Source organism: Oncorhynchus nerka, linkage group LG27 (genome assembly GCF_034236695.1).
Source record: "Oncorhynchus nerka isolate Pitt River linkage group LG27, Oner_Uvic_2.0, whole genome shotgun sequence".
Taxonomy (NCBI): Eukaryota; Metazoa; Chordata; class Actinopteri; order Salmoniformes; family Salmonidae; genus Oncorhynchus; species Oncorhynchus nerka.
In genome coordinates, this window is record NC_088422.1 from 39,208,067 (window position 1) to 39,326,833 (window position 118,767).

The 118,767-nt window shown below is 43.3% G+C and overlaps 3 protein-coding genes, 1 long non-coding RNA gene, 1 other non-coding gene and 1 pseudogene across 6 annotated transcripts; 2 read left to right on the forward strand and 4 right to left on the reverse strand.

Annotated features, from left to right (window-relative positions):
- The first annotated feature begins 4,646 nt into the window (after positions 1–4,646).
- On the forward strand, positions 4,647–94,413 carry zdhhc8b (zinc finger DHHC-type palmitoyltransferase 8b). The gene is given in 12 exon segments (XM_029638139.2): positions 4,647–4,913; positions 73,514–73,635; positions 77,823–77,980; positions 78,644–78,816; positions 79,182–79,284; positions 79,524–79,615; positions 80,260–80,395; positions 80,697–80,766; positions 80,769–80,813; positions 83,050–83,156; positions 83,335–84,416; positions 85,508–94,413. Coding segments are annotated over 12 exon segments (2,349 nt in total). The 5' UTR covers positions 4,647–4,809; the 3' UTR covers positions 85,665–94,413.
- On the reverse strand, positions 38,005–41,489 carry LOC135565200 (uncharacterized). The gene is made up of 2 exons (XR_010461384.1): positions 40,640–41,489; positions 38,005–38,817 (listed from the first exon to the last, which is right to left on the reverse strand). It is a non-coding gene; the product is annotated as an uncharacterized LOC135565200 (long non-coding RNA).
- A 1,013-nt stretch (positions 94,414–95,426) lies between the features above and the next one.
- LOC115111758 (ran-specific GTPase-activating protein) lies at positions 95,427–101,390 on the reverse strand. The gene is made up of 6 exons (XM_029638141.2): positions 101,239–101,390; positions 98,633–98,769; positions 97,966–98,123; positions 97,605–97,733; positions 97,423–97,491; positions 95,427–96,833 (listed from the first exon to the last, which is right to left on the reverse strand). Exons 1-6 carry the CDS (start codon positions 101,251–101,253, stop codon positions 96,715–96,717), a joined length of 627 nt encoding a protein of 208 aa, XP_029494001.1. The 5' UTR covers positions 101,254–101,390; the 3' UTR covers positions 95,427–96,714.
- LOC115112599 (small nucleolar RNA SNORA77) lies at positions 97,249–97,378 on the reverse strand. Its single transcript, XR_003860972.1, has one exon. It is a non-coding gene; the product is annotated as a small nucleolar RNA SNORA77 (small nucleolar RNA).
- Positions 101,391–102,092: 702 nt separating the features above from the next.
- Positions 102,093–104,974, forward strand: LOC135565113 (tRNA (uracil-5-)-methyltransferase homolog A-like; annotated as a pseudogene).
- Positions 104,975–106,114: 1,140 nt separating this feature from the next.
- On the reverse strand, positions 106,115–116,867 carry LOC115111759 (microprocessor complex subunit DGCR8-like). Of its 2 annotated transcripts, none has more exons than XM_029638142.2 (14): positions 116,746–116,867; positions 115,260–116,279; positions 112,925–113,093; positions 112,556–112,698; positions 111,974–112,325; positions 111,564–111,761; positions 111,309–111,410; positions 111,042–111,140; positions 110,836–110,939; positions 110,603–110,703; positions 110,402–110,508; positions 109,967–110,094; positions 109,651–109,764; positions 106,115–108,231 (listed from the first exon to the last, which is right to left on the reverse strand). In XM_029638142.2, exons 2-14 carry the CDS (start codon positions 115,962–115,964, stop codon positions 108,148–108,150), a joined length of 2,406 nt encoding a protein of 801 aa, XP_029494002.2. In that variant the 5' UTR covers positions 115,965–116,279; positions 116,746–116,867; the 3' UTR covers positions 106,115–108,147. The 2 variants fall into 2 exon arrangements, with proteins under 2 accessions (XP_029494002.2, XP_029494003.2); XM_029638143.2 differs by having other exon boundaries at positions 110,857–110,939; positions 116,746–116,866.
- Between the last annotated feature and the right edge of the window lie 1,900 nt (positions 116,868–118,767).

Below are 118,767 nucleotides of genomic sequence, written 5' to 3' on the forward strand. Positions count from 1 at the left end.
ATGATTTTTTGATTTTGATGAGGACTCCTCAATTGTAGAGTAAATAGTACTTTCACAGTCTTAACATGATACCTCATGCCTTCTGAATCCAGAGAGATGGTCTCCTCCTCATCATCGTCTCCATCATGTGAACTGCTGCACTGGGGCCTTCACCCTTCACATTTAATCGGATTCAATTGAAGCTAGTAGACAAGACATGCCAGGCCTACAGTATGCCTTTGATGGAGTACTCACTGGAAAGCATCTCTGGTGCTTGTGCTGGTGGCTCTAACAGGAACACAGTGCTGCCAGGCAATGGTAAACCAAAGTCAGAAAAATTGATTCAATATGAATTTGTATCCCATGTAGAGATGGAAGGACATACCTTGAATGAAGCGGGTGGCATCTTGGGAGGAACCTATGCTCGTCTGAAAGGCCATGTCCTCTGCTTAAGGTCAGCCTTTGGTGACCCACCACCCGTGCCTTGTCTGTGGGTATTCTTTTTCACTGCTAAAACAGTACAGACAATGTGTGAGCAGGCACCTTCTGGGTACAATATATGCTTGTGCTTTGTTAAATATTAGTCAGGGACCATACCATTCTGCAGAATGTTCTTGTATTTGATTTTGACCTGCTGCCATGTCCGTTTTGGCCTGTTTAATTTACACACACACACACACACACACACACACACACACACACATTTAATGGAGTCACACTGCAAAAATTACTTGGTATTTTTGTCTTGTTTTCAGTAAAAATATCAAAAAATGTATCATAGCTTTATACAGTGTGATGGAGTTACTTTACACAATTTCCTCATATCTGCAGTGCATTTCAGATTTTTGGAGATGTGAATTAAATATTTGAATTGTAATTGTGATGTTTCAGCGGAGCGGTGAGTGTGTAATTGTGCACTACTTACGCATTCAGGCGGTCTGCAATACTTTGCCACGCTTTTCTCTTTGCTTTATCACTGTGGCGGTGTTGCCTTTCTTCTTAATTATATCTTTTACCTCCTCGTATGCCTCCATGAGGATTTGTGCTTCATTAGTTGCCATGGTAAATCAGTTAATCTCTTTCTACTTGAGTGAGCCGTGGCACCTATCCAATTGGTTTCACCTGGCTTAATGACTGTATTGGCTTGGTCTTTGTGCAACCAATTAAGCTCAACATGTTTTGGCTTCATTGAGCTCAGCTGAGTCATTTATCCCGGATGTCTTATATTAACACAGATTTTCTAGTTTTGGCATAACCTCAGACTGTATTCACTGACTTCAAAATACCAGATCATTTGTAGATGTAACTTCACCAGATCATTGTACCCGTCAATTATTCTGTCATTAAACCACTTGTTGTCACTGCTTAATATGTTATAGACTTTTGATCTCACACAAGAAACAAAAGTACAATAATATCTGGAGTGCTGGTCCAAATTGTTTGTGTACTGAGTAGGCTACTGTTACACATGTGATTTTCTTGAAAATAATGTCAAGTGCCCCTTTTATGTCTGGAAGTGGAAAGCAATCCTATTCTTTATCCTATTATTCAGAGAAAACATTTTAGAATTGATATCAGGAGGGATGTGAAGTTTTTTTAGAGACCCTCCTAAAACCCCACTTGTTTCGTTTTGGTTGTTGGTCAGTGATTCTGCTAATTCCTCCTTCTGTTTGAGTGGCATTGTTGGTTTTCTTCTACTACACGCTACTTCATAATGACAAAGGGAAAACATGTTTTTAGACATTTTTACAAATTGATTGAAAATGAAATACAGAAATATCTGATTTACATAAGTATTCACATCCTTGAGTTAACACGTTAGAATTACCTTCGGCAGCAATTACAGCTGTGAGTCTTTCTGGGTAAGACTCTAGGCACACCTGAATTGTACAATATTTGCACATTATTCTTTTGAAACTTCTTCAAGCTCTGTCAAATTGGTTGTTGATCATTGCTAGACAGCCATTGTCAAGTCTTGCCATAGATTTGAATGCCGATTCAAAACTATAACTATGCCACTCAGGAACATTCATTGTCATCTTGGTAAGCAACTCCGGTGTATATTTGGCCTTGTGTTTTAGGTTATTGTCCTGCTGAAAGGTGAATTTGTCTCCCCATGTCTGTTAGATTGAACCAGGTTTTCCTCTAGGATTTTGCCTGTGCTTAGCGCTAATCCATGTATTATTATCCCCCCAAAATTCTGTGGTCTTTTGCAATTACAAGCATACCCATAACATGATGCAGCCCTGACTCTTTTAAAGTCACCATTGGCCTCATGGTGAAATCCACGAGCGGTTTCCTTCCTCTCCGCAACTGAGTTAGGAAGGACGATATATATTTGTAGTGCCTGGGTGTCTTGATTCACCATCCAAAGTGTAATTAATAACTTAATCATGCTCAAAGGGATATTCAATGTTTTTACCCATCTACCAATAGGTGCCCTTTGCGAGGCATTGGAAAACCTTGTTTTTGAGGGACGTTACAGATAATTGTATGTGTGATGTACAGAGATAAGTTAGTCGTTCAAAATCATGTTAAACACTAGTATTGCTCACATAGTGAGTCCATACAACTTATTATATGACTTGTTAAGTACATTTACCACGCCGCTTGGTCCTTGGTTGGTGGGTGATTCTGTCAGGGTTTTCCTGTGGTGAAGTAGAGGACCAAAACGCAGCATGGTTATATTGACTCATGTTTAATAAAAACAGATAAACATGAACACTACAAAACAATAAACGTGGAAAACCAACCACAGCCCTATCTGGTGCAAAACACAGAGACAGGAACAATCACCCACCAACACAGTGGAACCCAGGCTACCTAAGTATGATTCTCAATCAGAGACAACTAATGACACCTGCCTCTGATTGAGAACCATACTAGGCCGAAACATAGAAATACCCCAAAACATAGAAAAACAAACATAGACTGCCCACCCAATTCACGCCCTGACCATACTAAATAATGACAAAACAAAGGAAATAAAGGTCAGAATGTGACACACGACTACATCAAGCTTGTGACTACAAATTTGTTGGATGCATTTGCTTTGTGTTTTGGTTGTGTTTCAGATTATTTTGTGCCCAATTGAAATGAATGGTAAATAATGTATTGTGTCATTTTGGAGTCACTTTTATTGTAAATAAGAATAGGATATGTTTCTAGACACTTCTACATTAATGTGTTAATGTGGATGCTACCATGATTAGAGATAATCCTGAATGAATCATGAATATGTGAGAAAGTTAGACATGCAAACGTCTTACCCCTCACCATTACAATAACAGGGGAGGTTAGCATTTTTCTGTTGTTAGGGGTGTATTATATTAATTATTCACGATTAATTCAGGATGATCCATAATCATGGTAGCATCCACAATAATGTAGAAGTGTCTAGAAACATTATAACCAAATACTTAACTTTTTACTTCAGAAATAAGTGAATTTGTCCCAATACTTTTGGTCCCCTAAAATGCGGGGACTATGCACAAGAACGGTTCACCTGATATGGATGAAAATACCCTCAAAATAAGTCTGCACTTTAAACCTCTTAGTCATTGTATCATTTCAATGTGCTGGAGGAGTACAGAGCCAAAACAGTAACAAATATGTCACTGTCCCAATACTTTTGGCATTCACTGTATATCACTTTCAAATTCATCAGCAAATGGTGTTCATCAAAGGATTTACAATCTGGATTTTCTGGGTCAGTTTTTTAGGTCTGATGTTTGTGTTGGTTTCTTGATTTTGTTAATAGAGCTGCTTACTAATGTGAAATTATGTCTGCTTCCAAGACCTATGCAAACATCAACAATGTCACAAATGTCAGCAAGATTTGTGGAATTCATGCCCATCCGGGACCTGTATTCCTTCTTACTGCACTCGTCTACAGAGTTGACCAGCTTGTTGCATTAAATTACTTTTACATGCTGGTATGACACGGAAATCTAGATCTTATGGAGTTGCCTCTCCTTTCACCAATTTCCAACTTTGTCTCAAATACTCGCCTACCCACTGAAGACAAGATAGAAGTGGGTCGATGAAATCCAGCGAATGATTTTTTTTTTTTTTTGCATACAGAGGTTAAAATGATTTGTGTATCTGTCAGCTAAAACACGATTCAACTCTTCAGGCAGGAAAATGCTCCCTGAATGCAGCAATGTAGCAGTGCAATGGACCTAATCACTATTCATTTGCACAGGTACTATGTTGCTGCCACACACATCCCTTTCTTTATTCTAGACTGCAGTTGGTAACTGCCCTATTCTTCTCTGGGTATGATCCTCACTAATCATACATGCAACTGGAACGGAACCATTGGACTATGTTACTACAATCTCATTGTATAATAGCCTTTTATTTTAAATTGATTTTAGACTTGGGTGGCATCCAGGGGTAATCCAAGTGTTTTGTCAAATCATGTCAGTCAATCAAATAATGTTTTTTTAAACAAATGTAAAAGTGTTTCTATAAATTTCTTCTTGCATTTGCTTATAAGCACAATACAAATCGACATTGATTAAAATATATTATCTTTTGATTGAGTTATCCACCTTGCAATATGTTGAAATGCGGACTTTTATTTTTGAAGGTTTCCTCATTACCATAGTAAAGTGACATCGGTAGTGCTGCTAGCAGAAAAGTAGTGGATTTCCAAGCTTTTGGAGCGCTGTATTTTCTGCCTGTCTATATTTGGATCTGTGTGCGTTTAACGGCAGTAAATACGGATTGGCTGAATCGTTAATTATAGATATTGCAGACTGGATCTTTACATATGTATACTATCTCCAATTGGAATAAATAATTGAGGAATGTGGAAATTACAGAATGCCCAACAGCGTTGGAAAGAGATTTAAACCCACCAAATACATCCCGGTATCCACTGCAGCCACTCTTCTTGTGGGATCCACCACCTTATTCTTCGTTTTTACGTAAGTTTGAATTGTTTAGTAAGTCTTATAGGCTATCCTTCTGTCAATGCATTACACACAATAAAGAGTTTCATATTCGGATCAGTAGCATAGGTCCGACGATATGATGGTAACCAATGACTATTGCTGTTAGAAGTTTTTGTTGCAGGATTTTAGACTGCTTTTCCGGGACGGACCTTTATGCTATTATGAATGGTTTTATAAATGTGGACTGTGCACTGCATAGCCTACAGTTATTATTGATCTTCGACTCGTTTTGGTAGTCTTGTTAGGCTGGGTGTGTCGAAGCATTATGGCAGAAACTTCTATATGTGTTTTCCAAATGCATTTTTTTCTAGAATAAACTTCATAGTTGGACAGCCAACTCAAGCTTGAAGTATTCTAGGAGGTAGGCACATAGCGGCAATAGGTTACTGTGTAGCCGTAGGCCGCCATACTTGCCAGTTAGTTGCCCGGTCTTTAGTTCTTCGGGCACAGCAAACAAGTAACACAGCGGTGAATTGTTATATTGTTGCAACTGGTAGGCTACTTTGAATATGGGTGTGTCCAATATTGATTAGAAATGCTGATTCGCCCTCGGTACCTACATCAAAGTGCTTCATGTATAACGGGCAAGTGCATATGTGCGCTCTGAAGATTTTAGTGGTTAGAGCTCTACCACTGCATCTTCATTATGGAAATGTGTGTGGTTTACAGCGAGTGACGTTTTTCTGAAGGTTATTTTTCCACCCAGATTTGTTTAGTTTTTTTTACATATCCATTTTCCCATGGTTATCTATTGCATTCCTGATTGACCCCGTGATCTACTTTCAAGTGCATCATTTATTGACACATAGACTAACACTCTGATTGTACACTTTTAAGTACAGCCTAGGCCTGCTGTACATTTGAATCTGCACTTAAGAGTCTATTTGCTTATGGAGACTAGTGGTTTGACTGAACTGGTATGATCTCATGGTTCAGCTGTCAGAGATGTGAGCACTAAATGCATTAGGGCATTGCATGAATGAAGAGACCTATAGGTTTAGGCCACTGTATGATATTCATATACAAACACATGTAAAGGAAGAGAAGCTTTAGGCGTAGCCCCAGAGAGAGATATGCCGGTGGCATGCTACGACCCCGACGTCTATTTCTTTACTCTTGTCAGATAGGCTACCGCATCTACTATAGAGATATACAGTGTAGGTATACAGGAGGCTAATTTGTCATTTTTTCGATCAGAATATTTTTGATAAAGATAAGCATCATATTGTTAGATCATAGGAGTCGGATACCTGGGGCGGCAGGTAACCTAGTGGTTAGAGTGTTGGGCTAGTAACCGAAAGGTTGCAAGATCGAATCCCCAAGCTGACAAGTTAGAAAATCTGTCGTTCTATCCCTGAACAAGGCAGTGTTCTCTTAGGCCTTTATTGAAAGTAAGAATTTGTTCTTAACTGACTTGCCTAGTTAAATAAAGTTTTTTTTTTTTTTTTTTCGGGTAGGCCTAAAACACAACTGTCAGAGTCAGTTAGAGCGCCGGTGCGCACTGCCTTCATACCATAGGGCAGCAGAATAATAGGCTAATAGGCTAATAGCCACACCAAAAGTTTCTAAACTTTATTAGGGTAATATCAAAAATAACTCAAGCCACTGTTTATATGGAAAATATGAGCAGGATATTATATCGTTGCAAACATAACATTACAGTTCATTTAGCCAAAGAAAATGTCTCAACAGAATGAAACAAAACCATTGCGAACTGGTTTAAACCTTCAAAAAGTTAACAGGCCATATTGCAGCAATTACCAATAAAGGCCTACCAAACCCAAGAAATGAAAGAAATAGGTTAGGCCTTTTCTCAAATAAATATCATTAACTGATCTTAAACTAAATATGGAGCACACAATTTAAAAAAAGATTGAACTTAATTTAACCAATGAAAATGTCTCAACAGAATTAAACAAAACACAGTTTGCATATTTAAAGAACTGGTTTAGATTAATAAATAGGCCTACAATAATAATGATATACATTAATAATGATAAAACAAATTATTATGAATAGAAATTGCATCCTACCTGAAAAGCAAGTTTCGCAGTAGCCTGCATTTGGCCACTTGTATTGGTATTAAAAAATATTCTGCTGATGTCTTCTAACATGTAAGTGATGTAGAATTGCATGAAATGCCTTTATAGAACGCCCATTTCTTCCCCCCCCAAAAAATCCCCAAAATGCCCCTCCCTAAGAAGCACCCCAGCTCAAAACATCTTGTGTGACTCGTGTAAATGATAAATGAATCAGAAGTTGCAACATTATCTCATGTTATGATTATAACAGCCTTTATTCCATAACACTGTGTTCTTCTCAACACGGTTGAAAAAGCAGCTATTTAAAAGTGAAACTTGTGCATGTAATTATTAGCAGACAACAAATCAAATATCATCTCTCTTAAAAACAACAGCAACACAAAGTGTAAATGTGTCACGTATACTCCCTCTCCGGCCTCTAGGTCACCAGGCTACTGATTATTATGCACACCTGTCACCATCGTCAAGCACACCAGCGCCTCATGACACTCACCTGGAATCCATCACCTCCTTGATTACCTTCCCTATATCTGTCACTCCCCTTGGTTCTTTCCTCTGGTGTTATTGACTCTGGTCCATGTCAGTGCGTTGTTCGTGTTCCTTGTTTTCTGTGCCCTTTATTTATTAAACACTCACTTCCTGTACTTGCTTCCTGACTCTCAGTGCACATTGTTACAAAATGTTTGCAAACTTTGCCCAGACTGAGCTATTCAGGACAGTATAGGCTAGAGAGAGTAGCATGGCTTTGTACTGGGGGTTAATGGTTTAGATCAAAGGAAACATATGAAGTTGCCTTGCCCTGTTGCCCAGCTATCTAGATTGTAGCATCAACAACCACCCCAGTTCTAAATGGGTTCCTCCCTGGCTGGAAGAGGTTTTGCATAGACACATGGTCAGACAAAGTGATAGTCTAATGCTGTAGTCCTGATGTGCTTGTGTGCTTTGGTACCGCAATAGCTGATACAGGGCAGCAGGAAGCTAGTCTCAGGTCCCTCTCCAATCTTCCAGACCTCTGTTGGTTTTACTGCCCAGCTTCTCTATTGCAGCAGGGGTTCCAGTCAAGCTGTGGTCAGGGCTAGATAGATGGGCCAACCATTGACCCCCAACCAATGGGTAGAGAGGGTAAGGATTAGGATTTTACCCTGTTCCTCTGTTCTTTGATTCCCCATGCAGCTAAATGTCCATAGGATTGGGTTGTGTATAATGGAACCCCCTGGGGTAGAATTACTGTGCACATCCACTTTGATGGGGGGCATTGATGGGGGGCACATATGCTACACAATACACCACAATGCTCCTCAATGCACCACAACATTCCACAATGCACCTCAACACCACAAAACACACCACAGTAGACCCAATAGATGAAGCCACACATGTGCTGTGTTTAGAGAGCTGTGAGACAGCAACCTCCTCCAAGACATAGAGTCAGTGAGTCATTGTGGACCAAGTGATTACCAGGTCTTCAAACTAGTGTCATATCAGGCATGGAGGAAGAGACACTGTGTGAATAGTAGGAGTGCCAGCTAAGTGCTGGCACAGTGTTACTGTTACTGCTGTGCCTGGCGTCTCTGTCAGTGGGTTTGCAGTATGTCTGTCCTTCACGACCACAATATCATTCACTCATTCACATAAGGCTCATAATGCCATGTGACCAAGGTACCCTGATTCCTCTACACAGGTCCAGCTTCTGGTGTTTCTACAGAAACAAGAGGTGGTATAACATTGGACTGTTTGCTGATGTAAACAAACAAAAACGTTGTAAAGGTTTTCCACATGCTCTACACATTTGCTACCTGCCACTGAGAAAAATGCAGAGGCTTACTGTTATCATTTCCTGTCAATACCGATATCCCACATTTAAGAAGGGGTGAGATGAATTTCTGGAAACTCTCAATTGACTATGCGGCAGTTGTTATGGCAATAAATTATGGAAGAGGTTGCTGTTTGTGTTTAGAGCCAAACTATCTCCCAGAGATTCATGTAAGTGCAGCTTGGCATGGGAGCCGGAGCAAAGTGGACAGAGAGAAATCTCATCTTTTACTTCCACATCTGTTTCCTCATTTACAACATATTCATTTAAATGAGACGCTCAGTGCAGAGGCTTTTCCACTTAAACCACCATTGTTCTGATAGTAGGTGCAATCAGAGGCTGCGTTCGTTCCAATGTCCATACTAGCATACCACGTATAATGCACAATTCATTGCTTCATTCTAACCAGTATGCCAGTTTGGACATTGCAGCAAAGAGTGGCTAATGTCTCACAGTTATTTTCATGTGTATAACAATGTATTAGGATATCATAGAGTGGGACTGGGGGTATCATTAATCTCATATTTACTCACCCCAACATGATGGTGTGGTAGTGATGAGGGATGGATTAATGCCTAACATCCAGGGCTAAGTGCTTGATGTGCCCTCTGACTGTGGTGTTTTAAAACATTGTGGTAATCTCTTCTCTACCACATTAATTGAACTTTTAGGAGAGTAATTAAATGTGCATCCCCCATTGATCTTAATCCACATCCGGACTCTGGCTCCTTCCCAAATGGCCCTCTTTTTTTCATACATAGTGCACTACATTCGACTAGAACTCTATAGGCCCTGGTCAAAAGTAGTGCACTGGGCAATAGGGTGCCATTTGGCACACACGATGGGTGTGATTATGCAGCTGCTGCTGTCCTCTCTTTAGTTGGTGGTTCTGAATCAGTGATGCTATCTTATTCATTGGTGCCTTTCAGTACTGTGTATTAGATACCATTAGAGCCTAGTCATCCTCCAATCCCCACTTCCCTTTGCTAATGTGTTTGATTGTAATGTGAGTATGTGTGTAATGTAAATGTAAATTGTAGGGCTATGTGAATTTGTTAGTTTAATAACTTGTTTAATAGCTACATTGATTGTTTTGATAGGTGATATGGTACTGATATAGTGATATTTGATAAGGTGATATCAGAGGTGTTTGTTTGACATGGTGCATATACATCTGATTAGGTTATGTCATTAAGGTTGTCTGTCTGGTTTGCTAAATCCCTATGAGCATGTTGTTTGTGTCGATTCCAATGTTTCATCCTCTATATTAGGATATCAGTAGTTCAGATTCTCTCTTTCTCCCCCTCCCTCCTTCCCTCCCCTACAGCGATTCTATACTGTCACCACCCTACTTAGTTTGTAAATGCTTCTGCCAGCATTGTGAAAAGAGGGGTATTATTGATGATTCAGATCTCTCCTTCTTCATGCAGATAAAGATACTGAGATGAAGATATGGGCCTCCCGGGTGGCGCAGTGGTTAAGGGCGCTGTACTGCAGCGCCAGCTGTGCCATCAGAGCCGTAACCGGCTGCGACCGGGAGGTCCGTGGGGCGACGCACAATTGGCCTAGCGTCGTCCGGGTTAGGGAGGGCTTGGTCGGTAGGGATGTCCTTGTCTCATCGCGCACCAGCAACTCCTGTGGCGGGCTGGGCGCAGTGCGCGCTAACCAAGGTTGCCAGGTGCACGGTGTACCCTCCGACACATTGGTGCGGCTGGCTTCCGGGTTGGATGCGCGCTGTGTTAAGAAGCAGTACGGCTGGTTGGATTGTGTATTGGAGGACGCATGACTTTCAACCTTCGTCTCTCCCGAGCCCGAACGGGAGTTGTAGCGATGAGACAAGATAGTAGCTACTACAACAATTGGATACCACGAAATTGGGGAGAAAAGGGGGTAAAATAAAATATATTTTTTTAAATGAGATGAAGATAACAGGTTTGGTATATTTCTGCCGATGACACCTGGACCCTTGTCTGACTGGTAGTGCTGAGCAATTAGTACTTTTTATTTAAAAAATAATCTGTTTTCGATGTTGGTTTTGATCATTTTTGTAACATTAAATGCACTATGCATTATGTGGGTTGAATGCTGTAACACAGAATAAAACAATTAATACAAGACCATGATGGTAGTGTACGCTCTCGTTGGTTGGCCCTTGCTTCATACTCGTCGCCAAACCCACTGGCTACAGGTTATCTACAAGTCTCTGCTAGGTAAAGCCCCGCCTTATCTCAGATCACTGGTCTCCATAGCAGCACCCACCCGTAGCACGCGCTCCAGCAGGTATATCTCACTGGTCACCCCCAAAGCCAATTCCTCCTTTGGTCATCTTTCCTTCCTGTTCTCTGCTGCCAATGACTGGAATGAACTGCAAAAATCTCTGAAGCTGGAGACTCATATATCCCTCACTAGCTTTAAGCACCAGCTGTCAGAGCAGCTCACAGATCACTGCACCTGTACATAGCCCATCTGTAAACAGCCCATCTATCTACCTACCTCATCCCCATATGGTATTTATTTATTTATCTTGCTCCTTTGCACCCCAGTATCTCTACTTGCACATTCATCTTCTGCACATCTACAATTCCAGTGTTTATTTTGCTATATTGTAATTACTTCACCACCATGGCCTATTTATTGCCTTAACTTACCTCATTTGCACTCACTGTATATAGACTTTTGTTCTACTGTATTATTGACTGTTTGTTTTGTTTATTCCATGTGTAACTCTGTTGTATGTGTCGAATTGCTATGCTTTATCTTGGCCAGGTCACAGTTGCAAATGAGAACTTGTTTTCAACTAACCTGGTTAAATAAAGGTTAAATAAATACAAATGACTGCTTATCACTTACTAACCATAATTTATTCACATTACTTTACTTTAATAACACATTTCAGTTGTGTATATTGCATTAGTTTTATTTGATGACTTTACTATTTCATTCCAGGTCATCATCGCATCTCTATTGAGCTGCTGCCTATGTTGTCTGACAAAATCACACTTTTGTAGTTCTTCAACTTAAATAAGGCATACTTTTATGACTGCTGAATACTAACTATCAATCACTTAGATCATGTATTTTCAGGTAGAGATACCTAGCGAAGCTCACGATTGCTCATTCTTGTCTCTTCAAGAGCAGGCATAAAATAAACACAGACCGGACAAGTAGATGCGCAGTGGATTATGGTCATTGTAGTTAATTACCATGTTTTATGCGCTAAACTATATAGAATATTGGCCTGTTGGAAACTACACATCCCTACTACATCGCACAGTTCAGGCTGGATCTGATTTATCTCCAGACAAACTGTGCGATGTGTGCATTGAGTTCACAGAAGAAGGAAAAACGAACGAAATGGAATTCAAATTATTGAACCAACGTCAAGGATAGGATAGGGAACGCTTTAGTTTTCTGTGTCATATAGAGAGGATAGATGCTGATTATCTCACTGAAAACAACAAGACCAAAATAAGCATTCACAGCCTAAAGTGATTCATAAAAATCGCTGCACAACTGTCTGTTCGCTGGTTTTCGGGGAGATAAATGGAGCTTTTGGTAATACTGTGGATAAGGCCTTTAGCAGGACTGGGAATACTATGTTTCATTTTTTTTTAATTGAGCAGCTACTTTAGGTCAAGGAGAGATCTTGTAGATTAATTAATTTGGTTGTGCTCACTCTCAAAGGGCTACTTGCAGTTATGTACTGTATTACATCAAAAACAAAGAAGGAATGACCCACAGGTTGATATGAAAGGAATGTTGGTTTTATTCTGCATGTATTTCTACTCCTTTTCAATAAAATTGAAAATAATTGTTTTAATTGTGTGTACTGCATTATTTATCATGAGTGTAGGCTCCCTTCTGGATCTTATGACTGCATGGTCATTTATTTGAGACTTCAAGCCCACTCTTTTGCACTACACTATTTATTTCTATTAACAGTAAGAAAAAATGTACCAGGAACTTGTAAACATGTCTGTAGGCTACAACATGTCTGTACTTTGAAAGGAAAAGTCTCTAGTTGCTTGATGGCTTAGGGACCAAACCCAAATCTTGAAATTGAATATTAATCATGGAACTAAAAGATATAATGTTGAACATAATGTAGCCTCTCGTAAGATAGGATGAACTGTAATTCCTCATTATCAAATGTCTTGGGGCTGAATACACTCATCCCATTTGGGAGCATACACAGAAACCATAGAGTAACATTCTTGGTAAAGGTTTACATAACCCCTGTAACACTGACCGTTCCCCACCGCAATCTATCTACTCTAGGTCTGTTCTGTTTCCATTTTCCCATGTTCTGTATGGGTAATGTATGGTTTAATATTATGTATGGTTACTGACATACACTTGCTATGTATAGTTAATATATGGTTTAATGCTATGCATGAGTAATGTATGGTTTAATTCTGTGTATGTGTAATGTGTGGTTTAATGCTATGTATGGGTAATATATGCTTTAATGCTATGTATGGGTTACACTGACATACATTTGCTATGTATAGTTAATATACGGTTTAATGCTATGTATGAGTAATGTATGGTTTAATGCTATGTATGAGTAATGTATGGTTTAATTCTGTGTATGTGTAATGTGTGGTTTAATGCTATGTATGGGTAATATATGCTTTAATGCTATGTATGGGTTACACTGACATACATTTGCTATGTATGGTTAATATATGGTTTAATGCTATGTATGAGTAATGTATGGTTTAATGCTATGTATGAGTAATGTATGGTTTAATTCTGTGTATGTGTAATGTGTGGTTTAATGCTATGTATGGGTAATATATGCTTTAATGCTATGTATGGGTTACACTGACATACATTTGCTATGTATGGGTTGTGTATGGACTCCACTGACCATAATTGAGGGATTCAATTAAACACAAAAGGATGACGGTGGTATCTTGAGTCTCAGATTCAACTGCTGACATTTTAAAAAAATCGTTGTAAACAAAGTTACAATGAGGTAGGCCTGTAACTTATAAAGTATTCATACCCCTTGACGCATTTGGAACAAAGTTACAATGAGGTAGGCCTGTAACTTAAAGTATTCATACCCCTTGACGCATTTGGAACAAAGTTACAATGAGGTAGGCCTGTAACTTAAAGTATTCATACCCCTTGACGCATTTGGAACAAAGTTACAATGAGGTAGGCCTGTAACTTAAAGTATTCATACCCCTTGACGCATTTGGAACAAAGTTACAATGAGGTAGGCCTGTAACTTAAAGTATTCATACCCCGTGACGCATTTGGAACAAAGTTACAATGAGGTAGGCCTGTAACTTAAAGTATTCATACCCCTTGACGCATTTGGAACAAAGTTACAATGAGGTAGGCCTGTAACTTAAAGTATTCATACCCCTTGACGCATTTGGAACAAAGTTACAATGAGGTAGGCCTGTAACTTAAAGTATTCATACCCCTTGACGCATTTGGAACAAAGTTACAATGAGGTAGGCCTGTAACTTAAAGTATTCATACCCCTTGACACATTTGGTTGTGTTACAGCCTGAATTTAGAATTGATTACATTTAGGTTTTTTGATCACTGGCCTACAGAGAACACCCCATAATGTCAAAGTGGAATCATGTTTTTCGGAATGTTTACAAATTAATAAAAAATGAAAAATGTCTTGAGTGAATAAATATTCAACCCCTTTGTTATGGCAAGCATAAATACATTCAGGAGTAAAAAATGTGCTTAACAATTCACATAAGTTGCATGAACTCAATCTGCGTGCAATAATAGTGTTTTTTGAATGACTCCAGGTACCCCACACATAAAATTATCTGTAAGGTCCCTCAGTCGAGCAGTGAATTTCAAACACACATTCAACCACAAAGACCAGGGAGGTTTTCCAATGCCTTGCAAAGAAAAGCACCTATTGGTAGAAAAACAGACATGGAATGTCTCTTTGAGCATAGTGAGGTTATTAATTACCATTTTAAAGGGTGCATCTATACACAGTCACTACAAAGTACAGGCGTCCTTCCTAACTCGGTTGCTGGGGTGGAAGGAAACCGCTCAGGGATTTCACCATGAGGCCAATGGTGACTTTAAAACAGTTACTGGCTGTGATGAAACAGTTTAATGGCTGTGATAGGAGAAATCAACTGAGGATGGATCAACAGCATCGTAGTTACTCCACAATACTAACCTAATTGACAGAGTGAAAAGGAAGCCTGTACAGAATCAAAAATATTCCAATCATGCATTCTGTTTGCAACAAGGCACTAAAGTAATACTGCCAAAATGGTCCTGAATACAAAGTGTTATGTTTGGGGCAAATACAACACATTACTGAGTACAATTCTCCTTATTTCCAAGCATAGTGGTGGCTGTGTCATGTTATGGGTATGCTTGTAATTGTTAAGGACTGGGGGAGTTTTTCAGGTTCAGTCTGCTTTCCACCAGAGATGAATTCTCCTTTCAGCAGGACAGTAACCTAAAATACAAGGCCAAATGTACATTGAAGTTGCTTACCAAGAAGATAGTGAATGTGACCGAGTTACAGTTTTGACTTAAATCTTGGCTCGACGACTCATTGCGAGCTCACAGAACAGGGCTCCGGGCAGCCGAGCGGAAATGGTGGAAAACTCGCCTCCCTGCGGACCTGGCATCCTTTCACTCCCTCCTCTCTACATTTTCCTCCTCTGTCTCTGCTGCTAAAGCCACTTTCTACCACTCTAAATTCCAAGCATCTGCCTCTAACCCTAGGAAGCTCTTTGCCACCTTCTCCTCCCTCCTGAATCCTCCTCCCCCTCCCCCCCCCTCCCTCTCTGCAGATGACTTCGTCAACCATTTTGAAAAGAAGGTCGACGACATCCGATCCTCGTTTGCTAAGTCAAACGACACCGCTGGTTCTGCTCACACTGCCCTACCCTGTGCTCTGACCTCTTTCTCCCCTCTCTCTCCAGATGACATCTCGCGTCTTGTGACGGCCGGCCGCCCAACAACCTGCCCGCTTGACCCTATCCCCTCCTCTCTTCTCCAGACCATTTCCGGAGACCTTCTCCCTTACCTCACCTCGCTCATCAACTCATCCCTGACCGCTGGCTACGTCCCTCCCGTCTTCAAGAGAGCGAGAGTTGCACCCCTTCTGAAAAAACCTACACTCGATCCCTCCTGTGTCAACAACTACAGACCAGTATCCCTTCTTTCTTTTCTCTCCAAAACTCTTGAACGTGCCGTCCTTGGCCAGCTCTCCCGCTATCTCTCTCAGAATGACCTTCTTGATCCAAATCAGTCAGGTTTCAAGACTAGTCATTCAACTGAGACTGCTCTTCTCTGTATCACGGAGGCACTCCGCACTGCTAAAGCTAACTCTCTCTCCTCTGCTCTCATCCTTCTAGACCTATCGGCTGCCTTCGATACTGTGAACCATCAGATCCTCCTCTCCACCCTCTCCGAGTTGGGCATCTCCGGCGCGGCCCATGCTTGGATTGCGTCCTACCTGACAGGTCGCTCCTACCAGGTGGCGTGGCGAGAATCTGTCTCCTCACCACGCGCTCTCACCACTGGTGTCCCCCAGGGCTCTGTTCTAGGCCCTCTCCTATTCTCGCTATACACCAAGTCACTTGGCTCTGTCATAACCTCACATGGTCTCTCCTATCATTGCTATGCAGACGACACACAATTAATCTTCTCCTTTCCCCCCTCTAATGACCAGGTGGCGAATCGCATCTCTGCATGTCTGGCAGACATATCAGTGTGGATGACGGATCACCACCTCAAGCTGAACCTCGGCAAGACGGAGCTGCTCTTCCTCCCGGGGAAGGACTGCCCGTTCCATGATCTCGCCATCACGGTTGACAACTCCATCGTGTCCTCCTCCCAGAGCGCTAAGAACCTTGGCGTGATCCTGGACAACACCCTGTCGTTCTCAACTAACATCAAGGCGGTGGCCCGTTCCTGTAGGTTCATGCTCTACAACATCCGCAGAGTACGACCCTGCCTCACACAGGAAGCAGCGCAGGTCCTAATCCAGGCACTTGTCATCTCCCGTCTGGATTACTGCAACTCGCTGTTGGCTGGGCTCCCTGCCTGTGCCATTAAACCCTACAACTCATCCAGAACGCCGCAGCCCGTCTGGTGTTCAACCTTCCCAAGTTCTCTCACGTCACCCCGCTCCTCCGCTCTCTCCACTGGCTTCCAGTTGAAGCTCGCATCCGCTACAAGACCATGGTGCTTGCCTACGGAGCTGTGAGGGGAACGGCACCTCAGTACCTCCAGGCTCTGATCAGGCCCTACACCCAAACAAGGGCACTGCGTTCATCCACCTCTGGCCTGCTCGCCTCCCTACCACTGAGGAAGTACAGTTCCCGCTCAGCCCAGTCAAAACTGTTCGCTGCTCTGGCCCCCCAATGGTGGAACAAACTCCCTCACGACGCCAGGACAGCGGAGTCAATCACCACCTTCCGGAGACACCTGAAACCCCACCTCTTTAAGGAATACCTAGGATAGGATAAAGTAATCCTTCTCACCCCCCTTAAAAGACTTAGATGCACTATTGTAAAGTGGCTGTTCCACTGGATGTCATAAGGTGAAAGCACCAATTTGTAAGTCACTCTGGATAAGAGCGTCTGCTAAATGACTTAAATGTAAATGTAAATGTAAATCTGCTTGAAAATACTTATCTAATCAGGATACTGTATATTCGTGTTTAATTTTTCATGATTTTCTTTACAAATGTTATAATTTTTCTTCCACTTTGACATGACACATTATTGTGTGTAGATCGCTGACCTAAAATTACAATTAAATACATTTGAATCCCACTTTGTAACACAAAAAATTGTGAAAAAAGTCCAGGGCTGTAAATACTTTCTGAAGGCACTGTATATTTTATTTGATACCATCTAGGGTAGATTGTGTACTGTTTTGTATTTGTCTGTAGTGAAACTGACAAACACGAAGAGAACTGAAAGCCTGTTGAAGGTAGAGAAATGGCACCAGTACAACAAAACGCCAAATACTTATTTCAAACAACAGACAGTGTGGTGACTCACTCTCTGTCTCTCCGATGGGGGTTGACACGTTCACACTCCACGACGGATACGTTTAAATCTGGCTTTCATTGCTCCTATATTTTTTTGCCGCAGGCTAAGTGACAGTAATGAGATCAAATGTATAATTCAGGCCCGAAGTTTTGATATAATAAAAAGGCACGCTCACCAAGGGAATCTCAAATGACTCTGTTAACATTTTTATTAACCCATAATGGAGTTATCCCCAAGCCTCCCCTGTCTTCCTGCATCACCTTCTCTTAAGGCATCAGCATGCATCAGTTCGGCCGGCAGCTAGCCAATGTCGGCTAGTCGAACCGAATGTGCTCGCATACGCCCTTATTTTACATTAGCTTGAAAAATGAGAAAAAACGGCAATAATACTGTTTGTCAATTTAGAGATATTGATCTGAATTAATCTAAGAACTCAAGAAACATGTTATTGATTTTGCCGTTTTTGCCGTGGAGATCTTAGTCAAGGAATTTTACATCTAAGATGTTTGGTGCAGTATTTCTAAATGAAAAAATGTGCATGAAAACGAGTCGTCTCTCAGTGAATGACAACAAAGACTTTACTGAAGAATCCCCTCTGTTGACCAATCACAGACGAAGGGGCGTAGACTTCGGCTACAGACTTCAGCTTGCCTCAAGAAAAAAGGTTGTGTGCCTGAACAACCGAAAAAAAGACTTACCAAAGTCCAAAACCAACAATAAAAAAAACATCACAAAATGCCCTCATGATATATGCATAAACTCTTCCAAGCTGTTTCGTCTGGGAAGCATGTGGACGCCTTTACACTCTCTTACAATGAGGATAATATTCCAGTCATTATCTGCCATGGCAGGGTACAGCTATAAATCAGATCCCTTTCCTCGCCTTCATAACCATGGCTTGTCCAGCTGTTGATTCCCCTCAGATAAATGTGTTGGACCAGCCACTTCTTCATACCGCATCACTGGACCCTACCAGCCACATGGACAAACATGCCTTCCGTATTCACCCTACGTTGGTATTGACAAGTGAATGAGGCGGGCAAATAAAAGCCTGGGTCATCTAATCTGATTCCATCCTAGCCTCCTGTCACTCCCTCACAACTAGGTTAAGATCATGCTTCCCTGGTCGTGTCTGGCATCCTGAGTGAACAAAGCAGCCTCTTCCTGCCTGGAAAACCACAGCCTCATAGCAACGCACAGCATGCCCTCCGCAACAATAACCACGGCCATGCACAGGTTGTTATTCAAATGAATGCAATTTTTGATTCATATTAGCTGTGGCAGGCAGGCCTTTGAAATGGACCGTGTATGTTTGTTGGCTGTGTGTAAGGGGGTGTAATGAGGGAAAAGGTTCTGTAATCCTGTGTCTGACAAAGTGCTTTGCTTTGACAGCACTGGGATGTATAATTGTTGTTGATTGGATAGCAGCAGAGCTTTGCGTGTATCATTTTAGATTTTCATTTTATCTGAATTGTTATTGTTTTGAACTGTTAAATAGGTTTTGATCTGAGCATTATTGGACTTTGAAATTATTTGATGGCTCACTGATTTGCTTCTGTTCCATTTCTAGGGGGGTTCTTTTATTTTGTCATAATCCTTTATGTGTCTCGAGTCTAGGGAGAGAGATTTTCTGCCTTCGAACTTTGAAACTCATTGTTACCTCAGAACTTTTCTTCAATGTCTTTCAATTTGCTGTCAATTTTTTTCTGAGCTTGGCTTGCCAAAAATAAATTGTACCCTGTGATGCCATGGCTTGGCTAAATGAAACCATCTGTACGTAGTCAGAGCAGCTCAATGTAGCAATGTTTGCAGAAAGGGAAGTGAGGTGCTTGGGACTGGGAGTACAGGGTGTCTGCTCCCCCCGTCCCCCGTCCCCCACCTTCCACCCCAGTGAGGCTGGTGGTGGAAACTACTCCTCCTGAGAACATGTGGGAATGATTTAGACGTTCAGCCGCTCTCTCCCTGGGCGTCTCCACCCTGTTCACCCCCCCTCTTCTCCATTTTGGCAGGGGGGAGGCCATCACCGACCGGGAATAAGTTGAAACAGAGCTCTGCCTCTGACACCTCGTGCTAGAGGGGCCGTTTGACAGAGACAGAAAGAAGACCTGGAGTCCAGCTGCGTCTGTCTTCGAGTGAGAAAAGGAGACGTGTGTAGTTAGAGGAGTGTAGCCTACATCTCTAGACTACTCCAGAGAGCCATAGACACACACACACAGGGAGAAAGAGATGGATAGGACGATCGAGTGTGGTGTTATGAGCGTGTTGCCTTTTCATATCTTTGGCCATTTTCATGGAAGTCCATCGTTAGAAGACCAGAGATGGTCACATCAAAAAGAGTTGCGGTGCTCACTCATCTGTAACGAGCAGAGTGACATAAATGTGAGTGGTCATGAGGCTTTGAAGCCAGAGATCCAAGGGCCAGCATCTCCACTCCAGGCTTTCTGTTTAGCTTTGGACTTGGCCTTTGTAGTAGTACTGAGGAGCTCTTATACTTTCCCATAGCTTTAGCCAGACAGACCTTAGACGGTTTACGAATGGAAAGATCAAATATCGAGTGTACATTCTGTATTAAAATGCACAAGAAATGACTTGCCTAATATTACCTACACTGAGATTGAGATGTTGTCTGTCCACTCCATACACACTCACAGAATAGATATATTACCGCTGTTGATGTTTGATTGTTTAAAGGACCTGTTATTATTTTGAAGCTTTTTTTTAGCAGAGTGAAAGATGCCCTTGCACTGTGCAAACCTGCTTGGAGGATTTTGTTTTAAAGTGCTCCTGTGGAAGGAATTCTCATTCTCTCCCTGTTTTGTCTCTCTGCCTAGTTGCCGAACAGGGGTCGAACATTATTATTACCAGGAGATTATGACGAACCTGTGGGTCATGCTAATGGGATAGAGCATCCATGTGATCAAATGTTTATGATATTGGATCTTTGTTTAATATATTCTTTAAAGACTTCTCATTGGCACGCTGGTTCTCTGTGCCCTTAATGTGGCTTCCGTGGTCTCCTCGTGAGATAAGTAAGACGTGTAGCTCTCTCTGTGTGACTCGTCAGTATTCATCATTCTCTGTGTGACTCGTCAGTATTCACCACCCTGTGTGACTCGTCAGTATTCACCACTCTCTGTGTGACTCATCAGTATTCACCACTCTCTGTGTGACTCGTCAGTATTTACCACTCTCCGTGTGACTCGTTAGTATTCAACACTCTCTGTGTGACTCGTCAGTATTCACCACTCTCTATGTGACTCGTCAGTATTTACCACTCTCTGTGTGACTCGTCAGTATATACCACTCTCCGTGTGACTCGTCAGTATTTACCACTCTCCGTGTGACTCGTCAGTATTCACCACTCTCCGTGTGACTCGTCAGTATTTACCACTCTCTGTGTGACTCGTCAGTATTCACCACTCTCTATGTGACTCGTCAGTATTTACCACTCTCTATGTGACTCGTCAGTATTCACCACTCTCCGTGTGACTCGTCAGTATTTACCACTCTCTGTGTGACTCGTCAGTATTTACCACTCTCCATGTGACTCGTCAGTATTCACCACTCTCTGTGTGACTCATCAGTATTTACCACTCTCTGTGTGACTCGTCAGTATTCACCACTCTCCATGTGACTCGTCAGTATTTACCACTCTCTGTGTGACTCGTCAGTATTTACCACTCTCTGTGTGACTCGTCAGTATTCACCACTCTCTGTGCCCGGCTTTAGAACTGAAGCACACACAGCTGACAGCAGAAGACACTGGAAAAGATTACACTACGACTGTGTCCCAAATTACATCCCATTCCCTATAGTGGGCCCTACGTGCCCTGGTCAAAAGTATTGCAGTACATAGGGAATAGTGTTTCATTTGGCCTCCTATAGTCTGCAGTGAATGCGTGCTGAAACAGCAGTCTGCATTCATCTATTTGTTTCCTACCTGACTTAGTTTGAATAGAATGGGTGCAATGAGAGAGCCCCATGCAAATGCATGATTTGACTGTGAAGACCTGAGTTGAAGGAGCACTCATTATTCTTACCTGAAAATACCTTGTGGTTTTTTACTGAGTTTATTTATTATCTAACCCTATGATAACAGGAATATTATTTTCAGTGAATACTGACGAGTAACAGTTTACTATAATCTGGACTCAATTTACAGTAGTTGATTCTTATGCAAAGTCTTTGGTGACCAGACAATGCCTATTATACTGCAGTACACTGTAATTGGTGACCAAATTGATTCTCCTCAGTTTAAAGTGAAAACGGCTAGTGGGCTGCATGTTGAGTGGTGCCGCCCGCCAAGCGGGACTATAATCTCTATCTAATTTGACAGCAGTTCTAATGGTTTTTAGAGCCTGAATGATACTGTATTAACCCCCAATTAAAGCACACAAAATGTTATTTTTATTTCAACTCCAGTGTCCGTCATGATTAATAGAAATACTAAAGTTGTGTTTTTAATAGAGGAAGTTTTGTGAGAGGTTGGTGGCCAGACGATTTGACAGAAACTTTAGTCTAAAACTTTTTTAAAATTCAACTCCCCTCGTGGTAAGATGTCCATACAATGATTAGCCACGGATTTCCTTCTGGGGGAAATGTTTTCCTTAGCTGGGTGAAGTTGTGCAGAATTCTCTAGAATCTGAATTGTATCCCAGCACAACCCGTGGCCGGGGAGCCGTTATTCCAAAACGGTGCCACTTCTCAACAGCAAGAACAGGAAATGATGTTCTGAGCTAGTATTTTTATTTTTTTACTGCATTTGTGTCAGTTCCTGTATGAAATGATAATACTCATACTCCATCGCATCTCATCTACCATTGACTCACTGACAACATGCCTACTTGGTTAGTAACAACTATTTACTTATTAATGTGTTAGGGCTCAGTTTATTAAAGCCATTAATTATTATCTAGTTTGATGCAGGGGCTTTCTGATAGTGTGTGTTTGGAAGTCTGCAGATATCTGCCCTGCTTTGTGTTTTCAGGATGGGCGGAATGGTCTAGAGAGGAGTCTATCAGTTCTGTTTTATCTCATCTAGACCAAGGATGTTTTCTGTTTGTCCTGCTACTTCTCTCTCTGTGTGACCTCACTAAAATAACACATCTGGTCAGGGCATGGGGATGGGCTGTGCTGTGCTGGAACTTGTCTGTCAGTTTTGCAAGTGGCAGAGACTGCCTCCACTTCCTATTTTGTCAGCCCTGTGGTGCAGGGGCTGTGAATGGTGTCTGTCAGTCTGTATCCTGACACACCAGCTGCACTACAAAGTCCAGACTGTAGGCTACCATACTGAGGGATGGGAGGTAAGTTAGCCACTGAATTAATAGAATGCTTGTATCGCTGTCTTGATCATCATGGTTGGTTTCGATGCTAATTCTGTGACTGTGATCATTGTAGGCGGACAGAAAAGGAGCCACGGGGCCACAGCCAGCAAGTGTTATTTGTCCCTGTCCATCTGTGGCTTGTTCACCATGTGCATTCTCAGCAGTAGGGTAATTTTCGAAAGTCCTGATTTAAATGCTGTGTCCATTAGTGAGTCTGCCAAAGCCAGCTGGTCTCATAGAACGGTTTTAAACAGAATGATTTTTAGTGTAGAATGGTTTTAGAATAGAATTACCATCCAAACGAACCATCATCCACACCCCCACTAGCCCCCTAACACAGCACTGGGTCTCAGGGTAAATAGCCCACAACGAGCGGGGAGGGTGTGGCAGGCCAGTGTATGCAGTATGAATCACAACTTTAATCACTGGGGCTGAGGGTGCTACGGATCTGACTCCTCTTCTCTCAATGCCCCTTGCAACCATACATCTCAGAGAGGTGTGCAGGATTTAAAAGGAAGGAGCCTTGGGAATGCCTGCGTTCATGTGTTTCATTGAGTGCAGCTGCAGTGCTGTGCTGTGTTAATCCACTGCCATGGCTGTGAGTTTGTACCGAAAGTAGCGCTTACCCATGGACTGTAGATGTCCAATATTTGTTCAGTGTCTGTCTCATAGCCTTTCATCCTCTATATTTCTATTTCAGGCTCGCTCTCCTGCTCTCTTTCACACACTCCTAAAACAAAATCTGCTTTACCCTGTCCCTTTACATTATACATAGTACACTTAAAGCATTTACACAGTATGTACAGCATACTTACAGTGTAGTTGCAGTGTCGTACTTCTGATACCTGTGGTTTGTGTAATTGCACAATTAATACATACATGTCATACCACTTAGTAGAAAGTGAGACCACACCACATGCGTGTGTCAAATAGGTTATTGTCGTAAACATTCTGCAAGTATGCAAGACTAGCCCTGTCTTCATCTCATACCGTGTCGGTGCTTTGTGTGTTGTTCAAATGTCGGTTAGTGTCAGCTCGCATTCCTCACAGTGAGCAGAGCCTCTCCTGGAATTGACTTGTAATCTCCATGAGATATCCAGCTAGCATGGTCTGAATGAATCAAAGGGACGCTACAGTCATGTTGAGTTTATCTTAGCTGGGACGAGAGGCTGCGGGTAGTGTAGGCCGCATCCCGAATGGCACCATATTCCCTATATAGTGCGCTACTTTTTTACCAGAGCTCTATGGAACCTGGTCAAAAGTAGTGTGTACAAAATAGGGAATAGGTTTCTATTTTGGACACATGCCTACTATCATTGTGCTGCCTGCTGGAGCACTTCAGATAGGATGAGTAGTAAGTACGACTCTCTCTCCTCTCAAATGGATTCTCCATCTAAATAGAAGCGTTGTACATTGTGTTTGAGAGGGAAGAAACCATTTGTTCCCTCTGGCTTTCCCTGACGCTTCGCTGTAAAAGAAAGAGGTCAGGTCTTAGCGGTGCCTTTTTTCAGGACGGGAATCATTGTGTGGTTTCTTCTTTAGTGCCTTTGTAACTTTATGTTAAAACACCTCCTGCATTTGAAGTACTGTATTCCATTTCATGACAGGGCAATTCTTCTCAGAGACTGGATTCATCTGGTAAGTGTTCAGCAGTGTTCAAAGCCTCTCAGATAGTTACCTCTGGGTTTATCCTCCCCTTGACAATCTCTCTCTTCCTCCTCGGTAATGAAATCATCTAGGCTTGTGCTGCTTATCTCCGACTAGGCTTTTCTGCTGTCCCCCATCCCTCAGCATATTTCAGCGCTGTTCGCTAATACCCACGTTATCACAGATTTGAGAATGCGCAGCTGAGAATGTGTGCAGAAGGTGTTAAACTGAGGCCTAGGTTACGCCTTCTTTAGCGTTTCATCGTACTTTTGTATTCAGGGCAGAGTTGCCTAGCTAGCTGTCGTGTTTGATGGTTTGGTGTTTTTACGGATGGCTTGGCAGTTTTTAAGGTTTCTGTGTGTCTCAGGTCAGGAGTTACTGCTACTGCATTGCGGCTGCCTCTGATGAAAATAAAACACTCCCTGAACCAGCCCTAACTCCTCCACGTGGGGACCTGATGGAAAGACACTTGCTGCGTCTGAAATAACACCGAATTCCCTATTTCCTAGCGTGCTTTTTTTGACCAGGTCCCATAGATCTCTGGTCAAATGTAGTGCACTATATAGGAAATAAGGTGCCATTCTGGACGTAGCCACTGGCTTTGCTGATTTATGTACTAGTTTAATGCTAGCTGCTAGACGAAGCAGCTGAGCAATTAGCTTAAGCTTAACTTGGGCTTAAGTGATTGACAGAGGTAATGATGTGGTGTGTTGGAGAGACTTCAGTCAGCACCGTAGTCCTCCAGAGACGTTAACCAATAAGGAACTAAATGATTCCTAGAACCCACCAGGTACTGTTATAAATCCTTAAATGTACGGTGCATTCGGAAAGTATTCAGACCCCTTGACTTTTTCCACATTTTGTTAAGTTACAGTGTTATTCTAAAATTGATGAAATACATTTTTCCCTCATCAATCTACACACAATATCCCATAATGACAAAGCAAAAATAGGTTTTTAGAAATTTTTGCAAATCTATAACAAATTTAAAAAACATACCTTATTTATAATAAGGGGTTGTGTTGATGTGTCTAGTGGGCAGGTGGTACTCCATCTAAGCAGATCTCCCTTTCCCGGTATGGGGGACCGGGAGATGTGGGTACAGGAGACCGCTGGCATGACAGGACCCCCAGCTGAGTTGTCTGCTGGCAGCTGGGGACAGTAGACGAGGCAAGGCCCCCTAACCTGGCTCTGTGGATTAGCACTCTCTCTCAACCTGCTAGTTTTATGTAAGTGGTCCTCCAAGAAGAAAGGACAATAGCTTGTCAGTCCTTGGAACAGGAGTGACATTTGCTTCCCAGGTATAAAGAAGGGGTAACATTTAATTCAAAGAGTACCTACATAAGGACTTTATAACGCATTCATAAATCATACATAACACATTCGTAAGCAGGACATGAGCATTTCATGAAAGGTTGAGTTACACTGGATTAGAGGCACTGTGATCCCTCAGAGTGGTGGAGTGATTCAGCTAACTGGAGTTTGCTTACTTGTCCAGGTAACTGACCTGCTCCACTGGGCCCTGTGTCCCCTCCGTCCTGACCTCGCATCCACCTCCTTGCTTGGCACGGCATTACAACACCTTGGCACCGTTCTCAAGGTGGTGTGCTGTGCGGTTGTGAGAGGAGGCAAAAAGACTCACACAATGACCTAGATAAATAACATTTCCATACCCATAGCTGTAACTACGTCTTTTTTCTTTTATAATGTTGAACATGTAGGCTAAGGAATCATACATGAGTGGCATTTTTTAAGTGACACAGGTATGATAAGTGTCTTAATTGTATTTGTATTTTTTAAATCTCTAATGAGATTTAAATGCCTTTAATGAAACGATTAAACAGATGCAGGAGTAATATCAGCCGTGGCTGTGGGGGAAAGTACAATACTTCCTCTGTGACCTTTTTCAGCACGATTAAACTGTGTTGTCATTAGTGCTATAATGGCTGTTGCTTTGCTCGCAGGGTGGGAACACAGTGTGAGTTAGCCTACGGGTTAGACAGAGCAGTCACACACCAGCAGTGTTATGAATCCACTCTGCCTCCCAGGAAGCTCGGTGTTAAAATGGAGGGCCTTTCTTCCCTGCTTTATGGTGTTTGCAGCCTTGAGGGGATAGCTAGCCTGCATGAGAGGAATGTCATGACGGGAATCTGCCTTTTGCTGCAGAAATTCTTCATGCCCCTGTCCGTCTGTCTGGGGAGGGTGCCTTGTGGTGCGCCTAAAGAAGCTCAGTCAGAATGAATGCAGATATTGATCGGCCGCCTCATAGATTATACACGAGGCGTGAGCTAATTGCGTTTTGATAGACAGTTGGGGTCATAACTGTGAAAACTGCATCGTCATCCGCTCCTGAATACTCACTGGATCAGCCTCTAACATCTCTTATAATAGTACCATCTGTTCTGTTCACATACAAGTAAGGCAGGAGGCTGAGAAATTGAATTGACTCAGTTGGGGAACTTCCTGTTATAGTGTCTGGTGTTCTGAATAAATTAATAACCTGTTGACTATCTCTTGTCCATTTTGTATGGACAAGATATTTCAGACTCGGTGTAATGCTCCCATCCAGATCGCCAGCTGCCTTTGAGTTGTCTGTTGGTGGTTTGGAAGGAGGGACGGAGTGAGGGAGGGAAGAACGAAAGAGAAATGTCAGCGGGCCCAGAGATGGGCAGGCCGCACTTGTCTGTGACATTCCCCTTGGCCCCGAGGAGCCACTTCACCCCTCCAAGCTAGAGCCTTAGCCATTTGTCTTCATGCTGATCAGGGACCCCACATGAGCTCATCTTATCGAGTTAAATGTGAGAGAGCGGTCTCTGGCTTCTCTCCTAATCCAACAACAGCTAACCTCCCTGCCTCAACACACATGTCCTCCCTTATGCCATGTCAGAATGTTTAGTTAGACTAGAGAGTAAAGCAGCAGTTAACAAGGCAGGTCTACGGATGTTGTTAGAGAACACAACCCAGCAGATCTGTAAACGGCCCCCAGACCAACACAGGTGTGTTAATGTGGAACATAGGAGCTGCTATGTTATGTCTTTTATCTGCCCTATATCCAGACCCCTGATCCAGCAGATAAGCATGTTTAGTACCTTCTCAATAGTCCCCAGTCTTCTGTGGAAACCAAGCCTGGGTTCAAATACTCGTTCAAATCTTTCAAAGGATTTAAGTGTTTGCTTTAGTCTGCTTGGAGTGCCATATGGGTGACATTTTGCAACTATTCTATTGGTTCTATTTCGCCAGACAAGCTCAATCAAGCCAAGCTATAGTTTTGAACCCAGGTCTTACGGAAACCCAGTCTGTGACGGCCATTAGGGCTCAGTGAGCCAGTGACAAGGGCTGCCATTCAAACACCTCCCTGGTTCATTCATAAGCTGCCCTCCAGATTGCCGGGCTAAGTGGTGACTGCGGGAAGCCTATTTTTGCTCCCCTCATAACTTGTGCATTGAAACTTTTAATAGAGCTAAAAGGCAGCCTGGCAGATGTCAATCGGCCACTCGGTCAGGTCCGACCAACCTCTTCAAGCCGTGCTCAACTTTCCATCCCTCTCTCTGTTTCTCTCACTCTCTGTCTCTGTTTCCCTCTCTCTCATTCTCTACATTTCTCTCTCACTCTCACTCACACCTCCATTTACACACCACAGTTATCGTTTTCCACTGACAATGCAGTTTCTACCCTCCCCTGAGTCCCCTCACTGCCCTAGAACATTCTTGTACCGGTCTTAAAACATGTGTAGCATTATGCAAATGCATGGCTTTTTCTAATACTGTCAGTCCCTATGCATGGGCTTTGCTACTGTAGCTTAAAGCCACAATCTGCAATATTTGCTAAGGTTTTAAGGTCATTTTCATGAATGGTGTGGCAGGGTCAGACTGTTGAAATGTCAGATTGTGGCTTTAACACACTGCAAGGTTACGAGAGGCAGGCTGGCTGGCTAGCAGAACCAGTAGCAGTAGTTGCTCACTAAGCTGGCTGGTAGCCAGAATTTATTTCCACACCACATCCAGAGGATATTTTTATCATCTCTCTGTTTACTAGTGACGTATGGTGAGGTTGGTGGCTGGGTAGGCACTGGCTATTATGAAAGCCAGATTTACTTACAAATATTCCTTGATAAAGCCCAAGTTCACCATACAACAGATGGCTCCAACAACTATTAACTGAAAATGGACACGTTGTTTTAAACCAAATGTAAATACCAATATAGCAAAGATACAGAAGCAATAGCCTCCAATGGCGGCATATTTCATATCATCTGACAAAATTATACACTGCTCAACTCAGCTTAGACATAGACCGATGTAGCATCCACAGTTGCAACCAATAGTTGGCACTAAAAGACCAATATATAGACACATTTCATCCATTTCTATTAGATTATCACAGGGTCAACATTGCCTATCTTGTCTATCCGGACTGCACGCCACTGCTGTGTACAAACTCAAGAGCTCGCCTCACTGAGCCTGGCCAGATCTGTGTAAACAGTTCTGATTCTCTCTCTCTCTCGCTCTCGCTCTCTGTGTGTGTTCAGATGACAAGTGAATGTTCACCTCGCCTATAAGAGGTCTGCAAACACGTGTAACTCTCAGCTGTTGTCTCAATGTTTTGTTACACTTTACTTCACCCCTTTGTCATGAGTTATAACAGAGTCGTGAGAATTACAACGGGAGCCATACATATTCATGACAGCTGACAGCCACCTTATTGCATAAACATTATCAGGACATAAACCATTGTTTAGGTCCGCTAACTGGCTAGCTACATTGTTAACCAACTAGCTTACCCAACCAGTTTAAGTAGTGAAGACAGTGTGTAAAGCCAGTTAACCCCAATGACCTTAACTGTCATGAATGTAAACAACTTATGTTATATAGACTTTATGGCAGATTGGGTTCAAGGAAAGTATCAATTGAGTATGAATGACAGTGGGTAGCCGACCCCTACAGTACCGTATCTACCACCAGGTGAGGTCAGGAACTGTTGCCATGCTCTCATTAAATACTCCCACTGTGTTGTCAGTGCATATGGTGTGAACACCTGGTGTTCCAAAACAGACTGACTCCTAGGCTGTATCCCAAATTGCTCCCTATGGGTCCTGGTCAAAAGTAGTGCACTACATAAGGAACAGGGTGCCATTTGGGGCTCCCCCCTAGCCTCAACCTGCTCCTACGGCCCTGCTCCCAGCTCCACTGGCTATGAATGAGACAGATGGAGCAGGGCTTAGAGTGGGAAAGGGACTCGTCGGTTGACACCTGTGCATGGCGGGTGTGCTGCTGCTATCTCTCACTGCAGACGGAGCACAACACAACACTCGTCTCTCTGACTCAGCTCTTGCTCTGACAGGCGTGCTGGGAAGGGGCTAGTGGTGCTCTGTCTGTCCCAGCCAGATGGATCACTTTGATATTAGGGGACTGAAGCAAAATGAATCCCTGAGTTTAGATGAAGTCATGTGCATCAGTGAATTCATATTTTGTTATGAGTTAATAAGTAACACGAGTACTTTGTAAATGCTACAAATGACAGTATGCTCAGGTCTACTACAGAATGCTTACACATTTGACTGGAAAATGCATGCTTGACACGGCATGCTTACAGGCTTGACTCAAATCTTACTGACATAGCTAAGCTGTGTCATATTGCAGCTACTTTACAATATGTTAGTGGCCATTGAAACTGATGTACTGCATGTGAAACTCTTAGGATTTAGGATTTTATTTGCTTCCCCCATTAGCTTTTGCAATAGTGTCAGCTACTCTTCCTGCGGTCTAGTTACCTTCAGCTGATGGGTCTCTGGATCTCTTGAGAAGCCGTGAGATCGCAGGGAGTTACAGTACCAGGCTGTATCACAATCCTGTTTCTTCGTTAGAGCTGTACGTCTTCTTTTTTCCTCTAATTATTTGAGTATGAGAGGGAGTGGAGAGTCTTAGTGCTGCTCTGCTGTTGTGATTGTGCCAGTCCCCACGTAAATGAAGCCTGTATACTGCAGCTGCTGGCAGGATGGATGGCAGGGCCTGGGTTGGTCCCTGTGTTACAATACAGAGAAGAGAAGAGGAGCCTCCTGAGCTCTGGCTGCTTTGGTAGGGCTCGTCATATGTTTCTGTGGTGCTGCCAGTTTAACACACACGTATGAGCACACACACACGCACACGCACACGCACACACACACACACACACACACACACACACACACACACACACACACACACACACACACACACACACACACACACACACACACAGCACTTTCTATGAATACATGCACAGTCCTGGCTATGAATACACACAGTCCTGGCTATGAATACATGCATAGTCCTGGCTATGAATAGACACAGTCCTGGATCGGCACATACACACAGCTCTGGTTATGCCTCTATTCATTCTGATCTCTCACTGGAATAACAGTGACAGCAGGAGGAACCGGAGACTGGTAAGGGCATACCTATGCTGAGAACTGAGAGGCAGTGGTTTGCTGAAACCTTACATTCTGTCTCACAGCCCACGAAATAAGTCAGCTAGATTTGACTCTGTTGCTTTCCGTTTCGGTTTCCTTTCCTCAATCAGGCTGAAGTGGTTTCTTCAAAAGCACAATCCGAGTTAAACCTATCACTTATAAAATGAAGCATCTTGTAGTGAAATGATTTGAACCATCTTTCGGTAAGGGTGGTTTACAGCCATTTAACATGTAATGGCTCCCTTAACGCCCTGAGCCTGGAACGAGGTGTTAAAGCAAGGGAGGTCACTAATCAACCAATCAAGGTCTTTAGTAAGGCTGATCCAAAGCCAGGGATGTCATTGTGTGTGCTGGCATGTCAAATTGGTCTCTGAGTGACTTTCTGTCCCTGCTCTGTTCCTCAGACAGCTGCCTGTCTGTCTGGGACCGAAATAGGTGATGTGTTGCAGTGTGTTGCGGCAAACTTCTCTGAAATAGATAACATTTTTATTTATCACATCATTCGTAAACAACAGGTGTAGACTAATAGTGACATGCTTACGTATGGACACTTCATAGAAAATAATAGAAAAATAATAACACAAGGAATAAATACACAATGAGTAATGATAACTTGGCTTTATACACGGGGTACCAGTACCGAGTCGATGTGCAGGGGTACGAGGTAGATACAGTGTGTAGATATAGGCAGGGATAAAGTGACTAGGCAATGGGGTCGATAATAAACAGTAACTGCAGCATATGTGATGAGTCAAAAGAGTTATTGTTAAAATGGTCAATGCAGATAGTTAAATAGTTAACCAATAGCTACCCGGACTAACTATTTACCAGTCTTATGGCTTGGCGGTAGAAGCTGTTCAGGGTGTCCTGTTAGTTCCAGACTTGGTGCATCGGTACCGCTTGCTGTGCGGTAGCAGAGAGAGCAGTCTATGACTTGGATGTCTGGAGTCTTTGACAATTTTTAGGGCCTTACTGGGCCGTACGCACTACCCTCTGTAGCGACTTGCGGTGGGATGCCAAGCAGTTGTATACCAAGCGGTGATGCAGCCAGTCAAGATGCTCTTAATGGTGCAGCTGTAGAACCTTTTGAGGAACTGAGGGCCCATGCCAAATATTTTCAGCTCTCTGAGGGGGAAAATGTGTTGCCGTGCCCTCTTCACGACTGTGTTGGTGTGTGGAGCATGTTAATTCCTTAATGTGGACACCAAGGAGCTCTCAACCTGCTCCACTACAGCCCTGTCGATGTGGATGGAGGCGTGCTGGGCACTCCATTTCTGTAGTCCACGATCAGCTCCTTTGTCTTGCTGACGTTCTGGGACCTGACACTGCCAGGTCTCTGACCTCCTCCCTGTAGGTTGTCTCATCGTCGTCGGGGATCAGGCCTACCACAGTCGTGTCGTCGGCAAACTTAATGATGGGGTTGGAGTCGTGCGCGACCACGCAGTCGTGGGTGAACAAGGAGTACAGGAGGGGACTAAGCACGCAGCCCTGAGGGGCCCCCATATTGCGGGTCAGCGTGGTCGGATGTGCTGTTGCCTACCCCCACCACCTGGTGGCGGCCGGTCAGGAAGTCCAGGATCCAGTTACAGAGGCAGGTGTTTATTCCTAGGGTCCTTAGCTTAGTGATGATCATGGAGGGCACAATGGTGTTGAACGCTGAGCTGTAGTCAATGAACAGCATTCTCACGTAGTTGTTCCTTTTGTCCAGATGGGAAAGGGGAGTGTGGAAAGGGTGGGGGTGTTGTGTGACGCAGACTTCGCTCAAATACGTGGTGTTGTGTTGCAGAAGACTTGGTGATACCACAACAGAAGACTCATTCACTCCCCACATGGGAGTTGTGTTGTTTTCAAAAAGTAACTGTCTGCCTGTGATTTGATTTTCAGCTTGAAATACTTGAACAACAAAAGAACAAAAACTAAAAGCCCTCCTCTTAAACTCCTAACTTTAAAAGTCAATATCATCCACAGAAGACATGATGGGTCTCTTCGGTTTGTGAAGGCAAAGTTGTGTACTTTTTAACAAGCTTGTAGAATTGTATGAACATACTGAAGAGTTGCTCTTCCGATCTTGCCTGGGGCTGTATTCTCCTGGAGTGTGTAATGTGTGCATGACAGCACCTAAGATACAGGTTGTATTTCCCATCAGGGACCATTGTAGAACACCACCACATCACGTCTGATAGTGTTGGATTTTAGCCACATGGCTTTTATCCATTATATTGCAAACATTTGTGAAGTAACGCTGGGAAAAAATGCACTACAAGCAATTATCTTACTTGTCACCGGTCTAGAAATAGAGTAATCCCTTGAATGGTGGTTCTGGTTGAAGGTCATGTCAGGTCTATTTTACTAGGTAGGCCCTGAGGGGCCGAGGTGAGCGTTGAGACAGAGCGAAAGCTTGTGTCAGCAGTGTGAAGACAAGACACACACCGCCATCGGTCCATTCAGCTGCAGTGTGCAAACGCAGAGTCCAAATGCAGCCGTTTCAACACAAAGGTTTAGGGTACCGTTCTTTCTCACTCTCTCTGTGAGACGCAAGAACAAACAGCCCAAACAGACAAATGCCCAGCAGGTTTACAAAACAAAACAAACTGAACTCCACAGTCCACACACACAATGATGGGTTAGGCCAGGACCAAGGTAAAGGTTTAATATTGTCGTCATTGTTGTTGGGTGAATGTGTGACTGAATGTGTGTATAGATGAGTATTACTGTGACCTCTCGGTGCTATAAATGGGAGTGAACAATGAAGTCATTGCAAGGTGACTGTGAACTAAAGGCCTAGTTTTCTCTGGGTAATCCCTGGGTGTTGGGGCTGTGCAGCTACACCTCAATTCAAACTGTAGAGTGAGAGCTCCACATACACTACATGACCATAAGTATGCGGACACCTGCTCGTCAAATGTCTCATTCCACAATCATGGGCATTAATATGGAGTTGGTTCCCCCTTTGCTGCTATAACAGCCTCTATATGTTGGAACATTGCTGCGGGGACTTGCTTCCGTTCAGCCTCAAGCATTAGTGAGGTCGGGCACTGAAGCTGGGCGATTAGGCCTGACTCGCAGTCGGCGTTCCAATTCATCCCAAAGGTGTTCAATGGGGTTGAGGTCAGGGCTCTGTGCAGGCCAGTCAAGTGCTTCCACACTGATCTCGACAAACCATTTTCTTTATGGATCTTGCTTTGTGGGGCACAATGTGGGGCATTGTAATGCTGAAACAGGAAATGGCCTACCCCAAACTGTTGCCACAAAGTAAAAAGCACAGAATCGTCTAGAATGTAATTTTGTGCTGTAGCGTTAAGATTTCCCTTCACTGGAACTAAGGGGCCCGAACCATGAAAAACAGCCCCAGACCATTAGTCCTCCTCCACCAAACTTTGCAGTTGGCAATATGCATTCGGGCAGGTAGCGTTCTTCTGGCATCCGCCAAACCCAGATTTGTCTGTCAGACGTCCAGATGGTGAGGCGTAATTCATCACTCCAGAGAACGCGTCCAATGGCGGTGAGCTTTACACCACTCCAACATACGCTTGGCATTGCGAATGGTGATCTTAGGCTTGTGTGGCGTTGCTTCCAGAGGCAGTTTATTAAGTGTTGCAAATGAGGATATACCATTTTTATGTTATATGCGCTTCAGCACTTGGCGGTCCCATTCTGTGAGCTTATGGAACCTATTTAAATGGAACCCATTCCAATTCACAATAATAGCACTTGCACTTGACCGGGGCAGCTCTAGCAGGGCAAAAATTTGACGAACTGACTTGTTGGAAAGGTGGCATCTTATGACGGTGCCACGTTGAAAGTCACTGACCTTTTCAGTAAGGCCATTCTACTGCCAATGTTTGTCTATGGGGATTGCATGGCTGTGTGCTCGATTTTTCTACACCTGTCAGCAACGGATGTGGCTGAAGTAGTAATTTGAATGGGTGTCCACATACTTTTGTATATATAGTGTATTATTGAGCCCAGCGATTGTGCTGCTCTCTCCCTCCATTTTGTGTTGTCTCTCCACTGATTGGCTGGCCAGGCAGCAGGTTCATAGGGTGACCCCCTTAACTGAAAATGGGATTATTATGGAGGAAGCAGAGTGGAAGCCTATGGGACTGTATATTAAAGGTCTACTAACTAAAACCATGGAAAACTCTGCAATGTTGTGTGTGTGTGTGTGTGTGTGTGTGTGTGCGTGCGTGCGTGTGTGTGTGTGTGTGTGCTCGTACATGTGCTTGAGTGTTTGTGTGTATCTCTTTTTATAACTGACCACAGGAACAGTCCATTCTTATCCGTGTGCTCTTTTGTTCCTCTCTTCTTCTGTCTTTCCTCATGATTAACGGACTCCATTTTGACATATTACAAGCTGAAGTCACCGGTTAATTGTAGCCCTCTGGCTGGCTTGGTGCCAAGGCCAGCATGATGCTCTAGTAGCACAGTTTATTATGCACTTCACTGTCTGAGAATGGCATTTACTACATCTATGCCTGCAGTTTGGCTTTGCCAACATAGATCATACATCACTCACTAGTTGGAAGCATTTAAGAAACATAGGAATTGTGTCAGTGATAAGGATCTTGCCTGGTTTTGTCAGTAATGCTGAGTTTCAGAAATGAAAAAAAAAGAACAGTACAGTGATTGATGATTCATACCCAGAATGGTACAACGCGCCGTGTCGAGACCATACGTGAGCCACCCAGGTTTCAATTATGGTCCCCGGTGTTCAATTGTATCAGAGTGAGATTATTATAAATGATCAGACAATAGGAATGAATTGATTAATTGTTTGCTGCGATTGGCTTAATTGATGTTTGAAGTTGAATGACAAGAGAAGTTTGTATGAAATTGAAGATGACATTTAAATGGGTTCCATAAATAGTTGTTGCCAGGCGACAGAGCAGCTTTTGAATTCCAGGAGAAACAGCTGACTAGGTGGCTGGGGACTGCAGCTGGTGTCTCTGCCCAAACTTTAGGCTATCCTCATTGGCCCTTCTATTTCCATCATTCCTTTTTATTGTTTATTTCACTTATCTACTTCACTTGCTTTGGCAATGTTAACATATGTGTCCCATGCCAATAAAGCCCCTTGAATTCAATTGGAGAGGGAGAGAGATAGAGAGAGAGAAATGGTTCCCTGGTGTCCTGGGAGGACATTACAGGGCCAAATGGACAGGAGAGAGATAGAGAGAGAGAAATGGTTCCCTGGTGTCCTGGGAGGACGTTACAGGGCCAAATGGACAGGAGAGAGATAGAGAGAGAGAAATGGTTCCCTGGTGTCCTGGGAGGACATTACAGGGCCAAATGGACAGGAGAGAGATAGAGAGAGAGAAATGGTTCCCTGGTGTCCTGGGAGGACATTACAGGGCCAAAGGGACAGGAGAGAGATAGAGAGAGAGAAATGGTTCCCTGGTGTCCTGGGAGGACATTAGAGGGCCAAAGGGACAGGAGAGACAGATGGAGGAAGAAACACACCACACTAAAGACAAGCCAAATGGGAGGGCATAGAGGGGCTTGGCTGAGATGTGAGTTGCATGTTGTTTAATGGCCCTGTCAGGGAGTCTAAAATAGAACATGCTCTTTCTCTGAGACCTGCTTTTCTGAGCTGCCCTGGAATCATCTGGCAGATTCTGTTAAAAGCATTTTGCCCCTTTCTCTACACTAACAGGAGGGACAGCACTAAATATTTAAAGAGCGACTAAGGTATCGATATCGAGTCAGAAACATTTATTCTTGTGTCAAAATGTATTGTAAATAGGATAATTTTGGTCAGAAAGTCAGACTCGTCCAAAACGGAATGCAGGGTACTTTAACAGTTTTCCTTGGGTTTATTTCAATCCTGCCCACAGCTGGCATTGTAATGCCCATGCTCAATTTGGTTTGACATTCGATATCTCTGTGGGGCTAGTTGGAGACCATCAGTAAATTACACAATGTATATGGGACAATATTTTAATTTTTTTATAATAATTGACATAAAAACCTCAAATCTAAACTAAAATGTTTATAAATTCATATACAAATATTAAAAGCATTGAAAGAGACAAAAGATGTGCAACATGAAAATATTGTTCCATTTACATTTTAGAATTTATTGACGATCCTTAACTAGCCCCAGAGATAGGCTATCCAATGTCAAACCAAATTTGCCACAGTCGCACACCAGCCATTATCTAGCACTATCTAGCCTAGGCGGCTTCTAGACTCAAGACTCGGTTAGACTGTTTCAAGTTATCTAGAAGTGTGAGAGACTAACTGTGCACTGTTTTGGCAGAGTGAATGTACAAACACTTGCCGCTGCAGTCATGGCCGCTGCATTTCTTAATGACCAAGCCAAAAACGAGGCCAAATCAGGAAGTACACTTAACTACACAGCTCATTTTGTCTTTCTTCTGCACAATTACAAAAATATACCATTTTGGAACATGGCACTGGATAGATTTGAGGGTGGCATTGGACAGGCAATAGAGTAGCTGTCCTCTGTGGCAGTGAGTGATGCTCTCTTTCTGGGCATGTGTGTTGTGTCGGTGACCTCCGAACCAGCATTTTCCTGTGGCTACACCAGAGTCTGAGGCCAACAATTGTCGGCAGCAACACACACAATGACAAGGTTGCAATAGAAATATTTTGCAATGTGAGTGTTTTGTGGGTTTAAATAAAGAACACATTTTTCAGTCTCGCATCCCCAGTCAGTCGTCTCTGTACATCTACTTTGTACTCTCTTGTCAGAAAGTTATGACTCATGAACATCTAATATACAGTACCATTCAAAAGTTTGGACACACCTACTCATTCCAAGGTTTTTCTTTATTTTTACTATTTTTTACATTGTGGAATAAAAGTGAAGACATCAACTATAATATAACACATATGGAATCATGTAGTAACCAAAAAAGTGTTAAACAAATCAAAATATATTTTATATTTGAGATTCTTCAAAGTAGCTCCCCTTTGCCTTGATGACAGCTTTGCACACTGTTGGCATTCTCTCAACCAGCTTCATTAGGTAGTCACCTGGAATGCATTTCAATTAACAGGTGTGCCTTGTTAAAAGTTAATTTGTGGAAAACCATCAAGAGCTATGATAAAACTGGCTTTCATAAGGACTGCCACAGGAAAGGAATACCCAGAGTTATCTCTGCTGCAGAGGATAAGTTCATTAGTTACCAGCATCAGAAATTACAGCCCAAATAAATGCTTCAGAGTTCAAGTAACAGACACATCTCAACATCCACTTTTCATAGGAGACTGTGTGAATTAGGCCTGCATGGTCGAATTGCTGCAAAGAAAAACCACTACTAAAGGACACCAATAAGAAGAGACATTCTTGGGCCAAGAAACACAAGCAATGAACGTTAGACCGGTGGAAATATGTCCTTTGGTCTGATGAGTCTTGTCTTTGTGAGACGCAGAGTAGGTGAATGGATGATCTTCGCATGTGTGGTTCCCACCATGAAGCATGGATGAGGTGGTGCGATGGTGTGAAAAATAACAGCTCCCCTGGATAGATTTTTATTACCAAAGAGAAAGGTCTCTATGAACATCCTTCCCTTTCCTGAAATGTAGCTCACAGCACATCTGGTTGCATAGAGAATGAGAGGCTGAAGACAAGAGATGGAGAAATTGTTATCCACTAGCCTCCAGAGTGTCCTTCAATAAACTTAAATTAAATATTTTTTTACCTCTATAACTGAATTATACTTTTGCAAAAAGTCAGAGATATTTAATTCAAGAAGAGTCAGACATTTCACATGAAATTCTCCCTGTATGTCTCCAATGAGTACAAAGGTTCAGTTATATACTCCTACGGTAAAGTGGCGGTCCTAAGCCCTGACAGGCGGAGCATGTTTTCGTCTGCTCTGCCAAAACCCTCAGTGAAAACCCTAGCTGCCTGTTCTGCTCTTACTAAAATTATATCACTGGAGCCATGTAGCTATTCATTACCTGCACAGCTCATGTTGTCATAAGCACTGTGCTAATACTGCTAATACCATATATTGATTCCCTGCACCTTAACACTGGATTCATTATACTGTGTGAGAAATGCAGATGGCTGTATCTTTGAAGGGCTGCCACTGGTGCTGGTGATGGTGATACAGGCCTGGCCTCCCATGCTGGTGCTAACCCAGCCCAACAGCTGCTCTCTCTCTCTCTCTTACCTACTGGTGGCCGGTAATAGTTTCCACTGTGGGCTGAGGCAGGCAGCAAACAGATGTCCCTGTCCCTCGTTCAATAGAGCTTCATTCACTTATGACTAAAATCCAAACCTGGAGGGAGGGGCGAGGCTCAACCGAAATGGCTACAGGCTCTGCTGTGACTGTGTGATGAAAAGGTGCAGATGTACCAAAAAACAGCCTAGATACTCTCTGACTCATGAACTGTTAGCATCCGTTTTTATGTATCACTCAAAGAGAGTTGTATTTTAATACGCAGGTCATATGCTGGCCTCTGGAGGATCTTGGTGGACTGCCTGAAAGAGGGATGCCACTGTGGCTTATGAAAATACCCAGTATGTCTCAGAGTGGTTTAATGAGAACTCTCGTTAACATGCGTGTGTTCACTGTAAACCCTCCTTCCTAGTTAGTCCGGCTTTCTGACACGGACTGGTGAGCAAGTTACATCCCTCCAGGGGGATCCCCAAAACAACACCCTGAGGATATGCTGCTTAGTTTCCCAAACTACTCATCCAATATCCAAGCCTCTTGTTTGAAGCTTTAGGCCCTGGTCAAAAATAGTGCACTAAATTGGGAAATAGGATGCCATTTGGGACGCAACCTTGCTTATCTGTATCAGTTTTACGGAGTAACAAATTGCCCTCATGCATATTTTATAGTGATGAGGGATGAATTTGATCATTTTGGCAATATCGCAACATTATTTTTCGCTAATTGGCTGTAGCTGCACTAAACCCCAGTATTTTTTTCTTACGTCTTAAAACAAGGAGACAATTTGTTTTCAACACTTTTCTTTCCGTGACTGACAAACTTGTTTTCTCATGGCTTTCTCTTGATCCTCTGCAGAAGGGATATGGTGAGCAATATGTTTGGAACATCGAAATCACAGTATTGAATCGCAATACATATAGTATCGGCACCTAAGCACAGTGATAATATCGTATTGTGAGGTCCCTGGCAAATCCCAGCCCTAATATTCGATGTTGGGCACCTGCATGTTGTCCTCCCTCTTGTTTAATGATTAATGTTTAGGAGTGGAGAGGGCGTATTACAGTGGAACAATTAACACTCTCCATTTCCCCAGCGGTGTAGATGTACAGAATGAGCCTTCTGGTACACTCCTAGGCACTGTCAACAAACAGCAGAACATCACAGGGACGATAAACAAGAAAAACGAATGCACTAATTGCACCTGGGCTGAAAGGGGGACATTTACATGACATGTTAGTCATTTAGCTGATGCTCTTACCCCGAGTGACATTCAATCAGTTTAGTTATCTGCCAATGTGCCTGAAGTTATTTCCAGTCAGGCTGGGCCAGGTTGAGGCACGGCCAGCTTGCGGAAGCAGATTTATTTCCAAGCTGGGCCTTAATCACGAAGTTCTGCCTCTTTCAGACAGAATGACTGGGAAATCTGACTGCCTGCCTAGCACCCACCTCTCCTTCCATGCTCTAGCTGGCAGGCAGCCATCATCTTAAATGAGAATGAAAATTGAATCTCTTAGTCATTTCTCTATCCAATAAACAGCAGCATTACTTTGGCGAAAGCCATATTTTGTGTGATGTCGTCAAGTCATAACTAAGAGTTAAGATTCCCAGCTCCATCCTCCCCTTCGGGCCGGCTGTCCGTGCAGAAATCTGTGTGCCTGAGCTACACACAGGGGAAGCAATATTTCAAATTCAGGAATATTGATCCATTTAACATCTTTTAACCACCACAGAGACTTTTCAGATGGTCTGCCAGCCAGCAGGATGGTGGTAGTAGTCCGATTAAACATGCATGGAGGAGGAAAAGGGAAAAAACATAATTCCTCCCTTTGCTGTAACCTGCGTTAGCTGCCAAGTCCGGTGGGGAGTGGAGGTTTTGGCTGGCTGATTTCTTTGGAGGATCAGTAACTTGCCCTCTGTGTCCTGTTGCGTCCAGCTGTGTTCATGGGGAGGACAGACAGACTCATGTGTTTCAGCTTCAACAAGTCACTATGAGTAGATTCAGCTTTGTTCATGTTTAGCCTACATTTTAAGAGAACAAAAGGCACACTGAACAGTTCCAGTTCTCCTTATTTCCGTTTTTGTTCCTGTTCACTGTGAATGCTTAGAATACATGCTATTGGTGTTGGATTCTCAGAAGCGGGGTGTGGTGAGTCCGGGCCAATCCCACGGCCAGTTCAGTTCCTCCCATCATGCCCCTGTGAGAGGTAAGGATGCCTGGAGGGGCCATTCTCTGTATATACAAATAATACCACTGTTCCGTAACTCTGAGACTCATTGTGTTGGCTCATCTGAGGGTGAACTTCCACTGGGCTTCTGCCACACAGTCTGTGGTTAAACACAGACCAGCCTAACAATTCTCTAGATCCCCTATGCTCAACTGGCGGACAATAGGCCGGATCCGACTACAAAGAAATATATATTACAATTTTTGGGGGGGGGAAATCTGTCGGGCTTCGACCCCTGGTATCATATAAACACACATAAGACATTGAAAATGTTGGACAATTGTAGGAAATTAGCTTTAAAACAGCAAGAGAAATCTGCCACGCATGCAAAATTAGCTTTAAAACTGCTACATTTTCTATCCACCAACAAGAGGGGTGTGAACAGTTTGAGGTCGCATAGGTTGCGAGGTGGAGGTTTGTTACTACGCTGATAAATTACCATCTATCCGGACCTTTGCCACCGAGGACATTTGTGTGACCGGACCTTCTCAAATAGTACTTGAGTATCCCTGCCCTAAAGAGTTTTTAATATTTTGACATACATGTTTCACCATTGCTGTACAATACTTTTTGTTATGGGATATGAGATGGTGTTAAATGTAAATGTTGCATCCCTCTACTCCCACTGTCAGAGGTTATTTCCTCAATTCATGCAGCCTTGGGAGAGTTCATTCATGCTTTAGCTAACTGACAATACTGAATGAGGAGGGTGGTCAATAACATGTGGATAGAAATATGCTTGTTTGATTGCTATTGTGAGTTCTTGAACAGTGTCTTGATCTACAGTATGTGCTATTGAAGCCCAATGTGTGTGTGTCATTGTCACGGCCCTTGTCGAAAGGAGTGGACCAAAGCGCAGCGTGGGAAGTGTTCATGATATTTTATTTTCAAAAAATACTCAAACAAAATAACCAAAGTGAACCGAAAGCGCACAGTTCTGTCAGGTACAGACACTAAACAGAAAACAAGATCCCACAAAACCCAAAAGGAAAATGACAACATATATGTGATCCCCAATCAGAGACAACGAAAGACAGCTGCCTCTGATTGGGAACCACAAACGGCCAAAACCAAAGAAATAGAAAACATAGACTTTCCCACCCGAGTTACACACTGACCAAACCAAACATCGAGAATAAAAAGGATCTCTAAGGTCAGGGCGTGACAGTCATTGTACTGTTAGATGGGGGAATTTAATTTGATATAACCAGACAGAAAAAACATGTATTTTGTCTGAGCAGATTTATTTATATTCCAAAGCCTGGTCAGCATGGGAAATCTCTGCCACTACAATGTTATGTGTTACAGTAGGTGCCCTCTTCTATTATTTGTCAGACTTTTTCTGTTTTACTCTGCTTTTTTTTTTACCTTGGTGTGTGTGTGTGTGCATGTGCATCTGTGTGTGTGCATGTGTAGTAGTATCTAACGCTCAATCAGAGCATCTCTGTCTCAGTATTTACCCAGAGTACTTCATGAGCACTCTGCAACAGGAAACCTCTCACCCAGAGCCAGTCTGTAATCCCAACATGTTTCAAGCTGACCACCATTGTCCCTGTTCCCAAGAACTCCAAGGTAACCTGCCAAAATGACTCGCCATGTAGCACTTACATCTGTAATTATGAAGTGCTTTGAAAGGCTGGTCATGACACACATCAACACCATCATCCCAGAAACCCTGGTCCCACTCCAATTCGCCTACCACCCCAACAGGTCCACAGATGACGCAATCTCAATTGCACTTCAAACTGCCCTCTCCCACCTGGACAAGAGGGAAATAACTATGTGAGAATGCTGTTCATGTACAGCTCAGTGTTCAATACCATAGTCCCCTCCAAGCTCATCACCAAGCTGGGGAACCTGGGACTGAACACCTCCCTTTGTAACTGGATACTGGACTTCCTGACAGGACAGCCCCAGGTGGTGAGGGTAAGCAATAACACCTCCACCACGCTGACCCTCGACACGGGGGCCCCTCAAGGGTATGTGCTTAGTCCCCTCCTGTACTCCCTGTTCACCCAAGACTGTGTGGCCACGCACGACTGCAACATCCTCATCCAGTTTGCAGACGACACGACGGTGGTAGGCCTGATTACCGGTGGCGGGAGGAAGTCAGAGACTTGGCAGTGTGGTGCCATGACACCAACCTCTCCCTCAATGTCAGTAAGACCAAGGAGCTGATTGTGGACTTTAGGAGAAAGAGGGGAGAGAACGCCCCCATCCACATTGACAGGGCTGTTTTACAGCTTCACCATTGAGAGCATCTTGATTGGCTGCATCACCGCTTGGTATGGCAAATGCACCACCCTCGACCACAAAGCGTTATTTTTCTGTTGGATTGGAATCCTGTAAGATTCTATAGAATTTCATTCTATAGTATAAAATCTCATAGGAGTTTCAAAATCTGCTAGGATCTTTCTGTTGGATTCTTGAGTTGGAATCCTGTAGGTTCCTATAGGACAAAATCCCATGGGAGTCCAATAGGACTGGTTCCAAAATCTGCTAGGATTTTTCTATTCGGTTCTTGTATTGGAATCCAAAGGATCAAAAAAGATACAATTCTATAGGATAGAATCCCATAGGAGTCCAAAGGACTGGTACCAAAATCTAATAGGATTTAATCACTTCCATATTGTGGTGGTGTGTTGAAGAGGTTGAGAGCCTCAGGGAATTATCACTGGTGTGAGTAGGCAAAGAGATGGAGATTGTGCTTCGGAGAGACACGGGAGACTGTTCCTTAGTTTACTGGTCTTGATTAGTCTTGAATGCAGTTTAACATAAATGTGCAGGTTTCTGTGCCATATTTAGCTGTCCAATAAAGCTACATATTAGATTTCCTCTATGTGGGCAGTATACTGTATGTTACCACATCACACAACATCATGTTTTGACCACATCAAATTGAGGGTAATTACACATACCTTTTTACCTCAGATTAGTGATATTAGTGTTTATTTTAATAACAATGACACAAAATCAATTTCTTAAAATAGATCAATACATTTACATTTACATTTAAGTCATTTAGCAGACGCTCTTATCCAGAGCGACTTACAAATTGGTGCTTTCACCTTATGACATCCAGTGGAACAGCCACTTTACAATAGTGCATCTAGGTCTTTTAAGGGGAGGGGGTGAGAAGGATTACTTTATCCTATCCTAGGTATTCCTTAAAGAGGTGGGGTTTCAGGTGTCTCCGGAAGGTGGTGATTGACTCCGCTGTCCTGGCGTCGTGAGGGAGTTTGTTCCACCATTGGGGGGCCAGAGCAGCGAACAGTTTTGACTGGGCTGAGCGGGAACTGTACTTCCTCAGTGGTAGGGAGGCGAGCAGGCCAGAGGTGGATGAACGCAGTGCCCTTGTTTGGGTGTAGGGCCTGATCAGAGCCTGGAGGTACTGAGGTGCCGTTCCCCTCACAGCTCCGTAGGCAAGCACCATGGTCTTGTAGCGGATGCGAGCTTCAACTGGAAGCCAGTGGAGAGAGCGGAGGAGCGGGGTGACGTGAGAGAACTTGGGAAGGTTGAACACCAGACGGGCTGCGGCGTTCTGGATGAGTTGTAGGGGTTTAATGGCACAGGCAGGGAGCCCAGCCAACAGCGAGTTGCAGTAATCCAGACAAGTAATGACAAGTGCCTGGATTAGGACCTGCGCCGCTTCCTGTGTGAGGCAGGGTCGTACTCTGCGGATGTTGTAGAGCATGAACCTACAGGAACGGGCCACCGCCTTGATGTTAGTTGAGAACGACAGGGTGTTGTCCAGGATCACGCCAAGGTTCTTAGCGCTCTGGGAGGAGGACACGATGGAGTTGTCAACCGTGATGGCGAGATCATGGAACGGGCAGTCCTTCCCCGGGAGGAAGAGCAGCTCCGTCTTGCCGAGGTTCAGCTTGAGGTGGTGATCCGTCATCCACACTGATATGTCTGCCAGACATGCAGAGATGCGATTCGCCACCTGGTCATCAGAGGGGGGAAAGGAGAAGATTAATTGTGTGTCGTCTGCATAGCAATGATAGGAGAGACCATGTGAGGTTATGACAGAGCCAAGTGACTTGGTGTATAGCGAGAATAGGAGAGTGCCTAGAACAGAGCCCTGGGGGACACCAGTGGTGAGAGCGTGGTGAGGAGACAGATTCTCGCCACGCCACCTGGTAGGAGCGACCTGTCAGGTAGGACGCAATCCAAGCATGGGCCACGCCGGAGATGCCCAACTCGGAGAGGGTGGAGAGGAGGATCTGATGGTTCACAGTATCGAAGGCAGCCGATAGGTCTAGAAGGATGAGAGCAGAGGAGAGAGAGTTAGCTTTAGCAGTGCGGAGTGCCTCCGTGATACAGAGAAGAGCAGTCTCAGTTGAATGACTAGTCTTGAAACCTGACTGATTTGGATCAAGAAGGTCATTCTGAGAGAGATAGCGGGAGAGCTGGCCAAGGACGGCACGTTCAAGAGTTTTGGAGAGAAAAGAAAGAAGGGATACTGGTCTGTAGTTGTTGACATCGGAGGGATCGAGTGTAGGTTTTTTCAGAAGGGGTGCAACTCTCGCTCTCTTGAAGACGGGAGGGACGTAGCCAGCGGTCAGGGATGAGTTGATGAGCGAGGTGAGGTAAGGGAGAAGGTCACCGGAGATGGTCTGGAGAAGAGAGGAGGGGATAGGGTCAAGCGGGCAGGTTGTTGGGCGGCCGGCCGTCACAAGACGCGAGATGTCATCTGGAGAGAGAGGGGAGAAAGAGGTCAGAGCACAGGGTAGGGCAGTGTGAGCAGAACCAGCGGTATTATTGGTTTTGTACCATTGACTTTGTCATACACTCCAGCGGTTTTAGGACTATCATTTTCAAACTCAAATGTCAGGGAAAATTCAGGGCACACACATAACACACACACGCATACCAACAACACAAGCACACATACTATACAGTATATACATGCATACCAGCACACACGCACACGCACACACTTTAACACTCAGCACATGCTGCTGCTACTCTGTTATTTATTCTTACTCTTATTATTATATATCCTGAAGCCAATGAACTTTACCCTGCCTTCATGTACATATCTTCCTCAAATACCTCATACCCCTGCACATTGATCTGGCAATGGTACTCCCTGTATATAGGTCCATTCTTGTGTATTTTATTCCTCTTGTGTTACGATTTTCCTTCATTGATTTGTGTGTGGTTATGAGACCATCACTCTGTGCATGGCATTGATACTGCCCATCTGATGGCCGATGTGAAATCCACTCACTTCTCCTCATATGAAATGACAGACCCTCCTGTGTCTTCCTCCCTCGGTAGACGAACACTTCACTGATGTCGCCAGACATCTCTGTTCCATCCGCATTGCCCATCTGTCTGTCTGTGTCTCAGTAGAGACACTCATTTACAGGGTTTGTGTCACAGTGATTCAGGACTCAGTATTGGTTATTTGTTTGCCAGCTGTGCTCTAAGAGGGTACAGTAGCTGAATCTCACTCTCATCAATAGTCTTTTTGGCTCACTGGGTAAGTCATAAGAACCCAGACCCATAAAATGTCTGTATGGGCTCAAAGGGATCCCCTCAGGGACATCAATGCCAACCTGCTGTTGATTGTAAACTCATTGTTTTCTTCCAAAATGTTATTTATTGAAAGGTGTCTGCTTTCCGCACTATTTCAGTCAAAATGGGAAACCTTCAACTAGCTTAAAGAATCCCGGACAAGGTTGTTTATCCACTGGCTACGATTTGTACTCATAAGGTGAAAGCACCAATTTGTAAGTCGCTCTGGATAAGAGCGTCTGCTAAATGACTTAAATGTAAATGTAATGTAAATGTACTACACGATGTACTACACTTTGATTATCCTGATGTTAATGTCGGAGCAGACTGAGTTGAAAGAAGGAGGACATGCACAGCATTTAAGAAAGCCAGATGGAGCTCTTTACCATGGGCTCCTCTCACCTTTTGTGAGAGATGTTGAGCTGATGTGACCCGTGCCTGAGCTGATGTGACCCGTGCCTGAGCTGATGTGACCCATGCCTGTCTCATTGTGCTCGTGACAAAAGACAAGACCACACAGGCAGTATGTAAGAAATTCACATTTTGAAAGGTCGTCATTCTGCTTGTAAAAATGGCTCATTCTCCAGCCTAGCCCCGAGGAAGCTGTTAACCTTATTCTCAATGGTAATGACATAACCAATTGAGACTGTTGAAATATAATTTATCGCTGTGTGTCCTCCCTGCAGTCTGACACTGAGGAGAGAAAAGGGATTACGCCAAGCACATTTATTTTCTAGGTCGCACCAGGACCACACTCTCATTCTTGTAAGAAATTGTTTTCAGCAGTTTCGTTTTTTTAAATTGCACCCAGAGCCGTTCTATCCATTCCCCTAACATGATGGAGTGGAGAAACATGGTGGTGTTGAAATGGAGACAAATTGGATTGTGGCCTGGGGAAAAATAGTAATTAGTGAAGCGCTGCAACTCTCCCTGGCTGACACCCAGTAAAGTTTCCCTTTACTATAATATTACCATGACTACCCTAACCCTCCACTTGAAGGGTAGGATAATTAATCCTTCATGTGGTTGTCAAAGCCGAAAGCCCCAACCTACACTCCATATTGTCCTGTCACTCAGTGGCTGTGCTACCAGGTGCTGGTGCGTTCTGTTGGCGTCGGTAGCTCTCTGTTTTTCATCATGAGCCCTAAAGGCAAAATAAAACAGAGGAACACCCAAAGTAAACGTTGTCTCTATCTTTCTCCCTCCCCTCACTCCGTCTCTCTCTTACCTTAGCACTCTGAGTGAACCTGCCTGAGACGTTTTCTCATCCTCAAACGAGAATGAGAGGAAATCTCTCCACTAGCAGCCCGATTTTTAATGAGTCCCCAGCAGTGCAGAACCTAACTTTTCTTTCTCATAATGTCCATCACAAAGGGCATCCTATTCCCTAAATAGCACACTACTTTTGACCAGAGCTTTGGTCAAAAGTAGTGCACTATAAAGGGAATAGGATGCCATTTGGGACACTTCCCTGGTTTCTTTCTTACAAAGTACAGTAGAAGCACAGACAGTGCTGATAAGGCTGATAAAGCCTCCCTTTGAGTTCAGGTAATCCTGACAAAGCTGTCTCTCTCCTGTTAACTCCACTGCATGGTACTGTACTGTACAGTAGTTGCAATCAGCACACTTGATGAGCTTATGTAGTATTGCAATTAATATGCAAATTGCATGTTTTCCCTCATAATGTAGCAAAATGCGTTTTACATCATAACATTCACATATACATTGAGACATTTCTTCACAATATGTGACACAAATAAGAAATTCCATTTTCACAAAACCTACAATGGAGCTATAGCAAGATGAGTGTTCATTTGTCTCAAAAGTCCAATGACCCATGACAATCTTGATTGTCCACACTCACAGTGTAAGGATCAGTGAAAAGCTGAATGGAGGGTGACACAGATGGGAAAAGACCAGCCTTGCCACCATAATGCAGGATGGACATTTTTCATGGTTAAGATGTTAATGGTAGGGAGTGGGAGAAATGCTGAATACAGACCTACTGTTCTGTACTTCTGCCTTTGATGAATGTCAGTGTCAACACTCAGCCATTCTTGCCTTTGGATATTCACAGTACATACTTGACCTGGTGCTGTGCACTCTAAGCTGATTCAGGCATGTCCACTTAAACCAGAGATCACTCGAAGTGCTAAGACTAATCACCATTGTATTTTAACGTGACTCGTGCTGAAAGGCCTCGCGTTTGTTTTGTATGGTGGTGGTGAGAGAGCTGCAACAGTTTCCTAAGTGATTTTCCCTACTGGGTCGGTGGGGGGCTTGTGTGGTGTTTTCCACTAACCCTAAATCAACCCTGGAATATCAAGGGCATTGTTTCTCTGGCCTGGCTGCAACATGTATTGCATGTAGTGAGTGATACAGGTAGGTTTGGGATTCCAGGAGTGAATTGGAGAGGATTTCATCCTTTAAATAGAAGCGCCTGTTAATGTGGGATCAACAGGAAGCTGTTGGGTTATTTTGGCAGTTACCTCTCTGTCCATTCTACAGGTATCGCTCGAGTCACAACAAAAGGGAATATAACATTGCGGATAATGTTCAGAATGACACAATTTCATGTGTACAACATCTAAAGACCTGCATCACTACACTGAGAGCTTTGCCGTTTCTAAAAGGACGTATTTGGGTGTTTTTAGAGCGTTTGTTCATGTTTAGTCAGGGCCCCCATACGACACAATTGAGGATGAGGAAGTGGTTTGCTGTTTGGGGTAAGTTTCTCAAAGACAAGTGAAATCACAGAAAAAAAGGTGTCTGGACCCTTCTATAACATGCCATTTACATCAGAAATAGTGATTTGCTTGTAAAAAGAAAACATATCATTTAAATAGTCTTTGTGCTTGGCTTAACACACCCCTCTACTAGCCATATTGTTGTCAGAGTGTTTCAGACTACACCCTGCTGCTTTGGGGAATTTTTGGAGGCTCTGTAACAATAATCAAATCACCGCTGTCTTTACCAGACCATAATTGGGTCAGTGTGTATATTTATATCTTGTCTTTTCCAACACACACACACTGCTTTCATGCTAAGTGGTCCACCAGCTAAATGGCAACAATTGCTGTTTACTCTCATTAACCTTCAGTTAATGGCCACGTAGTACATCTTAGTGCATCAACCATGGCAAATAAATACATGGACTCTCACACCCGTCATCAAGGCCAAATAGCCACTGTAACCCTCTGCTGTGAAGGGGAAATAAGAAATGATATATGCCAGTGGTTCACAAACTATGGGTTGAGACCTACTTGTGGGTCGCGGCAGGGGTCCAGGTGGGTCGCGGGATGATATTGCCCAAAAAATTAAATAAAGCAATATATACAGTACCCGTCCAAAGTATGGACACACCTACTCATTCAAGGGTTTTTCTTTATTTTTTAAACATTTTTTTCTACATTACAGAATAATAGTGAAGACATCAAAACTATGAAATAACACATGGAATCATGTAGTAACCAAAAAATTCTTTAACAAATCAAAATATATTTTATATTTGAGGTTCTTCAAAGTAGCCACCCTTTGCCTTGACAGCTTTGCACACTCTCGGCATTCTCTCAACCAGCTTCACCTGGAAATCTTTCCCAACAGTCTTGAAGGAGTTCCCACATACAGTATGCTGAGCACTTGTTGGCTGCTTTTCCTTCACTCTACAGTCCAACTCATCCCAAAGCATCTCAATTGGGGTTGAGGTCAGGTGATTGTGGAGGCCAGATCATCTGATGCAGCACTTCATCACTCTCCGTCTTGGTCAAATAGCTCTTACATAGAATGGAGGTGTGTTGAGTCATTGTCCTGTTGAAAAACAAACCATAGTGCCACTAAGCGCAAACCAGATGGGATGACTTATTGCTGCAGAATGCTGTGCTAGCCTTGCTGGTTAAGTGTGCCTTGAAATCTAAATAAATCACTGACAGTGTCACCAGCACAGCACCCCCACACCATCACATCTCCTCCTCCATGCTTCACTGTGGGAACCACACATGTGTAGATCTGTCACGTTCTGACCTTTATTTTCTTTTGTTTTGTCTTTATTTAGTATGGTCAGGGCGTGAGTTGGGGTGGGCAGTCTATGTTTTGTGTTTCTATGTTTAGGTTTCTGTTTCGGCCTAGTATGCTTCTCAATCAGAGGCAGGTGTCGTTAGTTGTCTCTGATTGAGAATCATACTTAGGTAGCCTGGGTTTCACTGTTGGTTGGTGGGTGTTTGTTTCCGTGTTTGTCACCACACGGGACTGTTTCGGTTTGGTTTTCGTTATTGTTCACATTTATTGTTTTGTATTTCTTAGTGTTCAGTTTATGTTTTATAATAAACGATATGGACACTTACCACGCTGCGTTTTGGTCCGATCCCTGCTTCAGACGAAGAGGAGGAAATCTGCCGTTACAAGATCATCCGTTCACACAGACAAGGCGGAGTCCAAAAATCTCCAATTTGGACTCATCAGACCAAAGGACAGATTTCCACCGGTCTAATGTCCATTGCTTGTGTTTCTTGGCCCTAGCAAGTCTCTTCTTCTTTTTGGTGTCCTTGAGTAGTGGTTTCTTTGCAGCAATTTCTGAGGCTGGTAACTCTAAAGAACTTATCATCTGCAGCAGAGGTAACTCTGGGTCTTCCTTTCCTGTGGCGGTACTCATGAGAGCCAATTTCATCATAGTGATTGATGGTTTTTCAAATCAAATTTTATTAGTCACACGCGACAAATACAACATTACAGTGAAATGCTGACTTACGAGTCCCTAACCAACAATACAGTGCCAAAAAATACAGATAAGAATAAGCGATAAAAGTAACAAGTAATTAAAGAGCAGAAGTAAAATAACAATAGCGAGACTACAGTTGAAGTCGGAACTTAGCCAAATACATTTAAACTCAGTTTTAAACAATTCCTGACATTTAATCCTACTAAAATTCCCTGTCTTAAGTCAGTTAGGATCACCACTTTATTTTAAGAATCTGAAATGTCAGAATAATAGTAGAGAGAATGATTTATTTCAGCTTTTATTTATTTCATCACATTCTCAGTGGGTCAGAAGTTTACATACATTCAATTAGTATTTGGTAGCATTGCGTTTAAACTATTTAACTTGGGTTAAACGTTTTGGGTAGCCTTCCACAAGCTTCCCACAATAAGTTGGGTAAATTTTGGCCCATTCCTCCTGACAGAACTGGTGTAACTGAGTCAGGTTTGTAAGCCTCCTTGCTCACACACGCTTTTTCAGTTCTGCCCACACATTTTCTATGGGATTGAGGTCAGGGCTTTGTGATGGCCACTCCAATACCTTGACTTTGTTGTCCTTAAGCCATTTTGCCACAACTTTGGAATTATGGTTGGAGTCATTGTCCCATGGTGTTTATACTTGCGTACTATTGTTTGTACAGATGAATGTGGTACCTTCAGGCGTTTGGAAATTGGTCCCAAAGATGAACCAGACTTGTGGGAGTCTACAATTTTTTTTCTGAGATCTTGGCTGATTTCTCCTCCAATTGACTCAAATGATGTAAATTAGCCTATCAGAAGCTTCTGAAGCAATGACATAATTTTCTGGAATTTTCCAAGCTGTTTAAAGGCACAGCCAACTTAGTGTATGTAAACTTCTGACCCACTGGAATTTTGATACAGTGAATTTTAAGTGAAATACTGTGAAAAATGAATTGTGTCATGCACAAAGCAGATGTCCTAACCGACTTGCCAAAACTATAGTTTGTTAACAAGAAATTTGTGGAGTGGTTGAAAAACGAGTTTTAATGACTCCAACCTAAGTGTATGTAAACTTCCGACTTCAACTGTATATATATATATATATATATATATATATATATACACACAGTGTGTGTGTGTGTGTGTGTGTGTGTGTATACTGTATATATATATATATATATATATATATATATATATGTATATAGTCGCTACATATTCCTGAGGGGACTTGAAAATGAAGGGCAGTGTGTTGGTCTCATGACTTCAACTGTGTATACAGGAGGGTACCGATACAAGGTCAATGTGCTTGGGGTACAGGTTATTTGAGGTAGTATGTACATGTAGGTAGAGTTATTAAAGTGACTATGCATTGATGACAACAGAGAGTAGCAGTGGTGTAAAGAGGGGGGGCAATGCAAATATTCTGGGTAGCTATTTTACTAAATGTTCAGGAGTCTTATGTCTTGGGGGAGAAGCTGTTTAGAAGCCTCTTGGACCGCTTGCCATGTGGTAGCAGAAAGAACAGTCTATGACCAGTGTGGCTGGAGTCTTTGATAGTTTTTAGGGCCTTCCTCTGACACCGACTGATATAGAGGTCCTGGAAGGCAGGAAGCATGCCCCCCGTTCGCACTACCCTCTGTAGTGCCTTGCGGTTGGAAGCCGAGCAGTTGCCATACCAGGCAGTGATGCAACCAGTCAGGATGCTCTCGATGGTGCAGCTGTAGAACCTTTTGAGGATCTGAGGACCCATGCCAAATCTTCTCAGTCTCTTGAAGGGAAATAGGTTTTGTTGTGCCCTATTCAGGACTGTCTTGGTGTGTTTGGACCATAATAGTTTGGTGCTGTGGACACCAAGGAACTTGAAGAACTCAACCTACTCCACTGCAGCCCATCGATGAGAATGGGGGCATGCTCGGCCCTCTTTTTCCTGTAGTCCACAATCATCTCCTTTGTCTTGATCACGTTGAAGGAGAGCTGGTTGTCCTGGCTCCTTGAATGCAGCATCTCTAACCTTCATGCCTTAAAGTAATGAAATGCGGCAGCTCTAACCTTATGCTGCCTGTAATCCATGGCTTCTGGTTGGTATGTACGTACGGTCTCTGTGAGGACGACGTCATCAATGCACATTGATGAAGCCAATGACTGATGTGGTGTACTCCCCAAAGCCATCAGAGGAATCCCGGAACATATTCCAGTCTGTGCTAGCAAAACAGTCCTGTAGCTTAGCATGTGCTTCATCTAACCACTTTTTTTATTTATCTAGTCACTGGTGCTTCCATCTTAGATTTTTGCTTGTAAGCAGGAATCAGGAGGACAGAATTATAGTCAGATTTGCCAAATGGAATGTGAAGGAGAGCTTTGTATGCATCTCTGTGTGTGGAGTATAGGTGGTCCAGAGTTATTTTTCTGGATGAGTTTTTTCTTGTTTGCTTGTTTGCTTATGGCGGAATACAGCTCATTCAATGCTGTGTTAATGCCAGCCTCTGAGTGTGGTGGTATGTAAACAGCTACGAAGAATACAGATGAAAACTCTCTTGGTAGGTAGTGTGGTCTACAGCTTATCATGAGATACTCGACCTCAGGAGGGCAATAGCTCGAGACTTCCTTAAATATCGTGCACCAGCTGTCATTTAGACAGCTGTTCTATCCTGCCGGTACATCGTATAACCAGCCAACTGTATGTTGATATTGTCGTCATTCAGCCACGACTCTGTGAAGCATAAGATGTTACAGTTTTTAATGTCCCGTTGGTAGTTTAATCTTCTGCATAACTCGGCGATTATATTCTCCAAGGATTGCACGTTTGCTAGCAGAATGGAGGGAAGTGGGGGTTTATTCGATCGCCTACGAATTCTCAGATGGCAGCCCGCCCTTTGGCCCCTCTTTCTCCACCTCCTCTTCATGCAGATCACGAGGATCGGGGCATGTTCCTGAGGAAGCAGTATATCCTTCGCGTCGGGCTCGTCAAAGTTGTGACTGCACTTAAAGAAACTTTAAAAGTTACTGAAATTTTCCGGATTGACTGACCTTCATGCCTTAAAGTAATGATGGACTCTCATTTCTCTTTGCTTATTTGAGCTGTTCTTGCCGTAATATGGACTTGGTCTTTTACCAAATAGGACTATCTTCTGTATACCAACCCTACCTTGTCACAACACAACTGATTGGCTCAAACATATTAAGAAGGAAAGAAATTCCACTATTTAACTTAACAAGGCACACCTGTTAATTGAAATGCATTCCAGGTGACTACCTATTGAAGTTGGTTGAGAGAATGCCAAGAGTGTGCAATGCCGACATCAAGGCAAAGGGTGGCTACTTATAAGAATCTCAAATATAAAAAATACATTTTTCTTACTATGATTCCATTTGTGTTATTTGATCGTTTTGATGTCTTCAGTATTATTCTACAATGTAGAAAATAGTAAAAATAAAGAAAAAACCTTGAATGAGTAGGTGTGTCCAAGCTTTTGACTGATACAGTATTTATTTTTTGTTAATCACATTTTGGGATATAAAGTTTTCAGTGTAAACTTAAACGACTAAAACCAAATAGAAAGTATGTAGGAAAGATAATGGACGTAAAAATTGTCTGTCCTCGGTTCCAACTCTCACTACAGAGTTTCAAACTGCCTCTGGAAGCAACGTCAGCACAATAACTGTTCTTCCGGAGCTTCATGAAATGGCTTTCCATGGCTGAGCAGCCGCACACAAGCCTAAGATCTCTATGCGCAATGCCAAGCGTTGACTGGATTCGTGTAAAGCTCGCCGCCATGGAGTGATGAATCGCGTTTCACCATCTGGCAGTCCGAGGGATGAATCTGGTTTTGGCGGATGCCAGGAGAACGCTACCTGCCCGAATGCATAGTGTAAACATATAACTAGGAATAAAATGGCAGAAAATAACAGTAGCAGCAGCGTACACTACCGTTCGAAAGTTTGGGGTCACTTAGAAATGTCCTTGTTTTTGAAAGAAAAGCACATTTTTGATCCATTAAAATAACATCACATTGATCAGAAATACAGTGTAGACATTAATGTTGTAAATGAGTATTGTAGCTGGACACGGCAGATTTTTTTGAATGGAATATCTACATAGGCGTACAGAGGCCCATTATCAGCAACCATCACTCCTGTGTTCCAATGGCATGTTGTGTTAGCTAATTCAAGTTTATAATTTAAAAGGCTAAGTGATCATTAGAAAACCCTTTTGTAACTATGTTAGCACAGCTGAAAACTGTTGTTCTGATTAAAGTAGCAATAAAACGGACCTTCTTTAGACTAGTTGAGTATCTGGAGCATCAACATTTGTGGGTTCGATTACAGGCTCAAAGTGGCCAGAAACAAAGAACTTTCTTCTGAAACTTGTCAGTCTGTTCTTGTTCTGAGAAATGAAGGCTATTCCATGTGAGAAATTGCCAAGAAACTGAAGATCTCCAGAATGCTGGCCTTCTAGGCAGAGTTCCTCTGTCCAGTGTCTGTCTTCTTTTGCCCTTCTTAATCTTTTCTTTTTTTTAGCCAGTCTGAGCTATGGCTTTTTCTTTACAACTCTGTCTAGAAGGCCAGCATTCCGGAGTCGCCTTTTCACTGTTGACGTTGAGACTGGTGTTTTGCGAGTACTATTTAATGAAGCTGCCAGGACATTTCTAAGATAGCCCAAACTTTTGAACGGTAGTGTACTTTTGCCTTGTGGTGCATATGCCATACTGCTGGGCAATGGAATGAAACTGTGCATTTGCCATATTCCTGACTTGTTTATTCATTCATTTATGCATTCTCCTCTCATGTGAACATGACAGGGAACTTGGCTCTCTAAGGAGAAGCACACAGCCATCTTGATGAAGATCATCAGTCTTCATTCTGATGCACTGTCACATACTCAAGCGCATTCATTTGAATTACATTCAGACATTCAGCAGTATTCATGCCCAGGCATCACTCAACAGTTTAATAAAGGGATCTGTTTCCTAAAGGCATAGATTTTGTTGTAGTAAAAAGCTTGGTTGAGCGGCGCAGTGGCCCTCTGATTGAATTAGCTGTTAACTGACGTCACTGTTTATCCTGCAGCACAGCTGGGCTTTCCCCTCAGAGCTCCTGGGGTGCATCCTAAATGGCACTCTATTCCCTATACAGTGAACTAGTTTTGACCAGAGTCTTACATAGGGAAAAGGGTGCCATTGTGAATTGGAGAGTGGTGGTGGGCCCCTAAGCATCTCAGCCTTGGCCCTTAGCTACATATTGCTCCACAATTTCCTTAGGAGTCACTATTCTCTGGCCTGTCTGAGGAATAATAAAGTCCCCTCGCAGGCCAGATGGTAAAACCCAAGTGTTTATCAAACCCAAGCATGTCTTTCATCTAGAGGCATCCACAGTAATCATTTTAATCAGGAACCAGGCTTTTAGAGGCAAGCATGGCCAGTCCATTCTCCGACTCCCATACTAAACAGCCAGTAATTCCCAATTCCCTCCCTACCACTTCCCATTGGCCCTTCACTGTTTGCAGTCTGTAAGTTGGAAGCAATATGGTTGAAGATCCACAATTACCCTGCTTTTACCTTTCCAGAATGTTCAGATCTGCAAACCTTAACGGGTTAGAGCCAATGAGTAGAGGTAGGGACTGACTGCTAACGCTGTATCATGTCTTCTCCTCTTGCCACCACCACCGCCATGTATTTATGCTCCTCTGTGCAATCCATTCCTCTTACGTTTCAACAGACAGACACAGCAGGTGTCACACCCTGACCTTAGATCCTTTTAATTCTCTATCTTGGTTAGGTCAGGGTGTGACTAGGGTGGGCAATCTAGTTTTCCTATTTCTTTGTTTGGCCTGGTATGGTTCCCAATCAGAGGCAGCTATCTATTGTTGTCTCTGATTGGGGATCATACTTAGGTAGCCTTTTCCCCACCTTAGTTTGTGGGATATTGATTTTGTTTAGTTGCTGTGTAGCCTGCAGAACTTTACGTTAGTTTTGTATTTTGTTGTTTTTCGGTGTTCATTTGAATAAAAGTAAGATGTTTGCCTACCACGCTGCACCTTGGTCTCCTCATTCCGACGACGAACGTAACAGCGGGTTTATACAAAAGTTTATACAAAAGTCAAAGGTTTGGACACCTTTATTTTGACTATTTTCTACATTGTAGAATAATAGTGAATACATCAAAACTATGAGAACACATATGGAATAATGTAGTAACCAAAAAAGTGTTTAAACAAATCAAAATATATTTAAAATGTTAGAATCTTGAAAGTAGCCACCCTTTGCCTTGATGACAGCTTTGCACACTTTTGACGGGTACTGTATATGTGGCCTTGCAGATATATGCCCTATTAACAGAGCTTAGTGGATGGGCTCTTTTTTAGGGCCTTGGTCAGGAACTTGACCCAGGCCAGGCAGGAGAGATGAGTGTCAACTCCATCCATCCAGCTCTGTCCTGTTGGTACCCTGGATGGGCAAGGGGTTCAGATCAGACTAAGCACCTTTTCAATGCCCCCCCCCATCTCGCTGACAGAGATGATGCACTCAATACATGCAACTCAGTACTTAACGCATTGGCACGTACAAAATGTCACATATTGAAGCACTTCACTATCAAACGTGTTTATGATGACTGTGATGTTAGTGATGTTCTAATGTAATTTACTTGTTATTGTATCTAGTTATATGTGTTTATATTTTACTTTATGGTCTCAGGGCGCCATTGAAAATGAGACCCTGGTTTCAATTGGGCTCCCTTGATCAAAAAAATAAAAGTTTGTTTGGCTAGGAATAGGCACAGACATATCTGTGTTGTCATTTCATTTCTCAGTGTAACTGACTGTGGTTCTGGTTCTACAGAGAGAGAATATCCTGTGCCAGCTCTGTTTATTGACACACCCCTTTTGTTTCCCACCAAACAAACCCCTTCTCCTATCCTCTGCATTTCCATTGAGGAAACAGGGAACATTGCAGTCCTGGGAGCTCTCCCATACCAACACTGCCAGGCTTAATTGCTAAATGGAGTCATTGATGGGTCTTGTTGCAGCTCGCTCTGTCAAAGGACTGCTTTGTTCCCCAATGTGGCCCTTACTTCAATGGCATGTAACACGTACTCAGCAAATAAGGCCTGTATATGTGTGGAGAGGAAAGAGAGTGGAGGAAAATGATATCAGAAAGCTGCTATCCCCAATCTCTTTTGATACCTCCCATCCTTCTCGCTGTGTGTCTGTGTGCAATCCTCCCCAGGGCTGGATGTGTGTGTGTCTTGAGAGAGAGAGACTGTCTGTCTCTCTTGGGGAGGGTTTAGGGAATGCACCTGTCTTAGCTCAGGACTCATGATGGATGAAGAGCCAACACGGAATGGCCTGATGTTGGTGGAGGGAGGTTCTAGCAGTAATTTCTTCCTTCCGAGTGACTGTTTCCGCCTTTTTATGAGTGAAGCTCCTGCGACTGTGCGTATCCCGTTCTGCGCGTTCTCCACGAGTAGAGAACAGGCTACTCAGGATAATGGTGCACATTTAATAAAGTTAGATCAAAACTGAATTTATGTCTGCAAGGTCACATAATGACAGTGAACTACATAACATACTTGAATATAATAGCATAGTATAATGTTACTGTAAGACAAAAACACCACCATGAATGGAGGAAGAGGCTCTTTTGTCTCTCGCCAACACCCAGGCTCCCTCCAGCCCAACCCAGGCATGTGGACGGGGGGCTAGGGCTTGGTTTGGTTATGGGGCCAGCGCTACAGGGCTGTAGTGGGCCTGCCAGAGACCGTCAGAACATCATCTAGTGTTTCATTGTGGGAGTGTGGGTCGAGCAATGAGGATATTAGTGGTTTAACACAGTGTTGTATCCTTGAGAGTGAATTCAATCTGTTTTCCACATTTGATATATATTTTTTAATTGAACCTTTATTTAACTAGGCACAGGGTGGGTGTTTAGAGCGAGGTCTGGAACTGATGGTGTTATTAGCTTCATATGGTTAAACACTTATATTATAAGTGTTTAATTATACCATAGGCTGTATTCCATATTCCAGGGCAAAATCTGCATCTCTCATTAAGCGTCTTTTGAAATATGATAATCCTCGCTGTTATATCAAACCATGATAAATCCACTATAAAGGAATAAAGATCTAACAAAGATCTAATAAAGATAAATCGCCTCTCTAAAAAATATATACATCCTGTAGAGTAGGCCTATATTAAACCAGTATTGAGCACTTGGCTTGGCTTAAGGTGTTACTCAATGTGGATGTGTAGTCCTCCATCCCTCTCTCTCTCACTCTGCAGCTACACTGCATTGAGCTGTCTCCTGTGTCCTAAATAAAGCTTGGCCCTCCATCGCAACGTTCACTCCTTCGTCTAGCCAAAGAATCAGCCATCAGTTACCTCGTATCACCCGCAGACCAGGGTTCTGCTTTCTCTGAGTGGAGCTCTTTTCCGAGTGAGCGATTAAGTCTGTCTGTCTTGAGAAACGAGAGAGATGAAGGGTGAACGTCAGTGATTTTTAGTAGACTCTTCACTCGTCTGTCTGACAGTGTCAACCCCCACCCTGTGTTTTCTTTAGTCTGCTGCTGCTCCTGCTAGCAGGCCATGGCCTCTTTTGTATACACTAAGCTGATTGATGAACAGTTCATTAAATCAAATCAAATGTTATTCATCACATTCTTTGTAAGAATCAACAGGTGTAGACTTCCATTGAAATGCTTACTAATGGAGCCTTTCCAACGATGCAGAGAGAAAGAAAATAGAGAAATAACAGAAAAGTAAAACACGTAATAATAAGTACTCAATGAGTAACGATAACTTGGCTATGTACACGGGGTACCAGCACAGAGTCGATCTGCAGGGGTACGAGGTCATTTAGGTAGATATGTACATATAACTAGGAATAAAATGGCAGAAAATAACAGTAGCAGCAGCGTACACTACCGTTCAAAAGTTTGAGGTCACTTAGAAATGTCCTTGTTTTTTGAAAGAAAAGCTAATTTGTTTGTCCATTAAAATAACACATTGATCAGAAATACAGTGTAGACATTGTTAATGTTGTAAATGATTATTGTAGCTGGAATCGGCAGATTTTTCGAGGGAATATCTACATAGGTGTACAGAGGCCCATTATCAGCAACCATCACTCCTGTGTTCCAATGGCACGTTGTGTTAGCTAATCCAACGTTATAATTTTAAAAGGCTAATTGATGTCCCAACATCTAGTGGAAAGCCTTCCCAGAAGAGTGGAGGCTGTTATAGCATCGAAGGGGGGACCAAATCCACATCAATGCCCATGATTTTGAATGAGATGTTCGACAGGTGTCCACATACTTTTGGTCATGTAATGTAGATACGTATATTCCAGACTCTGACATTGCTCGTTCTGAGAATTCTTTATTTCTTTCTTTTTACTTTTTAGATTATGTGTGTATTGTTTGGAATTGCTAGGTATTGCTGCACTGTTGGAGCTAGAAACACAAGCATTTCGCTGCAGGTGCGATTAAAGTCTGTGTTCTCGACCAATAAACTTTGATTTGATTTCATCATGACTGTGGTTTGTTTGTGCATGAAAGGCACTGATTAACATCTCCATCATGCTGTCCCTATCATAGAGAGACAGTTCCTTCTGATCTCCTCTGTTCTACAGTTGTACTACATAAACACAGTATTTAAGTATGCTACAGACTGCTAGCGGCCAGTATGAGAGATTGGAGAGTGTATACTGCTGGGGCAGTCCTGTCCTGCTCAATCTCAGCTTCCTGCAGGATGTGACTGGAGAATTGGTCTGACCTTGTTCGCTTGCACGGAATGGCTCGCAGATGTCACTGGGAGATAAAATCCATAACAGTCATGATTGTGTCAGAGGAGGCGGGGAGTTGGAGGGATAAGAGTGGCGGGAGGAGGGGGGGCCGGTGCATTGGGCCAAAGATCACAGCATCACAGAGTAGCAGTCAATCGTTTCACTTTCACTGAAATATAATTTCTTGTTGCTTCCCTGCTCCTGCTACTAGGTTGGAGAACTCAGCATTGCACAGCACACTGCTGAGTCCTCCAACCAGCACACTGCTGAGTCCTCCAACCAGCACACTGCTGAGTCTTCCAACCCAGTAGTAGGAGCAGGGAAGCAGCAGAAAATTATATTTTAATGAAAGTGAAACTATTTTTGAACTTTGTTGAACACCGGACGACTAGATAAGAGAACTTTGACGTGGAAAATACCCAGTACACATGGCAGCCTTAGGACAGGTTCAACTTGAATTCTGCCATTCGTTTTCATTTGTTCCACTTTTATTAATTGAAATGATGGCCTCGGAGTAACGTGAAGAGATAAGATTGATGGAATCTGAACATTGGTTTAGTCAGATATAGCTCTCAGGGGTCTGACAGTGGCCCATACATGCAGCAGGCCCAACAACTGCCTGCAGTCTGGGTTTAGAATAAGAGTGGTGAGGAATGTGAAGCTAGGTAAGCCAACTTCTGCCATGCAAATATGTACAACAGGCATGGCTCACACCCTATTTGTCAGTCAGGCAATTTGAGAGAGAGAGAGAGAGAGGACAAAATTGTGTGGCTGGTGGTCTCTATATTTGCAGAATCCCCCATGGTGCATTCTGCCCATATGGGGTTACAGCACACTTGTGGCAGGGAGGGCAGTGAGACTATTTGACCTTGTTACTGTGGTCTACATACTTCCACATATTTACCAGCCAGAGCTAAGCCACAGGGACTTCTGCTTAAGCTCTCACTTTATTCCAATTGACCTCTGGGTTTTCTTTGGGTTCGTCCCAACTGGCACCCTATTCCCTAGACAGTGCACTACTTTTGAATGGGGCCCATGCACCCTATTCCCTATATCGTACACTACTTTTGACCAGGACACATGGGGTGCCATTTGGGACACAGCCTGTGGTCATGGTCAAAATACAGGACATGCCTCAGATGCATGCTCTTCAACCGATCGCTACCTGCACCTACCCGCCTGTCCAACATCACTACTCTGGACGGCTCTGTCTTAGAATACGTGGACAACTACAAATACTTAGGTGTCTGGTTAGACTGTAAACTCTCCTTCCAGACCCATCATCAAACATCTCCAATCCAAAGTTAAATCTAGAATTGGCTTCCTATTTCGCAACAAAGCATCCTTCACTCATGCTGCCAAACATACCCTTGTAAAACTGACCATCCTACAAATCCTCGACTTTGGCGATGTCATTTACAAAATAGCCTCCAATACCCTACTCAACAAATTGGATGCAGTCTATCACAGTGCAATCCGTTTTGTCACCAAAGCCCCATATACTACCCGCCATTGCGACCTGTACGCTCTCGTTGGCTGGCCCTCGCTTCATACTCGTCGCCAAACCCACTGGCTTCATGTCATCTACAAGACCCTGCTAGGTAAAGTCCCCCCTTATCTCAGCTCGCTGGTCACCATAGCATCTCCCACCTGTAGCACACGCTCCAGCAGGTATATCTCTCTAGTCACCCCCAAAACCAATTCTTTCTTTGGCCGCCTCTCCTTCCAGTTCTCTGCTGCCAATGACTGGAACAAACTACAAAAATCTCTGAAACTGGAAACACTTATCTCCCTCACTAGCTTTAAGCACCAACTGTCAGAGCAGCTCACAGATTACTGCACCTGTACATAGCTCACCTATAATTTAGCCCAAACAACTACCTCTTTCCCAACTGTATTTAATTAATTAATTTATTTTGCTCCTTTGCACCACATTATTTTTATTTCTACTTTGCACATTCTTCCATTGCAAAACTACCATTCCAGTGTTTTACTTGCTATATTGTATTTACTTTGCCACCATGGCCTTTTTTGCCTTTACCTCCCTTCTCACCTCATTTGCTCACATTGTATATAGACTTGTTTATACTGTATTATTGACTGTATGTTTGTTTTACTCCATGTGTAACTCTGTGTCGTTGTATCTGTCGAACTGCTTTGCTTTATCTTGGCCAGGTCGCAATTGTAAATGAGAACTTGTTCTCAACTTGCCTACCTGGTTAAATAAAGGTGAAATAAAAAAATAAAAATAAAAAAGATGGCCTCATTGGTCATTCCCTCTGAGGTAGATTAGACCAGATGCAGTCTAACATGGTCATCAGGTGTGTTGGCTTCAGGGCAACGGAATATGGTTTTCATCAAGAGAAGGGACATTGATTGTCATGTTTATAACATACAGCTGGATGTGTATTTCGTTTCATCAAGGAAACAGGTGCCTTACAGAGGAAGATCAGTGGAATGTCTCTCTACATGAAGGGTGTGTGTGTGTACGCGTGTGTCAAAAGCAAATCAAATCAAACTTTATTTGTCACATGCGTGAAATGCTTACTTTACAAGCCCTTAACCAACAGTGCAGTTCAAGAAGAAGAAAATATTTACCAAGTAGACTAAAATAAAAAGTAATAATTAAAAGTAACACAATAAGAATAACAATAACGAGACTATATACAGGGAGCACCGGTACCGAGTCAGTGTGCAGGGGTACAGGCTAGTTCAGGTAATCTGTACATGTAAGTGGCTATGCATAGGTAACAAAAAAAGGGATGGGAGGGGATCAATGTAAATTGTCCGGTGGCGAATTTATGAGTTGTTTAGCAGTCTTATGGCTTGGGGTTAAAAGCTGTTGAGGAGCCTTTTGGTCCTAGACTTGGCGCTCCGGTACTGCTTGCCGTGCGGTAGCAGAGAAAATAGTCTATGTGACCCTAGTCTGACCTATTATATAGGTCCTGGATGGCAGGAAGCTTGGCCCCAGTGATGTACTGGGCCGTTCGCACTACCCTCTGTAGCGCCTTAGGCTCAGATGCCGAGCAGTTGCCATACCAGGCGGTGATGCAACCGGTCAGAATGCTCACAATGGTGCAGCTGTAAAACCTTTTGAGGATCTGGGGACCGATGCCAAATCCTTTCAGTCTCCTGAGGGGGAAAAGGTTTTGTCGTGCCCTCTTCACAACTGCCTTGGTGTGTTTTGGACCATGATAGTTTGTTGGTGATGTGGACACCAAGGAACTTGAAACTCTCGACCTGCTCCATTACAGCCCCGTTGATGTTAATGGAGGCCTGTTTGGCCCAACTTTTCCTGTAGTCCACGATCAGCTCCTTCGTTTTTCTCACATTGAGTAAGAGGTTGTTGTCTTGACACCACACTGCCAGTTCTCTGACCTCCCTATAGGCCGTCTCATTGTTGTCGGTGATCAGGCCTACCACTATTGTGTCGTCAGCAAATTTAATGATGGTGTTGGAGTCGTGTTTGGCCACGCTGTCGTGGGTGAACAGGGAATACAGGAGGACTGAGTAGACACCCCTGAGGGGCCCCAGTGTTATTGATCAGCATGGCAGACGTGTTGTTGCCTACTCTTACCACCTGGGGGCGGCCCGTCAGGAAGTCCAGGATCCAGTTGCAGAGGGAGGTGTTTAGTCCCAGTGTTTTAGTCCCCGTGTTTAGTCCCAGAGTCCTTAGCTTAGTGTCTGTCTGTGTGTGTGCACGCGGGGTGAGTAACTCCTAGGCTGGTTGTTATTGGGCAGTGGGCTGGCTGGGGGAAGCTGAGAAGATTAAGGGAAGTAGGTAGGGGGCTCAGAGGTAAGGTGCTGTCTTCACCCTCCTCATCCTCCCCCGTACTGCTGCTGCTTTACAACCTACTCATCCTGACTGACTCAGTCTTTATAGACGTGGAGACCAATTGGACCACTGTGCCACGGTGTGTGTGGCCCTAGCACCCACCTCTGAGTGTTAGCATAATGCTCATCATGCCCAGCAGGCCTACACAAATGCAGGCACAAACACACAGTTGAGGAGCTCATCCACTGTGGAAAAGACAAACATGTTCCCTATAAACTGCATCAAGCTGAAGTGCCAACAATGACACCCCATGTGCATGTTACAGTGCCTTGCAAAAGTATTCATCTCCATTGGTGTTTTTCATATTTTATTGCATTACAACCTGTAATTTAAATAGATTTTCATTTGGATTTCATGTAATGGACATACACAAAACAGTCCAAATTGGTGAAGTGAAATTTTAAAAAATTACTTGTTTCAAAAAATGTAAAAACATTTATAACTGAAAAGTGGTGCATGCATATGTATTCACCCCCTTTGCTATGAAGCCCCTAAATAAGATCTGGTGAAACCAATTACCTTCAGAAGTCACATAATTAGTTAGATAACACACAGGTGGACTTTATTTAAGTGCCACGTGATCTCAGTACATATACACCTGTTCTGAAAGGCCCCAGAGTCTGCAACACCACTAAGCAAGGGGCACCACCAAGCAAGGGGCACCATAAAGACCAAGGAGCTCTCTAAACAGGTCAGGGACAAAGTTGTGGAGAAGTACAGATCAGGGTTGAGTTATAAAAAAATATCTGAAACTTTGAACATCCCACGGAGCACCATTAAATCCATTATTAAAAAATGGAAAGAATATGGCACCACAACAAACCTGCCAAGAGAGGGCCACCCGCCAAAACTCACGGACCAGGCAAGGAGGGCATTAATCAGAGAGGCAACAAAGATACCAAAGATAACCCTGAAGGAGCTGCAAAGCTCCACAGCAGAGATTGGAGTATCTGTCCATAGGACCACTTTAAGCCGTACACTCCACAGAGCTGGGCTTTACGGAAGAGTGGCTAGAAAAAAGCCATTGCTTAAAAAAAAAAAGCAAACACGTTTGGTGTTCGCCAAAAGGCATGTGGGAGACTCCCCAAACATACGGAAGAAGGTACTCTGGCCAGATGAGACTCAAATGTAGCTTTTTGGCCATTAAGGAAAACGCTATGTCTGACGCAACCCCAACACCTCTCATCACCCCGAGAACACCATCCCCACAGTGAAGCATGGTGGTGGCAGCATCATGCTGTGGGGATGTTTTTCATTGGCAGGGACTAGGAAACTGGTCAGAATTGAAGGAATGGTGGATGGCGCTAAATACAGGGAAATCCTTGAGGGAAACCTGTTTGTCTTTCAGAGATTTGAGACAGGGAGGAGGTTCACCTTCCAGCAGGACGATGACCCTAAGCATACCGCTAAAGCAACACTCGAGTGGTTTTAGGGGAAACATTTAAATGTCTTGGAATGGCCTAATCAAAGCTCAGACCTCAATCCAATTGAGAATCTGTGGAATGACTTAAAGATTGCTGTACACCAGCGGGACCCATTCAACTTGAAGGAGCTGGAGCAGTTTTGCCTTGAAGAATGAGCAAAAATCCCAGTGGCAAGATGTGCCAAGCTTATAGAGACATACCCCAAGAGACATGCAGCTGTAATAGCTGCAAAAGGTGGCTCTACAAAGTATTACATTTGGGGGGGTGAATAGTTATGCACGCTCAAATTTTCAGTTTTTTTGTCTTGTTTCTTGTTTGTTTCACAAGAAAAAATATTTTGCATCTTCAAAGTGGTAGGCATGTTGTGTAAATAAAAAAAATCATTTTAATTCCAGGTTGTAAGGCAACAAATAGGAAAAATACGAGCGGGGGAGAATACTCTCGCAAGCCACTGTATCTAGGGATACCCCTAGTGTTATCACATAACAGTTTACCACACACATGCTTATTAAGATTCCATTACTGAATCACTTGAGTTTGAATATCCTCAAGTCACAGTATTACATTTTATTTCTCTTAATTCTCATTACTTAATAGTTTTTCTTCAGAGTTGATGAAAAGTTGCTGATGAATATTCAAGTATAGGGCATAAAAAGCAACAGTGCAAAGCATTTGATTTAGTCTCAATGCAAATGTGTTATATGTGTATTTTATTTTACACTGGAATACAATGTGCTCTCTGCGGCAGCAGCACAGGTTTTCTCATTTTAGCTTCTTAGTCATAGAGCGACAGCAGCCTTTATACCCAAGGCTCTCTTTCTCACTCGTTTGCTCTCTTTATCGCTCTCTTTCTCTCTCTCTCACCCTTTCTCACTCTCACTCCTCTCACACGCTCCCGTCATTAGTATTACATGGCTGAAGTGGAAGTTTAATCGGCCAGAGGATCTCAAATGGCTCCGTTTCCATTCATTTATATTCATCTGAAAGCCATTTCAAGCATAATAATGAGCTTCAAATATCTAGCTAACTTACAAGTAAACAAACTCCGCTCCTGGCCTCATCTCCTCGCCTCCCCATCAGCAAAATTGCTTCTTGTCTGACCCGTTGTCACCCATTTATATTAAAGGCTGTTTTAACATCTATGCTGTCTCCATTGACAGCCAAGCCGCTGGTGTAGGTGGGGAATGCTAATGAAGTGTGTGAGCCCAGACTGGTGTGTCTCAGAAGTGTGCATCCATTATAGACGCAGAGTCGAGCTCTCAGGGGGCCACAGTTAATGCGGCCAATACAAACTTCAGTTATCTAAGCACTAAGAGTTAGTGGGAGTTTGATTACAAGTAAAACAAAATACTTCAATAAGGTGAATGATCTCTGTCTCTGACTCTCTCTCCCTCTTCTGTCTCTGTCTCTGACTCTCTCTCCCTCTCTCTGTCTCTGTCTCTGACTCTCTCTCCCTCTCTCTGTCTCTGTCTCTGACTCTCTCTCCCTCTCTCTGTCTCTGTCTCTGACTCTCTCTCCCTCTCTCTGTCTCTGTCTCTGACTCTCTCTCCCTCTCTCTGGATGGGAAAGATCTGTTGGTGGAGACGAGAAATGAAAAGATGATGAAAAAGAGAGATTTGATGATTTGAAAGAGCTGGGATTGAGATTGCAGGAGGTTATGGTAGCCGGGGTATACAGGGGTCTTTTTTTTATTGGCCTGAGAGTCAGTCCAATCATCTGATCGCTCAGGTCTGAATCAGTTCCTGATTAGAGGAGAAAGATTAAAATATGAAAATCAGTGCTGTGCTGCAGACCTTGAAATTGAACAACCCCACGCTCAGGTCGTACCGCGCCGTTTCAAATACAGTAGTTTTATCCCCACTGGACATGGCCCTGGTCTATATCAATGTTATTGATGAATGGCACTGGCACTTTCAGAGCAGGCACTAACCCTGTGGGTTGGAAGGGTGGCTATGCCTTAGCTGGGCTATCCCTGTGGGTTGATAGGGTGGCTCGGCCTGAGCCGGGCTATCCCTGTGGGTTGATAGGGTGGCTCGGCCTGAGCCGGGCTATCCCTCTGGGTTGGCATTGTAGGGTGGTGAGGCCTGAGCCGGGCTATCCCTCTGGGTTGGCATTGTAGGGTGGTGAGGCCTGAGCCTGGCCATCCCAGGACATAAGTGGTCAGTGGGCAGTCTGGAGGAACACATGGTGTCCATCTGCAGCCCACTGGGACGACCCTAACTAACACTTTAATTAATGAGAGAACAATCCCACAAAAATCCCACAGACAGACAGACATCTCTGTGTCCTCAATGGACCAGCATACTCTGCAAATGATGAATTAGTGAACTGGAGAGGGGAGCCCTGCAATAACCCCACCAGCGCTTCTCTCTCTGCCCAACACAAGAGTGGAGCCACCCTCAAATGCCTTCACTAACAATGGGCAGGGGATGTAGCTAGATTTACATTTTTCAAAGGATTCTTTTGTGATTTGATTATAGTTTTCTTATAAATCTAGTCACAGTAGAGCCAGTCATGTAGTTAAGATGTCTAACATTTCCTCCTCAGTGTTTGGGTTTCGATGAGGAAGCAAGTCATACCTGGCTGTTTCTGTTTCTATTTCAGGTGAAAGGATGCAGAAAGCACTGCAGGTTGACACGCTGTTGCCTTTTGATGTTTTTTCAGACGTTGCGCTTATACATTTCCCCCTCCCAGAACCACTCCAGCAGATAAGAGCAGCTTCAAAACCCGGCAGCTTTCCGCTCAAATCTAAAGCATGGAAATGAACTGACGACCAGATTTTTGTAGTCAAATGGTTGTGGGATGTGGGGGATAGATGTCTTGCTAAAATACGATCTATATCGTAGTGCCTGAACAGAACATTAGAGAGCTAGACTACCATACAACAAACTAATCACATCAGGCATCACGCCAACACCCATCAAAGTGAATAAATAAATGAGAATTTGTGTTGTTTGTGTAATAATTATGCTAATTACTACTCTAAGATCTCAGAACTTTTCACTTTCAGGTTTTCTATTGCTGTTAGAAAGATTTCAGTTAGATTGTTTGGAAATGTTCTTTCAGATTCTGCATAATCAACTGACTGTCAAAGCAGGGATTGTTCTGTGCTTTGGGTGACATTGCAGTTTGCAGTAGACAGAATTTTCTAATTGTAAAGTCTCCATCTTAATAGGCAAGAACGATACTAACAAACACCAACTGGAGTCTGCCAGTGAAATGAGGTTATATTATGTGATATCTATGTCCCTGAGCTGAGGTAGGGGGGATTCTATAATGTGAATATCTATATTGACCCTAAACTGATACTGGGTGAGGTTTATGATGATGTCACTGTGTCCTTTGGTAAACCTCAATAGGGGCATTGTTCCCCTCCTGGAGCAAGGTGAGGCTTAAGAGGGGATTTGGGAGGTACATTAACACTCACAATGGGCAGGTCTCTGAGGAATCAGGCTTTTCTTTGGATGTAGCAATGGCTTGCTGTCAGAATTCCCACATTTAAACCAATATGTGCAGATGGAATCTAGAGTGTGTGTATGTGTGATGTGGTGTTCATCCCTTGCGTATTTTTTGTACACTTCATATACAGATAGATGTTGAAATTACGTCTGTGCCCACTGAGCAGGTTCTAGAGCCAGACTCATTACATTAGAACACTTTTGGCACCAGCAGTGGGCCTCTAGCCTGACTAATGATTTAATGCTATAAGAGTTAATCTAACCATATTAGAGTAAACCTCTAGGTTGACTGTAAATGCCTAATGATTTACACATATGTACCTTGGATGGTACCCACATTAATCATGTCCCTGATTACAAAGATCTGGGCATTTGGATAGACGATAAGCTGTCTTTTAAATAGTTAACTAAGAAGTTGAGAATAAAAATGAGCTTCTATAGAAATAAGTCATGCCATTCACTAAATAGTAGAAAGCAGATCATTTAGTCCACGTTCCTTCCGGTCAGTGTTGGGGAATAGTGAAATACACGTAGTTCAAGTAATAATTTAACTACATTTTGCAGTAGTTTGGTGGTAATTGAACTAAATTATAATCTAGGTAGTCTTTTCACTTGTTTTTTTTTTCAATGTAGTGGTGTATCTAACTACTGGAACTAAACACTACTTTTTTTTGCAAAAATAAAATATGGATGTAGTAGGCAATCATTCCCATTCTTTTTCGAGCATCAGACCTGCATAATGTTCACTTGAAACAGTTCTTGTGTTTAATAGGCTAAAGAACACATTCTGTACAAGTAGGACTACATAGTTATCTGACCTAGCAATTTGTTGTCTGACATTTCAAATTTACAAAATGATAACTTATTAACTTCTTCTAGTATGATGTAATTGGTCACTTTTGAAACTATATTTTCAGAGTAGCTTCCCCAACACTGCTTTCGGTACTAGACTATGGCAACATCATCTACATGAATGCAGCTGCCACTTCACTAAAGCCCTTGGATGCAGTTTACCATAGTGCACTTGGTTTTATCATGGGTGACAGGTTTTGCAACCCATGTACGGAACAATCTTCAGAGTTCCCCACAATTGGATGCATTGGTGCCTTTCGGGCAGTTCAGTGTTGATTTGAAGACCTCTTTGAGGAATGGGATTGTTTTTCATGAATGTGTTTAGTATTTTTGTATTCTCTTTGTATTGCTTTCTGGTGTATTTCCTATGTGTAATTTGTTGTGTAATTGTAAGATGCAGGGCTCCCTAGCAAAAGAGACCTTGGTGTCAGTGGGACTCCCTGTTATCGGTAAAATAGGTTCACTTAGTCGCCAAAGCAGGGAAAACTTCATTTAAACTTTTGACAACTTGTGTAATTTGTTACTTTATTTTTAGCATTGTGCCTACGTTTACTGTAAAACAGACTTGTGATTGGCGTTGTTGCCACTTAATTAACAAATGTCTCTGAATCACATTTGCCGCCCATTGTGTGGTCTGCTCCTGGGCTCTTAAAATGCTCTTTCAGCTGAAAAAGTGCTTTGTTTGGCTCTCTCCTTGTTCTTATCACTGTGGGCAAAACACATCATTCGTAGTCCAGGGATTTTATTGGTGGGGGAACAGCTGCTGAAATGTGTTACTTGTCCCTGATCATTTATTTGAAGCTGAACTAACGTCTCCCAGGCTATGTCTCCCAAGTTCATTTGGTAGAACTTAGTCAATCTATGTTCTGTTACCCCCCAACTGAACCCATGTTGTTAGAAGTTTTGTGTGTATACATACAGTATGTGTGCACTGTGTGTGTAAAGCAGTAACGCTGATCGAGCGGGCATGATCGAAGAGGCGCTTCCTCGAAACCGCTGCCTCCCCCAGGAGACATTTAATTTATTCATGTTGTGTACACTAACACCACTCACTCATTTACAGCCACATAAAACCCAGTCATTCTTTCTTACTTTCTGTCTATGGCTGACTACAGTTAACCGGCTCTGCATTGTGGCTCAGGTGGGCCTCTAGAGGGAGACCCTGCAGAAACGATGAGGCATAGAGACCTTTCCTGGGTCAATACAATGTCTTGACATTTCAGCCCACATATCCATTGAATATGAGAGCAGTGCTAAAAAATTGGAATTGTTATTCTTGAAAGCAGCATTGTTGCAGGTATCTGTGCATATTTCCCGGTACGTGATGATGAATAAGCCTGTGGATAAAGTCAAGCTTGACACACAAAATGTCTAAGTGATTCGGTTTTAGTCCTGGACTAGGTTTTCCATAAATCCCAGTTTGGGGATTCAGAGATTTTCTGTTAATTCCCTCCTGATTCCAGCAATCTTTCAAACAGGATTTCTGGAAAACCTTGGAGCCTTATTTAGTGAGGTAGCATGTTAGGTTGTGTGTACCATCCACAACAGCAACACACTACCTCTGCCAACTGTCTGTCTGTCTCCCTGTCCAGTCGATTTGTCTGCAACTTCCTCTCTAATTCCAGGAAATGTTAGACATTGTAGTTTAGCGCAGCTCTGGACTCCAGTACAGTCCTGTCCTCATGTGTAATCATCTCTCATTGACATATCTGAGGCTGAGAGGAGATCTGATCTGCATAGCTGATGATGCCATTGCTATTATTTCTGAATCTTGAGAGGCGAAGAAGCAATTCCAGCTTTACACCATGTCCGCCTTTTTGCAAGGCTTGCTGTTTTCCTATTTGCGTAGGATTAAAGATGCTGAAAATCTTGTTTGCACTGCTGACTGTGTGTGGGTGAGGCTCTGTGAGGTGGTGTGTGTGGTTGAGGTGATGGGATGGGGGAGGGGCGTGCAGCAGTCACCTATTTGCATCCCCTCCCTCCATCCCTAATTTCAAAGGCTGATTACATGCCTCTATCAGTATGTATCGGTATTCGACAATGCATGTGTGTGTGTGTGTGTGTGTACGTGCGTGCGTGTGTGTGTGTGTCTGTGTGCGTGCGTGCGTGTGTGTGTGTCTGTGTGCGTGCGTGCGTGTGTGTGTGTCTGTGCGTGCGTGCGTGTGTGCGTGCGTGTGTGTCTGTGTGCGTGCGTGCGTGTGTGTGTGTCTGTGTTGCGTGCGTGCGTGCGCATCCAAGTGTGCATACATGTTTGGTACATCAATAATGAATGAACTATGAGTGGAGGATCCTAACGGCTGTCCTCTCTCTCTCTCCTCTGCAGGTGCCCCTGGTTGACCAAAGCGATCTCCCCCGGTGTGCCTCTCTACAATGGCGTCGTCTTCCTCTTTGTGCTGGCCAACTTCAGCATGGCTACCTTCATGGACCCTGGAGTCTTCCCCAGAGGTCAGTGCCCCTTACCACTGACAGTATTGGTCTGTATGAGATAAATGGGTCTCTTTCTCTTTCTCTCTCTCTTTCTCTCGCTCTCTCTCGCTCTCTCATCTCTGTTTCCTCAGTACCCATTAGCTCAAAAAGACAACCTTTTGGAGAAAATAACTGTGCCCTCTCTGCACCAGGCTGTGCATTACATACAGGCCTGTGACTGAGCGACCAAGCCCTGGTCGAGGCTGTGTGTGTGTGTGTGTGTGTGTGTGTGTGTGTGTGTGTGTGTGTGTGTGTGTGTGTGTGTGTGTGTGTGTGTGTGTGTGTCGTCCACTGTATAATCTGCGCTGTGGCACATCATATGTCCCCAATGCATTCTCCTGGTGGACAGCCCGGCCCCTATGTTTAGTAATGATCGTTGAATGCGGTCCATTTACACCTGATGGTAGTAACGTGCTGGTAAAATGATAAGCACGTGTCTTTAAGAAATGATCTTCCCCCCCATAAACAGGTAACAATTACTAGGGCTCATATGGCACAGCCAGGTCACTGTTTATGTCCCTGAAATGACAGTGTCCTTCTGGTCTCTCCTCACTGTGGTTGCTATGGAGATCGAGGGGAGAGCAGCAGTGGTTTTATAGAGAGAGGCCGAGTGTTACAGAGAGAAACGTATGCCCACTATAGTGAGATGCCTGTGGCCACATGGATAATCGTACAACTTCTGCCTCCACAAACTGCAGTTAAATCCCTGCTTCTAGGAGTGTTGTGACCTTCTCTGTAATTGGTGTGAATCATGTATGACATACAGTACCCGTCCAAAGTTTGGACACACCTACTCATTCCTGGGCTTTTCTTTATTTGTATTATTCTCTACATTGTAGATTAATATGGAAGACATCAACACTATGAAATAACACATATGGAATCATGTAGTAACCAAAAAAGTGTTCAACAAATCTACATATATTTTATATTTGACATTGTTCAAAGTAGCCGCCCTTGCCTTGATGACAGCTTTGCACACTCTTGGCATTCTCTCAACCAGCTTCATGGTAGTCACCTGGAATGCATTTCAATTAACAGGTGTGTCTTGTTAAAAGTTCATTTGTGGAATTTCATTCCTTCTTACTGCGTTTGAGCCAATCAGTTGTGTTGTGACAAGGTAAGGGTGGTATACAGAAGATAGCCCTATTTGGTGAAAGACCAATGCATATTGTGTCAAGGACCGCTCAAATAAGCAAAGAGAAACGACAGTCCATCATTACTTCAAGACATGAAGGTCAGTCAATCCGGAACATTTCAACTACTTTGTAAGTACTACTAAGTGCAGCCGCAAAAAACATCAAGTGCTATGATGAAACTGGCTCCCATGAGGACCGCCACAGGAAAGGAATACCCAGCGTTACCTCTACTGCATGGGGATAAGTTCATTAGAGTTAACTGCACCTCAGAAATTGCAGCCCAAATAAATGCTTCACAGAGTTCAAGTAACAGACACTCAACATCAACTGTTCAGAGGAGACGTGCGTGAATCAGGCCTTCATGTTCGAATTTCTGCAAAGAAACCACTACTAAAGGACACCAATAAGAAGAAGTGACTTGCTTGGGCCAAGAAACATGAGCAATGGACATTAGACCGGTGGAAATCTGTCCTTTGATCTGATGAGTCCAAATTGGAGATTTTTGGTTCCAACCGTTGTGTCTTTGTGAGACGCAGAGTAAGTGAACAGATGATCTACGCATGTGTGGTTCAGTCATTCAACTGAGACTGCTCTTCTCTGTATCACGGAGGCGCTCCGCACTGCTAAAGCTAACTCTCTCTCCTCTGCTCTCATCCTTCTAGACCTATCGGCTGCCTTCGATACTGTGAACCATCAGATCCTCCTCTCCACCCTCTCCGAGTTGGGCATCTCCGGCGCGGCCCACGCTTGGATTGCGTCCTACCTGACAGGTCGCTCCTACCAGGTGGCGTGGCGAGAATCCGTCTCCTCACCACGTGCTCTCACCACTGGTGTCCCCCAGGGCTCTGTTCTAGGCCCTCTCCTATTCTCGCTATACACCAAGTCACTTGGCTCTGTCATAACCTCACATGGTCTCTCCTATCATTGCTATGCAGACGACACACAATTAATCTTCTCCTTTCCCCCTTCTGATGACCAGGTGGCGAATCGCATCTCTGCATGTCTGGCAGACATATCAGTGTGGATGACGGATCACCACCTCAAGCTGAACCTCGGCAAGACGGAGCTGCTCTTCCTCCCGGGGAAGGACTGCCCGTTCCATGATCTCGCCATCACGGTTGACAACTCCACTGTGTCCTCCTCCCAGAGCGCTAAGAACCTTGGCGTGATCCTGGACAACACCCTGTCGTTCTCAACTAACATCAAGGCGGTGGCCCGTTCCTGTAGGTTCATGCTCTACAACATCCGCAGAGTACGACCCTGCCTCACACAGGAAGCGGCGCAGGTCCTAATCCAGGCACTTGTCATCTCCCGTCTGGATTACTGCAACTCGCTGTTGGCTGGGCTCCCTGCCTGTGCCATTAAACCCTACAACTCATCCAGAACGCCGCAGCCCGTCTGGTGTTCAACCTTCCCAAGTTCTCTCACGTCACCCCGCTCCTCCGCTCTCTCCACTGGCTTCCAGTTGAAGCTCGCATCCGCTACAAGACCATGGTGCTTGCCTACGGAGCTGTGAGGGGAACGGCACCTCAGTACCTCCAGGCTCTGATCAGGCCCTACACCCAAACAAGGGCACTGCGTTCATCCACCTCTGGCCTGCTCGCCTCCCTACCACTGAGGAAGTACAGTTCCCGCTCAGCCCAGTCAAAACTGTTCGCTGCTCTGGCCCCCAATGGTGGAACAAACTCCCTCACGACGCCAGGACAGCGGAGTCAATCACCACCTTCCGGAGACACCTGAAACCCCACCTCTTTAAGGAATACCTAGGATAGGATAAAGTAATCCCTCTCACCCCCCTTAAAAGATTTAGATGCACTACTGTTCCACTGGATGTCATAAGGTGAATGCACCAATTTGTAAGTCGCTCTGGATAAGAGCGTCTGCTAAATGACTTAAATGTCTACAATGTAGAAAATAGTTCAAACAAAGAAAAACCCTTGAATGAGTTGGTGTGTCCAAACATTTGACCGGTACAGTGAATGTGGCTACCAAGTTCAAATATAAAGGCTGATGTTATTCTGTAATATAAGGCCTTTAAATATAAAGCCTTCTATTGTTTGTTGGATGATAAAGCCTCTCATTAATATGTCTGCTGAGGATTCTTTTGAAAGAGCAGGCTGCAGGGGAGATGTTTTCATTCAGTTTCTCAGTCCGTTACCTTTTTAAATCTAAGACTCAGAACAACAGATATGTCTCCCAGTAGGATGTGTGTGCGTGTTCAGAGTGTATTTGTTCTTTCTCGTCTCCCTCCAGGTATTGACCGGGGGGGTGGGGGTGTAATATGTGTATTTAGATGGGGCCCCGTGATGATCCTCCTTCAGGTTGAATGGGCTCTTTGATGAACTGAAAGACATCACGTGTTACGTTCCATTTCTCTCTGGAGCAATAGACTCCGCATAGAAATATAAATATTTCACTAAGCCTAAAGTGGCTAGTTGTGCAAAGATCCACTAAACCTGTGGAAATGTACTTTTTCCGAACGACCGCAGCGGTGCAATGACCAACGGTGTGGCTGGAATGGGATTTTGAGTCATTCTCTGAATGCCAGCCTCCTGGGCTTTAAACATTACTGTTCACTACCTTGTTTAAATGCCAAATGTGTGGGCTACAGAGTGCATTGTGTCTAAAAAATGTACATTTGTACAGACAGCTAACCATGGGAGCTAGCTTATTTAAGTCTACCTCCTGTTGCCCCTGTCAAATGGAATCATATAAATCAGATTTGTGTGTGTGTGTGTGTGTGTGTGTGTGTGTGTGTGTGTGTGTGTGTGTGTGTGTGTGTGTGTGTGTGTGTGTGTGTGTGTGTGTGTGTGTGTGTGTGTGTGTGTGTGTGTGTGTGTGTGTGTGTGTGTGAGTGAGTGAGTGAGTGAGTGAGTGAGTGAGTGAGTGAGTGAGTGAGTGAGTGAGTGAGTGAGTGAGTGAGTGAGTGAGTGAGTGAGTGAGTGAGTGAGTGAGTGAGTGAGTGAGTGAGTGAGTGTGTGTGTACTTTCCTGCTAATGATGTGTGTGTTCTCACCCTGCGGCACAGCGGAGGAGGACGAGGACAAGGACGATGATTTCCGGGCGCCTCTCTACAAGAATGTGGAGATCAAGGGAATTCAGGTCCGGATGAAGTGGTGTGCCACCTGTCACTTCTACAGACCGCCCCGCTGCTCCCACTGCAGCGTGTGTGACAACTGCGTGGAGGTAAGCCACACGCACTCAAACGCCCAGTAATCAGCTGTTCACAGTACAATGTGGTGTTAGCCTTGTTGCTATTTGTGTCCACTTCAACTGACTGGTATTTTTTCACAGATAAGACCTTTAAATCAACTGTCTGTGAACAATATTATTCATTATTGGATTTCCATCATGTTTTACACCATATCCAAGCAGTATTCGGTAATATAGAATATTGGTTTCATAACTTTTTTTTCCCATTTGAAGTCGCATTCTCCAGCTGTGTCGCTTCCCCCAGTAACCTACTGATGTGGCTCTGCCTCGCTCTTTCATGTACAGTCTAACACTCCATGAAAGAGGTCAAATCTGACTTTGAACTGAAGGTTGTGAGGTAGCCTACTATATGTCAGCCAAACAACTTCCAACGATGCAGTGTTCTTCAGTAGATACTCAACTGCAACCAAAAACGACATCAAAGACAGCTGAATTAGATATTCATAAAAATAATCCCTGACTGACCTCAGAAATCTGACTTGCAATCAGAGGTTATGGAATTGATCGAACCATCTCTGTTGAGTGTTTGAATGCACCGAAGAGCTTCATCATGTAGTATAGAGTCTGATCTTGCTCATCTCCACTCTGCCCTATGACCATCGTCTAACACCCATCCATCTCTCTGTCCCTCCCCAGGACTTTGACCACCACTGCCCCTGGGTGAACAACTGCATCGGACGCAGGAACTACCGTTACTTCTTCCTGTTCCTGCTGTCGCTAAGCATCCACATGGTCGGCGTGTTCTCCTTCGGCCTACTGTTCGTGCTGCACCACATGGAGGGGCTGGGCACGCTGCATACTACCATCACGTATCCTTCCACACTGCCGCCAGCCGGGTCTTATTTCACCCATAACAAAACTAGTGCCTTTTGTGTTCTGTTCTGAAGGGCCTGGTGGAAAAGTGTGTCTAAGCATTAAGATAGACCACTAGACTGGAACCCCTCATTTTGTATGGTTTGACAGATGAACCACATCCCTGCTGGTGAAGTATGAAAATGTTTGATTGTTGTGTACAGAAATGCCTGTTCCTCTAAAAGGGTTGTCTGAATGGCTCAGTTGCAGCCATACGGTCATTGATGGCAGCCATACGATCATTGTTGGCAGTGCTGGTTGGTTTGCAGCTGCTAAAATGGGTCCAGAAAATGTTGTGCATGCCTTGACTGTGTGTGCCCAGTCTGGTGGTGATGTGTATAGCAGGGCTCTTCTTCATTCCAGTCATGGGCCTGACAGGCTTCCATATGGTCCTTGTCGCCAGAGGTCGCACCACTAACGAACAGGTGAGACGGGGCCTGCCCAAGAGCAACTTACGGGGACACGGACACACACTCACATACAGTACATTATATCATGTATCGTACAGGACAAAATATCAGCATTGCATCTTCACTTGCCAACTCAAATCCGCTAGCTAGTTCTAGGTGTGTGTGTGTGTGTGTGTGTGTGTGTGTGTGTGTGTGTGTGTTCTGGCTTTGGGTCTCCTCTTCCTCCCACTCTAACAACGCATTCTGTTCCTCAGGTGACGGGCAAGTTCCGCGGAGGAGTAAATCCCTTCACGCAGGGTTGCTGTGGCAACATCAAGTATGTCCTGTGTGCTCCCTTGGTGCCCAGGTAAGGAGGACATGGATTCCTACGTGAAGGGGGTGTGGGTGGTGGTGGGAGCTGGACAGACTGACCATTAAAAAGTCGACCAGGGGGATGCTACGGTACCAATTCTGCTGTAATCATTCTGAGTGGACAGCTGAGACAGAACTGCGACAATGTCCAAAGTGAGACGCTTGTACGTGCTTTTGTACGTATGCGTATGTGTGGGTATGTGTGTGTATGTGTGTGTATGTGTGGGTATGTGTGTGTATGTGTGTGGTGTGTCCTGTTCTGCCTGGATGAAGCCAGCTACCCCTGGGGGAAGGCAGATGGCTTGGAGAATTGAATCACTTTGTAGAACAACAGTGAAGGGGAAATCAAGCACAGCACAAACACACTTTCGCATATTCGCATATTCAGCAGCCAGATTAAAAATACCTTTTGGGAGATATTACACTGCTAAAATGAACAGAGTAGATAGCCGCAGAGAGACGATACCCAGGTGGGGATAAAACAGTTTTGTTCTAATCGTTATCAGCCATCGAAGCCAACCCCAATACCCCCGTATAGCCTGAGTCCCAGATCTGTTTGTGCTGTCTTGCCATATTCTGTCATTGTCACATAACTCTCATATGATAAGTCAACTCTTGTCTCTCCTCTCCTCTATACAGGTACACAGGTGTGGACCCCAGGAAGAAGCCCCCTGTCTCCATCCAGCCCCCCTTCATCAGACCAGACATCTCTGACAGACGGATCAGCATCAAGGTCAGCGACAACGGGATCCACACCAGTATCCTCCGGTCTAAAGTAAGATTCAGTACATTCAGTAGACACAACAGTCTTCGTTGTCTAGTCTTAGCCCTGTTCTATCCACAGTTTTATTCCCAGTCCTATTCTCCAACTTTCCCCTAGTCATCTTTCCAGTCCTCTTCAACTGAACTATTCCTAGTCAGTGCCTTTACTTAATTCCTAGCCTTATTCCATGTCCTGTACCCTACCCTGTCCCCAGTCCTATCCCTAGACCTATTCCCCATTCTGTTCCTCCACCTGCTGTTGACTTTCAAGACCACATTAAACCCCTCGTCCCTTCGTCCTCCCCCCTCTCCAGTCCAAGATCAGTCTGGATGGCCTGGCCTTGGATGATAAAGGCCTAGACACCCAGCCCCCGCTGCCCCCAAAGCAGACCGCTACAACCAGCTGAAGAGCCAGCTGACATCCAGCAAAGGCAAGTAGCACGTAATGAGCACTCTATGCAAAATCATCACATTCATCTCTCTCTTTTTCTGTGTGTATCTATCTTTCTCTCTCGTTCTCTCTCTCTCTCCCGCTGTCTATCCCCCTCTCTCTCGCCCTCTTTCTTTCCCCTTCTTTCCTTTCTCTCTCTGGTGTTTTGAACCAAACTGCTCTCTCTGGCCCCTTAAAAGTGCTCCATCTCATTTGAGTGCTAGAGTCATGACTTATATAGATAGTTGGGCTTGATGAATGAACTCCAGTGTGGCAGGACTCTTCATCAGTGAGGAGAAATGAGGTGTAATTTGTCGTGAGCGGGCCTGGTTCAGTGAATCTGCTCCAGACTGTGAGTGTGGTGGGAAGGGGGGGGGGAGATGTGTTCAGGGGAATGTGAGGAGATAATTACAGCATGAATCACTCCCTCTCTATGTTACTGTATTCTAGGTGGAATTCTGCTGTAGAAGAAGGTGAAAAGAATATGAATATTTATCTGAAGGACCCTGTCCATATGAATGACTGCCTTTTTTGTGCTAAATCAACCTTTTAAGTGAACAAGCTATTGAGAGTGGGCTATAGGAAAGGTTTGACAGTTTTGCCTCTTGCTTCTGTTACCATTGTATAAGGATTTGTTCTTAACCGACTTGACTAGTTAAATAAAGGTTAAATAAAGGTTAAATAAAGGTTAAATAAAAAAGGAGATGGGACACCACAGTGTTAGCTTTAGGAACAACAACCTCTCCCTCAATGTGATAAAGACAAAGGAGATGATTGTGGACTACAGGAAAAGGCGGGCCGAACAGGCCCCCATTCACATCGATGGGGCTGTAGTGGAGAAGGTTGTGAGTTTCAAGTTCCTTGGTGTCCACACCTAATCATGGTCCAAGTACACCAAGACAGTCGTGAAGAGGGCATGACAACACCTTTTCCCCCTCAGAAGACTGAAAAGATTTGGCATGGGTCCCCAGATCCTCAAAAGGTTCTACAGCTGCACCATCGAGAACATCCTGACCGGTTGCATCACCGCCTGTTATGGCAACTGCTCAGTATCTGACCGTAAGACGCTACAGAGGGTAGTGCGTACGGCCCAATACATCACTGGGGCCAAGCATCCTGCCATCCAGGACCTATATACTAGGCGGTGTCAGAAGAAAGCCCAAAAATGGTCAAAGACTCCAGTCACCCAAGTCATAGACTTTTCTCTCTGCTACCGCACGGCAAGCAGTGCCCCCCCCCTTTGTTTTTACAGTGCTGCTACTCGCTTTTTATTATCTTTTTATTTATTTATTTTATTTTTTACTTTATTTTATTTAGAAAATATTTTCTTAACTCTATTTCTTGAACTGCAATGTTGGTTAAGGGCTTGTAAGTAAGCATTTCACAGCAAGGTTGTATTCAGCGCATGTGACAAGTAACATTTTATTTTATTTTATTTGAACACGTCTAGTAAGATAAACCGAATATAGTTGCAGAGCATTATTTTTTCCCCATGCACCGCAATGGTATGTATAAGGCTACATCAGCACTGAGTGTCAAAAACATTAGGAACACCTGCTCTTTCCATGACATAGACTGACCAGGTGAATCCAAGTGAAAGCTATGATCTCCTTATTTATGTCACTTGTTAAATCCACCTCAATCAGTGTAGATGAAGGGGAGGCGACGGGTTAAAGAAGGATTTTTAAGCATTGAGAAATGGACTGTGTATGCGTGCCATTCAGCAACCCAATATTAGGATTTTGTACACTCAGTGAATGTCATGTTTCATTGTATGGACCTTCCTGTTTCTTTTTTCCCCCCCACTGTAGCTCTACTGCCACCTGGTGGTGTTTTATGTTACTGCATTATTTGCAATGACAAAATCACTGCCAGAGCCATAAGATATACCTGAAAACATTGGTGGGACATATCAACTGCCTGTTGTGCTAAAAAATAAAAGCAAGGATTTCAATGCAAGGATGATTTCTAATGATTTTTGTCTGTATATTGTTAGTTGCTGAATGTCTATTCTTTCCTGTTTGCCTTTCCAAGATCCTAGCTTGAACTGAGGGAAAGAGTTTCACAGCATAATGAGCCGTGAAAGGCTCTGATGACAACACTATCAATTCTAACACCATAAATTTGGATGCTTACATCATTTGAACAGACAACAGGCTGATTGTTGTGCTGGGATCTGATGACTGTTTGGCTCTCTCTCACACAGTAACATTGTCCTCTCTGTCCTCCCCTTCCAGATAGTTCCCTAACTGGCAAGACCCACCCCTCAACCCCGGCCATGTACAAGTACCGGCCCTCGTTCGGCACCATCCCTAAAGTCCACTACAAAGCGGCAGGGGAGAAGGTCAGACTAAATGACTGAATTTGATAGTAATCGCAAACAGGCTTTCCCAGTGTTTTACTGTATTCCTGCACAGTTGCGAATGTGAAATTTAATAAAACCCTTTTTATTATAATATGGCTAGTCAAAATAATAATCCAGTCATATTTCTCACTACTTCTGTGTTGTTTTGTCTTGTCAGATTGTAATGCCAGATGACCACCATAAGGCGTCAGCCATCTTGGAGGAGGGCCGTTGCCACGTTGACTACCGCTCAGAGCCCAACCTGGACCTGCCTGACTACCACAATGCCCCTCTCCACCGTACCTTCCAGTCCTCCCCACTGCAGTTGGACTCCTACCTCATCAACTCCCGCTCCCTCAGCCTGAAGCAGGCCCACCAGCGCAGGGACAAGGGCCAGCTGCCTACCCTGCAGCCCGAGACCGCCACCTCCACCCCCTACAAGAGCGTCTTCTCCCCCAACACACTGTCCAACCGTAACGGCAGCCTCTCCTACGACAGCCTGCTCAACCCCAGCATTTCCCCAGCCACAGAGGCAGAGTGCATGGCCCACCCCGGTATGCCCTTTATGGGCTTCCACACACCCTACCTGCCAACCAAAATGTGCCATGTGCGGGGGCCTGAACTGCAGAGCCAGAGGCAGCAGGTCCCCCCTAGCTTCAACCCCATGTTGGGCTCCAGGGGGATAGGGATGAGCATGAGCAGGCAGTCCCCCCGGGACCGGGACCCGTCCCCGGTGCGCTACGACAACCTCTCCAAAACCATCATGGCATCCATCCAGGAGCGTAAGGAGATGGAGGAGAAGGAGAAGCTGCTGCTGCACCATGGGGGACACTCTCAGGCTCAGGCCTATAATCAGGCTCAGGACTCAGGCATGTTTGACAGCCCTGGAGGGTACGGCCTGCCTCCTAGCGCCTGCTACCCAGACGGGCCCCGGGGCCCGAGCTCCAAAGGCCCCACACCCCCGGCCTATGGAGGCTCCAGGGACAACCTGATGGGGGTGGTGAGCTACGGGCCACGGACCCCCGTGCTGCGCTCCTCTGGTGGCTCCTCTCTGGTACGTGCCCCCAGGACTTCCTCCAGCTCCTTGCACACTGACAGCAGCATGCAGGGAGGAAGGGCCTCCGAGCCCTCCTACCGCTCCCCAGCCCATCAGCCCCACCACTCCCCCGCCATGCCCCAATCCCCCTCCTACACCCACCAGAAACTCTCCTTTATCCATGCCCTGGAGAGGACAGACTCACCCCGCCTGGGTGGCCCAAGGTATGAATCCTAACGTCCTCCTAATGTCTCCTGAGGTGCATGAAATGGGGCTGGGTACAGACCTCAGTCCCCACAGGAAACCCTGCTGGCTGTCTGGGAAGAAACTAGCAGTGTATGGGCTCTAGTCCCCCCCCCCCCCCCCACACAGGATGAGTAATTAGCCTCAGAGAGCTTAGGCTACGTGTTAACATGTATATTCTGTATACCACAGGAGGTTGGTGGCACATTAATTGGGGAGAACGGGCTCGTGGTAATGCCTGGAGCGGAGTTGGTGGAATGGTATCAACCACATCAAACACATAGTTTCCAGGTGTTTGATGCCATTCCATTTGCACCGCTCACATTATAATGAGCCGTTCTCCCCAGTTAAAGTGTCACTAACCTCCTGTGGTTATTATTATTATTGTTATTATTTTTATTATCATCCCCTTAGCAGCCTCCTGTGCTGTGTACATACAGTATATTTGAGATATTATACCCTTTTATCCAAATGAAGTACTGTGTCTGTTACTGGATTTAAACGTTTTGCCTTCATAGGAGTCCACTTTTGTATTTTTCTAAATGATCTGTCTTTCGGATGAATAAAGTTCCATTACCCCACTATCATTTCCTTCTGTTTGCATGCTTATTTCCCTCCTGTCCCATCCCTTCCATCTGGGAGGGCAACATTAACATTTACGTCTCTCTATGCATGTTTTCACCACCTACAGAAACTCCATACAAACCCACAACATCACTAACAACACACTATTGGCTTACCCCTTATGTCTTCTTTATCATATTTTACCCCTTATGTCTTCTTTATCATATTTTACCCCTTATGTCTTCTTTATCATATTTTACCCCTTATGTCTTCTTTATCATATTTGAACCCTTATGTCTTCTTTATCATATTTTACCCCTTATGTCTTCTTTATCATATTTTACCCCTTATGTCTTCTTTATCATATTTTATTTAACAGGAAAAGACACCACATTTCACACACAGTCGATTTCCTTCCCACTTCCTTTTTACAACTCATTTCTATCTAAAGCAAACTTAGTTCTCACTTCAAATAACTATGCCCTCTTGTTTTTCTCTACCCATTCAGAGAGGCCATGATGCAAAGTAAAGTGAATGGGCAAACGGACTGCCATCTAGGGCCCAACAGCTCCAGTGCCCAGGGCAACCCTCTCAGCCCTAGCCGCCACAGTAATGTCAAAAAGGTGACCGGGGTGGGTGGCACCACCTATGAGATATCTGTGTGAGAGGGCTGGGGCCCGGGGCACCAAACCTTAAAGGAGAAGGCAGCATTGTCATGGCAACCACCTCCAATGGCAACAACATCCACGACCGCACTAGAGAGGATTCTCTTCTTCCTTTTACCGTTTTTAATTCGATATTAACCAATCAGGGGCGCAGAGCACTTCCTCATTGGGAATTATTGTCCAATCAGAGGACTTCTGCTCATTCTGGGCCAGCCCCGGTCTCTGTGTGTCTGTACTGGAGGAGTGGATATTGATCAGTGTGTGTTGTGGGAAAAGAGCAACTTCAACCTAAAGAGGGCTGATGTTTGTACAGGGTGTTGTGTTGTTGAATTCTGTGGCTTGTTGTGTTGGTTATCACTGAACAGTCTGAATCAGACAGACAGATCTTAAATGTATTGTTTACGGCGTCTCTCAGTTGCGGTCTATCTGCTGTTATAAATTGGGCGGATCGAGCCCTGAATGCTGATTGGCTGAAAGCTGTGGTATATCAGACCATATACCACAGGTATGACAAAACATTTATTTTTACTGTTCTAATTACGTTGATAACCAGTTTATAATAGCAATAAGGCACCTCGGGGGGTTTGTGGTATATGGCCAATATACCACAGCTGAGGGTTGTATCCTAGCACTCTGCGTTGCGTTGTGCATACAAACAGCCCTTAGCCGTACCTCCCTTAGCCGTGGTATATTGGCCTTATACCACACCCCACACGGGCCTTATTCCTTAATTATGTGTCATCATCACACTCACTACACACTCACTACACACCCACAGACCACAAGATTTTAACAGCCAGACACACAAACTCATACAATTGATGTCACACATCTTTGTTCAGTCACATTCTTTAAAATAGCAGTGGTATGGATAGCCATCTCCAAACCAAAAAGTTATGCGTACAGCAGCACCCCATTGGATTCAAGCATACAGCATCCCTCTTAGGTATGCAAATTGCTTCACATATCCTGTCCAAATGACCATGTCTGTCTGGTCCATCAACAACATGTTGGCCATTACTGAGTGGAACAGAGGGAAGATTACATTAAACCAGTGAGTTTTAGATCAATACAATCTTTAATAGGCTGACTGATCTGAGCCAAAGACAACACAACGGTGCTGTGTGGCACTCAGAGACACGGGTCTTGAATGTCTCCTAATCTACATTTATCCTCTGAGTTTTGAGGAGGTGTTGTAGGGCTTACAGTGCAGGAGCATATTAATCCAAACTCTAGCTGAGATCCAGTATTTACCTATACAGTATACCATAAGCTACAGTCTGTACGTTATCAGCAACATACAGTGCCTTCGGAAAGTATTCAGACACCTTGACCTTTTCCACATTTTGTTACGTTACAGCCGTATTCTAAAATTGATTAAAATAAATGTTTTCCCTCATCAGTCTACACACAACACCCCATAAGGACAAAGCGAAAAGAGGTTTATAGAAATGTTAGCATATTTATAAAAAATGTCAAACAGAAATACCTTATTTACATAAGTATTCAGACCCTTTGCTATGAGACTCGAAATTGAGCTCAAGTGCATCCTGTTTCCATTGATCATCCTTGAAATGTTTCTACAGCTTGATTGGAATCCACCTGTGGTAAATTCAATTGATTGGACATGATTTGGAAAGGCACACACCTGTCTATATAAGGTCCCACAGTTGACAGTGCAAACCAAAGCAAAAACCAAGCCATGAGGTCAAAGGAATTATCCGAAGAGCTGCAAGACAGGATTGTGTTGAGGCACAGATCTGGGGAAGGGTACCAAAACATTTCAGCTGAATTGAAGGTCCCCAAGAGCACAATGGCCTCCATCATTCTTAAGTGGAAGAAGTTTGGAACCACCTAGGCTCTTCATAGGGCTAGCCGCCTGGCCAAACTGAGCAATCGGGGGAGAAGGCCCTTGGTCAGATAGGTGGCCAAAAAACCAATGGTCACTCTGACAGAGCTCCAGAGTTCCTATGTGGAATTGGGAGAACCTTCCAGAAGGACAACCATCTCTGCAGCACTCCACCAATCATAACTTTATGGTAGAGTGGCCAAACAGAAGCCAATCCTCAGTAAAAGGCACATGGCAGTCCACTTGAAGTTACAAGATTATTTGGTCTGATGAAACCAAAATTGAACTCTTTGGCCTAAATGCCAAGCGTCACATCTGGAGGAAACCTGGTACCATTACTACGGTGAAGCATGGTGGTGGCAGCATCATGCTGTGGGGACGTATTTCAGCAGCAGGGACTGGGAGACCAGTCAGGATCGAGGGAAAGATGAACGGAGCAAAGTACAGCGAGATCCTTGATGAAAACCTGCTCCAGAGCGCACAGGATCTCAGACCGGGGTGAAGGTTCGTCTTCCAACAGGACAACGACCCTAAGTACACAACCAAGACAACGCAGCTTGAGAGGATATGCAGAGAAGAATGGGAGAAACACCCCAAATACAGGTGTGCCAAGCTTGTTCCATCATACCCAAGAAGACTGTCAAGAAGACTGTCTAGGCTGTCTTCGCTGCCAAAGGTCCTTCAACAAAGTACTGAGTAAAGGGTCTGAATACTTATGGAAATGTAATATTTCTGTTTTTTTTTATTGTTTTTTAATAAATTAGCAAAAAATTCTAAAAACCTGTTTTTGCTTTGTCGTTATGGGGTATTGTGTGTAGATTGATGAGGGAAAAATACTTTCCCAATGCACTGTATATGTAGTCCAACACCCTATCTATTAGTTTAAATGTTATGTTAGAGTGACCCCCGACACAGACCAGTGAGAAGCACATACACAAAAGCCTGTGCTACTGAGTGTTACAGTGGTGGCTGTTGTCTGTGATCAGTTCTGAATACCCAGTCAAAACAGTCCTCTCCATATTCAGTACAAATCCCACCAGCTTGGCAGTCAGCCATGCACAGCCAAAACATCTGACAGGCAATTTATTACTTTTGTGACTGAGTAGTTTTTTTTGTAAAAATAGGTCTACCCATAATAAGTTATGTTAATGTCATGTATACTTGTGTTTTGTTCTGATTCAAATCAAGTGTGAAAAAACCTTGAAAATCAAAGAAGTCTTCAGCTGTGTTATAAAATAAAGAAAACTCACCATTGTTTTTCAAAATTATTATTATTTTATTTTTTATATATATATACCCAACCTTTTGAAAATGTTTGCAACATCTTGCTTTTTATACAGATGCTCAAGCTTGGAATGGATGTTTGTATTTGAGTGGATTTTTGTGTTGATAATTTATAACTTAAGTGAATAATAAATAACACAAGGCATACATAGAAGGAGGTATACTAGTTTGTTGTATTTTGCAGTGTAAAAAAAGTTATTGATGAAACTGTATGATGAAGCAATGAAAGTCATAGGAAGCAGATGTTGTTAAAAAAAATGGTTAAAAAGTGTCTACTTTCCCTGACTCTGTTAACGCACAGGGTAATCCTGACTGTCAGTCTGTCTGTTCAGAGCATCAACAGGTTTCAGACTGAAGACAAGAAATCCATCTTTCAGCAGCTGTTTGGTACAGCAAACCAAGTGTATTACGTAAGACGTACGGAAAGTCATACATAAAACTATGTGACTTTTTTTTTTGTTCACTGAAGAAAATAAGATATATTTGGTCTATAATTTTTGTTCATAAAAAAAATCACTGTACACTGAACAAAAAGATAAACGTAAACATGTAAAGTGTTGGTCCAATGTTTCATGAGCTGAAATAAAAGATCTCCGAAATTTTTCATACACAAATTTGTTTACAGCCCTGTTAGCGAGCATTTCCACTTTGCATAGATTTTTAAAATCCTTTAGGATTAAAGGCAAGTCAGTTAAGAACAAATTCTTACTTACAATGACGGCCTACCCCGGACGACACTGGGCCTATTGTGCACCACTGTTACGGACTCCCAATCACAGCTGGATGTGATACAGACTGGATTTGAACCAGGAACTATAGTGACGCTTCTTGCACTGAGATGCATAGCCTTAGACCGTTGTGGCACTCGGGAGCCCAAGATAATCCATCCACCTGACAGGTTTGGCATATCAAGACGCTGATTAAACCACATGATCATTACACAGGTGCACCTTGTGATGGGGACAATAAAAGACCATTCTTAAATGTGCAGTTTTGTCACACAACACAATGCCACAGATATCTCTTGAGGGAGCGTGCAATCCGCATGCTGACAGCAGGAATGTCCACCAGACCTGTTGCCAGATAATTGTATGTTAATTTGTCTGCCATAAGCCACCTCCAATGTCTTTTTAAAGAATTTGGCAGTACGTCCAACCAGCCTCACAACTGGACAGGCATGAGCTACGGACAACGAACACAATTGCATTTTATCGATGGCAATTTGAATGCACAGAGACTGTGACAAGATCCTGAGGCCCATTGTCGTGCCATTCATCCGCCACCATCACCTCGTGTTTCAGCATGATAATGCAAAGCGCCATGTCACAAGGATCTGTACACAATTCCTGGAAGCTGAAAATGTCCCAATTATTCCATGGCGTGCATACTCACCAGACATGTCACCCATTGAGCATGTGTGGGATGCTCTGGATTGACGTGTACGACAACATGTTCCAGTTCCCGCCAATATAGAGCAACTTCACACAGCCATTGAAGAGGAGTGGGACAACATTCCACAGGCCACAATCAACAGCCTGATCAACTCTATGTGAAGCAGATGTTTTGCGCTGCATGAAGCAAATGGTGGTCACACCAGATACTGACCGGTTTTCTGATCCATGCCCCTACCTTTTTTTAAAGGTATCTGTGACCAACAGATTCCCAGTCCGTATTCCCAGTCATGTGAAATCCGTAGATTTGGGCCTCATTTATTTATTTCAATTGACTGATTTCCTTATATGAACTGTAACTAAGGTAAATCTTTGAAATTGTTGCATGTTGCGTTGATATTTTTGTTCAGTGTAGTGTTTTGCATCTTTCTTTTCTTGTTTGTAAAAGGCTGTCTGAACATGAGGTGAAAAATGGCACCTGGACATTTGCCCGTTCTGTGTTAATGACAGAATATACAGTGTATTCGGAAAGTACTCAGACTCCTTGAATTTTTCCACATTTTGTTAAGTGACAGCCTTACTCTAAATTGGATTCAATTGTTTTGTTTCCTCATCAAACTACACACATTACGCCATAATGACATAGCATGAACAGTTTTTTAGAAAAACGGAAATATTACATTTACATAAGTATTTAGACCCTTTACTCAGTACTTTGTTGAAGCACCTTTGGCAGCGATTACAGCCTCAACTTGAGTATATCGCTACAAGCTTGGCACACCTGTATTTGGGGAGTTTCTCCCATTCTTCTGTGCAGATCCTGTCAAGCTCTGTCAGGTTGGATGGGGAGCATTGATTGCATAGCTATTTTCAGGTCTCTCCAGAGATGTTCGATTGGGTTCAAGTCCGGGCTCTGGCTGGGCCACTCAAGGACATTCAGAGACTTGTCCTGAACCCACTCCTGCATTGTCTTGGCTATGAGCTTAGGGTCGTTGTCCTATTGTAAGGTGAACCTTCACCCCAGTCTGAGGTCCTGAGCGCTCTGGAGCAGGTTTTCATCAAGGATCTCCCTGTACTTTGTTCCCTTCATCTTTGCCTCGATCCTGACTAGCCTCCCAGTCCGTGCTGCTGAAAAACATCCAAACAGCAGGAGGCTGCCACCGCCATGCTTGACCGTAGGGATGGTGCCAGGTTTCCTCCAGATGTGATGCTTGGCATTCAGGCCAAAGAGTTCAATCTTGGTTTCATCAGACCAGAGAATTGTCTGATTGTCCTTAGGTGCCTTTTGGTAAATTCCAAGCGGGCTGTCATGTGCCTTTTACAGAGGAGTGGCTTCCGTCTTGCCACTCTACCATAAAGGCCTAATTTTGAAAAAGTCAAGGTGTCTGAATACTTTCCGAAGGCACTGTACATGGATGAAAAGTATTATATTTGCTTGCAGCTACACAACTAATCAATTATATTGTCATTATGGCCTTTCAAGAGGACAATGATGTTTACTGCACAAATACATCTGATGGAATTGATTGAAATTGAATAGAACAGATAGCCAGATTGCAGGTTTCCATTAAAAAGTCCAAACATGCTTGTGACTGAATGGTCCCAATTATGGATGGTAGAGTCCTTTCTAATAACATATTTTTAAAGCCAAAATAATTGTACCTATTTATCGAGATACTCACTTTATTTAAAGTACCACAATTCTACATATACTGTAATAAATGTATGTATATATTGTACACACAGTGCTGTTTCTAGGCACAATCCACATAAGCAGCAGCTTAAAAAGAGTTGGCCACTAAAATGTTTTACTCGTGATGTCGGTGGGCCCCCCAACCAAATCTTGCTTAGGGCCCCCAAATGCTAGATTTTTGCTACATTTTAATATATCAGAGACAGAGTACACAGGCAGATGTGACCCTCGCATTTTAATTTTTTTAATATTATTTTTATTTCACCTTTATTTAACCAGGTAGGCCAGTTGAGAACAAGTTCTCATTTACAACTGCGACCTGGCCAAGATAGAGCAAAGCAGTGTGACACAAACAACTGAGTGACACATGGGATAAACAAATGTACAGTCAATAACACAACAGAAAAACACAATAGAAACGTCTATATACAGTGTGTGCAAAAAGTATTATTTTTTTCTTGCATTGAAGACAGTATAGAAGAGAATACCCTGTGCCAGGTAATGTTATTTTAGGCTCTTGTTTGTGACACATGCCATTCCAATTCTCCATCTAATCATATTATCAGAGCAATTGCAGGCTATAAGCTTAAAATATGAGGTTCCACATTAATAACAACTGGTCTGACCCCATAGCATACCCTGATTGTAAGATATTAAACGTGGCAAAGGCAGCTAGTTAGGTTACTATGCCATACATATTTTAAGTTTAATCTACATATTGGGTCACTCATAATAGTTTCAATTTAATCTTGAGATGATCACTTGTTTTATGGGAATACAAATATTGAACTCAAATTCACCTGTGGTTCTGGCAGGTGACCCAACATTGTTTAGACATACTTGAATCCTCCCCGTCAAGCACACACTTATGACGAAAGTGATTATTATTCTTCCTTTAGATGACTGACATTTATTTATTTTTTGCTGTGTTTTGTCTGACGAACATTACACCAAGTCACCTCACCTGAATAATATGGACTAGTGCAGAATACCTGTTGCTGTTTGTCTTGCTTATCATAATCAGATGTAGTATTTTTTTTATTTTTAACATTTGTCATATGAATAGAAAAATGAAAGATGTACGGTGCGTTCGGAAAGTAGTCAGACCCCTTGACTTTTCCACATTTTGTTACGTTACAGCCTTATTCTTAAATAGATGAAACCGTTTGTTTCCCTCATCAATCTACACACAATACCCCATAATTACGAAGCAAAGACAGATTTTTAGAAATGTTTGCAAATTTATAAAAAATAAACAACTTAAATATCACATGTACATAATTATTCAGACCCTTTACTCAGTACTTTGTTGAAGCACCTTTGGCAGTGATTACAGCCTCAAGTCTTCTTGGGTATGACGCTACCAGCTTGCAACACCTGTATTTGGGGAGTTTCTCCCATTCTTCCCTGCAGATCCTCTCAAGCTCTGTCAGGTTGGATGGGGAGCGTCTCTGCACAGATATTTTCAGGTCTCTCCAGAGACGTTCGATCCGGTTCAAGTCTGGGCTCTGGCTGGGCCACCCAATCAATTGAATTTACCACAGGTTGACCCCAATCAAGTTGTAGAAACATCTCAAGGATGATTCATGTAAGCAGGATGCACCCAAGCTCAATTTTGAGTCTCATAGGAAAGGGTCTGAATAATAAATAAGGTATTTCTGTTTTTTATTTTTAATACATTTGCAAACATCTCTGAAAACCTGCTTTTGCGTCGTCATTGTCGGGTATTGTGTGTAGATTGATGAGGATTTTTATTGAATCAATTTTAGGATAAGTCTAACGTAGCAAAATGTGGAAAAGGTAAAGGGGTCAGAATACTTTCAAAATGCACTGTATATGTACAGGTGACTGCTAAAATGAAGGAAACACCAACATAAAGTGTCTTAATAGGGCGTAGAGCCACCACGAACTAGAACAGCTTCAATGAACCTTGGCATAGATTCTACAAGTGAATGGAACTATTGTTGATGGTGGTGGAAAATGCTGTCTCAACCGTCGCTCCAGAATCTCCCACAAGGGTTCAATTGGGTTGAGATCTCGTGACTGAGACGGCAATGACATATAGTTTACATTCTTTTCATGCTCATCAAACCATTCTGTGACCACTCATGTCCTGTGGATGGGGGAGCATTGTCATCCTATCGGGGCATAGCCATGGTAGCCAAAGTAATGGCCTGCCTAGCATTTTTTTCGTACCCTAGGCATGATGGGATGTTCATTTCTTAATTAACTCAAAACCACACCTGTGTGGAAGCACCTGCTTTCAATACCCTTTGTATCCCTCATTTCCATGATTTTAGCAGTTACCTGTAAATGCTTAATAGTTGTTTTTGTTAAAAGGAAATATTTGCCACTTGACAGAATTAGAATAAAGAAAATGTTGTCAAGCCTAAGGTTGAACTATACTGAAAAATGATATGTAAAGTGTTGGTCCCATGTTTCATGAGCCGAAATAAATTAGCCCAGAAATGTTCCATATGCACAAAAAGCTTATTTCTCTCAAATGTGTTTACATCCTTGTTAGGGAGTTTTTCCTTTGCCAAGATAATCCATCCACCTGACAGGTGTGGCATATCAAGAAGCTGATTAAACAGCATGATCATTACACAGGTACACTTTGTGATGGGGACAATAAAAGGCCACTCTAAAATGTGCAGTTTTATCACATAACACAATGCCACAGATGTCTCAAGTTGAGGGAGCATGCAATTGGCATGCTGATTGCAGGAATGTCCATCAAAGCTATTGCCAGAGAATTTAATGTTCATTTCTCTACCATTAGTCACCTCTGTCGTTTCAGAGAATTTGGCAGTACGTCCAACCGGCCTCACAACCGCAGACCACGTGTAACCACGCCAGCCCAGGTACTCCACATCCGGCTTCTTCACCTGCGGGATGGTCTGAGACCAGCCATCAAGACAGCTGATGAAACGGGATTATTTCTGCCTGAAATAAAGCCCTATTGAGGGAAAAAAACTCATTCTGATTGGATGGGCATGTCTCCCAAGTGGGTGGGCCCAGGCCCACGCCCCAGCCATGTGAAATCCAGATTAGGGGCTAGTTAATTTATATCAACTGACTGATTTGCATATATGAACACTAACTCGGCAAAATGATTTAAAATGTAGCATTTATACATTTGTTCAGTATATTGGTGTTGATTCGTTTCAGGGACACAGGTTGATCAAAATGGACATATTTGTACAATGACATTTCAGTTCTTTGTCTCATCAATAATATGCCTTCTCTACAACAGCACCATCAGTTGGAATATATTAGAATGCATTTCACTAGTCACAACAGTTCTGATACAGTACGGAACTTGAAAGGTTGGTGAACAAGCATTGATTATCAAACAAATGTAACCAACTGATGAACATTTTAATATAGTTCTCTCAATGTGTACCATTAGATGTATCAAAATTTCAACCCTCACCATCTTGCAAGGCAGCCTGAGATAGCCTTGACTTTCCATACCAGACTGGCTCTACTGCTCTTCCCACTTAGCAATTCCTCATCCTATGCAACATAGACAGACAAAAGGGTCGTTGAGAGCTTTTATTGGAAGGTGGAGGAAACATCTCAAACCATTTGAGTGCAAATGAAAAGCAACATTCCATCCTGTACATGTATTTACAGATGCACTGGCACGTCGATGCACCTAAGGGGCAGCGTCAACTCAGTGGGTACAGGTTAGGATGGTGAGCACACCTGATACCGCATCATTACACTCTTGCACTATACATTTTCTACATGCTTTAGTTTCAGTTTGAAGGAATGTATTATGCCCTAAAACAGACTTGAGCCACCGGGAAGAGTACCCAAGCCAGGAAGTACTGTAGCCTATACCAAAGTCTGATGAACCATCGTCTTACATTTTGATTTGGTGTGATCGGTCTTCAACAAAAAAAATGAAACAAAAAACACCTTTGTGATTTGATGAATTATGTGCATCAAATCATCTGCAGCAGAACATCTTAGATACGAGTCACTGATAACTGGTCCAAGGACTACATTACCCAAAATGCACCCGATGTTAAACACGTTATGGCTACGTCTCTATGGTCCAAAGTGTCTTTCTCCATTAATTTCCTCTCCTTCATCTGAACCTCACAGCAGATAGGTGAAAGCAAACTCCTGCCTGGTAAGCATCCACCACATTTCTCTGCCTTTATGTACATAACTACCTCAAATATATCATGCCCTTGCACATTGATCTGGGACTCCCTGTATAGAGCTTCATTCTTGTCTATTTTATTCCTCTCAGGTTGCTATTCTTCTCTCTGCATCATTGCAAAGGGCAGTAAGCATTCAACTGTAAAGTGTACACCTGTTGTATTAAATGTGACAAATATTAGGGGTTTCACCTCGTCTCTATTCAGATCAGTATAGACAAAGGAGAGGAAGCCTCCATATTGAGATGCATACCAAGACATTACAGCTCCTCTCTGCCAATTTCCATTTTAGGTGTGGCACTTACAAGCAGTCCTATTCCCTATAAAACTAACTTTGCTTCATTCAGAAAAAAAAGACTTACCCAATGTGGGAATTACCAATATCACAACCCTCATTTCACAGTATGTCAAGTTGACACAGATGAGCAGTACAGACAACTTGTTTTCCATGATGGAAACAAGAGGGCGGGTGGGGAGGGGCACAATTGAATGAATGGATACCTTTTGTGTGGCACCAAGGTCTTGCGATCTCTCGAGGCAAACAAATCGTTAAAAAAACTAAATCAATATGCAAGAGTCCAAATTCAGTTTCTTTAGAGTCTATTGTAGAAAAAGAGGGAAATGACAAGTTGAAGATCAGTAAAGCAAGTTCTTGGATTCATTTCTTCTCTTCTGCCTTTTCCTCTTTCTTTTCCTCGGGTGTCTTGGTCTTGTCGTCCTTTACAGATAGTGCCTCCAGTTTCTCTGCCACTTTGTTTGCACGGTCAACGTTTCCTCCTGCAGAGAAGTACAGAAAGATGAGACATGAACTCTTTGTCAGTGTGGTGTCACGGTGGCCAAGATGAGGCTCCACACCAAACGTATTTATAAAGCCCTTTTTACATCAGCAGATGTCACAAAGTGCTTATACAGAAACCAAGCCTAAAACACCAAAGAGCAAGCAATGCAGATGTAGAAGCAGGGTGGCTACACATCAACAGTGCACGGTAACAGTCCTCTTCATTTAAGAGCATGTTTTAGGGCATTGGGGACATCTGCCATTTCAATGACTAAGAATATTCCAGTTTGAGTTTTTCCCAAGACTTCTCATTCCACCGATACATTACGCAAGTTTAATCTACTGAGTAGTGATTAACATGTGACCTGCTCAACAATGGTTGTTCTTTGTAATTAATATTACAGAGAAAACAATTCCAGTGTGCCAGAACATACCAACATTAGCCTAACAGTAGGCCAGCGAGTTGTTACATTCTGTATGTTAATTTAGCAGACATAAAAAGTTCTGGGCTGGAGTGAACAGCAGAGAACAGAGTATTGTCTGCATACTGACTGAAAGAATGTGGGAGAAAAAAAAATGTACACCAACCTGATCCATCTTGAGATTTTCTGACTTCCTCCTTGCATTCATCGAACTTCACCTTAAATTTCTGAGCGTCTGAAAAGGACAGAAGTTATTTGAAACCCCAGCCACACTTTTTGCATGAGAAAGCTGACTGAATTGTTAAAAGCTAAACGCAGTGACTAAAATAGACGTGTTGTCACACTCACTTTCTGCATTGAGGAAACGTATTGCCAGGAGTTCAGGTTTGGGATGCTCATCAGCGAAGTCGGCGAGTGTGTTCCATACCCAGGCCCTGTCGCTGCCAGCGTTGGGCTTCAGCTCCATCACAGGAAAAACTGAAAGAGCAGAAGATGAAAAGGAATTAGGCCTCTGACTCAGAGTCAATGACTCATAGAGACAATGACTTGTTTTTCTTATACCTCACCATCATCTCATACTTAGAATGGTAATTCGGTGGGTGGACAGGCAACATGCATGGGTTAACGAAAAGGTTTCAGTCCAACACACACACGCTAGACAGCAGTGATAAACACTACTGGTTGAGACAGGGAGTCTTCCGTGACTCACTGTTGTGATTGGCGCAGATCTTCAAGGTCCGGTCTCTCCTCATCAATAGGCGGATGGTGCCCTTCTCTTTGTGTTTCAGGAGCTTGACGTCGCCTGTGCCGCGCTCCTTCCACTCTGGTGGGTCGTTCTCAGACGCAAAACGGTAGAGCTTCGCCCGCCTGAGGGGAGAGACAATATGGGTAGAATGATGAAGCTGTGCATGGAATCAGTGACAATACCTGGGTGACAGCAGCAGGGCTCTATGCCAACCATTTTTTTTTTCTTTTAACAAGGAGCATGTGTGCTTAAGTTGAAAAATATAGGCACACACAAAGAAATTTAGGAGCAACACGAAAAATATTTGAGGTAATACTTTTTCCTAGGTGCATTGGGGATCCTAAATTAAAATTCCAGGTCACACAGCAAACTATTTAGGAGCTTAGGAGAGTAAAATGTTCCACACTGTAGAGCCCTGAGAGGGCTGGATGGTTTCATAACACTTGAGGTGAATCCTCACTTCCAATTTATTAAAACAAATTACTTAAGTCTCCCATTGACAGTGCATGCCTAAGTGCAAATTCAACAAATTTAGAAGGTAAGTTTGATATAAGGATTCAACCCTAAATGAATGACAAATTAAGTATTGCACAATGATTTAGGCTATTCAAGGTTTTCATCATCAGCTTACATTTTGAACAGTTCCTCCTCGTCCTCCTCTAGCGTCTTCACATCCTGCTCTGGAAGAGACACAATGGGCTCATAATGGGGATCGTGGTTTGATTCTTCTGCATTGTCTGTTGAAGTCTCCTGCTCTTCTGGTGTTTCCTATGAAACAAGATTTACACACACGTTAACACACGAAGGTAGATGTCTGCGGTCGCGCTGAAATCTAATTAGCATATATATTTTTTAAGGCTAGAGATAAGATATATTTTTGCGTCGGATACATCTCAATCCACCGCAACCGCCTATGTAACCCTTCCATTTCAGTGGTGAAAGGTGACAGAGCGGTGTTCTCAGACCATGAGACATCCCGAAAAATCAGTCTACTCACAAAATTGTCTGTAGCGTCCGACCAATTTAGCCTACAAACTGTTATGACACCTCTACGGAAAGATGACTCTCTCGATGACGTTCTCCGTTTTGCTCTACGACCCTGGGACTGAAGTCGGTACAGCCGATCTGACAACTTCTGTCTGTGGCGCCCGAAAACAGTTTGGGCTACACACTAACATGACCCCTCTGTGTAAAGGTGAGACTCTCACGAATAGGTCTGTTGTTAAGCTCTAGGATGCCCACAGGCCTGACAAGACACTTATGAAGGTCCCCCGGTACCAGTTGAAAAAATGTATTTAAGTACATTTTTTACTGAACCTTTATTTTACTAGGCAAGTCAGTTAAGAACAAATTCTTATTTACAATGACGGCCTACTATGGCCAAACCCTAACCCAGATGAGGCTGGGCCAATTGTGCGCCGCCCTATGGGACTCCCAATCACGACTGGTTGTGATACAGCCTGGAATTGAACCAGGGTCTGTAGTGACACCTTCAGCACTGAGATACAATGCCTTAGACCGCTGCGCCACTTGGGAACCCTATTAAGTGACAAATTAAACACATGTAAAAAATAATATTCTTGTACTGTATCTGTATCAGGTATTGTTTGATACTTCAAAAAAACGTGATAATCAAAAATCAAATAGCAAAATTATCCTTGGTATGACCTTCTAAAAATAAATTCCATATAGCTTAGTACAACCCCCCTCCAGCTTAGACTCTCGTTTCAAGTTAGTGAAATGTACTTTTACTAGTCAATGTATTAGACTGAAAAAAACAGTAGGCTCCACCAACTAACTGCAGAGGGAGGTGAATAGAGGGATTTGAGAGATCAGGCTTCGAGGTTATCTTTTGTGTGCAATTTGCTGTGGCAACTGAACTTAGTGGTGCTGAGCCAAGCATCTTTGCTGCTGGATGGCTTTCTAAAAGGCCTTGCAAATCCATATGATCTCACACTTACTACAGAACATGATAATATGGCCTAACATTACATAAAAACGCTCAAGAGGCGAGGAAGAGAAAAGTGAAGCAAGTGGACAATTACAAAACAATAACTTTTATGTTAGCTGGACAACTAGGCCCAATTTAAACAAATAACTGACGTTGGTTCTGTTTGTACATGAGTTAGCCAAATTTGCAGTCAGCTACCAAAAAACTACAGTGACAAATATCAGCAAGCCATCTTGCTAGATACTACTTTAAGATTAATTGATTAACGTGATTAACTGCCTGAACAAAATGTATGAAAGGGGCGCGAGGCTCCATGCGTTCCGAGTAACGTAACTGTATGGCTAGCAACATGTCTCCGTACAAGACCAGCAAGTCATTTCAATCGTTATCTTGTTACGTTAGCTAATGAAGTTATCGGCTTGATTATATAGCTAACAGTGCCATAACTCAAACAGTATGCCAATGTTCACTTATTTTCTAGCTAGATATATGGTAAACACGCACTGAGAAAGTTGACATTCCTTTCGGCCTGGTGTTAGCAAGCCAGCCAGCTAACGTTAGCTAGGCCATTCGGAAAAGTACCAAGCTAGCAAGTTAGTTAACTAGAGATGGAAAATAGGTTTAACCATCGTGTCAATGACACATAGCTAGTTAAATGCAATTATCCACTCTTAAATACAAATGCAAACAAATATTGTAAGCGCAGGACACTTCCACAATATTGCCATTTAAAAAGATGCTAACGTTAAATAGCTAGTTAACTGGCTTTTGTTAGCTAACGTGTTAGCTAGCTGGCTAACAATTACTGTCAGGATAACATACAACTAGGTTCAAAGCCAAATATTGTACATGGATGTATACCCAAATACATATTAGGTTTAAATGATCATTTTGAAACTAGTGGTTGCACGATTATACCACAGACATAATCAAATATTTAGATCATTGTTCTGCTAGCTAGCTAACTACATGGCTAGTTAGCCAGCCATTTAGCTTTGGAGCAGATATAAAGGGCGGCAAAAGTATCGAGTTACCCACTTTTCTGACATATACAACAAAGGTATAACTGATTGACCATTGCCAGTAAGTGATTGTTTTGAGACCAATTTACACTTTAGACCTTTAATACTGATGCTTAACGAGGTTGTTAAAAATCAGCATCCCTAGCCGGCACAACCCTAGCAAGATAAACTTTGAGAATGCCAATCAAAACATCACAATTGAAATTAAATGTACATTTAATTAAATTAACGGCACACAAATAGGTTTAAAACTCACAAACGTACCTTCGGATCTGCCATGTTAATGTAGATGTTTGTAGATTACGGAATTTAGTTTGATTGATTCAAAACCAAACTCTCCGTTCGCCTTGAGTTCCTCTCTTCGTGCTATAGATTTCGCGCGTCGAAATGTCCCATTCGCGTTTCCTCCATCCCAGCATCCCCCCCCCCTTTCCACACTATTTTAAAGGGCTCTAAAGCGTATAACATGCTCTACAAATGTCATAGTGGTATGTGTGATATTATTTTACGAAACATGAATACACTCGGTGTATTATTGTTTTCTTTATTAAAAAGGGTAATATACTTGCATTGCAATGCACTCGAGTACTGCAGACATTTCATTCTGTGTTGTAAAATGGTAACTGTGAAATGTTGCTACATATCTCAAAAGTGGCATGTGTGGTTAAAACATTGGATAGATAGGTAAGTAGCTAGAAACAATTTCAGTGTCAACAAAAGTAACAACCTGACAGTGGCTAACGCCAACAACAACCCATTCACATTTTTTTGTAGATCTAGCAGCTTCCTCACTTCCTGTGTCATAAAAAATATAATATTTTTATAGAGTTATCCCACTATTACACAAGTAACAGGAATCATGGAGAATATGCATCTTCTATATTTTCAGTTGAAGAATCCAGTGATGAAATTGTTTCTAGCTTCGTGTCGAAGTTCATATTAGCACGTGTCCCACAATATGGCAGCCCGTTGTTTATTCTAGTTATCATTGAATTCCCCATAAAACAAATGTTCTTCATCAGAGAAAAAGTGAAGATAACTTGGTTGTTTGCTTTTATGTATAGTAATGTCCTAGGTAAAAAAAAAATCTGTGCTATATTAAGTTCCTGCTTTTAAAAATGTACTTTGCTAAATCTTCTTTACAGCCACTTTGCTACACTAACTGTAACAACTCTGTAAGGTCTGTGAGAGCTTCAGGTTTCTTTGATGCATACCTAAAGCAGTGCAGAAATAATGTATGTGTAAAATGTGTATTTTGACATGAAATGCAGACTGATAGTCCAGATGAACTACCCCCACTAACAAGAACAGGACAGATGTTGGTGACTTCCCAGTGAATGTTTCTCCATTACTGAAAGAGGAGAATGCATCTGACCCCAAAGAACATTTAATATAGGGGGGGACAAAAGAGCCAGTAGATGTGACGGACGGGGTGAAAACAGATGAACCCAAAGCTGAAGGAGGAGGAGAAAGCAGCCTCTTTTCCGACCCTAATAATTTGTACAGCTACGTTCAAGTGGACATCTTCACCTCTGAGATTTTCAAAGAATGAGGAGGAGAGGGACAAGGCCATGAAGATGGTGCATGGCATGCAGGGGAAAGGCCGGGTGCTCACTGCACCTGGCCAAACCCAAGGCTGACCCTATCCTCAAGAAGAGGGGGTGGGATGATGCCGGGCAACCCCCTCTCCAAACAGCAGGAGCCAGAGCAGGATGTGGCACCCCTCAGTGTGCAGATTGCCAACGTGGTGGTGCCACTGTGGAACGTACCTTATGATGAGCAGCGGAGGAGGAAGAAGCAGGAGGTGGAGGGGGTGCTGCAGAGACTGGTCAGGTACAGAGACATGTATAAACCCATGCCATGTGTGGCTTTGGTTCACTTACAAAGAATGGCCTTAAGTGGGGCATTGATAGGATTACTGCAGTCGATTGCATTATATCCAGCCATGAAAGACACCAAAGAAATGTACTAATGAGATGACTTTATAGTTGTCCTTCCTTTGGTCTAATGAACAGAACAATTGGATGTCTTTATTTGAGTATGTCTTCATTAACAATTGATAAAGAGGAAAGGTGTGTAACTCAAACCAAACAAAGGAAAACTGACTGTGCATCATGTTGTTTTTATGTCCTCCCCTTTTCTGTTCAGATAAATGGGCAACACCAACAAGGCGATGCTGCTCTGGCTGTTTGTTCAGAAGAAGTTGCCCTCTGGATGACATTCACCCATATCCATCTCAGGTACAATGCCTACTGTAGAATTGCTCTTGAGAAATCCCTACAGAACCTCTCTCTGAGTGCTGTTGTTTTGAAACCCCCAGGCTGTTAGGCCTATATGTGGCTGCCTGACCTGGCAACCTTGGATGAACCTTTGCAGTTGCTGAAAGAAGCTGAAATTAAATCCAGATGCACTCTGACATTTTGGTCATCCTATTGAATGAGTGAGTCTCTCAGTTACCAACAAGGGGTTTGACAACCTAGTGTCTTCACAAAATATATGCACTGACTGTACTCCCTGTTTGGGTATGCACAACGTTGACCCTAATCCTCTTTCCCCTACTCTTATCATGCAGACTGAATACAGGAACAAGTGTGAGTTCGTCATTGGTATTGGAGCGAATGGAGAAGATGATAAGACCATAGGCTTCAGACTGGGGAAGTACAAAGGGGGCTCCTGTGCCGTGGTGGGACCCTCAGACTGCATCCACGTCGCCACTAAGGCCAAGAAAGTGGTCTGCGAGTTCCAAAAATGTATTAGGTATTAAAGACATCTTACTGAGAGGGAGGCCTCATCTCTGTCCTGCACTGATCCCTCCCTGATCACAGGACTCAATGTCACATCTCAGTGAAAGATTCTGTCCACGGCATCAGATCTGCCCAATACGCTATTTGACCTACAAACAGGTTTTAGCATGGCAACCAGAAGGAATACAAAATATAGTTGCACACAGCAATACAGTAGCCGGGTGGTCTCAAATCAGTTTGTGCTGTATACAGCCAATTCTTACTTCTTTAGACCCATCATATGCTATTTGTTTATCTACACAGGACAACCCCATACTCCGTGTATAGGCCTGAGGCATACGAGGTCCGTTGGAAGTCGCAAACAGTGCAGACCACAACAAGGACCAAGCAGGCCGTGGCGGTGTTCTTTAATCCACAGGTGCAGAGATCAGGTTTCAAAGTGGTTAATACTAAAGTAATACAGATGGTAGTGATTCTTAGATTAGAACGCATAAATGTGTACATTTCTGTACCACAGCCCAAGCTTGTGTATAACTGAACAATGTGAAAAAAGTGTAGTGACTCCTTTCAAATCCTGTCAGTCATTTAACTGTTTATTAGGGATTCTCTTGCCCTTTTTCGACTCTGCAGAAATCAAATACCCTGAAGAGCCTCTGTGAAAGAGTATGTCACAGAGGATGACAAAGAGTGATGTAACCGCTCTGCACTTTGTTTCAGCGAGACAAAGGTAAGATCATCAGAAAAACAACAAGTTAACGGTGCAATAATGCACATGGGAATGTTGTGATCGACAGATAATGTTCGGTTCACGAAGGCAATCCCCTAACCCAGAGGACTTGACGTGTGAGCTGGTAGCTGGAGAGGAGTGTATTCATGAGGAGCTTCTTGGCCTGTAGTTCAAGATATCCCCTTATTACTTTTTCCAGGTGAGTATCCCATGTCATGTATCATAGCTGTAGACTCTTCATCCTTTTTACCCACCATCTTCGGTCCATTTGGCATGATTAAATTGAGCTCCAGGAAGTTGTATTTCCTCAGCCATTTTAAGAGCATCTCATCCAAGTTAGTGTCTCTGAAGTATGGCATTACAATGATTTATAGCTGTATAATATGTCACTGAGCAGGTGAACACAGGGGCAGCAGAGTTGCTGTCCTCAGCTGTAGGAGAATGGGCCCAGCTGGACAAGGACAGCACTGTGCTGGATGTATGCTGCAGAGCAGGAACCATTGGCATCTCCCTGGATAAGGTGCTATAGAGCAGGGTTTCCCAAACTTGGTCCTGGGCCCCCCCCCCCCATGGGTGCATGTTTTGGTTTTTGCCCTAACAATACACAGTTGATTTAAATAACCAACTCATTATCAAGCTTTGATTATTTTAATCAGCTGTGTAGTGCTGGGGGGGCTGAGTTTGGGAAACCGTGCTATTGAGAGCTGCAGGGAGAATGCTTTTAAAACTTTTAAATAAGGACTCATGGCATCGTACATACAGTTGAAGTCGGAAGTTCACATATTCACACCCCTGGACTTTTTCGACATTTTGTTAACAAGTGGGATTCAAATGGATTTGTCATTTTCTGTCAACAATCTGCACAAAATACTCTGGGGGGGGGACAAGTTTTGATTGGATAAGTATTCAACACGTTATCACCTTTGAATCACCTTTGCCAACGATTACAGCTGTGCTTCTTTCTGGGTAAGTCTTACAGGCTTTACACGACATTCTTTCGAAAATTCTTCAAGCTCTGTCAAGTTGGTTGTTGATCATTGCTTGACAGTGATTTATTAAGTGAAAACTAACTAGACCACCCAGGAACATTCAATGTCATCTTGGAAAGCAACTCCAATGTAGATTAGACCTTGTTTTAGGTAATTGTTCTGCTGAAAGGTGAAATTGTCTCCCATGGTGAAATCCCTGAACAGTTTCTTTCCTCTCCAGCAACTGAGTTACGAATAATGCCTGTATCAGTACACCATCCAAAGGGATATTTAATGTATGCTTTTTAAAAACGTACACATCTACCAATAGGTCCCCTTTGCAGAATATTTTTGAAATGCACTGCTCCACTGAGACCTTACAGATAATTGTGTGGGGTAGAGAAGGTTGTCATTCAAAATCACATGAAACACTTATTGCACACAGTGAGTCCATGCAACTTACTATGCGAGTTATGCTTGCCATACAAGTGAATACTTCACTCAAGGCTGTTCATTTAATGTGGGTTCTCTGTAGATATCTTATAGTACAATTTGGGGCAGGATAAAAGTGAATTTCAGTTTAATAGCTCCTTGGTTGACGTCTTGATGCATGTATGAATTAAAGACCCCCCCCCCAAATAAGCTCTGGTTAATTTGGGGACAGTAATACAGGCAGGGGTCATTTAAAGCAGGAGACAGCCTAAGTCATGACGATTTTATTTGCATAAACCAATTTCCAAAAAATAAAATTAAAGTCAGCGATCCCAAGTCGCTGTTACATACTTCATTTTCTAGGCAGCAATATCTCTAGCAAACAACTTGTTACAACTCTAAAAAGTTTAAAAGGCATATTTTCTTTACACACTAACACTTGGCAAGACAGAACACGCAAATATGAGGTGTGTGTGTGTGTGGGGGGGGCATTCAATACAACAGCATTGTGCCCGTGTACAATGGTGAATTCTGATCAGCTGCATTAAACATTCAGGAAAAGCGCACAAACCGAATGTCACAATAAATGCACATCAGTTTATATTTTGTTCCAGCAGGTATTGCATCGTTATCCTTTCCTGTGTGTAATATATATATATATATTTACGTATTGTATGCAGCAACCTACAGTATTCTATAAAAATGCATAAGACTGTATTTAAGCTTTGGTTCACACTGCTTCTTTAGCTATCGGATTTAATTATAATGACATGATCGTATTTTGTTCGAGGTAAAGTGTGCCAACTTAATTTCCGAAGATTGCCTTATGCAGAGGATCGTAGTTATCCTACACAATGTTTGAAAACGTGATTAATCAGAACACACACACACACAATAAATGGCAAACAAACCTTGTTATAGACGACCAAACCATTAAAACAATTCTTAATTCAAATCTGTACATGCTAAAAGCAATTCTTCCAGAACATCAATATTAATGTCTAGTCGCATTATGACACATCTTAACTGGCTAAACAAATGCTGTATCAGGAGGGGCTTGGTCAATCCATTTCCCTTGAAGGGGGACGTGGGCCCTGTGAGTTCTCTGGGATGGGAGCCCTTCATGGAATGGGTCAACTAAGGCAACATGTAGCCAATTGTTCTCTTATCTGTATATGGGTCCTTAAATGAATGGCTAAATAATAAGAGTCTGCATGTTATTGTTTTGCTTTAATTAGTATTTTAAAAAAATGGTGGCTAACATCTAATTACAGAAAGTCCAAAAGTATAGGCCGCCTTAAATATGTAACAACTTTAACATCTCAATGACTACAGTACTTCAAGCCCTTGCGCTTGTTGTCTGCAGTGCTAACGTGGAAACAAGATCTTAGCTAGACAGACCAGCTTTATCAGCTGTCCATTGATATGTTTCATCCTGTATATCCAGAACAAAGGCAACTCAAATTATTAGTCCCTCTTAATGTCCATTCCATAATAAATTCAAAATGCATTTCTCATACTAAGAACATGAAACAAGAAGTATGACTGACTCACTGGAGTTGTGCAGAAAACTTCATTTTTGGGTCTTCTTATCAGGTAAATGTTTCACGTGCAAATGAAAACGTAAGCTTGTCATTCTTTAGACGAAGCATACTCAGAGACCCTAATCGCCATCCAAATGATACACATCAACCATATCCAAATTACAACAGCATATAAATTGGTTTTCCACAATGTACCAGAATAGCAAAAGCAGAGACTGCAAACAAATCCCTTTGAATAGGCTATGCTTTAAGCATACAAGGAAACCTGCTCGAAATGTTCAGTGTCCGAAAAGTATGGAGTGTATTAGAAATTAAATCGCAACTATATAACACGGGGGGCTAGTGATTTTCAGCAGTCAGAGTAAACAGGCTGACAGAAATGGCTGTGGTTCATAGACATGTCAAGTCATCTCAACCGGTCTGTCTGCACCCCTGTGGTTCAATTTATAGAAGCGCTGCTGCGTAGAGATTGCATCAAGAGGTAGATGGTGCTCACTCCGTCAGTCTGTCTGTTAGTGCAGTTGTACTATTCTTACCCGAGCCAATAACAATGAACCATAAACACCTTGGGGGGGTCAAATAACAAACAGCTTGGAGAAACAGTGCTAAGATGACCACCTTTATAGTATAAATGTGTTGTATTGCCCTTACACAATGATGCATAATTGGATGATAGATTGGTGGCGCGACTTTTTATCTGACAGTGACTATGGCTACCATTGGTCAGTGCCATGTTAGGTTTGTTGCAGTGATAGTTCCTAGACGTCAACAGTACAGAGCGGCTGACTGCCAGGCTGGGCTGACTCCATTATGGTCATCTTGGGCTTCTTCCTGGTTTCCGCCTGAAGCACAACAAAGACAGCAGGGTTGTATTTATTAGGGCACACCGTAGCAAAATGTTTTGCACCAGATAAAAATACATTTACACTGAACAAATATATATGCAACAATTTCAAAGGTTTTACTGAATTACAGTTTATATACTGTAAGGAAATCAGTCAATTGAAATAAAATCATTAGTCCCTAATCTATGGATTTCACATGACTGGGAATACAGATATGGGCGTGGATCAGAAAGCCAATCAGTATCTGGTGTGACCACCATTTGCCTCATGCAGAGCAACACATCTCCTTCGCATAGAGTTGATCAGGCTGTTGATTGTGGAATGTTGTCCCACTCCTCTTCAATGGCTGTGCGAAATTGCTGGATATTGGCGGGAACTGGAACACGCTGTCATACACGTCAATCCAGAGCATTCCAAACATGTTAAATGGGTGACATTTTTGGTGAGTTTGCAGTCCATGGAAGAACTGGGACATTTTCAGTTTCCAGGAATTGTGTACAGATCCTAGCAAAGTGCATTATCATGCTGAAATAGGAGGTGAAGGAAGAATGGCACGACAATGGGCCTCGATCTCTTCACAGTATCTCGGTGCATTCAAATTCCCATTGATAAAATGCAATTGTATTAGTTGTCCGTAGCTTATGCCTGCACATACAATAACCCCAAATCCACTAAGGGACACGTCACAACGTTTGACATCAGCAAACCAACTTTAAGAGTGGCCTTATTGTGCCCAGCACAAGGTGCACCTGTGTAATAATCATGTAGTTTAAGCTTCTTGATATGCGCTAAACCTGCCAGGTGGCTGGATAATCACGGCAAAGTGGAAATGCTCACTAAAAGAGATGTAAACAAATTTGTCCACAAAATGAGAAGCTTTTTGTGCGTATGGAACATTTCAGGGATCTTATCTCATGAAACCAACACTTTACATATTTTGGTTCAGTGTATTTCAAATTGGACAAATTTAGGTAGTCCTTTTTGTCAATTCTCTACCACTTGGTGCCTAATGAATACAACGCAGAAATTGTCCTAACAGTTTGAACTGCTGCACCGAACTGAGGAATTTACCTCGATAAAACATAATTCAAGATCATAATCCAGGCCACACTTGCGTACAAACATGATTTATCACAGCGTCTGAAATAAGGTACGGCTGGAGCAACCATATGAAATATGAGTAACACCACGGTGCAGAGACATTGCAAATAGAGCAGAAGAATTGCAGGAGTGTCAGAAAGCGGAGAGATCTCCCTGTCTAGGTACCTCTATGTCCAACACTGGATTCAGTGCAGCTTTGGAACCTGACAGGGATATCAGACAGACGTAAAACTCCCTGATGACACCAAATGCAGAGGTTACACCAGAGACCCAGAATCTAAATGGGAGCTTCTACACTCTACAGGTAACACTCACCCTCTCTTTAGCCAGTTTCTTCATCTCCTCTTGCAGTTTGTTCAGGATGTGAAGATTTGGCCTGTTCTTTTTGGCATACTGTTGAAGTTCAATCACACTCTTGTCTGAATTTTCCTGTGAAAAAAAAAAAAAAAGCCATCAGTTTATAGAAATGAGAGACTCACATCTGGTTGAAAGCGAAGCAGCATATGCCATCAAATCAGTTTTGCTTCTGATGAGCTGAAGTCTATACGACCCTAACTGACCTATGGGCCTCCAACAGCAGAGGAGCATCTGTGCCGAGGTACAGTATATGAGGTGTACAGGTAGTACCTACCTTCTTCACCATCTTGCTGCTCTCTCTGCCGTACATGCGGAGCAGTGACCCCCAGTTCTTCACGTGGGGGTGCAGCATCTGTAGGATCTTCTGCGATGCCAGCTGCTTCCCCACACGCTTATTCTTGCCTGGAAAACAGGACATATACATACAGAGCAGCAGCCATTAGTAATGCTAACTAGATTTACACTGCATTAATACAGCTCGGCTTTGAGCAGGGAAATTCTTACCCATATATAGTGTAGATACCCAAAGGTGCAAACATGGTGTTCAGAGTAAAAGTTGTCTGAATTCTCTATATATGGCTCTGACAAAAAACAAAGCATTTGCAATTCGTAATGCTGCTTTTACACTACATTAACACAGAGCGGCATGGAGCATGTCAGGTCTGGGACTTGCTGTGGTGACTGGAGGGTCAGTGTGGGGGTAACTTACACCATCCACGCACAGTGTGCTTTCCACACGTCATCACATATTCACTCTTCTGGTTCTTCCCAGGGATCACCTCAAACTTGATGCTGGTGTCACCCATTCCATGGTTTCTACCGGGCACAAGAGACAGTTGAAATTCAAGGTTAACAGATTAATCAGAACAGAACTTTTGATTATGCTTACACCTCATGTCTGGAGTCTCACCTCTTAAGGCACTCGTGTAGAATCTGATATGGTGAGAGTAAGCCTGCTTTATTGGTCAGTTCGTACACCCTAGAATCTTCAATACTGATATGATTAAAATACTGCAGGAAACAAAGACACATGAATGGACATTAGTATTCAGCCAAATGATCAACTAGCTAGTAAAGTACAATGTTATAAAAGAGACATGTTATCCGACCAAACACAAAAAGAAGATTAATTAAGGGCCTTTCCAATGATTGGCAGGCTGATACCTCCAGTTCATCCCCTTCTACAAGCTTCTCCTCAGATGTCTGCTTTACAAAGTCAGGGATGAGGATCTCCAGTGTGGCTCGAGCTACAGGGGAGACATCAGTAAATAAGCCGTTTCTGATTATTTATAGTTCACAGACAGCCTTTGCAGCTGCTTAAGAGGATAGAAATTCAAAGAATGATATACCAGCTTTATTCTTGGCAAGTTTTTTACTGCTTGCAGTTCCTGTGCCATATGTCACTCCGTCTATAATGACGGAGGCGCCAAAGGGTTCACTTGGGTTCTCTGGGGGAGATGGAAAAATAGGATTAATTTGGTGCCAACGGCATAAAGGCCCTTTCTCAGGTTAGTGCTTTGGTGATGTGTTTTGTTCTAAGAAAAAACGGTCACTTGGACAAGCTAGTTTAAAGTCAACATCATGGACGGGGAGCAGAGACAAAAAGAGGGTCTTACCACATTCAAAAAAGTTGTAAACAGGTCGGACCTTTAGGACACGTTGCATATATTCATGTAGGATGCAAACTTCAGACTTCCCATTTGGATTAATGACAAACTCTGAGAAAAATAAAGAGGGAAAGAGTTGATGCGATTAGCTCAATACTCCACACTGAAATAGTTGACACCCTATCCCCGAAATAGTGTCCTACTTTTGGGAATAGGGTGCCAATTCAGATGACGCCTATATGGTTCTTCTTCTGCATCCAGTACCTTTCTTGGTGGGGGTATCTGATACAGACAGAGTGATGAGCTTCTGGTTGGCAGGCAGAATGGGTCTCTCGGACTCAGCCTGCTTCCTCTTCATGTCCCTGTTGAACTGCCTGCGCTCTGCCCAGGTACGGAACTTCTTCACGGTCACTTGTTCAAAGTCAAAGCACTTCTCCAAGTAGCTGCGGAACTCCTCAATTTCTGGTTGGGGTTTCAATAAGGGAGGGGTATCAGTTATATTGTTGCTTTAGAAACCAAACTTAACGTGTATAGCTGTTCTTTAGAAATACCCACCAACACACTATTATCCCCTAAGTTGACAAGATAAACATACTATATCAATCAGCCATGGCTTTCAAAACTACTACCTGCTGGCAAGACAATTGCTCGTCATGGAGTGTGTTGACCCTTACCTATGGATTCATCTCTACACACCTCCACCGTGGCCCTGACCTGTCCCAGAGCCCCCTGGGCCACCTTGCCGTGCGTGACAGGACACCTTTCTATGGTTCCTTCTGTGACCAGGCCTGTCTCCAACTCCACCTCTCCATCCTCCAGGTTCAGACCAAGGGCCACAGTGGTAGGGTCCTCCTGGGCTGTGGAGTCAGGCTCGTCTGGTCTCTCCAGGGAGTCTGCCTCTTCCCCAGGCTTCACCGGAGACACCGCAGCGTTGGGTGTCACCTCTCCGTTCTGTTGCCTTTCCTCATGATCCTTCATCTTCCTATAGTGCAAGCAGGGGATGCTACTGGTGGGAGGGTCGTGTTTCTGTACGCAGTGGCACAAGGGGGTTTGGTTAAAAGTAGGTTGTTACCGTTGTTTGAGGAGAAATAAATGGACATTCATCCTTATTCCTTTAGTTTGACCATTCCTACCAGAAATGTAAATATTACACCAGTATTCAGTGTATAACAATGGGGTTCCTAACATGTTCCTAACCCTCTAAAAGACTCATATGTACAGCAGTTTCCAACGGTCTTATCACTTCCACGTCTTACCCTGATGCTCCCGGTCCCCAGGAAGTAAGGTCTGGACCAGGTCACTACTCTGGTCTCTCTGTGCAGGTAGACTGGAATGCCAGAGTTATGGAATGTCATGATCCATCCATCAGGTAGTGGCTCAGTGGGTGGACGCCCACGACCTGGGAAACACACACACTCATCACTACACATCAGCGTCAAACACACACACACAATACGACAACGTCTGCAGACAGACACGACTACACATCGCACACCATCAGCGTCCTCTCACAAACGTGATGTTATGCATTCATAAGATATGATATGAACACATAACATCAATGTGTGTCAGGCTCAGATACACCGTTACCAAAGGCAGATCAGCGCCAGACATCCACCACTCACTCTTCAGGACTGTTTTAATTTTGGTCATCATGGGCTGAACGCCTCCCTCCCCGTCCGACGCGTGGTCACTGTCCCCTGCATACTCAGCAGCCCCCTCCGCCAGGCGCATCTTTTTGGGCACGGGCATGCCCTCCTCCAGCAGAGCGTCTACATCATTGTCGAAGTCCTCCTGGAAAAGACTGTGGTTGAGCGTGTGGGGGAGAATCGAGGGGTGGCGGCAGCCCGAACCTACCATGTCGTCCATTCAGTTAGGGCTACGCCATCATGTCAGCACGTTCACAAGAAGGAATTTCAAGTCATGTTTGCAACCAATATCTGGCATGCATAACAAACAAAAGTTTTGGACAAACAAAGTGGATGAGAGGAGATTCAAATCAGGTTGAACTTTTGAAGACACCAAGCATACCAACTACACTACCAGTCAATTTTAGAACACACACTCATTCAAGGGTTTTATTTGTACTATTTTCTATATTGTTGAATAGTGAAGACATGAAAACTAGTAAATAATAGATGGAATCATGTAGTAACCCCCCCAGTTGAACTAAATTAATTTTTTAGATTCTTCAAAAAGTAGCCACCTCTCTCTCAACGAGCTTCATGAGGAATGCTTATCCAACAGTCTTGAAGGAGTTCCCACATATGCTGAACACTTGTTTGCTGCTTTTCCTTCACTGTGCGGACCAACTCATCCCAAACCATCTCAATTGGGGTTGAGGTCAGATGATTGTGGAGGCCAGGTTTACCAGATGACTTCTAAACTAGCCCTTACACAACCTGGAGGTGTTGGGTCACTGTCCTGTTTAAAAACAAATGATAGTGGGACTAAGCGCAAACCAGATGGAATGCTGGTTAAGTCCTGAATTCTAAATAAATCAGTGTCATCCGCAAAGCACCCCCACACCATAACACCACCTCCCTACATGCGTTGCAGTGGGAAATACACATGCGGAGATCATCCGTTCACCCACACGTCTCACAAAGACAAGGCAGTTGGAGCCAAAAATCTCCAATTTGGACTCATCAGATCAAAAAGGACAGATATCCTCCAGTCTAATGTCCACTGCTCGTGTTTCTTGGCCCAAGCAAGTCACTTCTTATTGGTGTCCTTTAGTAGTGGTTTCTTTGCAGCAATTCGACCATGAGCGCCTGATTCACACAGTCTCCTCTGAACAGTTGATGTTGAATGTCTGTTACGTGAACTCTGACGCATTTATTTGGGCTGCAAATGTTCCGGATTGACTGACCTTCGTGTCTTAAAGTAATGATGGACTGTTGTTTCTCTTTGCTTATTTGAGCGGTTCTTGCCCTAATATGGACTTGGTATTATACCACCCCTACCTTGTCACAACACACTTGGTTGCCTCAAACACATTAAGGAAAGAAATTCCACAAATTAACTTAACAAGGCACACCTTTTTATTGAAATGCATTCCAGGTGACTACCTCATGAAGCTGGTTGAGAGAATGCAAAGAATCGGCAAAGATGTCATCAAGGCAAAGGGTGGCTATTTGAAGAATCTCAAATATTTTGATTTGTTATATACTTTTCTGTTTAATAGTTTTGATGTCTTCCCCATTATTCTACAATGTAGAAAATAGTAAAAATAAAGAAAAACCTTTGAATGAGTAAGTGTTCTAAAACTTTTGACCGGTAGTGTATGTCAACCTCAAGTAGAAAAGGTAAGGAATTTCCGCTGCTTCCATCAAGAATCAGAACTACGATGAACAAGCTGACATTTTATTCCAATGTCACCAGAAAAATGGCTATACACGATTACCCTTTTCACATTGCAGAACCAAACCATACTGGGGTAACATCGTCGCTAGAGCCTGACCGATATTATGTCGGTCCACCGATGTCTGATATTGGCTTTTTAGTCCCTATTATCGGACAATGATTCCACCGATAAATAGGATAACAAAAATGTAAACTTATGATTATCTGAACACTGGCAGCCATTCTCATGATGCATCATTCATTTCACAAAGTAAGAAAACAACATTTGAAGCATATTTCTTGGACAACTGCTGGCAATTTATAAAAATGGTGTGGAAAATACTTTTTTACACTGGGGAAATAAAAAATAGTTATGTTTTAATTACGGCAGATATTTCAGTATCGGTAAGTTCTCCACACAAGAATCGTTATCTGTATCGTTGTTACGCATCTTCCATAGTTGCTGGAACTGTGCTGGAAAGGATGATGTGAAAAGAATATCCAAGCCATTACGGTTTCGGGTCAGCACTACAGTGTGAACAAGGCACAAAAGATCAGTGAGTGGACAATGACAAGGCTCTGCAGAGGCAAAGACAGGGCCCCTTGGTTACGTACCTCATATGAGTAATTCAGGTTCTCCTCGTCAGCATTCTCCGGTTGAACCATTTCCTCAGACCTGAAACCCCCCTGCTCCACATTCTCCGTATCCAGGAAGTCCTGACTGAAGTCCTCCAGCTCATCCAAGACCGCAAATTCCACTTTGTTCTCCAGGTCTGCCTCTTCCCCCCTCCTCTCTGCACTGCCACAGACCATCCCGTTCCCCAGTCCTAAGCTACCCTCAACAGCTCCTAGCTCTGTATTGGCATCATGCAACTCACCATTAAGGCCCTCTGAGCTGGTCTCCCCTACACCACCACCCTCCTGACCGATCCCTGTGTACAGCACCTTCCTATCTTTGCTCCTGCTGCTATCTACAACGCTGACACTGATCTTAATGTCTTGTAGTAACTTAAGCTCTGGTAGGAACTTGCTGACAGGGGGTGCATGGCGGGCTGTTCTAGGGCACAGTGAGCTGGGTTCGACCTCATCTGACAGGTTATTACTGAAGGTTATGGAGCCCTTGGCGAGGAGCCCCAGGCCCTGGTCCCCTGCTGGGGTGTGTGTCTGTCCATCACCACCAGAGCTAACGTCCATTTCCTCTGCGTCACTGGACGTTTGCAGGGGAGGTGGTGGAGGCTGCGCTTTACCATTAAGGCCCTCTGAGTTTAAATCATCAGGTGGCTCCAAAGGCAAGGGGGGTAATATGTCATCTATCTCCATGTTGACTGTCTTATGAATCACTAAATACAACAAATTCTCTATGAGTCACCCTGACTGTTTTTGCAACCTGTTCTTATAAGTATTTAGCTAAAATGCATGCAGAAGCACATTGCACAAGATTTCGAACAAAACAACTTCCCTGTGTTGATCATGTACCAGTGTTGAATATGCTAAGCTGACTACATTGTTCTTTTCATTAATGTAGACAGCTTTTTAGAATCACTGTCTCAATTACTGGAAATCACAATGCATTCAGCTTATATTACTCGGGTTCTAGGCACTGCGACTCCTCCACTGGCAAATCCTCCGTCAGAGCTAGAAAAACAGAGACATGTCAGTCAATAATTGATGCCAAGAGAGCAACATTGCGGTGCAAAAACATGTAGCCAAGGTAGCTATGCACATTATGCAGCATTTTTATGATGGCTTACTAATGCCAGCACCACAGGCCAAGCAAGCAAAAAAAATCCTTCCTTGAGTGCAGAATGCTAACCTTAGTTAGCTGTCTGTGCAAGATATTTAGAAATCTGGATTCACCCTACAAAGTCATCTAATGCTAAAACCTTGGCTAATGGTTAGCAATATGGGGCACCTTCGAAACTGAACGATTTAAAAAGACGAGCAATTTGTACTGTCCTTCTACGCACTAGCCTAGCTAACTTTAGCTACCTGGCTAGCTTAGCTCAAACTTGAAGCTAAGCGGTTAAGCTACACAATTAGATGTCAATATGACTGGGCTAAATATTAAACACAGAAACAATGAGCACATTTGATCACTCACCTATATTTCATTTACAAAATGTTCTTCCCTTAGCTAGCTAACCTAAATTATTTTATTCTCTTAACGAGGCCAGACAGATCCCTTCCCCGTTCCGCCATCTTGCAGACAGCTGCAGGATTCTTCTGAAACACCACCCCCAATACCGGCATTTTGACGATTGAGCGGTGAAGAGTCCAATCACCATTTAGTTCTACGTGGGCACACTAATCAACAACCGACAAAGGCAGGCCTTTGCCTCACTGCGGGAATAAATCGACCAATCAAACATTAGAATAGATCACAGTTGACCAATGACAACGGTAGGCACAATTGGGTTGCGAATTGCAGTGGCCACATACTGACGCTGGGTGGCAATCATCTTCACCCACTGTCTTCACCAGTAAAATTGTATGCAAAGTAGCGATCAGTGAAACAAGATAAATCATAATACATTAAACATTGTATGCAATTGTATCTGCATAGTCTCCTAAAACGAGAACCCTGCTGTTTCTAACCTGCATAGAGCCTCTGAATAACACTCAGACACACCCATCGTGTTTACTGAAGATTCAAAAGTTTCTGCAAATTACACAATAATCAATATTTAAACATAGAAACTGTGACAACCGTTGCAATGGCAGTTTATTCAGCGACAAACCATACACGACATTGCGTTAATAAACTTGCGATTGTCTAAAAAAATTGCCTGATCAGATCTATTCTTGAAAGAATACATAACATTTGCAATAGACCCTTTTCCAGTATACGACACACGTAACGCATAGATAGATGCGCGCTACTCTTGGCGGCCATCTGCTCAAATTCAACGTAGCCTAGATTTACCGTTTTATTACTTCTAAACAAAATAACTTTTGGGGTTCTCATACGCTTACAATGATGATTTGATTCTTGCTTTAACAATCGCTAAAATTATATTTGGTTGTGATCTTTGCAAATAATTATTTTGGATGCAGCAATTGTTAGCTAGAATGCTAACGCTCATTGACATTGGCTAGCTTTTTCCTACAGCCTAATATGAGGATTCTGTGTTATGCACTATAGCCCGTTACCATATATGTGATTGAATATTATCTGCTGTTGGCTTGTGTGGATGTATGTATGTGTTATGCAACATAGCTGACTTGAAACATTGTTAACAGTTTCAGGGCCATGGGCCTTTCTCATGATGGAATAATACAGAATAACAAGAAGACAGGGACTGTTGACTTGTTGGGGGGGCACATTCAGAACGTAGTGTTGCGAGAACAAACAGTCTTTTGTTAGATAACAGGAGCCAGGTGCCTGATAACTGTATATTCTACACAGCTACAACGACTGACTGCTGAAGCGCTTAGGGGGCTGGGACCAGCCTCTGCGCCAACAATCAACGATATGCTGGGTGAGTTTAAACCACGCCCAGTCTCTACTCTGACAGGCCGGCTCGGAAGCAGGAACTACCTCTGTTCAGAGTATATTATAATATCTTTGTCAGGAACGAGTCAGTTCTCTGTTTGCCCTGCGAGGTGGGACAGAGAGGCCGTATATACGAAAACTGCATTTACCACTTATTGCTTAGCTAATAAAAAATACATAGTATACAATCGGTGACTCAATGTCATATTTATCCTGATACCAGATTCGAATTGACGCAACCCTAACACTAAGAGCCATTTTACTGGTTGAAGTATAATGCAGTTGATTTGCGATGATGACACCAACATTATACACTGCTCAAAAAAATAAAGGGAACACTTAAACAACACAATGTAACTCCAGGTCAATCATACTTCTTTGAAATCAAACTGTCCACTTAGGAAGCAACACTGATTGACAATACATTTCACATGCTGTTGTGCAAATGGCCTGACTGCCATTAGGTACCGAGATGAGATCCTCAGATCCCTTGTGAGACCATATGCTGTTGCGGTTGGCCCTGGGTTCCTCCTAATGCAAGACCTCATGTGGCTGGAGTGTGTCAGCAATTCCTGCAAGAGGAAGGCATTGATGTTATGGACTGGCCCGCCTGTTCCACAGACCTGAATC

What these genes read in the sequence shown, in the direction of transcription:
- LOC115111758 (XM_029638141.2), bottom strand. An exon ending in GATCTGCGCCAATCACAACA is followed by an intron (nt 97,734 to 97,965) that starts GTGAGTCACGGA and finishes CTGCTCTTTCAG; the next exon opens with TTTTTCCTGTGATGGAGCTG. An exon ending in AAAATCTCAAGATGGATCAG is followed by an intron (nt 96,834 to 97,422) that starts GTTGGTGTACAT and finishes ACTTCTCTGCAG; the next exon opens with GAGGAAACGTTGACCGTGCA.
- LOC115111759 (XM_029638142.2), bottom strand. Translation starts at nt 115,964, where the DNA reads ATGGAGATAGATGACATATTACCCCCCTTGCCTTTGGAGCCACCTGAT. An exon ending in ACCTGAATTACTCATATGAG is followed by an intron (nt 113,094 to 115,259) that starts GTACGTAACCAA and finishes AGTCTTTTCCAG; the next exon opens with GAGGACTTCGACAATGATGT. An exon ending in CTACACGAGTGCCTTAAGAG is followed by an intron (nt 110,509 to 110,602) that starts GTGAGACTCCAG and finishes TGTGCCCGGTAG; the next exon opens with AAACCATGGAATGGGTGACA.